Genomic DNA, 144,179 nt, shown 5'->3' with positions numbered 1-144,179 from the left:
GCAATTTTCCAACTTTGAATTTTTATGCCCTTAAATCACAGACATATGTCACGCAAAATACTTAATAAGTAACATTTCCCACATGTCTACTTTACATCAGTACAATTTTGGAACCAAAATTTTTTTTTGTGACGGAGTTATAAGGGTTAAAAGTTGACCAGCAATTTCTCATTTTTACAGCACCATTTTTTTTTAGGGACCACATCTCATTTGAAGTCATTTTGAGGGGTCTATATGATAGAAAATACTCAAGTGTGACACCATTCTAAAAACTGCACCCCTCAAGGTGCTCAAAACCACATTCAAGAAGTTTATTAACCCTTCAGGTGTTTCACAGGAATTTTTGGAATGTTTAAATAAAAATGAACATTTAACTTTTTTTCACACAAAATTTATTTCAGCTCCAATTTGTTTTATTTTACCAAGGGTAACAGGAGAAAATGGACCCCCAAAGTTGTTGTACAATTTGTCCTGAGTACGCTGATACCCCATATGTGGGGGTAAACCACTGTTTGGGCGTATGGCAGAGCTCGGAAGGAAAGGAGCGCCATTTGACTTTTCAATGCAAAATTGACTGGAATTGAGATGGGACGCCATGTTGCGTTTGGAGAGCCCCTGATGTGCCTAAACACTGAAACCCCCTACAAGTGACACCATTTTGGAAAGTAGACCCCCTAAGGAACTTATCTTGATGTGTGGTGAGCACTTTGACCCACCAAGTGCTTCACAGAAGTTTATAATGCAGAGCCGTAAAAATAAAAAATCATATTTTTTCACAAAAATGATCTTTTCGCCCCCAATTTTTTATTTTCCCAAGGGTAAGAGAAGAAATTGGACCCCAAAAAATGTTGTGCAATTTGTCCTGAGTACGATGATACCCCATATGTGGGTGTAAACCATTGTTTGGGCGCATGGCAGAGCTTGGAAGGGAAGGAGCGCCATTTGACTTTTCAATGCAAAATTGACTGGAATTGAGATGGGACGCCATGTTGCGTTTGGAGAGACCCTGATGTGCCTAAACATTGAAACTCCCTACAAGTGACACCATTTTGGAAAGTAGACCCCCTAAGGAACTTATCTAGATGTGTGGTGAGCACTTTGACCCACCAAGTGCTTCACAGAAGTTTATAATGCAGAGCCGTAAAAATAAAAAATCATATTTTTTCACAAAAATGATCTTTTCGCCCCCAATTTTTTATTTTCCCAAGGGTAAGAGAAGAAATTGGACCCCAAAAAATGTTGTGCAATTTGTCCTGAGTACGATGATACCCCATATGTGGGTGTAAACCATTGTTTGGGCGCATGGCAGAGCTTGGAAGGGAAGGAGCGCCATTTGACTTTTCAATGCAAAATTGACTGGAATTGAGATGGGACGCCATGTTGCGTTTGGAGAGACCCTGATGTGCCTAAACATTGAAACTCCCTACAAGTGACACCATTTTGGAAAGTAGACCCCCTAAGGAACTTATCTAGATGTGTGGTGAGCACTTTGACCCACCAAGTGCTTCACAGAAGTTTATAATGCAGAGCCGTAAAAATAAAAAATCATATTTTTTCACAAAAATGATCTTTTTGCCCCCAATTTTTTATTTTCCCAAGGGTAAGAGAAGAAATTGGACCCAAAAAAATGTTGTGCAATTTGTCCTGAGTACGATGATACCCCATATGTGGGTGTAAACCATTGTTTGGGCGCATGGCAGAGCTTGGAAGGGAAGGAGCGCCATTTGACTTTTCAATGCAAAATTGACTGGAATTGAGATGGGACACCATGTTGCGTTTGGAGAGACCCTGATGTGCCTAAACATTGAAACTCCCTACAAGTGACACCATTTTGGAAAGTAGACCCCCTAAGGAACTTATCTAGATGTGTGGTGAGCACTTTGACCCACCAAGTGCTTCACAGAAGTTTATAATGCAGAGCCGTAAAAATAAAAAATCATATTTTTTCACAAAAATGATCTTTTTGCCCCCAATTTTTTATTTTCCCAAGGGTAAGAGAAGAAATTGGACTCCAAAAAATGTTGTGCAATTTGTCCTGAGTACGATGATACCCCATATGTGGGTGTAAACCATTGTTTGGGCGCATGGCAGAGCTTGGAAGGGAAGGAGCGCCATTTGACTTTTCAATGCAAAATTGACTGGAATTGAGATGGGACGCCATGTTGCGTTTGGAGAGACCCTGATGTGCCTAAACATTGAAACTCCCTACAAGTGACACCATTTTGGAAAGTAGACCCCCTAAGGAACTTATCTAGATGTGTGGTGAGCACTTTGACCCACCAAGTGCTTCACAGAAGTTTATAATGCAGAGCCGTAAAAATAAAAAATCATATTTTTTCACAAAAATGATCTTTTCGCCCCCAATTTTTTATTTTCCCAAGGGTAAGAGAAGAAATTGGACCCCAAAAAATGTTGGCCAATTTGTCCTGAGTACGCTGATACCCCATATGTGGGTGTAAACCATTGTTTGGGCGCATGGCAGAGCTTGGAAGGGAAGGAGCGCCATTTGACTTTTCAATGCAAAATTGACTGGAATTGAGATGGGACGCCATGTTGCGTTTGGAGAGCCCCTGATGTGCCTAAACATTGAAACTCCCTACAAGTGACACCATTTTGGAAAGTAGACCCCCTAAGGAACTTATCTAGATGTGTTTTGAGAGCTTTGAACCCCCAAGTGTTTCACTACAGATTATAACGCAGAGCCGTGAAAATAATTTTTTTTTTTTTTCTCAAAAATGATTTTTTAGCACCCAGCTTTGTATTTTTACAAGGGTAACAGAATAAATTGGACCCCAAAATTTGTTTTCCAATTTGTCCTGAGTACGCTGATACCCCATATGTGGGGGGGGAACCACTGTTTGGGCGGATGACAGAGCTCGGAAGGGAAGGAGCGCCATTTGGAATGCAGACTTAAATGGATTGGTCAGCAGCCGTCACGTTGCATTTGCAGAGCCCCTGATGTACCCAAACAGTACAAACCCCCCACAAGTGACCCCATATTGGAAACTAGACCTCCCAAGGAACTTATCTAGATGTGTTGTGAGAACTTTGAACCCCCAAGTGTTTCACTACAGTTTATAACGCAGAGCCGTGAAAATAAAACATCTTTTTTTTCCCACAAAAATGATTTTTAGCCCCCCAAATTTTTATTTTCCTAAGGATAACAAGAGAACTTGGACCCCAGAAGTTGTTGTTCAATTTGTCCCGAGTACGCTGATAACACATATGTTGGGGTAAACCCCTTTTTGGGCGCACGGGAGAGCTCGGAAGGGAAGGAGCACTGTTTTACTTTTCAACGCAGAATTGGCTGGAATTGAGATTGGACGCCATGTCGCGCTTGGAGAGCCCCTGATGTGCCTGGACAGTGGAAATTCCCCAATTCTACCTGAAACCCTAACCCAAACACACCCCTAACCCTAATCCCAACGGTAACCCTAACCACACCCCTAGCCCTGACACACCCATAATTCTAATCCCAACCCTAATCCAAACGTAAATGTAATCCAAACCCTAACCCTAACTTTAGCCCCAACCCTAACTTTAGCCCCAACCCTAACTTTACCTCCAACCCTAGCCCTAACCCTAACCCTAACCCTACCCCTAACCCTAACCCTAAACGTGACTGAAATACGTGGCACTGAAATACGTGGCACTGAAATACGTGGCACTGAAATACATGGCACTGAAATACGTGATACGTGGCACTTAAATACGTGGCACTGAAACACGTGGCACTGAAATACGTGGCACTGAAATACGTGGCACTGAAATACGTGGCACTGAAATACGTGGCACTGAAATACGTGCAACTGAAATACGTGGTACTAAAATATGTGGCACTGAAATACGTGATACGTGGCACTGAAATACGTGGCACTGAAACACGTGGCACTGAAATACGTGATACTTGGCACTGAAATACATGGCACTGAAATACGTGGCACTGAAATACGTGGCACTGAAATACGTGGCACTGAAATACGTGGCACTATGACTGTCAGAAAATGTTCATTAAACGGTTAGGGGTGAGGTTAGGGGTAGAGTTAGGGTTAGGGTTTGGATCCCTTTATCACCTTGATGGTGGTGGGTGGCTTTTCAGTGTGTTTTCTGTTTTTTTTTCGATAAAAATGCATGCGTTTTTAACGCAAACAAACGCATGTGCTTAAAAACGCAAGAAAATACTGCAGGTTGTATTTCTGAAAATGAACGCATGCAGAAAAAAACCGCATGCGTTTGAAAACGCGACCAAACGCGTACAAAAAAACCGCATGCGTTTTCAATGTTAAATATAGGGAAAAAACGCATGCTTTTTTTGTGCAAAAAACGCTGCAGACAAAAACGCAAGTGTGAAACCAGCGACGCTTTTTATAGCAAAAAAGTTTTTGCATCTTCACATTTTGAGACCTATAATTTTTCCACATTTTGCTCCACAGAGTCATGTGAGGTCTTGTTTTTTGCGGGACGAGTTGACGTTTTTATTGGTAACATTTTCGGACACGTGACCGTTTTTGATCGCTTTTTATTCCGATTTTTGTGAGGCAGAATGACCAAAAACCTGCTATTCATGAATTTCTTTTGGGAGAGGCGTTTATACCGTTCCGCGTTTGGTAAAATTGATAAAGCAGTTTTATTCGTCGGGTCAGTACGATTACAGCGATATCTCATTTATATCATTTTTTTATGTTTTGGCGCTTTTATACGATAAAAACTAAAATATAGAAAAAATAATTATTCTGGTATCGCTTTATTCTCAGGACTATAACTTTTTTATTTTTTTGCTGATGATGCTGTATGGCAGCTTGTTTTTTGCGGGACAAGATGACGTTTTCAGCGGTACCATGGATATTTATATCAGTCTTTTTGATCGTGTGTTATTCCACTTTTTGTTCGGCGGTATGGTAATAAAGCGTTGTTTTTTGCCTCGTTTTTTTTTTTTTTTCTTACGGTGTTTACTGAAGGGGTTAACTAGTGGGGCAGTTTTATAGGTTGGGTCGTTACGGACGCGGCGATACTAAATATGTGTACTTTTGTTTTGTTTTTTTTATTTAGATAAAGAAATGTATTTATGGGAATAATATATATTTTTTTATTATTATTTATTTAGGAATTTTTTTTTTTTTTTTTTACACATGTGGAAAAATTTTTTTTTTACTTTTTTACTTTGTCCCAGGGGGGGACATCACAGATCATTGATCTGGCAGTGTGCACAGCACTCTGCCAGATCGACGATCTGCTGTGCAGGGCTGCAGGCTTACCAAGTGTCTGCTCTGAGCAGACACTCGGTAAGCCACCTCCTTCCCTGCAGGACCCGGATGCCGCGGCCATCTTGGATCCGGGACCTGCAGCCAGGAAGGAGGTAGGAGACCCTCGCAGCAACGCGATCACATCGCGTTGCTCCGGGGGTCTCAGGGAAGCCCGCAGGGAGCCCCCTCCCTGCGCGATGCTTCCCTATACCGCCGGTACACTGCGATCATGTTTGATCGCGGTGTGCCGGGGGTTAATGTGCCGGGGGCGGTCCATGACCGCTCCTGGCACATAGTGCCGGATGTCAGCTGCGATATGCAGCTGACACCCGGCCGCGATCGGCCGCGCTCCCCCCGTGAGCGCCGCTGATCGGTGATGACGTACTATCCCGTCGGCGGTCATACGGGCCCACCACACCTCGACGGGATAGTACGTCTGATGTCAGGAAGGGGTTAAATTTAGATAAAGAAATGTATTTATGGGAATAATATTTTTCCTTTATTTAGGAATTTTTTTATTTTTTTTTTACACATGTGGAAATTTTTTTTAAAACTTTTTTACTTTGCCCCAGGGGGGGACATCACAGATCGGTGATCTGACAGTTTGCATAGCACTCTGTCAGATCACCGATCTGACTTAGAGCACTGCAGGCTTACCAGCGCCTGCACTGAGCAATATTGCCTTGTGCAGGTGTAGAGACCGCAGATAAAGAAGGATGCAGGGACAAATGGGAGCCAGAAAGCAAACAGCGTTTTTAACTTTTCTTTTAACTTCCAACCAAAAAGATAACAACAGTTTTCCACGCAGGGAACTTAAGTACAAGTCTACAATATCACAGTAAATCCTATCTACTATATAGGAGGCCTGAACTATACCCGAAGAACGCGGCAGCGCCTTACTAGTACCTCCCCTACTAAGGTAAAGTCAACAACGTTCACTTATCAGTGCTGTTTCAGCGATGTAGTCCCGGTGGTGAGGCTCCGTCAGCGACGTAGTCCTAGTGGTGAGGGAAGGCGGTGTCCTCCGACGTCGAGCCCAGGTGTAGATTCGAGTCCAGAATGTCTTTTGCGGTGCTGCGTTACCTCCCGCAGGCGGACGTTGATCCGGGGTAACAGTTTCCACGTCGAGAGAGGAGTCTTTTTGAGGAGAATTAGCAGAATTATCAGTATCAGTCACAGCTAAGAAAAACCCAGGAGGGCCCGGAGCACTCGGTGGCAAGATGCTCCCGGGGAGCGCGGTAATACTGTCCCTGAGCTGATCAGCACTACCCCTCTGCCTGGGGGGTCGCTGACGACGAATGCGCCTCTTTTTGGGGGCTCTGGTAATTGCCCGCAGTGTCTGTTGCACGTTTTCCCCCTGCTTCCAGCGAGTCTCACTGCGGCCTGCACACACACAACAACTGCGCTGCAGTTTCCTCTCCTCAGAGATTTCCCGCGCTTCTCTGCCCCTGCTTTCGCGCGTTTTGCTTTTTATCCTTTCCTCTCCCTGCGTCACTCTGCCTCCTGTCACATGAGCCTGGCTTCCCATGCGCCCCTCAAATCCGTCCCCCGGAACCCCGACTCCCGGCAACAATGGTTCCACCCGTCTGCACAGCTCACCAGGTCCCTGTCCCCTACATTCCCCCACCCTGTATGCTCGCCAGTCCCCGGGCGAGGCCTTCGCACTGACAGGTCGCCCACCTGACGGGTTGTTCCACACTTGGGTCTGTCTAGTGTGTAAGTCAGGACTGTAGCGAGTTGGGGGTCTACCGGCAGTAGAACGTTCAGAACGTCGTGGCTCGGGTCCTTGTGTAGGGGGAATGTCGTCAGCGGAAGGGTGACTGGTCAGGGGTAGTGTAGTAGTCGAGATAGGGGGAGTATTTTGACGCCGTTCTTCTTCTTCATCATCTTCTTCATCCCACCAATGGTTGTTGGGGGACTCAGTCGTAGGTGGCTCTTCCCTGATTGCGGATTCCGGGGTGTCCGAGTCAACAGAGCGACACAACCGGAGCATGTTGCGATGAAGAATGCGAGTACCTGTACTTCCGGGGGCCTCAGACTGCACTTCATATACAGGTCCATGCGGGTCTATACGGCGAAGCACTCGATAGGGTGTTTTTTCCCAACGATGGTCTAACTTGTTTTGTGGTCTTTGCTCTCGAACGAGTACTCGATCACCTGGCCGGAACTCTGGGGGTTTCGCTGTAGGGGTGCTCCGATGCTCCACTTCCCGAATTCGAGTTTGTACCAGTCGGTGTAAGGTCTGCAGCCGATGCCGATGATCACGCACCCACGAAGCCATCCCTGTTCGGGGGCCTTCTTCCTCCGAAGACAGTTCCAGATCTGTCATGCCTTTTCCTGGGCGCCCAAAGACCACTTCATACGGGGTGCGTCCTGTGACTTGATGAACTCTATTGTTGTAGACCCACACTAGGTCAGACACATACTCCGGCCAGCGGGCCTTCTGATCTTGTTCTAGCGCACGCAGCATTTGAAGCAAAGTCCGGTTAAACCGCTCACAAGCCCCATTTCCCTGGGGGTGATACGGTGTGGTGCGTGACTTATCAATGCCGTAGAGGCGATGCAGCTCTTCCATGACTTTGCCCAAGAAACAGGCGCCTTGATCCGAATGTATTCGCCTCGGACAGCCGTAAACTTGAATAAAGTTCTTACAGATAGCGCTCGCCGCCGACTCAGCTGTCTGATCACGGGTAGGGGTGACTACCGCGAATTTTGAAAAATGATCTACCATAACGAGGCAGTGTTCGTAGCCTTGATGCGCTGCTCCAATGGTAATGTAGTCTATCATTAATACTTCAAAAGGGGCAGACGTCGTGATGCTCTGCACAGGCGCCCTTTCCTCCGGTGACTTGGTTAGCTCACATTGTCGACATTGTCTACAGGCAGTTTGTACTTCCGCAAGCAGCCGAGGATGATAGAACCGAGTTTGCAGCCACTTAAACGTCCTCTTCACTCCGAAGTGTGCCCCGGACTCATGAGCTTCTTTAGCAACTGCGGCCACCACGGGCCCTGGTAAGACCATCTGCCAGGTCGGCTCGGAATCTGCCTGAGCCATGGTTAAGTGGCATAAGAGCCCGTCCTGAAGAGTTAGGCGCTCCCACTGCCGCAGAAGAAGGTTCAGGTCGGACGGGAGAGTTTGTCCAGGGGTTCTCACGGGCAATAGGCCATTCGTTATCCACTGTCGCAATGGAGCTAGTTCCTGGTCTTCCTGTTGCAGCCGTATCCATTCGTCCCGACTCTGAACCAACAGTCCTGTAGCCGTTCCGTTCCCAGTCTGTTCCCGGCTCACAGCTGTCCGAGCAGCGCCCCCGATGGCGTAGGGGATTTCTTCTCCCTCCAGCTCCTCATCTCGGTTAGTTCTTGGGGGGTTCTTCCGCAGACGAGATAATGCGTCAGCATGAACATTCTCCGCTCCTTGCTTGTAGAGGATACGGTATCTGTACTTGGCCATCCGGGCTACCCAGCGCTGTTCCAGGGCACCCAATTTCGCATTTTTCAGATGTGCCAATGGGTTGTTATCCGTGCGTATCAGCACCTCGGAACCGGCCAGGTACTCAGCGAACCGCTCCGTCATAGCCCACACCACGGCCAGCAGCTCCACCTTGAAAGAACTGTAATTGTCCGGGTTCAACTCAGAGTCATGAAGAGACCGACTCGCATAGGCGATCACTCTCTCCCGCCCATCCTGAACCTGAGACAACACAGCCCCCAATCCCTGAGAGCTGCCGTCGGTGTGTAGGATGAACGGTTGCGAAAAGTCCGCATAAGCCAACACCGGCGGCTCCATGAGAGCTGTCTTCAAGTCCCGGAACGCTGCTTCTTGTGGCTCCTGCCATTGTATCTTCTTTCCCCGTTCCTTGGGGGAGCTTCCTTTCAGCAGGACTTGTAGATTGTGAGAACGGCGAGCAAAGTTCTTCACGAAGCGCCGGTAGTACCCAGTGAGGCCCAAGAACGCCCGTACATCCTTGGCGGTCTCCGGTGTGGGCCACTCCTGGATTGCGGCAATCTTCTCCTGCGATGGCCGGACTCCTTCGGCGGACACCACATGCCCCAGGTACTCGATCTGTTCCCGGAACAAGTGACACTTCTGGGGCTTCACCTTAAGCCCGTATTTCAGCAACCGGTCTAGTACCTGCTCCAGTCGGCACAGATGTTCCTCGAATGTTGGAGCATAGATGATGATGTCATCCAGATAAATGAGAGTGGCCTCGAAGTTCAAATCCCCCAGACACCGCTCCATTAATCGTTGGAAGGTGCCTGGAGCGTTGGCCAGCCCAAACGGCATTCGATTGAACTCGAATAGTCCCATGGGAAGGATAAACGCTGTCTTAGGACGATCTGCTTCTGTCATCGGGACCTGCCAGTATCCGCTGGCTAGGTCTAAGGTGGAAAAATATTTGGCCCGACCCAGCACGGAGAGAGACTCCTCGATACGGGGAAGTGGATAAGAGTCTCGGACGCTGCATGCATTTAGCTTACGATAGTCCACACAGAACCGGAGCGTGCCGTCCTTTTTCCGCACCAGCACGATCGGGGCAGCCCACGGGCTTTGACTCTCGCGGATCACTCCCTTTTGTAGCATCTGGCCTAACAACGTCTTTACTTCCTGGTACATCTGCGGGGGAATCTGTCTGTACCGCTCCCTGATGGGCACTGTATCTCCGGTCGGAATTCCATGTTCGATGGCCGTGGTACAGCCAAAATCATCTTCGTGTTGTGCGAACACTTTAGCATAATGTCCAAGGAGTCGCTGCACTTGTGAGATCTGTGATGGATCCAGGCCCGACAATTCCGTCCGCATGTGCTCCAGAATAGTTTGACCCTTTCGAAACGCTATTGGCTCAGGATCCTGCGTAGACCGGACACTGACCATCCAGGGATCAGGGGAATCCACCGTTAACTGCAAAGTATCTGGAGGGGGCATCACTTCTAAAGGTCGTAACACTTTGGCCATCTCACTTCGGACCCGTAGCACGACATCGTGTTCGTCCACATTCACACATCGCACTGGTACGGCCCCATTTTTAACAGTAGCCAGGGATCGGGCCACCAGCAGTCCTGTGGGCAAAGGGGATGTAAAGGTGGGCTCAATCTGTACTTGTACTCCTTCTAGAGGGATGCGAGCTCGTATGGGCAGGGATATAACAGTCTGTCCTGGGGGGAACGTCACCTTTGCTGTCGGGGAAGTAGTTACTCTCCCTAGTATGTCTCCCTCCTGACAGGTCTCTTGTACCCGGACTTCCCTCACTAACTGTCTGAACACGGAGCCCTGAGGTGTACTGGTCCCCCACTGATTGAGTGTCTCTTGCGTAGTCTCCCCTAACAGAAAACTGCCAAAATCTTTCAATACGTTCATCCCCAAGGTCACAGTATGTTGTGGGCCGGGATCTCCCCGTGTTAACACAACCCCCCGGCGGCCCAGGTCCTTCCCACATAAAGATATTTGCATCCAGGTGACCCCTTCCACTGGGATGGGCAGCTGATTGGCGGCCTGTAACCGAATTACGGGACCCCATTGGGGTCTGACTGTCAAAGGAAAGTGTTTTCTAAAATAAGCCTCGGGCATAGTCGTGACTTGGGACCCGGTGTCCACCAGACAACGGACAGCCCGCCCTTCAAACTCTGCCCAAACCAGGGGGCAGCTGGCAACCAAATTTCCGGGACTTTCACCACCCATCCGCGGGGACTCTGGCTCCGAGCGTCGTCCCCTTAGCTCGGAGCCCTCTAGTTTAACGCCTGACGGGACGAGGCCCTCCCTCTCCGGGGGCACTCCCGTGCGAAATGTCCTGCCTCCCCGCAACCATAGCAAGCACCGGGGACCGGATAATATCCTGGACGAGCGCCACGAGCTGGACTCCCAGACCCTTTCCCCCGGGGTAGCTCCCTTGGGCTTCGCGCATTCTTTTTAACTTCAGCCAGTTCGTCTCTGATTTGTTTGAGCTCCTGCCGCATCTCCTGAACCCACGACGGCTCACCCCCTCCTGGTGCAGCGGTCTGGATAACCCGAGTCTCTCCTGTCAGGACCGTCACCCCCCTCTCGTGCTCCCGGGTGCGGGCCTCATTGCCTATGTCGGAGAAAGTCAGGTGCGGGTCGACCCGCACTCGTTCACGTAGAGCCTGTTTGGTCAACTCATCTCGCAGTCCCGTCACCAGTTGGTCGCGCAGGGTCACGTCAACATGTCCCATCCCCACACCATCTTTCCGCACGATTGCAATGTTTAGCTCTTGCAGAGCATTCATGTACTGAGTGACAGTCTCGCCTTCTTTTTGTCGCCGTCCAAACAACCGGGCCCGCAGCTCTCCCACGTCGGTGGGATCCCCGTGCGTCCCCTCTAACACATTTAACACCCCGGTAAAAGTATTCCGCTCTGTGGGGGGTCTCAACATCACTGAATCTCGGGCCTCTCCATCTAAGGCCATAATGGCCACCTCTGCTTCCAGGGCCGGGGTCATAGGATGCATCCTCAGCAGCCCCCGCATCCTTTCAGTCCAACTCCACAACAACATGTTGCTCCCATTAAACTTGGGCAGGTTATTCAACATGGCCCCCAATGAGAGAGACGCTCTCGGCCCAGCCCCATCCTCCGTATCTTCTGGCTCCCTCTTTGGATCCTGCATCCTGCCGACTACGCCAAATGTAGAGACCGCAGATAACGAAGGATGCAGGGACAAATGGGAGCCAGAAAGCAAACAGTGTTTTTAACTTTTCTTTTAACTTCCAACCAAAAAGATAACAACAGTTTTCCACGCAGGGAACTTAAGTACAAGTCTACAATATCACAGTAAATCCTATCTACTATATAGGAGGCCTGAACTATACCCAAAGAACGCGGCAGCGCCTTACTAGTACCTCCCCTACTAAGGTAAAGTCAACAACGTTCACTTATCAGTGCTGTTTCAGCGATGTAGTCCCGGTGGTGAGGCTCCGTCAGCGACGTAGTCCTAGTGGTGAGGGAAGGCGGTGTCCTCCGACGTCGAGCCCAGGTGTAGATTCGAGTCCAGAATGTCTTTTGCGGTGCTGCGTTACCTCCCGCAGGCGGACGTTGATCCGGGGTAACAGTTTCCACATCCAGAGAGGAGTCTTTTTGAGGAGAATTAGCAGAATTATCAGTATCAGTCACAGCTAAGAAAAACCCAGGAGGGCCCGGAGCACTCAGTGGCAAGTTGCTCCCGGGGAGCGCGGTAATACTGTCCCTGAGCTGATCAGCACTACCCCTCTGCCTGGGGGGTCGCTGACGACGAATGCGCCTCTTTTTGGGGGCTCTGGTAATTGCCCGCAGTGTCTGTTGCACGTTTTCCCCCTGCTTCCAGCGAGTCTCACTGCGGCCTGCACACACACAACAACTGCGCTGCAATTTCCTCTCCTCAGAGATTTCCCACGCTTCTCTGCCCCTGCTTTCGCGCGTTTTGCTTTTTATCCTTTCCTCTCCCTGCATCACTCTGCCTCCTGTCACATGAGCCTGGCTTCCCATGCGCCCCTCAAATCCGTCCCCCGGAACCCCGACTCCCGGCAACAATGGTTCCACCCGTCTGCACAGCTCACCAGGTCCCTGTCCCCTACACAGGCATGTACTCCGGAGGACAGAGAATGAACTTCAATCCAATATTGCGGCCAGCATGCAGCCAGCGGGTAAGGAAAGGGTGAATCAAACACCCGAAAACACCGCCCATATGACCCAAAACTGGTCCCGCCAAATTCAGGTGACAGGTTCCCTTTAACCCTTATAACTCCCTAACAAAAACATTTTTGGTTCCAAAATGGTGCTGATGTAAAGTAGACTTGTGGGAAATGTCACTTAGTAAGTATTTTGTGTGACATATCTCTGTGATTTAAGGGCAAGAAAATTCAAAGTTGGAAAATTGCTAAATTTTAAACATTTTCGCCAAATTTCCATTTTTTTCACAAATAAACGCAAGTCATATCAAAGAAATTTTACCACTGTCATGAAGTACAATATGTCACGAGAAAACAAAATCACCACTAATGTGCCACAAACAGGATGTTGATATCACCAACCATTCCCATGTTATTTAGGTGTATCCATATACATGGCCCACCCTGAAGTATGGAACATGCAAAATGTGAGGGCAATGTTTTACATTTTTGGGGGCAACTTTTGTTCAGTTTTACATTTTCGATTGATAAACCTTCATATCTTCCTTTTTTTATTATAGTGTTTCAAAGTTTTGGGTTTAGGTAACAGAAAACTAAATATTCTAGCTAGAGAACACTTCTTTGTTCATGACACTTTTGTGTTCCCTAGTGCGACCTTGCAAGCCATCATTTAAAAGTCAACAACATATTTAGACAATTCAGGATGTTCATAGCAAAGATTGTCAACCTTTGTATAATCACAGGAATATAAACTATGTCTATTTTCATAGCCTCAGGTTGAGAAAGACAGAGGATAAAAGGATGAAACTGTGCTCGTGACATCAGCATGTTTACTGCCACTTAGCAGGACTAGCGTTGTGTTCACATTTCCATAAAAATCTAATGAATTAAAAGCAATTAAATGAGTGTGACCTCCAGATAGTGTGATATAAATGCTGAAACCAAACACTTGTAATCACAGCAAAAGACAGATTTGAATGTAGCTGAGTGAAATAATAAAAACAATGTTAAGAATAAAGTAAGTGATTGTATCTTCAACCCACTCTAAATTATAAAGGTATCTACAGGGCATGGTTCTCTGAAATGACACAATAATTTATAGATATATAGTCTAATTCATAGGTACATTTACAAACAAAGTGATTCAACTCCCATTGCAAATGAGGTTTATTAGACAAAATGGACAAAAACATTTCTGTTTGCAATAAACTAATCAAACAAGAACCCTTTAAAAAGTTCAAGACAACTAGTGTGAAGTTTCCACAATCAATGTTGGTTTGGGGAGCCATGTCATCTACTGGTGTAGGTCCACTATGTTTTATCAAGACCAAAGACAGCACAGACGTCTACCAGGAAACCTTAGAGCACTTCATGATTCCCTCAGCTTTTTGGAGTTGGAAATTCCATTCTCCAGCAGGACTTGGCACCTGCCCACACTGCCAAAAGTACCAAAACCTGGTTTAAAAACAACAGTATCACTGTGCTTGATTGGCAGCAAACTCGTTTGACCTTAACCCCATAGAGAATCTAACAATGCAGACGAGCTGAAGGCTGCTATCAAAGCAACCTGGGCTTCCATAGCACCTCAGCAGTGCCAGAGGCTGATTGCCTTCACGCCACACCGCATTGATGCAGTAATTGACGCAAAAGGAGCATTTGAGAATTCCCAGAGTAGGGATTTTGTAATTGAAGATTAGAAAACTGCTTAGTTTTTTTACATTAAATAGATAGATAATTATATTATATTCAGTTGCGTTTCGGACAACCCCTTTAAGTCCATAACCTAGAATATTAATGTGAACACTGAAGGCTTAATGGATATAAACATAAGACATTCCACTTGCATTTCTCGTGCATTGAAATCAATGTAAAGAAAAAGTAGATGGCTCCTTTGTCTTTGCTTTTGGTTTTTATTGGACAAAGAAAAAAGTTCTGCAGATGGAATAGAGACAAACTAAGACAAATGACCAATTTAAAGCTTTAATCACCCATCAGTAATTTTGCTCAGTATTTCATCAGTACTTCTATGCCTAAACCAGGAGTGTTTCCAAAACACAAATCAGGTGACAATATTTCAATCCACTCCTGGTTTTGGCATAAAAACACTGATGCAAAATGCTGATCAAATAGTGATGTGTGAATAAGCCCTTATATATCATGTTCAGCTTAGCAGCATTTACAGTGAACCGTAAAATAATGATAATTACATTTACAATGTGTACAAAATAGCTTCAAAAAATTTGACACAGTCTCATATTTTAAGGCCTGTCCAAAAATTTACAGGTGATTGATATTTTGTTAATCCCCTGGAAAAAAAATGATTATACATTTAGAAAATTAAGAAACCCTAATAACAGAATTGATGGTGATGAGTTTTTAGAGCAAGATCTGTCTCGCCCAGAAATATTAACAGCTGTAATAGTAACAGAACAGACAGTATTCCGGAATCCTTAGAAACCAATTTATTTAGAAAACAAAGATGCTTTCAGAAACAATAGAAGGAAATCATTAAATGTTAAATGCCAAGCATGATGATAAGTTTTCATGTAATGACTAAGTTTGTAAATTCCTTTCACACAAAATATTATGACGGCACAAAAATAATAATTATGTACATATCTACAAAACAGTTTTGTTAAATGAGACCTCATATCTTTTTTTAGTTTTTCTGTAGACTAACACAGTCAACATTATTGACTAACGACATTTAGACGTAAATGAAAATCTGGCTTATATCCATGTTGAATCTGGATATGCTTTTTATTATAATTTATGAATTACTGTGTACTCAGTGAAAAGGGAAATCTAATGTTTGCGTTATCCATGAAGATCCTTTGCCATCAGGAATATCTTGGAACTAGTGATGAGCGAATGTACTCGTTACTCAAGATTTCCTGAGCACGCTTGGGTGTCCTCCGAGTATTTTTTAGTGCTCGGAGATTTAGTTTTCATCGCTGCAGTTGAATGATTTACATCTGTTAGCCAGCATAAGTAGATGTGGGGGTTGCCTGGTTGCTAGGGAATCCCCACATGTACTCAGCCTGGCTAATAGCTGTAAATCATTCAGCTGCAGCCATGAAAACTAAATCTCCGAGCACTAAAAAATACTCGGAGGACACCCAAGCGTGCTCGAGAAACCCGAGCAACAAGTATGCTCGCTCATCACTACTTGGAACCACAAAGACTTAGAACATCCATCTAAAGAGATAATGATCTATGTGGAAAAATTGTAGTATGCATGAGTTTTGTCCGTTTTATGGAGTAGAGAAGCAAATTTTCAAAAATGCGCTCTCCGCACCCATCGGGAATCAGACAAGTACAGGGATCCGCACACAGAGCTAAGCACATCCATAGTTTGCAGATGGGACTACCCTGCTTTCTTTATGTATCTCTATTAGCCCGACCAAATATTCTTATTGTACTTATTACAACCTGATCAGAGTTATTAAAAAAAAGTCACTGCAAAAAAATGTGTACAGGATTGATACTCATATGTTCTCACAAGTACAGTTGCAAGAAAAAGTAAGTGAACTATTTGGAATTATCTGAATTTCTGAATCAATTACTAAAAACTTGTGCAAATTGCCTCTTCAGAGGAAAAAGAGGACTTGAACTCTATAGCGCCACCTGTTGGAAGTAGCGATCCTACAAATCACAAATAGGTGGCGCTATAGAGTTCAAGTCCTCTTTTTCCTCTGAAGAGGCAATTTGCATATTAAATTTCCCAGAGGAGCATTGCACGACGAGTAAGCCTCCTTATTTTGACAAGCCAGAGCTGGTAAGTCACTCTCCACAAGGAGAAACCTTACCCCTTAGATCTAAAAACTTGTGGCCTGTTTGCTAAAGTCACATGCCAACCCATCCACGCCCCGTGATCATGTGGCAGGGGCACCGATGGGCGGGATTAGTGACGCACTTCCGTCACGACCATGTTAAATGCTGCAGTCGGAGATTGACAGTGATATTTAGTATATTAACAGCGGTGGGTGGATTGTGATTCCACCTGCGACTGTTAGGGACATATGTCAGCTGATAGATCAGCGCTGGAGCCCACATGGAGTGTGGGGACGCGACCTATGACATATATATGCACATCATAAGTCGCGAAAGGGTTTTAATAACAACATTTTATTAGCAATAAATTCAGAAATATAGGTAGGTCCGTAGAGTTCCCTTACTTTGTCTTACAACGTTCTTTTTGTTCATTTTCTTTTAGCAAAGGAATATGAACAGACACTATGTGTAATTTAGTGGAATAAAGCCATTTTTACATGGAGGGATCCCACATGCCTTCTATGTTTATAGTTGCACAAGATGCTTTTTATGGCTTTTAACAAACCTCGTTATACTTGCTGCACTCTCTCAGCAATGTATCAATATATACCCCTTATAAGTTTATTGCATTTTTAGCCCTCAAATAGCTTTTATATGGGTTTATTTGTCTTTCATGTCCACAGCTTTTAGCGTCATATGATCCCACATTGTTTTCACTTGTACAGTCACGTATACTGCACATTTTTACTGAGCACCAATATGACAAGTTAATGGGAAGCTCACCGAACCTTAAACTCTCTGCCGTGTATATATTTATTTATTGATTGTGTTCTTTATACGATGCTCATACACATGTACAATTGTGTACATATGGGTATATCCATTTTATTTACACACTGCACCCTTTAACTTTCCATACACGCCTACACTATTCCATACTCACCTCCCTTCCCCCTCACCAATCCCCCCCCCCACCCCTGCCTGCATCTATTTCCCTCCCCCTCCCCATTACACCTCTACATGAGTAGCAAATGTCCCTCCCCACAAAATCATTTGCCCCAAGCTGCCCCCCTCTACTGTCCATCCTTTATAGCCTAGTAGCCCACTGCGCATGCCCTGCGTTTCCTTCTGCTTTCAAGCTGATTACGCTTGCGCTAATCGCCGGTTAAAACCTTTTCAGGTCCGTGAATTGACTGCGCACGCGCGGAGTCCGATTGCCTCCTCTGACTTCCGGAGGCGCCAATACACGCGACAGCAGTGCGTTCCACTGCGGGTCACGGCGCGCCGATCCGGAAGTCCCCTTGGTATGGGGGACGGCTCTGCCGACGCGCGCCAAGCACCAAGGCACGGACCTCCCCCTGCATTATCCACACACTACATAAGTAATTCTGACACCTTTCAGAACCATCCACGCCCCATTTTGAAGAAGCATTACTGCGAAACGGCGCTAGTCGGGCGCGGGAGGCCCTCACAGCACTAAGACCGGAGCGCACAGAACAAAGACTCACATTGCAGGTAATTGATTTTATGGTAACTTTGACTGCCATACTTTTTCCGGTATACATAGTGCCTTTGTCACTCTCCAGGGTTTAGGGCAAATTGCTGCCACCTCCCTGGATATATCCGGTCCGGTATTACAATATACATAGGAGATATACATACCTTCTCCCTACAACATATACACTGCAATAGGGATAGTCTTCTTGGCGCACCGCACACTATTGTACTTAAATAAGATATGATATAGTGCTGGGTAAGCCTCCTTGGTATTTGGAGGTTTTTCCGTTCCCCGTTTTTTGTTTAAAATATTGTTCACTATGTTATGTCTATATACCTTTTAGAACAAATTTCATTAATAAATATATTGTTTTTACTACTACTTTCTCCTCACTTCCTTTTTTCGTATGGTAATCACCATGTTGAAAATGTGTTGGAATTCTATGATGAAGTGACCCCAGCCATACTATATATAGGACTATGGGATTAACTATCTTTTCTGTGTTCTACAAACAGATTGTCCGTCTCCAATTTAAAATGGATTTTAAAGCCAGGGAAAAAACCTGGCAGAATAAGGCATCCAATTTATTTAGACAGGGGGCCTCCAATACCATTGGGGAAGCAGTTATACCCAACAAAGATTTGATCAGAATATACAGGAATGCTTTATACAAAAAAACAAGACTCTGGTGGAACAGAGCAACCCTGGAAAACTACATGGACAAACAAATAATCCCAAGAGGACTAAGAGTTCAGCTATATCCATCCTTTGAATTAGAGGATGATGTTCTCATCAAGAGGTGGACCTCAGCCGCTACTACCTGTTCTCTGGACTTCATCCAGATCATTATTGACAAAAACACAATGTCATTACAAGTAATTGACTCTGAGATCGAGGACTACGAAAAACAGCTTGTGAAGGATATTCCGGTGGATAATCTTGATAAGATCATGACGGAAATTAATAAAGATGTTGACAAATGGGAAAACGAAATTTGCCTAAGTAAAATCAAAAAATTCCAGAGGGATACCAATGACTATGATTCCGATAAAATTTATCGATGGCAAATTAAAAGACAAAATCTCCCTATAAAGAACAAAGGGAGTGATCGGAAGAAAAAAACTAAACCCACTCATGAGAGAAGTCCGTCTGCAAGCTCAGCTATATCCAGCTCGGACATCAACACGTCTCTGAGCGAAGGGGAAAACACAGCTGGTGAAACCTCAAGGAAACTACCGGATATCTTTACCAGGTCCAAATCACTTCGTACACAGGGGGACCAATTAAAGGTAATCAACCTGTCAAAGCACAAATTATCTCTAGCGGAGGTGAGCCTCCTGGAGAGGGGTCTAACCTTTTCGCCTACTTGCAGACTTGATACCTTCACCGCAGTGAAGGACCTGCACCTCTTCTCCAGGAAGCTCATTCTCAAAAAATTACATTATAAAAATGACACAAGTGACACCTTCTCCACAGTGGAAGAGAGGGAAACATTAAGAAATTTGGAAGAACTCTTGGAGGAAAACGCACAACCACAAGTAAGTGATTTTCCACACAATCTATTTAACAAATCCAAGAAATTCCCTCCAATGAACACATGTTCCGCCATAGAAATTTTCACCAAGGTTCTCACCACAGAAATTGAGGGCCTGGCACAAAAACCTTCATGGACCTCTAACCTTAATAAAGAGGAAAAACAGGCCTTAACTCATTTACAATCTCTTAAAGATATAGTCTTCAAACCAGCGGATAAGGGGGGGAACTTGGTAATCTGGCCATGCCAGATGTATGAAAAACAAGCACATAAATTACTAAATGCCCCCCTCTGCTATAAAAAATTGTCATTTAATCCTCTTATCAAATATCAATCAGATCTCCTTGACATAATAGAAAAAGCCTTTGAAAAGGGCATTATCACCAAACAGATGGTGGAATCAATACAGAAACTTCATCCAAAACTTCCCACTCTATATCTAATTCCCAAACTCCACAAAGATCCATTGGATCCGCCTGGAAGACCAATAATTTCCGGCAATGGCAGCCTATGTGAGATCATCTCCGATTTCATTGATTTTTATTTAAAACCACTAGTCTGCACTTTACCTTCCTACATTCAAGATACAACATCGGCTCTTCAAAAATTAAATAATTTATGTCTGGAAAACCACATGCTAATGGTGACCGCCGACGTAGAGGCTCTGTACACGTCTATTCGACACGAGGACGGCCTGAAAGCAGTAGCATGGTACCTGCAAACCAGCAATCTGGACTCTGACCTCGCCAATCTAATCCTGACCCTATTGAAATTTGTTCTCACGCACAATATCTTCACGTTCAATAAGCATATCTATTTACAAACACAGGGTACAGCCATGGGGGCCTCATGTGCCCCCTCATATGCTAACCTTTTTCTAGGCTTATGGGAAAGGGAAATCTTCCAGGGGGACACTATCCCAGAAATACAGGGAGTACAGGATTGGATGAGGTACATCGATGATGTTTGGTTTGTATGGGAGGGAACTGTAGAAAATCTTCACAGATTAATGTCTAAATTAAACGACAATAACTATAACATCCTTCTAACATATAAAAATGGAAGAGAGCTTGACTTTCTGGACATTAACATCAAAGTCTCAACGGAGGGCATAATTAATACCAACCTGTATAGAAAACCTACTGCTAGAAATTCCCTGCTGCACGCCACTTCCTCACACCCACCAGCCACCATAAGAGGCATACCAGTAGGTCAATTTCTTAGAGCCAAAAGAATATGCTCCGAAACCTCTAATTTTGAGGACCAAGCAGCTGATCTCACTAAAAAATTTTTAAATCGTGGGTACAGTAAACGGAGTATAAAAAATGGCTACAGAAGAGCTAAAAATACAACTAGGGAACAACTTCTTTATTCCTCCAAAAAATCTAGGGACAATAGTAATCAAGTGAGATACATCTCCACATATAATAACTGCTGGAAGGATATAAAATCAGCCTTCCATAAACACTGGAACATCTTAATGACGGACCCAATACTACGGAAAATACTCCCCCCCTCACCCTCCATGGTAGCAAAAAGGAGTCGCAACTTAAGAGATCTATTAGTACATAGCCATTATGACCCCACCTCAAAACCCATAATCCAGGGGGCAAGAAATGGCTTTTTCCCTTGTGGAGGTTGCAAAGGGTGTCTCAATATGAGAAAGGCACATTCCTTTTGTAACTCTAATGGTTCAAAAAATTTTGAAATAAGAAAAAACCTTAACTGTTCTTCTCAGGGGGTTATATACCATGCCACATGCCCATGTAAGTTAATATACATTGGATTAACAACAAGAGAAATGAAAATCCGAGTCCGGGAACATATCCGGGATATTGAGAAGGCAAAAACAATTACGGATATGTCTCTTTTAAAAACAATACCTCGGCATTTCAAAACGCACCATGACTGTAATTCTAAAAACTTCCTTTTCAAGGCCATTGATCAAATCTGCCTAGGCACACGTGGTGGGGATCTGGCCAAATCTTTGGCGCAGCTAGAAAGCAAGTGGATATACCGCCTCAATACGATAACCCCCCACGGCCTCAATGAAAACTTTGGCTTTATTTCTTTCTTATAACTGCTCCCCCTTCCTCATTGGATTGTTTTTAAGGTGTTTTTATATTGTCAATTATACCGTCAATCGTTTTTAATTTCTATTTAATGATTTTACTAACCAGTTCTCACTCCCTGTAGATCACATCCCCTTACCGGTGACAAGCGTTTCATGAAGGCCTCCTACCTCAGCTCTAAGGACGGCATGAATAAGTGGGAACAGTGGGAATTTTATGGACATTTTCTGTAAAGAATGGGCATCGTCTTCCCAGAGATTTGGATCTCGGCCTATCGATGAACGAATGAGGACGGTGATATTACTATTGCAGGGAGGAAAAACATTACTTGCCATACGGACCCCTTTTTTTGTTGGAAATTTTGAGGGGTCCTAATATATGGGGGGAATAGGGATGATAATAGGCCTTATGCTGGCCAGGGGTGGCACAAATATGTTGGATATGTATAAATATGCACATGTGGTATGCATACAATCTATATATGCACATATCTATGCAGATGTCGATATATAGACAAAAGCATCATATTGTGGGAGAATGGGTAGAATTCCCTTTCCAGCACACGTCACTTTATTTCAACTGGTTACAGCTCTTTCAGCACATGTCACTTTATCCTAATTTGTTCATTTTTAGTCTTAATATTCCCACATGCCTTCTATGTTTATAGTTGCACAAGATGCTTTTTATGGCTTTTAACAAACCTCGTTATACTTGCTGCACTCTCTCAGCAATGTATCAATATATACCCCTTATAAGTTTATTGCATTTTTAGCCCTCAAATAGCTTTTATATGGGTTTATTTGTCTTTCATGTCCACAGCTTTTAGCGTCATATGATCCCACATTGTTTTCACTTGTACAGTCACGTATACTGCACATTTTTACTGAGCACCAATATGACAAGTTAATGGGAAGCTCACCGAACCTTAAACTCTCTGCCGTGTATATATTTATTTATTGATTGTGTTCTTTATACGATGCTCATACACATGTACAATTGTGTACATATGGGTATATCCATTTTATTTACACACTGCACCCTTTAACTTTCCATACACGCCTACACTATTCCATACTCACCTCCCTTCCCCCTCACCAATCCCCCCCCCACCCCTGCCTGCATCTATTTCCCTCCCCCTCCCCATTACACCTCTACATGAGTAGCAAATGTCCCTCCCCACAAAATCATTTGCCTCAAAGCTGCCCCCCTCTACTGTCCATCCTTTATAGCCTAGTAGCCCACTGCGCATGCCCTGCGTTTCCTTCTGCTTTCAAGCTGATTACGCTTGCGCTAATCGCCGGTTAAAACCTTTTCAGGTCCGTGAATTGACTGCGCACGCGCGGAGTCCGATTGCCTCCTCTGACTTCCGGAGGCGCCAATACACGCGACAGCAGTGCGTTCCACTGCGGGTCACGGCGCGCCGATCCGGAAGTCCCCTTGGTATGGGGGACGGCTCTGCCGACGCGCGCCAAGCACCAAGGCACGGACCTCCCCCTGCATTATCCACACACTACATAAGTAATTCTGACACCTTTCAGAACCATCCACGCCCCATTTTGAAGAAGCATTACTGCGAAACGGCGCTAGTCGGGCGCGGGAGGCCCTCACAGCACTAAGACCGGAGCGCACAGAACAAAGACTCACATTGCAGGTAATTGATTTTATGGTAACTTTGACTGCCATACTTTTTCCGGTATACATAGTGCCTTTGTCACTCTCCAGGGTTTAGGGCAAATTGCTGCCACCTCCCTGGATATATCCGGTCCGGTATTACAATATACATAGGAGATATACATACCTTCTCCCTACAACATATACACTGCAATAGGGATAGTCTTCTTGGCGCACCGCACACTATTGTACTTAAATAAGATATGATATAGTGCTGGGTAAGCCTCCTTGGTATTTGGAGGTTTTTCCGTTCCCCGTTTTTTGTTTAAAATATTGTTCACTATGTTATGTCTATATACCTTTTAGAACAAATTTCATTAATAAATATATTGTTTTTACTACTACTTTCTCCTCACTTCCTTTTTTCGTATGGTAATCACCATGTTGAAAATGTGTCAGAAATATTAACAGCTGTAATAGTAACAGAACAGACAGTATTCCGGAATCCTTAGAAACCAATTTATTTAGAAAACAAAGATGCTTTCAGAAACAATAGAAGGAAATCATTAAATGTTAAATGCCAAGCATGATGATAAGTTTTCATGTAATGACTAAGTTTGTAAATTCCTTTCACACAAAATATTATGACGGCACAAAAATAATAATTATGTACATATCTACAAAACAGTTTTGTTAAATGAGACCTCATATCTTTTTTTAGTTTTTCTGTAGACTAACACAGTCAACATTATTGACTAACGACATTTAGACGTAAATGAAAATCTGGCTTATATCCATGTTGAATCTGGATATGCTTTTTATTATAATTTATGAATTACTGTGTACTCAGTGAAAAGGGAAATCTAATGTTTGCGTTATCCATGAAGATCCTTTGCCATCAGGAATATCTTGGAACTAGTGATGAGCGAATGTACTCGTTACTCAAGATTTCCTGAGCACGCTTGGGTGTCCTCCGAGTATTTTTTAGTGCTCGGAGATTTAGTTTTCATCGCTGCAGTTGAATGATTTACATCTGTTAGCCAGCATAAGTAGATATGGGGGTTGCCTGGTTGCTAGGGAATCCCCACATGTACTCAGCCTGGCTAATAGCTGTAAATCATTCAGCTGCAGCCATGAAAACTAAATCTCCGAGCACTAAAAAATACTCGGAGGACACCCAAGCGTGCTCGAGAAACCCGAGCAACAAGTATGCTCGCTCATCACTACTTGGAACCACAAAGACTTAGAACATCCATCTAAAGAGATAATGATCTATGTGGAAAAATTGTAGTATGCATGAGTTTTGTCCGTTTTATGGAGTAGAGAAGCAAATTTTCAAAAATGCGCTCTCCGCACCCATCGGGAATCAGACAAGTACAGGGATCCGCACACAGAGCTAAGCACATCCATAGTTTGCAGATGGGACTACCCTGCTTTCTTTATGTATCTCTATTAGCCCGACCAAATATTCTTATTGTACTTATTACAACCTGATCAGAGTTATTAAAAAAAAGTCACTGCAAAAAAATGTGTACAGGATTGATACTCATATGTTCTCACAAGTACAGTTGCAAGAAAAAGTAAGTGAACTATTTGGAATTATCTGAATTTCTGAATCAATTACTAAAAACTTGTGCAAATTGCCTCTTCAGAGGAAAAAGAGGACTTGAACTCTATAGCGCCACCTGTTGGAAGTAGCGATCCTACAAATCACAAATAGGTGGCGCTATAGAGTTCAAGTCCTCTTTTTCCTCTGAAGAGGCAATTTGCATATTAAATTTCCCAGAGGAGCATTGCACGACGAGTAAGCCTCCTTATTTTGACAAGCCAGAGCTGGTAAGTCACTCTCCACAAGGAGAAACCTTACCCCTTAGATCTAAAAACTTGTGGCCTGTTTGCTAAAGTCACATGCCAACCCATCCACGCCCCGTGATCATGTGGCAGGGGCACCGATGGGCGGGATTAGTGACGCACTTCCGTCACGACCATGTTAAATGCTGCAGTCGGAGATTGACAGTGATATTTAGTATATTAACAGCGGTGGGTGGATTGTGATTCCACCTGCGACTGTTAGGGACATATGTCAGCTGATAGATCAGCGCTGGAGCCCACATGGAGTGTGGGGACGCGACCTATGACATATATATGCACATCATAAGTCGCGAAAGGGTTTTAATAACAACATTTTATTAGCAATAAATTCAGAAATATAGGTAGGTCCGTAGAGTTCCCTTACTTTGTCTTACAACGTTCTTTTTGTTCATTTTCTTTTAGCAAAGGAATATGAACAGACACTATGTGTAATTTAGTGGAATAAAGCCATTTTTACATGGAGGGATTGATAGATATCACTACTTTAGACACAAATTATTTTGCATATATGAGGCTCCTGTCATATAATTTTGCTTGCTCAGGAGATGAAAAATGACATATCCCATGAAACATATGGCTAATGTAAGCCAGCTCATAAACAGAGGGCTTCCAATATGTGCAGAAATTCATCTCACTGATTCCATTTAGTATCACTGTATCATTGTTACATGGGGAACTCTCCACAACTGGTAAATAAATAAAAAAAATACTTAGAATTAATATCCGCATAACATTCTGCCTACAGAAAGTGCTGTTTTTATTTCCTACGTTGGCTTAAAAAAGAAAAAAAAAAAGCTGATTCGTTGCTACAATTACTTTTTTTTACTTTCAAACAGTTTTTAGAATCCTTCCCTTTTACATTTTCTTCCAACCTTAAAACAAAGCCACATTCTGAATCCTGCAGGTTTCCTGTGATCAGACTACAGCTCACCATGGGACGTGAAGGGAAAGTTACACATTAAGTCGCAGTCGGGGTTAAATCACATATCTGACAACAAAGCAGAGAAAGACTGTTGTCTGTTTCCGTGGGCAATGTTTTTTTTTTTAATTATTAAAAATGTATTAAAAATTTCAACAAATTATCTACAGTGACCAATCACAGTGCAGCTTTTATTTTATTCTGACCAGCGTAAGAAGTGAAATCTGAGCTCTGATTGGTGGCTATGGTGAACTAAGGCAGTAAGATCGAGATTTTAGGCTTTATGCATAGTACCAGGGAAAAGGAAGTAACAAAATGCTTAACCTTTTCATCAGATTTAGTCTTTAAAGTGTTGTTAAAAAAAGAACCACACATTAATATTTACTAGATGAGTCATGAAGAAGTTTGTGTAATTTTAACTCCTCAGCCCAGAGTCCTTATTTCTCAGCTCAACCAAATCCTCCATACAATTGATGACATTTCATGCTAGTTCTAAAATTATCAAAACGTTTCTTTCTATCTTTAGATATTGATTTGGTGCATTCAGTCAAAGCCTCCCATATCAAGAAAAAAAAATCCCCTCCGCTCACACTTACATATCCATTGCTGTTACAATGGCTTACCGTTGCAGTGGAAATACCATTAACTTATATTGTATATGTGTCATGCAAATGTTATATCTATGCTAATATTGTGCTGTGTATTTCACTGCTGCACGCCACTAAGTAACATTAGGTCTGTTATACTGTTATACTGTTATATATGCTAAAGTACATGTAAAAGTATATTATTGCCATACGTGAAATTTGATGATGTGACTGAAGTGCAAAAGATGTGCAAGAGTGTGTGCTACAATTAGGAGAAACCTTACATGAGTGATGCAAGGATGCCACTGGTAGAAAGTCTGAGGTCCGCTCATTAGGACTGCCCGTTAGTGATGAGCGAGTATACTCGTTGCTCGGGTGGTCTCCGAGTATTTGTAACTGCTCGGAGATTTAGTATTCATCGCCACCCACAGCTGAATGATTTGCGGCTACTAGACAGCTTGGTTACATGTGGGGATTCCCTAGCAACCAGGCAACCCCCACATGTACTCAGGCTGGCTAGCAGCCATAAATCATGCAGCTGCGGCAACAAAAACTAAATCTCCGAGCAGTCATAAATACTCGGAGATCACCCGAGCAACGAGTATACTCGCTCATCACTACTGGCCGTGTTAGATGCTTGATCAGAAAGTAGTTTCAGGGTTGGTATCAGAACTACACACCTATACCCTTGAAAAGATGGATGAGAGTAAAAATGGTTCCTGTTTCCCAGCCAGTAAAGGTCAGACGCAAACAGATGTAGAACCTGGCAGAAAGAACACAGCTGTTGTGCCCAGCTAGCTAGAAGTGGGGGTGAGTAGCATTTGACAAACATGGTTTCTCACTCAAGGGTAGCACAAAGTGAAGCATAGAAGGTTCGGGAATCTCCAGCTCATACTGGTGTGTGTCAGTGAGGAAGACCCGCTGACCTGTATAAGAGTACCATCATTACAGAGAGCAGGATGAAGACTGTCACCACAGAAAGAAACAGAGAAGCCTATTTCCATGTGTGAGCAGTCCATCTCATAAGGATTGAGGAGAAAGTCACACTTGAGGGAGTCGGAATATTGTGCCTGGCTATGAAGGGGTGTGCCATGTCTGGATAACAAGGAGACTGGTGTCTAAGTGCGAGGGACTGATAATTGGTAACTGAGAAAGTCAGCGGCACGAGGGCACAATATTGCTAGACCAGCAAGGTGGTGCATTGGTGCAAATAGTGGAGATTACCAGCAGGTAGTACACAAGTGTCACAAGTATCAGACCTCTGTTATGATACCAATCATCTACTTCTGCTGAAGCTGTTGTCTCTTGTGAGATTGTTTGTAACCCCCAAGCACATTGCTTCGCATGAGACTCTAACTATCAAGCTTGTTGCCTATTTGTGAGTAAATCTGTTCTTGAACAGTTCCTTGTGAAGATCTGCATTGGATCCACGATACCATGATGGGGAAATCACTCAAATAAAAGGGCTGGTGTATTCTATGGGCACAGCGTCCCCCGACCAACACCGTGCCTGCCCCTTTGCATACTACAGGCATTTTCTTTTATTTACACATATGACTTGAGTAGGTTTTAGCTGATGAAAACACTGTCTTCTAGAGCCTAAAGAAGTCATTAGAGGGGGCTCCTGTGCGCTAGACTCAGGTCAATTTGCGAGCATAGAAAATTGCTAATGTAGAGAGTCTCTGGGGGTGGCAGAGCTGTCACCCATTCATTTCAATGTCTAGTATGAAATATTGCATCTCTACTGCAAGCATATCCAAAGCTGGACCTGAAAAATCAGCTGATCATTGTAAAAGAGGGTTGACTTGATGAGGCATCCCCTTTAAAATGTCTGTATGATGCCGGATTAAAGACGCCATTTTGCATGGACATTAACCCAATGAGGTAACATTAAACTATACTATGTACATACTTATTTGCTGAGCTCTAATTTTAGTGGAAACTTTAATGCAAAACATATTTACACAGCATTTGTACTAATGAAACAATTAGAAGAGAAGAATGAAAGACAAGGGAAGAAAAGAGCTACAGATCAGTCTACCAGCAGTGCAGTGTGAAAACTGTACCACCTGTGTCTCCAGGGTCATAACAGGTATATACATATAAGAAGAGGTATAACGAGCGCTGACGAATGTCATCACAGGCACAAAAAAACATCACATTTATTACACTGAAAATAAATCTAATTAAAGAGACCTGTCCCTTATTTTGGGGTATTAGAGTCTTTCAGATTTTGACAGTTCTTTTTATGTAGCCGGCTCCTCTGATGATGATTACAGGATTTTCTTTGCTGGGATCTTCAGTGATCAACTCAGATTTATGGTAGACACAAGCGTTTAATTTCCCTATAGCGCCACCACTTGTCAAATAAAAGTATTACACTATGATTTCACATTGAAAGCAATGGTCTTGACTGTGCACAGGCTTCTTGGGCCCTTCAAAGGGAGGGACGTTCTTTTCCATCATTCTACACTCTAAGGCTGGTGCACATGACTGCATTTTTGGTCCGATTGCTATCCGTAAAAAAAAAATGCACTTGGACTAACAATATTCAATGGTGCGGAGCAGATGAGCGATTTTTTTCACTGACTAAGTCAGCATGTAACAAAAATTACAGCATGCACAATTTTCCTCCATACATTAGATGAGACTCAGCAATTCAAGTCAATGGGTGTAAGAAAAAAAATCGGATGCCATACAGAGCCAAAGTATAGCATCCACATTTTATGGATACCCTGTAATTCTGTAACATAGGAAACGGTAAATATTCTTGTAAATGATTAATAATTGCTGAGTGAAAAAAAACCCAGCACACGCATGGGAAAAAAATTGTCCCACTTTTCTGGATGAAAATCAGACCAATTTTTTTTATACTGTCATGTGACCCTAGTCCAAGGGTTTGTTCATGTGTTGCGTTTTTGCCATGAAAAAAACGCAGCCTTTTGCTGTGCTAGCAAAGTGAATGAGGTTTCTGAAATCTCAAGCAAATGCTCCATATTTGTCCTTGCAGATTTGAATCAGTCACGTCAATTTTTTCAGCGCTTTTGCAACGTTTTTCATCCATTCAAATGCCACAAAACAAAAACGCAACAAAAATGTGAATAATTTAAGCACCGTTTTTCCTCCCAAGAGATCCGTGCAAAAGAGTGCAAAAGTGTGTGCTGCAAATACTTAAGATGTGCACATACCCCTAGTGTAAGATGACACTTTGTTTTCTGCCACTAATGTGCAGTTGATGCGTCGTTGGTAACCACATGGATTAGCCGCATTAGTCTATGTGTAATTCAAATAATTTGTGCATGCTCATTATTACCACAGATGATGTTTTTTCAGCAGCACAGGCACAAATCTGAAGAGAATATTTACCGAACATGCGAATTGGGTTTCAGAAACTCCCTTCACATGCACTGAATGTAAAGTTTGAGTGGAATCTGCGCAAAAATTGTCAAAATTCCTAAACCTACTGTATTAAATTTGTCTGGGCCATGTAAAAAAATTAGCACGGGAATCTAATATGTGGAATCCTAGCAGCTTATTGTTATGATTTTACTCCACTGTCACAGTACCGTCGGTCACAATGTGTCCACTCCTAAGCGATTTGCATACTTGTGATCACACGTCGACCAATTTCTATACTGCTTCTCTGAATGGCTTTTGGCCTCTGTCATAAATATAGAATAAGCCCTGTCACTATGAAAAAAATAAAGCAGGTCCTGCAGAAGTAGCGTTTATATTGCCCAGTTTCTTCTCTAGTGCACGCCTAGTCGGTACAGACAGAGAAGTAACAATGTAAACCCTTGTAGGAATGTTTAAAGAAAACTTTTCAGCACAGTTTTGTAATATAAAGTAAAGACATAGCTGTAATGGCGCTGTAATACTGATTACATTGATACCTCTGGTGAAGAAATCGGCTTTGTGGTTCTTTTTTAATCATCATTAGAAATTTAGTGATAATTAGATTTGGGTGCACAGGGGCCGAACTGTGCACTGGGTCTTCTCCTGCCTGTCGCTGATTCCCGGGTCCCCCTGCCTCCCTCCAGTCTTTGAATGACAGGTCACTGCTGAGTTTTGAAGCCGAGTAGACAGGTCATTCAGAGACCAGAGAAAGATGGAGGGCGTCGGAATCACAGACAGGGAGGAGAAGACATAGTGCGCAGTCCAGCCCCTGTGCACCAAAATCTAATTAGCAGGAAACTTCAAATGGTGATTAAATAAGAATCACAAAGTGGATTTCTGCGCCAAAGGTATCAATGTAATCAGTATTACAGCCATGTCTTTACTTTACATTACAAAATCATGTGTGAAAAAATTGGAAAAATACAAAATAGATTATTCTTCATATTTCTAAATAATGCATATTCTAGAATTGTAAAAAACAACAACAAACAAGAACACAGGAAAGGGACAGATCTTACAGGAAAGGGACAGGTCTTCTTTAAAAAATGCTGGAATATTGACTGTGGATATAGCATATTCAAGGCATGCACAATCAGCCCACAAAAGTGGTTCTCTCATATTTTGCGATATTCATCTTCAGCTATAGTTTTTCAATGCAAATGTATTACAAAATAATTTTGCTCGATAAGTTTCATAAATTTGATACATTTAACTAAAATATACATAAACTTAGAATTCTTTACCCGCTTTTATCATTCCATAGAAATATAAGTTTTAATGCTCAAATTAACTAAGTACATTCACAAATCAAAAAAAAGATACATTTCTATAATAAATTAGACTAAAATAAAAGGTTGGTGGTAAAAGCCTAAAGAGCAGAAAGTGCTATAATGAAGTCCTGAAGTCCATATAAAAGTCCATTGGTCATCTGGGCTGCAGTGGCCTTGACTCACTGCACAAACTTAATAAATTGATACCATTTATAGTCGCATGCTATAGTTAGTCCTTTGTTGCTTTCCTGACAGGTAGGTGTTAAATTACCGATGTTTCCGTTTGCATAATTGATGGCGCTCTTGAATTTCGTTTAAACTGAGATGCACATTCGGAGCCGTTGCGTGAAATGGAAAAACTGTGCAGGCGGAAGTCTCGATTTAGGTAAGTGTTCAAAAAAAGACTCCCCCATTTTCTTTTTATCTCTCCTTGAACCTGTTAGAGGAACAAATTAAAAACGTTTCTCAGAGGTAACAAGAAACCAGTATGTTATTACATCATAATTCACAAGGAAATCACAACATTCTTTACTCTCCAATCCCAATGAGCCACATAAAATTAAGAAACAAAAATACAAAGCATAATAATTTCCATTATTATTATAACTTTTAGGACGCCTCACCATCAAAGGGTAACTTAATAAAATTGCCCTTTTCATGGTCAAGTCATGGTGCACATCATAATGTTGTAATTTTTTTTGCTTGCATGGAGCCCTCATCGATCTTGTCAGAGCTGGAAGTCCCTAGTTTGCCTAGTTTGAGAGAACCTGACGGGTGGCGGTGTAGTACATCTTACAGTTATTATGCCATGGGGTCTAGAGAGAATAACGTCTTTTCAAACAGAATTTCGCAAAAAAATAATCCACGTGAATTCGAACTTTTCCTGATTCGCTCATCTCTAGTATAATACTTACCGATGGCAGTCTTCTGCAATTTTCAGCAGCAATCACGTGACTGGCCAAATTACATTGTGGTTGCAGGAAGGAGTGAAGATCGCTTTTGAATTTTCTTAATGCAAGTCTATGAGACTTATAACGAGGCTAGAGAGCCAAAGAGAGCCTCTTTAGGAGTCTCATAGATTTGCATTGAAAAAGTGACCTCTACTCAACCCAATGACCTGGAAAGCCACAGATGTGGTGCTGCGACACCAGAAGATAATACTGGAGCACTGGTCAAATCAGGCAAAGATGGTGACCAGTGAGTGTATTGATGCCATTGTTACACTTAACACATAATCCCTAACAAAAGGAGAAATAAAAAAAATGTCTAAATAGGAGATTTAAACTAATCAATTAAAACTTTGGAGACAACCTGTATCATGCTAGTTATTGTGGGCAGTGATCCTGCATTAGCGTAAAAATATAAGTATGGACATGCAAGTTTGGGTGAGGCACGATCCAAGAGGTTAACTTGCTTTTCAATCCTTAGGTAGTGATGTGATGTCATAAGTGTGTTACGTCCTCTTGGGATATCTGAGGTTAGAAGATCACTACCGTAGTATTAATCGCATTTCCATTTAGCTTGTGTATTTATGTCCCATATTAAGTGGAGTTGGTTTCCTTTGTTGCTGAAGAGGTTAACGACCCTTTCTATACTCATCAAAAACATGCAGCTCCACTTCAGCTGCTTCTGATCTGGTCATTACCTTTTCATATAAAATCTGGCCAGATCTTCTCTTCCTTGCCAGTGAAAGCTTTGCTTTCTAGCTCTTTGAAGACGCTGTGCTGTATTGAAAATCGAATTGCTACTGGAGATTGTTGCATGCTTTTTTTGGGTGTAAGCTTTCCACATTATCCCATTCCCATTTGGTTGGTACATTCCTATCCTTCCCTTATACCTCTATACCTTTGGTGAGTGTTTGTATGTTTTTTGCTTTCTTTTACCCCTGTCTGTGTTACGTATTGACACACTAGCTTTCCTGTCCAGTGCCTCCTGGGGGAGGGGACAGCTTAGTGAATAACAGGAGATCAGTAAGGTCAGAGATCCAGGCCTCTCTACCATCAAGAGTATCCCTGGGACAGGGATAGTTAGGGTCTCAGTTCCAGTGACAGTTTGAGGCCTCCTCCCTTACTGAAAGTCCATCATAGCGTGACATTTTCACTGGCCCCACATTTTTCTGGATCTATGTGTCGTACAGGAAGTTCAGTTTTTAGGTTTCCCGATGTTGGCAGCAGGTTTCCTCATGGATCCTGTTAAGGTTCGAGCGGTCCTGGAATGGAGCCTACCAGAAAATCTGAAAGCATTACAGCAATTTTGAGGTTTGTAAACTATTAAAAAATGTATCAGAAACTTCTCGTCTTTTGTCAAACCCCTCACAGACATGACTTGGAATGGTATGGACATCTTAAGGTGGTCCAACTACTCTCGGCAAACATTTTATTCATTGAAGAGATGTTTTCCCACTGTGCCAGTACTTATCCAACTGTTGGTTCTCAACCATTTATTGTCGAGGTTGATGCTTCTGTGGTGCGGGTCAGGGCTGTATTTTCTCAAGGGTTATGGCCTGGTAAATGGCATCCATGTGCCTTATTCTTTAAAAAGTTGTCGTTGGCTGAAAGAAACTATGATGTAGGTAATAGGGAACTTCTGGTCATTAAAGCGAACCTTTCACCAGGTTTGGCTGATACGAGTTACAGCCACCGCCTTTCAGGGCTTATCTACAGCATTCTATAATTCTGTAGATAAGCCCCCAATCCAACCTACAAGAGAAGAAAAATAACTTTTATTATACTCACATGCAGGGCAGTCCGGTCCGATGGGCATCGCAGGTCCAGGTCAAGTACCTCCCATCTTCTTGCGATGCTGCCCTCTTGCTTGCTTCATGACTCCCCGGCATCGCGCTCCTGCACAGGTGTACTTATCTGCCCTGTTGAGGGCAGAGCAAAGTACTGCAGTGCACAGGCACTGGGAAAGGTCAGAGAGGCCCAGCGCCTGCTCATTTGTTATGAACTATACTTTTGGGCTCCCTCTTGTGGTCACTCGCGGTATGGCTCTTGGATTCTCTTTCCTCAGGTTGGTAGTCACCTGTTCGTTAAGACTCTGGGTGTTTCTATTTAAACTTCCTGGAGTCTTAGTCCATTGCCTGGCATCCATGTAATCAGTCCTTGTCTGGTTGCTCTTGTCTACTGGTCCTGATTTTTGCAACATAAGCTAAGTCCTGCTTTCTTGTTTTTTGTTTATTTGTATTATTCTGTTTTTTGTCCAGCTTGTTCATAATGTGATTCTTGATTTTGCTGGAAGCTCTTAGGGGGCTGATATTCTCCCCCCATACCGTTAGTCGGTACGGGGGTTCTTGGATATTCAGCGTGGATATTTTAGTAGGGTTTTTCGCTGACCACATAAGTCCGCTTTCTATATTTCTGCTATTATTTAGTGGGCCTCTCTTTGCTGAATCTAGTTCATACTTACGTTTGTCCTTTCCTCTTACCTCACCGTTATTATGTGTTGGGGGCCTGTATCTACTTTGGGGTATCTTTCTCTGGAGGCAAGTGAGGTCTGTATTTTCTCTGAAAGGGTTAGTTAGATCTCCGGCTGGCGCGAGACGTCTAGAACCAACGTAGGCACGTTCCCCGGCTGCTATTATTTGTGGGCTAGGATCAGGTATGTGGTCAGCTCAGTTACCACCTCCCTAAGAGCTAGTTTTTATGTTTGCAGACTTTGCTGAAGACCCTGAGATCCTCTGCCATTAGGATCACAACAGTATGCCAGGCCACTGAATAGTTAATGCATTGCAGAAGTGGGATTAAAAGAAAAAAGAAGTTCTGAGGTTTTTTTTTTTTTTTCTTCCTTCCCCTTTACCTCTGAATGGCTTGAAACTCTGCTGCAGACATGAATGTGCAAACTCTGATTACTAGTGTGGATCAGCTTGCTGCTCGTGTGCAGAGCATTCAGGATTTTGTTATTGGCAGTCCTATGTCAGAGCCTAAGATTCCTATTCCTGAGCTGTTCTCTGTCGCTAATTGGGCTCCTGCGGCCATTGAGGCCTTCCGGGAGCTGAAGCGCCGGTTTACTTCGGCGCCTGTTTTGTGCCAGCCTGATGTCTCACTTCCCTTTCAGGTTGAAGTGGATGCTTCTGAGATTGGTGCAGGAGCTGTTTTGTCGCAGAGAGGCTCTGGTTGCTCTATGATGAAACCATGTGCTTTCTTTTCCAGGAAGTTTTCACCGGCTGAGCGGAACTATGATGTTGGTAATTGGGAGTTGTTGGCCATGAAGTGGGCATTTGAGGAGTGGCGTCATTGGCTCGAGGGAGCTAAGCATCGTGTGGTGGTCTTGACTGATCACAAGAACCTGATGTATCTCGAGTCTGCTAAATGCCTGAATCCTAGACAGGCTCGTTGGTCATTGTTTTTCTCCCGTTTTGACTTTGTGGTTTCATACCTGCCTGGTTCGAAAAATGTGAAGGCTGATGCTCTCTCTAGGAGCTTTGTGCCTGATTCTCCTGGAGTCTCAGAGCCGGCTGGTATTCTTAAAGAGGGAGTGATTTTGTCGGCCATTTCTCCTGATTTCCGACGTGTGTTGCAGAGATTTCAGGCTGGTAGACCTGACTCTTGTCCACCTGATAGACTGTTTGTTCCTGATAAATGGACCAGCAGAGTTATTTCCGAGGTTCATTCCTCGGTGTTGGCAGGGCATCCTGGGATTTTTGGTACCAGAGATTTGGTTGCTAGGTCCTTTTGGTGGCCTTCCTTGTCACGGGATGTGCGTGCTTTTGTGCAGTCCTGTGGGACTTGTGCTCGGGCTAAGTCTTGCTGTTCTCGTGCCAGCGGGTTGCTTTTGCCCTTGCCCGTCCCGAAGAGGCCTTGGACACACATTTCCATGGATTTAATTTCAGATCTTCCGGTGTCTCAGGGAATGTCTGTCATCTGGGTGGTGTGTGATCGTTTTTCCAAGATGGTCCATTTGGTGCCCTTGCCTAAGTTGCCTTCCTCTTCCGATCTGGTTCCTTTGTTTTTTCAGAATGTGGTTCGTTTGCACGGCATTCCTGAGAATATCATGTCTGACAGAGGATCCCAGTTTGTGTCCAGATTCTGGCGATCTTTTTGTGCTAAGATGGGCATTGATCTGTCGTTCTCGTCTGCCTTTCATCCTCAGACTAATGGCCAAACGGAGCGAACTAATCAGACGCTGGAGGCTTATTTGAGATGTTTTGTTTCTGCGGATCAGGATGATTGGGTGACCTTCTTGCCATTGGCTGAGTTTGCCCTCAATAATCGGGCTAGTTCCGCTACTTTGGTTTCGCCATTTTTCTGCAACTCTGGTTTTCATCCTCGTTTCTCCTCGGGTCATGTTGAGCCTTCTGACTGTTCTGGGGTGGATTCTGTGGTTGATAGGTTGCAGTGGAGTTGGAATCATGTGGTGGACAACTTGAAGTTGTCACAGGAGAAGGCTCAGCGTTTTGCCAACCACCGCCGCGGTGTGGGTCCCCGACTTCGTGTTGGGGATTTGGTTTGGTTGTCTTCTCGGTTTGTCCCTCTGAAGGTTTCCTCCCCTAAGTTTAAGCCTCGCTTTATTGGTCCTTATAGAATTTTGGAGGTCCTTAATCCGGTGTCTTTTCGTTTGGATCTTCCTGTGTCGTTTGCCATTCACAATGTGTTCCATAGGTCTTTGTGCCTGTGGTTCCTGCTGTTGACCCTCCTGCTCCGGTCTTGGTTGAGGGCGAGTTGGAGTATGTGGTGGAGAAGATCTTAGATTCTCGTCTCTCTAGACGGAGGCTTCAGTATCTAGTCAAATGGAAGGGCTATGGTCAGGAGGATAATTCCTGGGTGGTCGCCTCTGATGTTCATGCGGCCGATTTGGTTCGTGCTTTTCACGCTGCCCATCCTGATCGCCCTGGTGGTTGTAGTGAGGGTTCGGTGACCCCTCCTTAAAGGGGGGGTACTGTTATGAACTATACTTTTGGGCTCCCTCTTGTGGTCACTCGCGGTATGGCTCTTGGATTCTCTTTCCTCAGGTTGGTAGTCACCTGTTAATTAAGACTCTGGGTGTTTCTATTTAAACTTCCTGGAGTCTTAGTCCATTGCCTGGCATCCATGTAATCAGTCCTTGTCTGGTTGCTCTTGTCTACTGGTCCTGATTTTTGCAACATAAGCTAAGTCCTGCTTTCTTGTTTTTTGTTTATTTGTATTATTCTGTTTTTTGTCCAGCTTGTTCATAATGTGATTCTTGATTTTGCTGGAAGCTCTTAGGGGGCTGATATTCTCCCCCCATACCGTTAGTCGGTACGGGGGTTCTTGGATATTCAGCGTGGATATTTTAGTAGGGTTTTTCGCTGACCACATAAGTCCGCTTTCTATATTTCTGCTATTATTTAGTGGGCCTCTCTTTGCTGAATCTAGTTCATACTTACGTTTGTCCTTTCCTCTTACCTCACCGTTATTATTTGTTGGGGGCCTGTATCTACTTTGGGGTATCTTTCTCTGGAGGCAAGTGAGGTCTGTATTTTCTCTGAAAGGGTTAGTTAGATCTCCGGCTGGCGCGAGACGTCTAGAACCAACGTAGGCACGTTCCCCGGCTGCTATTATTTGTGGGCTAGGATCAGGTATGTGGTCAGCTCAGTTACCACCTCCCTAAGAGCTAGTTTTTATGTTTGCAGACTTTGCTGAAGACCCTGAGATCCTCTGCCATTAGGATCACAACAGTATGCCAGGCCACTGAATAGTTAATGCATTGCAGAAGTGGGATTAAAAGAAAAAAGAAGTTCTGAGGTTTTTTTTTTTTTTTCTTCCTTCCCCTTTACCTCTGAATGGCTTGAAACTCTGCTGCAGACATGAATGTGCAAACTCTGATTACTAGTGTGGATCAGCTTGCTGCTCGTGTGCAGAGCATTCAGGATTTTGTTATTGGCAGTCCTATGTCAGAGCCTAAGATTCCTATTCCTGAGCTGTTCTCTGGAGATCGATTTAAATTTAGGAATTTTAGGAATAATTGTAAATTGTTTCTATCTTTGAGACCTCGTTCGTCTGGAGACTCAGCTCAGCAAGTTAAAATTGTTATCTCCTTCTTGCGGGGCGACCCTCAGGATTGGGCTTTCTCATTGGCGCCAGGAGATCCGGCATTGGCGAATATTGATGCGTTTTTTCTGGCGCTCGGATTGCTTTATGAGGAGCCCAATCTTGAAATTCAGGCAGAGAAGGCTTTGCTGGCTATTTCTCAGGGCCAGGATGAAGCCGAAGTGTATTGCCAAAAATTTCGGAAATGGTCCGTGCTTACTCAGTGGAATGAGTGTGCTCTGGCCGCAAATTTCAGAAATGGCCTTTCTGAAACTATTAAGAATGTGATGGTGGGCTTTCCCATTCCTACAAGTCTGAATGATTCTATGACGCTGGCCATTCAGATAGATCGGCGTTTGCGGGAGCGCTAATCCGCTAATCCTTTGGCGGTGTTGTCTGAACAGACGCCTGATTTAATGCAATGTGATAGAATTCAGACTAGAACTGAACGGCAAAATCATAACGTCAGAATGGGTTGTGTTTTTACTGTGGTGATTCTACACATGTTATATCAGCATGCTCTAAACGTCTAACAAAGTTTGTTAGTCCTGTCGCCGTTGGTAACTTACAGCCTAAATTTATTTTGTCTGTGACTTTAATTTGCTCATTGTCTTCCTACCCTGTTATGGCGTTTGTGGATTCAGGCGCTGCCCTGAGTCTTATGGACTTGTCGTTTGCCAGGCGCTGTGGTTTTGTCCTGGAGCCTTTAGAAAATCCTATTCCTCTTAGAGGAATTGATGCTACGCCATTGGCGGAGAATAAACCGCAGTATTGGACACAAGTGACCATGTGCATGACTCCTGAACATCGGGAGGTGATTCGTTTTCTTGTTCTGCATAAAATGCATGATTTGGTCGTTTTGGGTCTGCCATGGTTACAGGCTCATAATCCTGTTCTGGATTGGAGGGCTATGTCTGTGTCAAGTTGGGGTTGTCAGGGAATTCATTGCGATTCCCCGTCGGTGTCTATTGCTTCCTCCACTCCTTCAGAAGTTCCTGAGTTTTTGCTTGACTATCAGGATGTGTTCAGTGAGTCCATGTCCAGTGCTCTTCCTCCTCATAGGGACTGTGACTGCGCTATAGATTTGATTCCTGGTAGCAAGTTTCCTAAGGGACGATTATTTAATCTGTCGGTACCTGAGCATGCCGCGATGCGTTCTTATTTAAAGGAGTCTTTGGAGAAAGGACATATTCGTCCATCCTCTTCCCCTCTTGGTGCGGGATTCTTTTTTGTGGCCAAGAAAGACGGATCTTTGAGACCTTGTATAGACTATCGGCTTCTGAATAAAATCACGGTTAAATTTCAGTACCCTCTGCCACTATTGTCGGACTTGTTTGCTCGGATTAAGGGTGCCTGTTGGTTCACCAAGATAGATCTTCGTGGTGCGTACAACCTTGTGCGCATTAGGCAGGGAGATGAATGGAAAACTGCATTTAATACGCCCGAAGGTCATTTTGAGTACTTGGTGATGCCTTTTGGGCTCTCTAATGCTCCTTCAGTGTTTCAATCCTTTATGCATGACATCTTCCGGAAGTATCTAGATAAATTTGTGATTGTTTATCTGGATGACATTTTAGTTTTTTCTGATGATTGGGATTCTCATGTAAAGCAGGTCAGGATGGTGTTTCAGGTTTTGCGTGATAATGCTTTGTTTGTGAAGGGCTCAAAGTGTCTCTTTGGAGTGCAGAAGGTTTCCTTTTTGGGTTTTATCTTTTCCCCTTCTGCTGTGGAGATGGACCCAGTCAAGGTCCGAGCTATTCATGATTGGACTCAACCCACGTCTGTTAAGAGTCTTCAGAAGTTTTTGGGTTTTGCTCATTTCTACCGTCGTTTTATTGCTAACTTTTCTAGCGTTGTTAAACCTCTGACGGATATGACCAAGAAAGGTTCTGATGTCGCTAATTGGGCTCCTGCGGCCATTGAGGCCTTCCGGGAGCTGAAGCGCCGGTTTACTTCGGCGCCTGTTTTGTGCCAGCCTGATGTCTCACTTCCCTTTCAGGTTGAAGTGGATGCTTCTGAGATTGGTGCAGGAGCTGTTTTGTCGCAGAGAGGCTCTGGTTGCTCTATGATGAAACCATGTGCTTTCTTTTCCAGGAAGTTTTCACCGGCTGAGCGGAACTATGATGTTGGTAATTGGGAGTTGTTGGCCATGAAGTGGGCATTTGAGGAGTGGCGTCATTGGCTCGAGGGAGCTAAGCATCGTGTGGTGGTCTTGACTGATCACAAGAACCTGATGTATCTCGAGTCTGCTAAACGCCTGAATCCTAGACAGGCTCGTTGGTCATTGTTTTTCTCCCGTTTTGACTTTGTGGTTTCATACCTGCCTGGTTCGAAAAATGTGAAGGCTGATGCTCTCTCTAGGAGCTTTGTGCCTGATTCTCCTGGAGTCTCAGAGCCGGCTGGTATTCTTAAAGAGGGAGTGATTTTGTCGGCCATTTCTCCTGATTTCCGACGTGTGTTGCAGAGATTTCAGGCTGGTAGACCTGACTCTTGTCCACCTGATAGACTGTTTGTTCCTGATAAATGGACCAGCAGAGTTATTTCCGAGGTTCATTCCTCGGTGTTGGCAGGGCATCCTGGGATTTTTGGTACCAGAGATTTGGTTGCTAGGTCCTTTTGGTGGCCTTCCTTGTCACGGGATGTGCGTGCTTTTGTGCAGTCCTGTGGGACTTGTGCTCGGGCTAAGCCTTGCTGTTCTCGTGCCAGCGGGTTGCTTTTGCCCTTGCCCGTCCCGAAGAGGCCTTGGACACACATTTCCATGGATTTAATTTCAGATCTTCCGGTGTCTCAGGGAATGTCTGTCATCTGGGTGGTGTGTGATCGTTTTTCCAAGATGGTCCATTTGGTGCCCTTGCCTAAGTTGCCTTCCTCTTCCGATCTGGTTCCTTTGTTTTTTCAGAATGTGGTTCGTTTGCACGGCATTCCTGAGAATATCATGTCTGACAGAGGATCCCAGTTTGTGTCCAGATTCTGGCGATCTTTTTGTGCTAAGATGGGCATTGATCTGTCGTTCTCGTCTGCCTTTCATCCTCAGACTAATGGCCAAACGGAGCGAACTAATCAGACGCTGGAGGCTTATTTGAGATGTTTTGTTTCTGCGGATCAGGATGATTGGGTGACCTTCTTGCCATTGGCTGAGTTTGCCCTCAATAATCGGGCTAGTTCCGCTACTTTGGTTTCGCCATTTTTCTGCAACTCTGGTTTTCATCCTCGTTTCTCCTCGGGTCATGTTGAGCCTTCTGACTGTTCTGGGGTGGATTCTGTGGTTGATAGGTTGCAGTGGAGTTGGAATCATGTGGTGGACAACTTGAAGTTGTCACAGGAGAAGGCTCAGCGTTTTGCCAACCACCGCCGCGGTGTGGGTCCCCGACTTCGTGTTGGGGATTTGGTTTGGTTGTCTTCTCGGTTTGTCCCTCTGAAGGTTTCCTCCCCTAAGTTTAAGCCTCGCTTTATTGGTCCTTATAGAATTTTGGAGGTCCTTAATCCGGTGTCTTTTCGTTTGGATCTTCCTGTGTCGTTTGCCATTCACAATGTGTTCCATAGGTCTTTGTGCCTGTGGTTCCTGCTGTTGACCCTCCTGCTCCGGTCTTGGTTGAGGGCGAGTTGGAGTATGTGGTGGAGAAGATCTTAGATTCTCGTCTCTCTAGACGGAGGCTTCAGTATCTAGTCAAATGGAAGGGCTATGGTCAGGAGGATAATTCCTGGGTGGTCGCCTCTGATGTTCATGCGGCCGATTTGGTTCGTGCTTTTCACGCTGCCCATCCTGATCGCCCTGGTGGTTGTAGTGAGGGTTCGGTGACCCCTCCTTAAAGGGGGGGTACTGTTATGAACTATACTTTTGGGCTCCCTCTTGTGGTCACTCGCGGTATGGCTCTTGGATTCTCTTTCCTCAGGTTGGTAGTCACCTGTTAATTAAGACTCTGGGTGTTTCTATTTAAACTTCCTGGAGTCTTAGTCCATTGCCTGGCATCCATGTAATCAGTCCTTGTCTGGTTGCTCTTGTCTACTGGTCCTGATTTTTGCAACATAAGCTAAGTCCTGCTTTCTTGTTTTTTGTTTATTTGTATTATTCTGTTTTTTGTCCAGCTTGTTCATAATGTGATTCTTGATTTTGCTGGAAGCTCTTAGGGGGCTGATATTCTCCCCCCATACCGTTAGTCGGTACGGGGGTTCTTGGATATTCAGCGTGGATATTTTAGTAGGGTTTTTCGCTGACCACATAAGTCCGCTTTCTATATTTCTGCTATTATTTAGTGGGCCTCTCTTTGCTGAATCTAGTTCATACTTACGTTTGTCCTTTCCTCTTACCTCACCGTTATTATTTGTTGGGGGCCTGTATCTACTTTGGGGTATCTTTCTCTGGAGGCAAGTGAGGTCTGTATTTTCTCTGAAAGGGTTAGTTAGATCTCCGGCTGGCGCGAGACGTCTAGAACCAACGTAGGCACGTTCCCCGGCTGCTATTATTTGTGGGCTAGGATCAGGTATGTGGTCAGCTCAGTTACCACCTCCCTAAGAGCTAGTTTTTATGTTTGCAGACTTTGCTGAAGACCCTGAGATCCTCTGCCATTAGGATCACAACACTCATTGCAGTACTTTGCTCTGCCCTCAACAAGGCAGATAAGTATACCTGCACAGGAGCGCAATGCAGAGGAGCCATGAAGCAAGCAGGAGGGCAGTATCACAAGAAGATGGGAGCTGCCAGACTGTGACCAGCGACACCCATTGGACTAAGACCAGCGACACCCATCGGACTGGACCGCCCTGCAGGTGAGTATAATAAAAGTTATTTTTCTTCTCTTGCAGGTCAGATTGGGGGTTTATCTACAGCATTACAGAATGCTGTATATCAGCCCTGAAAGGCGGTGGCCGTAACTCGCATCGGCCAAACCTGGTGACAGGTTCCCTTTAAGTTGTCATTTTAGGAATGGCGTCATTTTTTGGAGGGGGCAAATCATCCAGTCACAGTCACTGTTCACGAAAACTTTCTGTACCTTGAATCTGCTAAATGTCTGAATCCCAGGCAAGCTAGATGGTCTTTGTTTTTCATCAGGTTTAATTTTGTGGTCACATACCATCCTGGGATAAAGAAAGTCAAAGCGGATGCTTTGTCTCGAAGTTTCCCAGATGGTGTGGGAGTACTGATGATGCTGTTCCTATTGATGGCTGCCAAATGAGTTAACGGAGTTAAAAGTTTGTCATGTCTTCAACTTGGGAATCATACAGTATTGAATTGTATTGCATTATTATTGCTGATTCACTGCTGTGTAATCAGGTTCGCCTATTAGACATTTGTCCTGGCGTTCTCCCTGTCTTTCTCCCCAGCTCTAATATCAGTAACCCCGCCATACTTTCTTCTTCCCCAGATAATGTATGCCAGCCATGTTCCGAGCATGATATCTATACAACTCTGGTTCAGAATTATCTTTTTTACCTATTGCAGCTGTTACATTTACTGAGACTGTAAGGCCGGTTTCACACATCAGTGCCTCTGATATGTGTAGTGACAGTTTTCTCACGTACCGTAGACACTGACACATGTAGACCCATTCAATGAACTCTTCAGCGTGGGAAAATCATTTGAGTTCATGCCACCAGGGGGTGCAGCTTCGGTGACGTCACCGCTAGTCACCGAAGCTCTGCTCCCTGCATTTAATTTATTCCCCAGTCGTTTACAGCCGGGGGCAGTCACATTAGCAGTGCTCCTGGTTGTCAAATGTAAATGCCCCCAGATATGGATTACTGCATGGGACTTGACTGTACGGTGGACAGCTATGGGTATATTGCTGTTTTTTTATTTTGACTTTTTTCCAGGAGATCGAGGGCTTCGCTTTCAATGGCAGTAACAATAAAATGGTCAAACTGTGTGTTTTGTTTTATTTCATTAAAATTCTTTTTTTTAACTGTGTGTGTGTGTTTTATTACCCCTTTAACAACTGTGGGATTAGTAATGGATAGGTGTCTTATTCATGCCTCTCCATTACTAAGCTGGCTTAATGTCACCTTACAATAGGAAGGTGACATTAACCCCTCATTACCCCATATGCCAATGCTACAGGGCAGTGGGAAGAACCGGGCAAAGCTCCAGAATTGGGGCATCTAATAGATGCACCTTTTCTGGGCAGCTGTGGGCTGCTGTTTTTAGGCTGGGGGTGCCCATATCCATGGCCCCTTACCAGCCTGAGAATAGCAGCCCGCACCTTTGAGTTTTGCCGGGTTGGTTGTAAAATATAGGGGGACCCCACGTCGGGTTTTTCTTTCATTCATTCTCCCTGGCTCGCGCTGATCGCCAGCCGAGCAGGGGAGAAAACAGATGACAGCCGGCTTCAGCAGCACAAACAGGGGACAGCGCTTCCTGTAGCGTGGCTTCCCGGCGGCTGTCCATGTGGTCCTGATGTGGCACCCGGGTGGCACATGACTGCCGCACATGTGCCACACGGATGTACTACGTGAGCACACGGACACGGATATCTCCGGTACTGTTTTTTCCGGTACTGGAAATATCAGGACGTGTGAAACCGCCCTAATTGTGCATAATACCATGATTCAGCTTAGAAATAAACCTTCTTCTGGAATCTTCATACATGCTTCTGCAGTTGAGTCAAGTTATCTGATGAAATCTTTTCGTGTGAGTATTTCTCTATGACAGCCACAAAACGGTGTTTCAAGCACCCCACACAGTGCAACACAAAGACTAAAGAAAGCAAATGGAGTAACATTTTTAAATTAAATCTAATTGCAAAAATGATTTTTAATCCAAAATGCATGAATCTAAAAAAAATATGTCCATATACCCTTTTTCTGAAATACAACTATCCAATCAATAAACTATGGAGAAAATCTGTATTCTGTGCAATGTCTTTTTCATTGGTTTGGAGAATAGGTGTGAAGTTGGGAGTGCAAACTTTAGGTGTGGTAACTAGAGGGGATTGTTCCCTTCAGAAATGCATAATCATTTCTATACTTAACCATCATAACACAAATTGTACTTACTTCAGTATTCAAGAAACAATATAGAATTGCAACCACCAATCCCTAGAAAAAAAGAATTTCCAGATTAAATGATTAAGTAAAAGAATTTACAGAAACATTTTCTTTACTTTTGTATTACCTGAAATGATCCAATGCAAAGTTCAAACCATATCTGACAGTCATTAAAACTTGAAATGGGAAAAACAGCAAACACCATATAGTGAACTCCGAACAGAGGTATGAGCAGAAGAGTGGATTTTGTGAGTCTCCTGTAATAAAGCAGGAAGACGCTGTATGAAAACTCAACATATTCAGATTCATTTTTTTTTTTATATTGGTGTTTAAATAAATTATCCTTTATCATATTTAAACGGGTTATCTACCTCTGGGGTCTTTTTTTTAACGCATGTATTTGGGGCTAAAAATCATTTTTGCAATTCAGTTTAATTAAAAATTGTGCACAATTTTGCTTTCCCAGGCTCTTTGTTTCCCTGCTCATTCAACTTTGATATGGTCTGTGGTCATAAATCATTTGAAAGAAGCTAAAAAAAATACACAAAAGAGTTACAAACTCCTTTAGGACCGTTAGGATCAGCTCACTGACTCATCCTTAGAAAAACCCTTTCTGCAGCCATCAAGAGAAAGTGCAATGCATTGGCTATAAAAGACAAACAAATGGTGCAACATTTTTAATGAAACTCAATTATAAAAATGAATTTTAGATTAAAATACATGCATTTAAAGGGAATGTGACACATGGGTTTTGCTGCCACATCTGAGAACAGCATGGTGTAGGCAAGGAGACCCTGAATCTTAGAAGATCTTAGAATTCTTTAGATGTAGCATGTAGCTGAACTGAGAAAGCTGCCCCCATCCCGGGCTCTTTATTTATACAGTCTATTTACAGTGAGCTGCTTATCACAGGAGGAGTCGTGGTCGAGCTAGCAGCTGCGTGAGCTGTAGTCCGGGCAGTGATAATCTCCAGGTGATAATACCTTTATTGTAAGAAGACAACAGCACAATGCCTGACACATCTCTGAAATCTGTGCTTCAACCCCTATTCTCTGTAGTGTTCAGATTACATAGGAAGAGCCTGTTGATAGATTGCCTTTAAGTAAGAAAAAAAAAGTCCACAAATTTGGACAACCCTGATATATTAAAGTTTAGACAATCCTCACTTATTAGAAAGGTTTCTTGCTAATCATTAATTATTTTCAACTTTCTATGGCTATGAGCATTGATATAAGGACAGTTAGATATCTAGTTGCTGGTGGTCGCACCTAGAGATGAGTGAATATTTCAATATTCGTTTGTGATTATGATAGCCGAATTTGCAATTTTCGCCAAACATAGCCGAACGCCATTGAAGTCAATGGGATTAGAGATGAGCGATTATGTTAGGAAACGATCATCAAACATAAATTCGGCATAAATATTGCACAAATATGGCACATTCCAATTCGGCAATCATTTTTCCGAATATATTCGCTGATCTCTAGTTGTAACCATAGATACCTAAGGTCCTGCAATGCCTGCATATGAGGAAAGAGACACAGCGAATAGAGATGAGCGAATCTGTTCAGGTCCTACCTTATTTGGCAAGCTGTAGCGCTTACCGAATAAGCTGCAGAGGGAACCCGGATACATGGAGCGCGCCGGCTGATCAGGTGTACGGCGCCGCAACTGCATGTGTCGTGGCTGTGTCAGTGTCAAAGCACATGCATCTCTAATAGCGAATCAGAAAAACTATACTACATTTCTAACTGGAGGTATGTGCTAATATTATTATTATTATTACACCTAGTACATATTGTGATAGGATATTGGAGATGGGAATACCACTTTAAGCTTCTTCTGCACCAGACACCTTACTATTGGAAATTTAATTTACGCAATCAAGGAGTTACTACAGCTGCTGCGTAATCTGCTGAACCTAATTGTATTGTAGCCAGAATTATTGCCATCATCCTGTATCAGGAAATGCTTTATCAATCATGTCACAGTATTTTTGCATGACCCAACTGCACATGGACCATCGTGTGGCTGTGACCCTCGTGATAACACATACTTGAATTGTGACTGGTCGTTGCCGCCCACATCAGGAGACCGCAGCTTTTGCAGTAGAATACGGATAATATTAATAAAAAGACAGAAGTTTACCTGCAAAAAAAGGCACACGAGTTATTAAATGTAGCTTATTCTATTTTTAATAGGCCCCAGTATCTTGGCAATTTGTAAATGCAAGCGAGTAACACAGGACTGCAGAATCGGGGATTGCTTAGAAAAAAGAACAAATATATTGAAAGCACCAGCTCACCCAATTCTTTTTGTTGTTGCTGGAGAGCCCTGAACCATTGTTGGCTATTTGTAAAAACTGGAATAAGGCACATTATGTCCTTTTTGATCCAGAGATTTAAAGGGAATCAGTCAGAGGGTTTGACTCTCCGGACACGCAGGTCTGTGAGACTCAAGACAATCTAAACCTTTATGTAATTAGTTGCTCAAGTGCTGAAAACACAATGAAGCCGATTCATCAAGACTGGCATAGCACATGCTCATCCTATGAGTACAAGGCACATTCTTTAACGGGAATCTGTCACCCCCAGGGACATACATGACCTATTAATATGGTGAAATAAATGTTACACTAGTCCTTCCTGTATGCCTCATATTAATGGTCTTGTTGTTGAGAAATGTTCTATTATATCTTTATGTTAATAATTTCTTCCAGGCTCCGGGGCGTACGGTGTCTGGAAGAAATCCCTGCCTCATCTCCTCATTATAATACTACCCCCTCCCATTCGCGTCAGTTCTGGCCCCGGAATCCCGTGCCTTGCTCTACCTCAGAAATACATACCTCATCCTCCCTTCTATGGGTGCTGCACTCCGAGATCTTCTGCGCAGGTGACTTCCGCTCCAGTGGCCTCCAGTGTATGTGCCGATAAGGTGCTCTACCCACTTCCTCCCTGCATAGTCATCGCTATGCACACATGGTTCATAGCGATGACTGTGCAGGAAGGAAGTGGGAAGAGCACCTTATGGGCGCGCACACCGGAGGTCACAGTGACTTGCCGGTGCCTGCACAGAAGATTCCTGAGTGCACTGCCTATAGAAGGGAGGAAGAGGTACGTACTTTTGAGGGAGCGCAGGGCCAGGATTCTGAGGCCAGAACTGATGTACATGGGAGGGGGGTAGAACTGTAATAAGGACAGGAGGCAGGGATTTCTTCCAGGCACCGCACGACCCAGAGCTTGGAAGAAATCATTACCATAAAGACAGAATATAACATTTCTCAGCAACAAGACCATTAATATGAGGCATACAGGTAGGACTAGTGTAACATTTCTATTACCTGTATGCCCATATTAATAGGTCATGTACGTCCTGGGGTTGACAGATTCCCTTTAAGAGGACAAGCACATATGGCCATATTCCCCCCAGATCCTCCAGAGATCCACCCATTTCAGTGAGGCTGATTCAAACTGGCATGAAAACACCAACACCCAGACTTTTTGTGCAAATCCATCTAAGTGCATTTTAAATACTAGGTATCCAGACCCTACATAAACTGGTAAGTTTGTGAGAGGATGTTTTTATCAGTATTTTGCACCTGTGTTGCCCCCACCTTTATCACGATGGTCTGCTGCATCCTGCTATTGCATTTGGTATCTGATTTGGTGTTGGTAATGGCTCTTTCACATGCCAGTGTGAACAGTATGTGTGGTGACAGTTTCACACGTACCAGAGACAGTTACACACATGAGTGTGTTTCCACAGACCATGTGTCCGTAGGCAAAACATGCTGACATGTCCATTTTTTAACAGCTGCTCGGGCCTCAAAACATTCCGCACACATGCACACTGATGACACAGATAACATCTGCGCCTGGGAAGCAGCAGTACTGTTCACTCTGTTCCCCGATGCCAGGTGCTAAAGACCGCTCCCATCATTCTGCTATAAATCAATAAATACATTTAAAAAATGATGTGAGGTTCCCTGTATTTTTGATAACCAAACCAGCCAGGCAAAGCTGATAGCTGCGGGCTGCAGCCCTCAACTGTCATCCTTAGCAAGCTGGTTATCAAGAATAGAGGGGTTCCCATGACATGTCTTTTAATTATTTAAATAAATAATTTTAAAAAACAGTGTGCCTGCCCCACATTTTTCACAACCAGCCAAGCTAAAGCAGCTCCAAGGCTGTATCTTTTTCTGCTATGTTTTTTGGAACTCCACGCTGTGCAAAAATGTTACAGCTTTTCAAAGCCATTATGACACTATTCTGCTGTTAAAACTTTGATTAATCAGACCTAACATCTTATTCCTTATGCAAATTAGACTGAAGTGCTTTGAAGGATTGTAAACACTTCAGAGACTCTGTGTAACATCTGTGCTGGTTTCTGCTTCAGTTGCTGGCTGGGCAGAGCCTTTGCTGTGAGTCATGCTTTACTGCATCAATCCTGTAATATTCCTCACACTTGTGGCTCTGGCCAGTCCAAAAGATAAAGATAAATGACAGCGGGCACCGCCAGACATATAGAAATCAACCAATTACATAAATAGTGAAGCAGTTGAAGAAAAGAGAAAAAGAATAGACCATGCAATAAGCATCTCAAAAACATTACAACTTACAAGCCAAAAAGTTAATTAAAAACACTTAAAAGAGCCCATGGCTTACAATAGTGACCATACAGCTTGTAATAAAGTTGTGGCCACTAGTGATGGGTGAGTATACTCGTTGCTCGGGTTTTCCCGAGCATGCTCGGGTGGTCTCCAAGTATTTGTGAGTGCTTGGAGATTTTGTTTTTGTTGACGCAGCTGCAAGATTTGCGGCTGCCAGACAGGTTGAATACATGTGGGGATTCCCTAGCAACCAGGCAACCCCCACATGTATTCAGGCTGTCTAGCAGCTGCAAATCATGCAGCTGTGTCAACAAAAGCTAAATCTCCAAGCACTCACAAATACTCGGAGATCACCTGAGCATGCTCGGGAAAACCAGAGCAACGAGTATACTCGCTCATCACTAGTGGCCACCCTTATCCACTAGGTGACACAGGTAAATATGAATACACAGTATAATATTTGCCCCTATAGTTATAATGCAATGCAATCAAACAAAGAAAATACGACAATAAGTACAATCAAATACACATCAAAGTGCCAATATGCATAAAGGAATGAAAGAGAGAACACAAAATAAGTATCCATTGCTGTATAGCACAGAATAATTACAGATAAAATACAGCAATTAAAAAAATCCTAAGTGCAAAATATCCCCTATAGAAAAAGAAAGAACATGTGAGAGATATCACATAGCAAAGACAACCAATCATTGTACATTGGCATTGTAAGCCAATATAAAGCCTGTGCCAGTCATCAGGTAGGAAGAGGGACCAAACCCATGCGTTTCGCCACAAATATGTGACTTCCTCAGGGGTTAGAACCTAAGAAAGCAAAGGTGAACAAACCCCACAGTAACTTATGGCCTATGCAATATGCTCGTATGAAGTTAACACAAGGAAAAGATTTTGTAGAATATGAAGGATTGAGGAGAAATGTAGATTTTGGGGATTTCGTTTTTAATTTGTATTGATAAGGACCCAACTTCAATCAGTTGATGACACAAATTAATCAAAGCTATTGATTTGCTAGATATTTGGTGTAAATTGCTTGAAAATTTGCTAAATTTTGTTGTCCAAAAAGTTGCAACTTATAGCATTTCCAGACTAGTTTCAGCCATCTGAGCCAAGATGGGGGAGCTCAGGTGGAACAGGGACATCACAATATGCGGTGTACCTCCCGCCACAAATTTTGCCCTAGCCCCTGACTAAGGACTCATGTATTTAGGGCTGATAGGCAGTGGATTGTAGAAAATTTGCAGTGCATTTCAGTTCCAGCATTTTGGATAACATCTTAGGCCTCTTTCACACTTCAGTTGTTTGACGTCAGTCTAAAACCGTCATTTTCCTCAAAAAACGGATCCGTTTTTTTTTTAGACGGATCCGTTTTTTTCCCCATAGACTTGCATTAGCGACGGATTGTGACGGATGGTCGTCCGTTCCATCCGTCATGCGACGGATCCGTCAAAATTTAGCGGACGTAATCTAGACATTGACGTTCATCTAGACGTTTTTTGTCTCCGTTGAAATGGCGGATCGCGACGGATCCGTCGCGTCCGTCATTTCATAGAATGGCCCCCTATGGGCGACGGATCCGTCGCGATCCGTTTTTTGGCGGATCCGTCGCCCCAATCCGTTTTTTCAAGTTTTTTCAATTGCGCATGCTCCAAAAAGTATATACAACCCCCGAGTAACGGATCCGTCAAAAAAACGGATCCGTTACATCCGTTTTTTCAACAATTGTGACGGATCCGTCGATCCGTCACTTTGTCGGAAGTGACTGACGCCAAACGACTGAAGTGTGAAAGAGGCCTTAGGCAATCTATGTACAGCAAGTTTTGCTCTGTAGATTTTGCTAAGGATTTTCTGCATGGAAACGAAAACAACTCAATACAGATGAATAGAATTGATTTTTTCTCCCAGTCATTTCTATCTCTCGTGTAAATATTCCCTATATAGTTCTGTAGGACGATCATCTCTTCTGAATTATTTGGCTGACGATAAATAGGTCTGACCCTGAAAACTCCTTCAATATATATGTCTATATTAGAAATCTATAGCATATGAAAACAGAAGAAAAGAATAGATCAAGACAATCCACCCGGAAATGGAACCCACATACTGTAAATGGCAGGATACTCACAATAATGGAAAGAATAATTGGTGACCTTATAACCCACCAAGGAATGCTATGCTCATTAGTGTCCCAGCATCTGCAACAAGAAGAATGTCAAGAAAATTAAAAATCAGCACTTTTTAAATATATATGGTAAAACTAATCTTTCATAAAGTCATGAAGTTTTATGTTACATACCCGGTATCTTCCAAATAAATTCTAGTGAATATCCATGTAATAATACATACAGTAGGAATACCTAGTGATGAAGAGAATATGAGGTATTAACAGATTAAAGTTAAATGTCCCTATCAATACAAAGTAAAAAAAAATCTCTAAAATTTCTACTCAATCCTGTGTATTCATAGAAAAGTATTCCCTGTGCTGAATTCTCTCAATGCACATTTCCCTCTCCACAACCGCTATCTGAGTGTATGGGTGTCGTCAGAGCCTCCCTGCTCCTTACAGTCTCTCAGACACACTGGCTCATATTTATTAAAACCGTCCAATTCTTAGACAGTGGAAACATAGACCAGACAGTCTTAAGATGTGCCACATTGATCAAAGTGGTTAATGCTGTTTGATAAATGTATCTCATTTTAAGCCTGTCTAGACTAAATGTACACCAACTATTACTTCGCTTACTTTGTGTCAGAAATATGCGCCACAATTTTGGTACTTTTTTTGGTGTATAGTGTCGCACCTTAAAGGCAACCAGTTGTGTCGGTACGGACCCCGAACTTTACTGTTCGGGTTCGTCCATCTATAATCATAAATAAGGTCATGAAACACAGTTTTTCAGTGTATACTGTGTCCCAATAGTACAGTTTTATATTACCATTTTACACTAGAGAGATTTTTTGGACGATTATGCAGATTTCTTAATATTTTTTTCATCTTTTAATTGTATTATCTATTGGATTAGTCCAGTGAGTTAAAGTCAGTGATAGTTATTTCCCTTGTACCTAGATTACTCTTCAGCTGGGGATGCCAATATGGAGCAGAAGAGGAATCTCAGCGTGAAAAGGATAAGGATATGTAAAGCGCCATGGAATAAATGGCGCTATAACAATAAATAATAATAATAATAAGAAGAAGAAAATGGAGTAAACTGGTCAAAAGTTTAAACATTTTTATCTCTGGGCTGTATTCAAATTGTCTCTTCGGAGAGGAAGAAAACTAGAGCTCTAGTGCCACCTACAGGAAGTAGCAATCCTAGAGTCCTCCCTTTAACGAGCCTTGTCACATGACTTAGGATAAAAGCCAAAATCAGAATCTCAATTTGCAGACACTGTGTTTCAGGCCCCTCATCAATGCAAAGTATGAGATTTGGTTTGGCTGTGTGAGAGGCATCTGACTGGGATACAAGGGATATTGTTTCTCCTTGCAGGAGAGTGACATGTTAAGCATGCCGATATGAGGAGACTTTTAAGCTGCAATGCTCCTCTGGGAAACATTATCCTTTGGATCCCAGTCAGACGCCTCTCACCCAGCCAAACCAGATCTCACATTTTGCACTGATGAGGGGCAGTACTCCAAAACACAGTATTTGCAAATTGAGATTCTGGTTTTGACTTTATCCTAAGGCATGTGACAAGGCTCGTTAAAGGGTCGACATTGAGTGTCCTACTTCCTATAGGTGGCACTAGAGTTCTAGTCCTCTTCCTCTCTGAAGAGACAATTTGCATATTTCCAAAGGAGCTTTGCAACTTAAAACTCTCCTAATCTCGGCATGCTTAACATGTTACTATTCACAAGGAGAAACGTTATCCCATGGATCCCTTATCTCTGGGCTAAAAAGCTGAATTTCAGGGTTGGGTCTAAATTACATTATGGGGCTGATGTTTGAATTCTGGATCTGAATACATTTATGGGTCAGTTTTTGGGTCTTGCTGTAAAGGGTAGGGATAAGCTATGGAAGCCAGGGACTTAAGCTGGTAGTAGGCAAAATGCACTTGTCAGAAGAAGGTGTCATCGAAGCCTAGGCTGGATGGAAAGACAAGGGCTGCAATCATAGAGAGTGAGCCATCTGATGTAAATGTGTATTCGTATGGATGCTATGTATGAACAGTGATGTATAGTCATTTATAGTCTGTAGTGTTATAATTATTTTCTGCTGATCACCCGTGAACTGGTACCAACTCACTCCATACATGCAGTATGATATACACCTGTCCTTCATTGTGTTATTAGGTATTTCTATGTTCAGGTTATTTTTTTATTTTTTGACTTTGTGACACACGTTTAAAGGGGTCCTCTGCTTTGAAAAGCCCCTGCTTGTAGGTAAGATCCCTTGCTAGTTAACGAGTCAAAAGATCTCCCTTTATTGAGACCCCCACACATGAACTTATAATCTGTAAAACCTGGCAGCGATTGTTCAGTTTCCCTGCAGCGCTACCACAGGGGAAATGAGGCATTACACAATGAACATTCAACACTCAAGTTATTTATGTAAAATAGGACAAGGCAGGTCATCTCAGGGCGAGAATCTTTTTGTAATCTCCACTCTGCCTAAATTATGAGGTCTTGAACAAAGGAATCTCTCTATTAAAGCAGAAATCCATAACAGCATGTATCAAAATGTGATTTTTAAACTCCACGACCCCTTATAAGAGAGCAATGAGAAGCGTGATCAAACACGGCAAAATTCACCGCATCGTGTCTTCCTTGCTTTGCCCTACTTAGATTTCTGGGGTAGATTTTCTTTAATTATTTTTCAAGCAGTGTTTGTGACATATGCTTTAAAATATCTTACAGAATAATAAATGTAAATGTCTATCATAATATCCACTGTAACATTCTGAAAAAAAAACATGCACAAGATGAGCAACTTCTGCAAATATCTGTTGTCAGGCACTATATACAACTAATGATCAACACTTCTGGAAATTCTGAGGGTGTCATGTCAAGAAATGCTCCTGGTGATGATTGGCAGACACAGCACGGACGCAGCTCTCAGGACCCTCTTATGTTTCCTGTGCCCCATTAGATATGACAAGTCTGTATCTTTTACGCCATTTCTATCAACACCTCTCATTGGAGAAGCAGAAATGAAAATTTTCTATTTGCTGCTATAGAAATCTAATGCATGTTACTATATGTGAAAAGCTTGGTAGAAGAAAGAAGAAAGGAAAAAGAAACAACTTGGGAATATTTCAATGAATGGACAGAAAAATAAAAACAAAAAAAAGAAAAGCTTACCCCATCCAATGAGGAGATATATTATAAAATGTCTGTTCGGAGAGAATATCACCACTAGCAAAGTGTGGAGATAAAGTCCTTCTACCAATAGCCAGTAGAAATTTGCAGTTACACAGTAATGAACAAAGGCTAACATGATCTTACAGCCGGTCTGCAACAGAAGACAAAGATCAATAAGAACTTTGGAATTTAATTGATAACATGACCATCCTTTATAAAGTTACGACCACGAACAACCTCAGCTCTTAAATCTCTGCTGCCGTTTCCACCACTCAATGCCATGAGATTACATCACCTAGTTCAAAGCATACCATCCTCATAAGCTAGCTGTCAGCAGAATGCTTATTCAACCGGCGGCTACTTCTCCTTACGTCACCATAAGGCTATGTTCACAATAGTGTAAGCATGCTACACTCAGTACTTCATCAGTGGGTTACGTTTTTATACGTAATGGTATCCAGATCTTCCCCCTGACATGTCCAAACAATTTAATCAAGCAAACAGAGTCCAAAGGAATGTTTTAACTATGTTTATCATTTTTTCTGCTGTCAATAGAAAATAAATATATACCGGTGGATTGGGCGTTAAAAAAAGTCCAAAGTATATAATTTCAGCATATGGACACATCATGACTGAATACTCTTATCTGTTATAAAGACTAGAGATTAGCAATTTGATTCGTAATGAATCCAAGTTGTTACGAATTGACTCCTAAAATGTCAGCTTTTCCAGATTCTGAATATATTGTTATTCGATTTGCATGAATCCATCAAAGATTACAGCTAACCGGCTGCAACTTAGCTGTATTTCTTGAAGAATCACAAAGGGGTTTAAAAATAAAATATTGTCCTTGCCGGTCCTAGGCCAGAATCTCATCTTTCCTGCCACTATAGCACCCTCTCAGTCATCTGCTAACTTTCGGTCTCTGATCCAGGTTTTCCAGCACTGGCTAGACCTCAAGTGGTCATGTGGGATCAATGCAAAACACTGCACCCCAGAAGACCACTAGAGGCTTAAAGATCATACTGAACACCATTGCTAAGACCAATCCGAACCTAGCATATGCTGGGGCAAGGAGCTGTGGCAGCAGGACAAGTGAGGAGCCTAAAGGTAACGTCACACTCAGCGACGCTGCAGCGATATAGACAACGAGCCGCTCACTGCAGTGTCGCTGTTTAGGTCGCTGGGGAGCTGTCACACAGAAAGCTCTCTCCAGCGACCAACGATCAGGGGAACGACTTCGGCATCGTTGAAACTGTCTTCAACGATGCCGAAGTCCCCCTGCAGCACCCGGGTAACCAGGGTTAACATCGGGTTACTAAGTGCAGGGCCGCGCTTACTAACCCGATATTTACCCTGGTTACCATTGTAAAAGTAAAAAAAAAACAGTACATACTCACCTTCTGATGTCTGTCACATCCCCCGGCGTCCACAGGGTTACGCGCTGCTGCTCAGAGCTTCGTGCACTGAATGTGTCAGCGCCTGCAGTAACAGAGCACAGCGGTGGCGTCACCGCTGTGCTCTGCTTTACTGCCGGCGCTCACATATTCAGTGCAGGAAGTTCTCGGCAGCAGCGCGTAACCCTGTGGACGCCGGGGGACGTGACAGACATCAGAAGGTGAGTATGTAGTGTTTTTTTTTTTTACTTTTACAATGGTAACCAGGGTAAATATCGGGTTACTAAGCGCGGCCCTGCACTTAGTAACCCGATGTTTACCCTGGTTACAAGTGAACACATCGCTGGATCGGCGTCACACACGCCGATCCAGCGATGACAGCAGGTGATCAAGCGACGAAATAAAGTTCTGGACTTCTAGCTCTGACCAGCGATATCACAGCGGGATCCAGATCGCTGCTGCGTGTCAAACACAACGAGATCTCTATCCAGGACGCTGCAACATCACGGATCGTCGTCGTTCTCGCTGCAAAGTTGCTTAGTGTGAAGGTACCTTAAGACAGGTGGTGTCATGCCTCAGGATTCGATCCGGCAGTCTTGTGTTTATCTGCTGGTGCTGATTAGTCTTTATCTGTTCGTCCGCTCCTTTCTAACAGCAGGTGTTTTCCATCTACTATTTGGCCTATCCTATCAATCAGCAGGAGCTTCTATTTAAACCTCACTGCTTCCTCTGTTCCCTGCTGGTGACAGTTTATAACTACCCAGTTTGGTGATGATGGAGTAGTCCTTATTAGTGGCTGCTAATTGGTGCTAACTCTAGGAGTTATCTGTGTGGTTTTGTTTGTGTCTGTGTATTTCCTTATCCTCTCCCATTTGGTTGGCCATTCCTACTGTTTCCTTGTTCTCTACTTTGTTGTTTCATGAATGTATTTGTATGATTGCAGTTTCTTTTCATTCCCCAGTATGTCTGGTTTGTGCTATCCATTTCACATCGGTCCCATACCTGCCTGAGTAGGGAGGGAATAGTTTCAGTGTGCATTCAGAACTTACTGGATATTAAGGTATTCCCTATGGGGTTTGTGCACACGGATCACTGTATCACTTTAAACCGCAGCACAATAATGTCACTCCTCTCCTCCTTCTTCCCTCCAGTTGTACCAATAGGGCTCTATTGGCAAAAGATACTTACTCCCTACTCATCTCACAAATAGGTATGCTTCGGTTTCTAAGCGTTATAATATGTTCCCTTTGAAACATGACCATATCTTTACCTTGTACATATTGTTACATATTGTTGTATATACCTTGTTTTTTGTTCATTTTTTTCCTTCTGTTGAAGCATTTTGTTTATGTTTATTTTTTTATTGTTCTCACCATGTAGTAACTGAGGAAGGTCCACAGGACCGAAACGTTTTAGTGTTAATACTACACAATAAACCTTACAGCATCCATACTTAAGTTGAGTGCCGGGTTTTGTTACATTTACTATAAGGAGTGGGAGCCTACCCATGCACCTACGACAGCAGTGCTCACGTTTAGTTCACCGTTTAAAAACTATATAGTCTAACATACATGGCTTATTAAAATTTGACCTAAGACAATATGATTGAAGTTGAATTTAGAAAATATTTTTGCCTCCTAGGGCTGCCATTAAAGGGCTACTGACAAATGTTCAGGACACTATGAGCCCCATCCTCTATTTTAGGCCCCATTATGTAATTTTAGTAGAGACCTAGGGGTTCCATACACAATAGATAACTATTGGCCAACAGCTATCTCTTCTGATCCCCCATATAAATGAAAGCTTGGCTCAGCCAAGAGTCCATGTGTTCCCAATGGGAAGAACAAAGAAAGTTGCCGCCAGACTCATTTGGCAGCGTCTTATCTACTAACAGGCCAAAAAGATCAGGCGATTAAAATCAAACTGCCTATTTTTTAACTCCTCTGACATCAGTCACGAGGACCCCAGATACATTAAATGGTTGGGCCTATCTACTAAAATTGGGGGGTTTGGCTGATTTTTGTCTAAAATATGAGAGAGCCACTAGAGTAATACAGAATAATTTCCCAGCATTTCAATTATTCCACATAGCACACACCTAATGACCATGGATTGTATAATTTGTGGGAGCATACCAAATATTTGGTGGATCAGTAAAAGTCATTTGTGGTAAATTATTGGATATAAAGGTGACATTGCATGTCTATTACCTAAATGGTTGATACATTTGTGTAAAGCAATCATATATATGATTGATTTCCATCCATTTCTAACATCTGTAAATAAACCTTGGTGGCTTTGATTCAGTATATTTTAGTAGATCGATTGTTGGAAGCAACATACACAAATCATAAAAAGCAGAAGAAAATGTAATTACCAAAGAATCAGGACAAGTATAATAACCGGAATAGAGGAAATCATCTTTCATTAATACTGAGATAGCTTTCAAAATGAAAGAGAGGAACAAGTTCAGATGAATGTAGTTTCTTGTACAGTGAAGTTTTCTAGATTGAAAAGAAGAGAACAAAAATCAATATCACATAGCAGGACACCATCTTCTACTTGAACAGATATTCAAAATTTACGACATTTTCATAGGATATGCCATAAATGTTCGATAGACTGGGCCATTTTTGGTACTCAAAAGTGAATAATGAGATCTGTGCAAGTGCAGCCAACATTCCCATTTCTTGTTGCTTGAGATCTGGCCTAATTCTTGAGATGGATGCCAATTCTAGGGATGTGACCAATCTATCAGACATTAATGGCATATCCTGTAGATAAGCCATAAATGTGCAAGTTAAGAAAACCCCTTTAAAGAATAAATCCAACCAAAATGTAGTATTGGGCAAATATTAGTAATTCAAAAGTTAGAAATATTGACAATGTTTGGTAACTATGCCATTTTACCTGCAGAGATATTAACATTTTTTTCAAAAAGTGCAGCCATATCCGCTGTCATAATTGTATTATTGAAAACTTATCAACTCTAATTCCAGCAGAATTATTTTTATCTGCATTTTCTGTCTAGTGTTGTTGATGGAAAAAAACTGAACTCACACAGACAGCACTAGAACAAATGTTATTCTATAGAGCTAGATGACAGTTTTTTCATACGAACCGAATATCTACATGAAAAAAATATCACGGCATACATGAATTTCTTCTGTATTCCGTAATTTGTATGAGACTCGGCTATTCAAGTCTATGAGTGTGCAGAAAATTAACACATGCCATACGATCAACCATAAAGCATCCAATTTTTATGAATGCTTTGACATTATTAGCAAAGGAGACTATTTTTGGTCTGTTGATGTATAAAAAAGAATGTCGTATGAAAGACAATATGAAAAATCGTCAATTTTTTTCCGGTTAAATAGGAATATTTTTTATAGACTTGTATGAACTTAGACTAACAGTGTCAGTTTTACTATTAGTTTCCAATTTAGAAGACAATAAATGAGCTTATACATAAAGTAATTAGTTGGCTTACCTATCATCTATATATAAAAGAGACAGACAGCTTACAGTACAATACATCAAGTATTACCACTGTTAATGAAAACTACAAACAACAGAATATACAGGTTACATATATATATATATATATATATATATATATATATATATATATATATACACATATATAAAATTATGGCTATATCAAACTTGTACATTTTCAAAAATTGTTTTAGTACCTTTTATAGTTCTGAAATTTGTAAAACCAATTTTTCTAATGGAGCAATTTCCAAAACTTATGACTTATTATTTTTCCATCTATTGAGCAGTATGAGGACTTGCTTTGCTGTACTTTTTAATGGTATAATTTTGGGCTACACACTAAGTTTTTATTGCTCGGTTTTCTTTTAATTTTGTTTGGGTGACTGAAAAATAGTAATTTTGGGGTTTCAGTTTCATTTTTTACTTTATAGCTTAAATGTTTCAAAATGTTGATATATTGGACTTAAGGATGCTTCCATAATGAACATGCTTATTTTTTCCATTTCTTTGTTATTGGATGGGGAAAGAGGGGCTTTGAATTTTAATGTTTTTGTGATGCTAGTCACTACTCATGGACTGGCTTGTGAGGCAGAGAAGTCAGACATTGCTGGGTCAGTACCAAGAGAGCACATACTGTAGTAAACTAAGAGGAAAGATGAAGGCGTAAGTCAGGTCACAGTCCAGGGTCAGAATACCAGATAAATAGCACATCTAATCAAAAAACAAATGGGTAGTCAGAACATGCTCCAATGGTCCGGGAGCAGTAGATCAGCACAGGAATCAGGCAAACACACACCAAAGAGCAGCAGCTTTGACTGGTACTGATCTGGGACAGACAGCAGGGCAATTATGAAGAACTGGGAGCAACAGGAGAAATCTTTGCACCTCCCAGTCACAGATAGGTCAACTGAGCTATCAATGAAAGCACCGACAGCTCAGCACGCCCCAGCACTAGAATGTTTTATTTTTTAATTATTTGTTTTTTCAAGTCTCTATAGAGGACTTGAACCTGTGATCATATGATGGCTTGTACTATTTTATAATGTTATACTTCAATATTGCAGTATATAGTAAAAATCACAGTCCCACAGGCTTTACAAGACCAACATGGTCTTGTCGATGGGGGGCTTCAGCAGGCCCACTGCTACCATTGTAAGGCACAATCGCACTAATAGGGGGCTTTGACCAAATGAACTTAAATGTTAGAGATTGACTGCGAAATTTAAGTGGCTACACATCAGGGTGGGAGACCAGCCCCAATCGCTGGTGTCAGAGGCAGGTGCCAACTGTGTAAAAGAACCAGCATTTGACCTGTGTGGAGCCAGGTCAGCTTTTGAATGGTCCGAACTTAGATTAGATAGTCTAACGTTGCACCAAACTTATTATCCAATAAGAACCAATGTAATAAATTTGGCACATGTTAAAGGGAACCTGTCAGATTCATGTTGCCCAAACCACGGGCAGCATGAATCAGAGACCGGCTGAACAAATATCTGGTGTTTCAGAAAAAAGGTTACAGGTTCACACAGCTTAGGCAAAGTTTACACTGTCTAAAATTAAAACGCTTAATACTATGAGCACTTGGCATCTTTTAGACAACGGCACAGCTGCCGAGTTTTCCCAAGCAAAGCTACTTCAGGAAAATATCAGTGGTAGCTATTTTCAAGAGGCTTCATCACCAGTTTTGCCATTTTTCCTGTGGCTGCTTGACCACTGGCATCTTTTGCTCTGTACTGTGAAGTACTGAGACTGGTTTACGAGCAACCCAGAGAATGAGCATTATTATTGCTTATTTTAAGAGCACCATTGATTCCATGGTGCTGTACATGAGAAAGGGTTACATACAAATATAAATTACAGTGAAGAATGGCAGACTGGTACAGAGAGGAGAGGGCCCTGCCCTTGTGGGCTTACAGTCTACTGAATTATAGGGAAGGAGACAGTGGGTTGGGGATGGCAACTCTGGTGGTGGTGAGGTGGCAGGGGTTATTGCAGACTATAATTAATGTGACATGAGGGTCAGTGATGGCTGTAAGCTTTCTTGAAGAGATGGGTTTTCAAGTTCTGTCTGAAAGTTCTGAAACTGGCAGATAATTGGATATGTTGGGGCACAGAATTCCAGAGTATGGGGGATGCTCGGAAGAAGTCTTGGAGGTGATTGGGTGAGAAACTTATAAGTGTGGAGAAGAGCTGCAGGCCTTGATAGGACCAGAGATTACATGTTGGAAGATAAGACGAGATTAGTTTGGAGATATACGGAGGAGACACATTATGGATGGTTTTGTAGGTCAATGTTAATATTTTGACCTAGATATGTTGGGGAAATGGGAGACAATGAAGGAATTTTGCTTTACGAACCCTGGAAAGGTAAAAAGAAGTGACATAAGAAGGACCATATACACAGCAATATAATAATAATAATAATAATCTTTATTTATATAGCGCCAACATATTCCGCAGCGCTTTACAGTTTAACAGTTTCAAACACAACAGTCATAAGTAACAACGTTAACAATACAATAATTAAAGCGAAATAAGACAACCCTGCTCGTGAGAGTTTACAATCTACAATGAGGTGGGGAGATACAAAGCACAGGTGTGTATTTACAATGATGTGTTTACAATGATGGTCCAGCCATCTTCAGGGGGTGGGGGATAGATGGGGATAGTGAATGGGCTACACACACACACAAATATAAAATGAGTTTGATTAGTGAAAGTGGTAGGCCGCACTGAGCAAATATGTTTTGAGGGAGCGCCTAAAACTATGTAAATTGTGGATGGTCCTAATATCTTGGGGCAGAGCACTCCAGAGGATTGGCACAGCACGGGAGAAGTCTTGGAGTCGGGAGTGGGAGGTACGGATTAGTGCAGAGGTTAGTCGGAAGTCATTCGCAGAGCGCAGAGGTCGGTTAGGCCGATAGACAGAAATGAGGGAGATGTAAGGGGGTGCCGCACTGTGGAGAGCTTTGTGCGTGAGAACAAGTACTTTGAATTGTATCCTGTAATGAATGGGCAGCCAGTGTAACGACTGGCGAAGAGCGGACACGTCCGAGTAACCATTAGCCAGATGGACAACCCTGGCTGCTGCTTTAAGGATGGACTGGAGAGGGGAAAGTCGCGTGAGGGGGAGGCTAATTAATAGAGCATTGCAGTAGTCCAGGCAGGAGTGGATCAGGGCGACAGTGAGGGTTTTTGTTGTTTCCATGGTGAGAAAAGGGCGGATTCTAGAGATGTTCTTTAGGTGTAAGCGGCACGAGCGGGCAAGAGATTGTATATGGGAGGTGAAGGAGAGATTGGAGTCAAACATAACACCCAGACAGCGCGCCTGCTGCCGGGGTGTTATTATGGTGCCACCCACGAAGAGGGAAATGTTAGATTTAGAGAGGTTAGTAGATGGCGGGAGCAGAAGAAGTTCAGTTTTGGAGAGGTTGAGTTTCAGATAGAGAGTGGAGATGATGTCGGAGACTGCGGACAGTCAGTGGCGTTCTGTAGTACAGCGGAGGTAAGGTCAGGGGATGACATGTATAGTTGTGTGTCATCAGCATAAAGATGATACTGAAAGCCAAATCTGCTGATCTGTCCAATTGGGGCTGTGTAGAGGAAGAAGAGAAGAGGGCCAAGGACTGAGCACTGAGGCACCCCGACAGTGAGAGGAAGAGGAGATGAAGTGGACCCAGAGAACAGAACACTGAAGGAGCGGTCAGAAAGATAGGATGCGAACCAGGAGAGAGCAGTGTCCTTAATGCCTAGTGACTGGAGCCTAGAGAGTAGGAGAGGGTGGTCAACCGTGTCAAAAGCTGCAGAAAGGTCGAGAAGAATGAGCAGAGAGTGGTCACCGTTACGTTTTGCTGTCAGAAGGTCATTGGTCACTTTGATGAGTGCAGTTTCAGTCGAATGTAGGGGCGAAAACCGGACTGTGAAGGGTCTAGGAGGGAGTGAGTGGAGAGGTAACGGGTAAGGCGGGAGTAGACCAGGCGCTCCAAGAGTTTAGAGATTAAGGGGAGATTGGAGACCGGTCTGTAGTTGTTTGTGCAGGATGGGTCGAGAGCGGGTTTCTTTAGTAATGGAGTAATGATAGAGTGTTCGTGTTGACATTGCTGTGTATTATGTTCTCTTTATCGGTCACTTTTACAGAGCTTTTCCAAGTGGATTCCGGGTGTGGAATGTGCCTGAAAAATATGACTTGTACACATAGCCTTACTAAAACTATGGAAAATGCAATGACCCACAGGATTTTTTGCAATAAATTATACCGGTTTTCTATATTTTATGAACATAAATTAATAATTTGGATAACACAGTGAAAAGCTCGTCTGAGCTCAGCCGCTCCTAATACTGTTGTACAGATGGTGATGTAAAATATTTAATTGTTAACTTGCCTCTCAGCATGTCTGTCCCTTTTCAACCTTGAAGGACATAAAAGATAATTCAAAACACACTAATATTTTCCACACAAGAATAGTTATTGCATAACAGCTACCAGACTGGCCATAATAGAACATACAAGAAAGTAGACTGATCCAGGGTTTCTGCTTTTCTACATAATTTATCAAAATTATTGTTTTGGTTAAAATAGAATAATTTACGATCATCTATTAAGATCCATTCTTGGGCTGCCGTTACACATGCAATTTTTGTGGAAGTTTTTTTTGAGACAAACACAATGGTGGATTCAAAAGAGAAGAGTATTAGGGCGTGATTCATTATTGCATTTGAGACTATTTTGGTCTAGTTTTCTTTGAACTTGCACCTATTTTCAAGTCTATTTTCTATTTATTCATCTGTTTTTTCCTCTTCATCAATGTAGCTGTAGTTTTTCTAATCCACGTGTTATTTAATAGATTTAGAAAATCCATTTTTGTAATCCACATGTTAGCATCTAATTCATTATTTAAGACATTTTAACCCCTTCACGACATACGGCGTACCTATACGTCATATGTCGTGTCTTCACCTTTGATTTCATCAGCGGAAATGTGCCGATAACAGCCAAAGGTGGAATCTCGATCCACCCACGGCTGTTAACATGTTATATGCTGCTGTTAATCTCTGACAGCAGCATTTAACATGATCGCGCCAGAAGTGCATTACTACCTCTGCTAATCGGCCACCCTTCACATAATCGTAGGATGCCGACAAACTGGCAAGACAACCCGGGGTCTGCAGAAGACCCACCATGGGTTACTTGTTTGTTTTTTTGTTTTTTAAATATGCAGTGTAAAAAAAAAACTACTCTAAAGCTTTTTGTTGGATTGTAGCCTTAGACAATGAGTTTTGACATCAGTATTTGTTAACCAAAACCAGGAGTGGGTGATACAGAAGTGGTGATCTGTTTCTATTATACTTTTCCTCTGATTGCTCCAGTTATGGTCTTGGCTTGCAAATACTGATCATGTGAACGTGGTCTCAGTATTGTCATTTTCTGAGATTCATAATGTTTTTATTTCTCCATCAGTGGAATTACAGGTGCTTCTCACAAAATAAAATATCATCAAAAAGTAAATTTATTTCAGTTCCTCAATACAAAAAGTGAAACTCATATATTATATAGAGTCATTACAAACAGAGTGATGTATTTCACGTGTTTATTTCTGTTAATGTTGATGATTATGGCTTACAGCCAATGAAAACCCAAAAGTCATTATCTCAGTAAATTAGAATACTTTATAACACCAGCTTGAAAAATGATTTTAAAACTCGAAATGTTGGCCTACTGAACAGTATGTTCAGTAAATGCACTGAATACTTGGGTCGGGGCTCCTTTTCCATAAATTACTGCATCAATGCGGCGTGGCATGGAGGCGATCAGCCTGTGGTACTGCTGAGGGGTTATGGAAGCCCAGGTTGCTTTGATAGCAGCCTTCAGCTGGTCTGCATTGTTGGGTCTGGTGTCTCTCATCTTCCTCTTGACAATATCCCATAGATCTTGATTCTAGCTTTAAAGGTTCAATAGTGTGATCGAGACACCGGAAATTAGGTTGGATTTTATTTAAGCCCATTACCATAAGTCCTTTAATTTTACCCCCATATATATCATGAAAGTGAGAGGCTGCTGTGTAAATGTTTTTCCCCTTATCCAGATATTGTCTGGCTAGATTAATGTTAGAAATGTGCTGTTGAGTCCTCCTGTGTAATTCCTGAGAGGTTTGGCCCACATAGGCACAACTGAAGTAGGGTATCCACCATGATCACAGAAGCGCAAGGTAAGGGACGATGATTGCATAACAATGCTTGGACTGGTCGGTAGCTCTCCTGACCTGAGAGTGACAGTATGTATTCTATGCAGTTGTCACGCTCGGGTCAGGAGAGCCGCTAGTTAGTCCGAGCATTGCAATTCTATCGTCTTCTGTGCGATATGGCCATCTGATGGCGCCCTATATATGTGAATTACTTTTTCTCCAGCATATTTGTGTAACCATTTAAAACACCAAGCATGCAATCCAGCATTTCCCTTCTATGTCTTGCAACCCATGAGTTTGGATACTTACCGAAATAAACAAAGAATTGCACTTCCAATGGTGAGAGCTATCAGAGAGGCACTGTGCCCAAGTGTGTAGATTGCCTTTACAATTACGTAGAACGAAAGCTGTAAATACAATAACAAAAGAGTTAGTAAAGGCAAGGAAACTAACCATTGGGGCAACATTTGGATGGTACAGGACATTTTGGAGAAAAATGTAGTTTCGTAATAGGAACGCCATGATCAATAACTATAGAAAATACTATGTTTATTTGTTGCTAAACATTTTTCAGGCCCAATTCTTTTTTTCATTTTTTGCTGTACCCTGACATTACATAAAATTGTTTTTCAGCCTAAATAGGACCTTTTTTCTAAGTAAAAGTAAATAATAGACTCTATTGCTCCAGTTTGTGAGAATAGATTTACACACAGTGCTGAAAAAATCCAGTGACTAGATATGGACAAAAAAGCAGACACATTTTGGTGCATTTATAGTTGGTGTTTTTATCCTAAGGCAGCATCCTTTGGCATTTTCTTTTCATGCATTTTCCCTTTGGCATTTCTATAGGAAATAAACACAAGAGCAATGCAAAGCTGGCATAGAAAACATGAAATTCATGGCATTTTTTTCCAAACTGCAAAAACTGTGTGATTCAGATCAGAATTTTTTGAGTGCATGAAAATTACAGTTATTTTTTAACAGATCACTAATATTTTTGTTAATTAACATTTTTAGCTATATTATTATATTTTATATGAGCTGCTTTTGAATAACATTGATCTATTAGTAGATCAAATACTAGATAGACATCTTGGAGCTCTCTCCTCTATAATGCTGACTGGTGTTCACCATTACATTATTAAATAGATCTCTTTATCTGATGGGGCTGGTGTATTTACTTTGAAAATCTGTGACAGGATGGATGTACACTCACTGGTCACTTTATTAGGTACACCTGTCCAACTTCTTGTTAACACTTAATTTCTAATCAGCCAATCACATGGCGGCAACTCAGTGCATTTAGGCATGTAGACATGGTCAAGACAATCTCCTGCAGTTCAAACCGAGCATCAGTATGGGGAAGAAAGGTGATTTGAGTGCCTTTGAACGTGGCATGGTTGTTGGTGCCAGAAGGGCTGGTCTGAGTATTTCAGAAACTGCTGATCTACTGGGATTTTCACGCACAACCATCTCTAGGGTTTACAGAGAATGGTGCGAAAAAGAAAAAAAATCCAGTGAGCGGCAGTTCTGTGGGCGGAAATGCCTTGTTGATGCCAGAGGTCAGAGGAGAATGGGCAGACTGGTTCGAGCTGATAGAAAGGCAACAGTGACTCAAATCGCCACCCGTTACAACCAAGGTAGGCTTAAGAGCATCTCTGAACGCACAGTGCGTCGAACCTTGAGGCAGATGGGCTACAGCAGCAGAAGACCACACCGGGTACCACTCCTTTCAGCTAAGAACAGGAAACTGAGGCTACAATTTGTACAAGCTCATCGAAATTGGACAGTAGAAGATTGGAAAAACGTTGCTTGGTCTGATGAGTCTCGATTTCTGCTGCGACATTCGGATGGTAGGGTCAGAATTTGGTGTAAACAACATGAAAGCATGGATCCATCCTGCCTTGTATGGAGCATCTTTGGGATGTGCAGCCGACAAATCTGCGGCAACTGTGTGATGCCATCATGTCAATATGGACCAAAATCTCTGAGGAATGCTTCCAGCACCTTGTTGAATCTATGCCACGAAGAATTGAGGCAGTTCTGAAGGCAAAAGGGGTCCAACCTGTTACTAGCATGGTGTACCTAATAAAGTGGCCGGTGAGTGTATAATCCTTATATTAAATTGATCATATTAGGAGTCCAGCTATAGAATAATATAGCTCATCATGAGTCCAAGTGCAATCATTCTCTGCTCAATCAGCCTGACTGTGTGAAGGTGGAGAAGACAGCTACAGCACATCTCTGAAGTTTTAAATGTATGAACATTTAGCATATTGTATGTGTTATTCTCCTGGAGGCGGCAGTTCCTGTTAGTCAGGGGTGACAAGGTTAACTGTAGGGCCGGCCCATAGTTGGGGAGAAGGAAAAGGGACCTGTGAGCTAGTTGCTGGGAGTTAGTGAGTAATTAGTGAGCAGGACACAAGGAAAGACATCATCAGTGGAAGGTTATCATCACTGGGCGTGTGTGTGGCAGCCAAGACAAGGAAAGGGCAAGTCTCAGGAAGAATATTACAGTAGCGGCAGTTCCTCATAGCATGCAAGTCTGGGGCACTTAAGAACTGGAAAAGCTAAAGGAAGCAGTGGTGTGTTAACAGACCTGGAGACCAGCCATGAAGGAAGGCAGGATCAACCAGTCTGGGACACGTCAGTAAGGTGATAATAACTAGTGAGAGCTCCTTTACAGTGTTTCACAAGAATGCAGTGGTTACAGCAAAACACATTTTCCCGTGTGGCCCGGTACCAGAAAGATGGAGTTACCCAATTTGTCCTGTTGTTCATCTGAAACGTTCACCACAAGTATTGTGCCGCTGTCCAGAACCAGTAAGAATGTGCCTCTGTATTGTGCAGATGGAAGCAGCAAGCTTGTTTCCTGCTACCCTCTGTACATAAGTTTTATTGTCAGTAAAAAGGACTTTATTTTTACAAACTTGTCTGGTTTCCTCATCCTGGGTTTAAAGGGGTCTGGCATCCCACAAATTGTGGCAGAGCTGAGCCTGAAGGTGTTCACAGCAGTAATACAGGCACACACAGCCAGTCAGGACCCCAATTTTCATGTAGCATGTCGGGGCCTTGAAAGACAAGTACCTACTCTACAACTACCGCACAGCGGCACTTTACAACTGACAGCTGCAGCTTGTAATGAGCAATGTGAGATCTCAGCAGCAGCAGAGAGGAGGGACATTGAGGAGCTGTTAGGCAGGCTACTGGAAGTGTGCGGATACTAAGTTAAATTTTCATATGATACTATACAGCCATTCTGACATGGATTTTCACTGTAAATACAGCATTATTATCAGGTTAAAGAGTTTGTTTATGAATATATGCAGTTTGTTTTGTGAAATCTGGTGACAGATTAGCTTTAAAGCTTCTTGCAAGCAGGGTCCTCTCACTTAGGTTAAATACTGAAGTCCGAGTATCATGGTCTGATTACGGACTGTGATTTCCCAGATTTTTCATGGGTCTCCTGACCCAATCTCCACAGCTTCATAGGCATATATGAGGCTGAGGAGCTCAGATCAGGAGAACTGCCTTTGGTCTGGCAAATTAAGTCCATTTTCGGACGGTGAAACTCAAACGTCTGTTTCAATTTTGTATCTGTATATGATGTGCCTGCCGCTCACGGAATAACAAATCGCTAGTCCTTCAGTTATCTGCACAAAATGATGACACTATACAAGCAAACGAAAAATAAAACTATTGTCATCACAACAGTAAAGAAATATCTATCAATGAAAACTACACTAAAGTGCAGTCAGAGATTGTTTTTTTCACCCCAAAATTAAATTGATCAATTAAAGGAATCCATTGACCCATTGGGGCGAGTTCCCTACAGTGGCACTGCCGATGTGTGCGTGAAGATGACAGTATGACAGTATTGTGCGGCTTTATCACAAGTCAGTAAGGCTTGAAATCGATAATGTGTACCTGGTTTATGGGTAAGACTTCAAATTAATGACCATATGATTTGGCAATTAAAAAGCAAAGTGCAGTTATCCTGTAGACTCTCGGCCTTTACTTACTATACTAATAGTTTACAGACATCTATCAACAGAAAACATGGATATCAGAGTGGCTGCAATTCTTTATGAAGTTACGGTAACTTTCTTAATATTTATTAAACAGACACAAAGTAATGGCCCACTATAACCATTCTCACCCCTTACTACAGAGCTGCATGGACTGATGTATACGGCCTCCTTACTGGTATTATGCACCTATACACTGGGACTTGGCTGTATCTCAGCATGCCTCTGGATTCAGATGGTGCAAAACGAGTTTTTTCTTTCCATTTGATTCCGTTAAATCCCAGAATAATAGAACTATTTACTTCTACGAGAACCATAACCCTGTAATAAGTCACCATACGAAGCACTATACCGCAGAGACGCTTCGCCTTTGGAGTGTAGCAAGGTCAGCCATAAAAAAAGGAAGTAATATAAAACTGCTGTACATCTGCCTGTTGCAAATAGCTATGTTCACACATGGTGTTTTTGTAGTGTTTTTTTTCTGTAGTCAAAACCTGGTAGTAAAAACGCTGCATATAAAATGCAGGAAATAGCAGTCATTTTTTGTTGTGTTTTTGTTCAGGTGGATTACACTTGTGAATTGTACATATTAATAAAGTTAGTTTTATTCATCAAAATAGGTAGCAAAAAAATGCTGCAAAACATTAACATAAATGTTATGATGTGTTTTCTGTAGCATTTTTTGGTTTTTATCATTGCTTTCTATAGGTGAAAAAAACTGCAAAAATGCTGAAAGATTTGACATACTGCAGTGCTCACATCTAGACAGGGAAAAAAAGCTAAGTGTACATGAGATGTCTGAAATTACTGGTACTATAAAATGCATTTTTTGTCGTCAGAAAAAAATGCGGCAAAAAAAAAAAAAGCTGCAAAAACACCACGTGTGAACATAGCCAAAGGCTTGTGAAGAAGGTAAAGGGTCAAATAAAAACTGCAACTCTTGAGGTTGCTCCATAGCTTTTGATTTAGGCTTCTTTTACACATACCGTGTTTTTTGTGGCTTGTTATTGTGGGCCTTTTTTGCAGGCCGTATCGCCCCAATTTTCACGGTCTGCCGCAATAATGGACCGCAAAAAACTTGTGGATCGCGGTTTTTCAGGTTTCCAATACTATGGAAGTAGTATTGGGGAAAAAAACGGCGTTGATTTTCAATGGGGGCCGTGTCCGTAAGCCGTAAATACGGCCCTCACGGCCATACGGCGCACGGCGCACCGTGAAATTATTGTGGCACATTTTTGCAGCCCCCATAGGAATCTATTGGGGATGCAAAAACGGGCCACAAAACAACGGTATGTGTAAAAGAAGCCTTACATGTGATATGTGGTTTCTTATGTGTGGAGTGTACCTTATTGATTGGTATGTGTTCTAACATTGATTACCCATCAGCTGCATCACAAATGTCATTTCCTCTCTTGAGCAGGAAATCAAGTCAGGAACATTAGTTTTTATTCATTATGATTAAGGCCAAGTTCACATTGCGTTAACAGCAGCCCATTCAACACATGCGTTAACGGGCTGCTGTCAACGCAAGTGCCGATATGTCATCGCGCTAGCGCAGATAGAGCTAGCAGATGATCTATCTGTGCTAGCAGTGACGGACCCGGAAATGCTGCAGCCCGCGTCCGAGAGTCCGTCACTCAATGACGGCACATCGCTAGCGCATGCCCATTGTGGGCGTGCGCTAGCGATGCGTCCGACATAGGACTTAATGGCAGCATTAACAGACTGCGTTACACTGCGTTATGCCGCGGTGTAATGTAGTCCGTCTAACGGACGCCTCTAACGCAATGTGAACCCAGCCTTACACCCACACATGGGTCGAAACGTGTAAAGTTTTATTCTCATGTGGGACTAGCTATCCCTCTCTGTCTTGATCTCTAACAATGCTTTTAAGAGGATTTGAATAAAGATAAAGGGTTTTTTTTTATAATCAAGAAGATGTGCTGGATTATGATAGATTAATTTAGCATTATAGAATGCTATACTGTATGTCAGCCCTGAAAAGTGATGGCTGTATCTCTTATTGGGCAATCCTGGTGACAGGTTCAATTTAATGTTGCTGACAAATGTCTGTACTGATTAATGATTTTGAGAATAAATTTACAAAGGAGAAATGTAGGTAAATCATGAATGGCCATCTGTGTAAAGCCTAGAAATCTCATATTCTCCCAATTTGGGTCACAGGAGGGGGAAGGTCCAGAATGAAGAAGCCATCACCCCTTTGATGTCCATATAAAATTACTAGTGGTGAGTGAATGTGCTCATTATTCAAGATTTCCGAGCGTGCTCGGGTGTTCTCCGAGTATTTTGGACGTGCTTGTAGATTGCCTGTTTGTTAGGGAATCCCCACCTGTATTCAGGCTGTCTAACAGCCACAAATCATGCAGCTGCAGGGACACAGACATAATTTCCAAGCACGCCCAAAATACTCGAACACCCGAGCATGCTCAGAAATCTCGAACGAGTACAATCGCTCATCACTAATAATTATGGATCGCCCCCATAGGACGGCGGGGTACTTGGTACCGGGTCCTTCGGTTCTCAAGGGGGATGTCACGGTGGCTGACCCGGTCCGTGGCCCTAGGGACGTCCGTTGTAAATGGGGGAAAGGTCTTTAAAGGGGAAATGTTTATGTTCGTGACGCCACCTGTGGTATTCGGTCAGGGTGACCGACGCTGCTTTGAGGGGTCCACTGGGGTGATGTGATGGCAGCTAGATGGTATACCTTCCCACAGATGAAGTGTATCCCCAGGGCTTCCCAGAGGGTAGGTGGTGGTTGGTGAGAGTCGCAGTGAAGAACGAGGACACAAGGTTGCAGTCTCTTTACCTTTTTACTGAAGGCTTCAGCATCCACAGTCCCGAGCACCAGATCACAGGGCAGGCAGAGTCCGGCCGGTCTGAAGGCAAATCCAGAGTCCCCTTATCCAGGTGGAAATTAGTAGCCTTCCTCTAGCGCCTGTGTGTTGTAGTACCTTCCTGCTGAGCATCTCGGTAAGGTCCTCACAACTGATGTTGGTGTTCTAGATGTTATGTTTCTCTCTCTGTCCCCCTGATGGATAGGATAGGACAAATCCGTATGACTGAAGGCCTGAGGCTTTTTACAGGGACTCTAGCTTGCCCCAGCCCCCACAAGTTGCCACCGTGTCTCCTGGGTATGGGTTGGGCAGGTAATATGGAATTAGCTGTCCTGCCGGTCTCTTGAGCTAGGCTTGGAGATGATTACTCCCTCGGTGTTCCGGCTACCGGATCCTGCGCCTCAGAAAGGAGGCAGCCTTTTGCAGGGCAGAACTCCTTCTGGTTTCCTCTCCTTTGCTATGACCTCGTTTCTCACCCTCTACAATACAATTGGCTGTTCGTGTCTCTTTCTTAGGATGCTGCCGCACGCTGGGCCGACGCAGCTCCGTGGCCTTCAGTCTAGGACTCTGACAGGATCCCACCCCTGTCAGGGACCAACTACCTGAGCTGAGCTCAGATAGCAGCTAACTGGGTGAAGCCTAGTCAGCTTCTGCCTAACTTCCTATCCAGACCACCAGTTTTACCTAATTGTGAAGAGTGCCCTAATAAATAGGAGCATAGCTCCCCCTGGTGGGCTGGAGTGTGAAGTGTGATGTGTGGTTTGTGATACCTGGTGAAGAGATCTCCTTTATTGCCTTCAGGCGTAACATCACTCCCCCTGGTGGAAGGACAACATTACTGCAACGACCAGGACCCTGGGGCGCTGCAATTACATCATATTGATTCAGAAAACAGAAAAGAAGCCTTGTGACAGCACAATTTTACTTAATAAGTGTTGGGTCATTGACATTTTTAGATTATGTGACAGAATTATATTATATTATTATATTATATGATGGATTATCATATGTTTATCCAATTCTGCATCCATAGCTCCCCATGTATGCTGTATTTAAAGGCATAAAACTATTTAGATACAATATCAGTAGGTGCCATTGTTTGAGATTCCATTTCAGACTGAATAAACGTTATTTTGGAGGAATCAGTTATTTATGTCTGCGGTTCCCCCTCTATTCAAGCATCCAAATTACAATGACTCAATGATTGACAGCTAGAATCATCAAGTATGACAGCAAGTGACATGAGCAAATACATGTAAAAATAGCGAAACATGGAAATGACAAGTGTAACATCGTATTCCCATGAGAAACACGTCATATCCTTGTTTCATAACTGGACACGGATGCTTTTTATTATGCACATGGCAGAACTGAGTACACACGGCAGATCCTGTGTTAGGGATCTTCCTTGTCTGGGTAGGAGGTTGAGGGCAAAAAGGATCAGAGGGCTTAGCAAATCAACTATGGATTATTGCTGAGCAGCAGTTGAAAGCAGATTTCATGGAGCTTGAACTAGGAAGTTAAGACTGCCTTGCAGCATGGTGTTTGGGAGAGAAGGAGTCACAATAAGGTAGTGAAATATATTACTAACGTCATAACTTTGCAAAGGCTCATTAATAATTAAAGAGAATCTGCCTCCAGATTTTTTTGTTACCCCATCTGAGAGCAGCGTGTTGTAGAGGCAGAGATCCCGATTCCAGTGATGTGTCACTTACTGAGCTGTTTGTTGTAGTTTTGATAAAAATCATTGTTTTATCTGCTGCAGATCTAGCAGTTCTCTGAATGCTGAGCCCTGTATAACAGTGCCCACACCACTGGCAGCTTTCTGTGAACACTGTGCATAAGTAGAAAACTGTCAATCAGTGAGGGGGCGGGTTATACAGAACTCCTGAATATAGAAAACTACATGATAGCAGCTTTACTAGTCCTCTAGGGATAATATCTTGCTGATAAAGAAGTGATTGTTATCAAAAGTGCAGCAAGTGGCCGAGCTCGTTGAATGCAGATTAATTGACTCCACCTTTTAGGAAACTTGTTATACATCTGCTTTTAGTTTCTAAGAATGCTATTGCTTTTTTTTGGAAATCTTCTAAAGTACCCTCTTTACAACAAATTATTGACAAACTGGCTTTGCATAAATCCTATGAACAAAAATTGGAGTTACTGAATGGCTGCTTTCCTTCCTTTTTTGAAAAAATGGTCTCGCTGGCTGGAAATATTTCCATAAGAATTTACTGTATTTATTGTTTTGCTATTTTATTTTATTCTATTTTTACTTTTATGCTTCATGAATGTTTCATGGCATTGCATTTATGTTAACCTTGCTCTCTCTATGTCTTGTTTTGGTTGAAAATGTTAATAAAGTTGTTTGGAAAAACAGCAAACTGCCGAGCAAGTGGCATGCTGCAGGAATCAGTGTCTCTGTCTCTACGCTATACTGCTCTAAGATTGGGTGGAAAACACCTGTTGATGAGTTTCCTTTAAATTAAAAATAAGTAATTTTTTTTTAGCAGTTTTCATGGTGGAATGAAATGGGACTCCATGACTACCTTTTATGCCTCAGCCTTCAGAAACTATGACGATTTAGGCAGCCTGTGCTTCCATAATCAAAACCAGCGGAGTAGAGGCATACGGTAGGAACTAATGCATTGTTTTGAGTGCAGTTTATGTCTCTAATTTACTTTGTGAGCATGAGGCCCTGCATAAATATAAGGCAGTTGTATATCACAATGTGGTTTCCTTGAGAAAGGAATGTAAGAGAAAAAGTAACAGCATAATTCATCCAATATTCGATTCTTTTATTTATTGACTAGGAATGGAAACTGCTTTCTTTCTGGTAAGATTTCAACTATCAATCTAAACAGTAATCAGTGCTGTTATTATTAGAATGGAATTTCCATATTTACTTCAGGACATTCTAAGAATGACAGAAATGCATTTATGGCACTAGATGCCCAGGGCAGAGCGGTGATCACATAACAATGATTGCAGGAAGATTACCGCGCACTTTCATAGAGCACCTTTCTGTTCACTACTTAGTGTCGTGATTAGACAAGCTCGGCGCCTTGTCGTCTCAAATGCTGGTAAGGTTTCATTAGTCTCCATCAGATCCTGCATCTGCCACAAATGAAGAAACAAAATTCTTATAGAATGTGCTCTTATGTATAGCAAACTTTAAAGGGGTTGTTCCCTTTTAGATCATCTTAGGGTATGTGCACATGTTGCAGATTTGCCTGTGGAATTTTCTGCTCAGATTCTGCATCTCTTGGCAGAAAACGCAGGTAAAAATCCACGCGGATTTGATGCATTTTTCATGCGTTTTTTTCATGTGGATTTGTATGCGTTTTTGTAGGCTAAATAAAGAACTATTATTTAACACAAAAAAAAAGAATTGTGATGTCATTTCCTTGTCCAAACTCTTCTTTTACATACTCCACTGAAGAATAATGTTTACACACACTGATAGATAGATAGATTAGATCGATAGATAGATAGATAGATAGATAGATAGATAGATTGATAAATAAATAGATGATCGATAGATAGATATGGAATAGATACATAGATAGATGGATAGATAGATCTATAGACAGATAGATCTATAGATATTACATAGATAATAATAGATAGATCTATAGATAATACCAAGCCCGATGTTTAGTAATAAACATAATAAAATGGTACATAAAGAGTTAAATAAAGACACACACACACACACACACACACACACACACACAAAATCTGCGTTGGCTGGAGTCACACTTGCGAGAAACTCGCACAAGTCTCGCACCACAGTACCCGGCACTGCCACCGGCACTTGGGACCAGAGCATTCAGATGCACAGAAATACATACAGCCGCACACTCTGGTCCCGAGTGCCGGCAGCAGTGCCGGGTATTGAGGTGCGAGTTTCTCGCAAGTGTGACCTCAGCCTTAAACGCAATATCTTTTAATTTAATATAAAATAATAAAAAAAAAAGGCGTGGGCTCCCGTGCAATTTTCGGCGCCAGAGAGGGAAAGCCAGCAACTGGGGGGACCGATGTCTATAACCTTGGAAGGGGTTAATACCCATGGATCTTCCCAGGCTATGAATATCTGCCCGCAGCTGTATATTTAGCCTTTACTGGCTATTGGCCCCTTACTGCCATTGGACCTACTATTACGCCGACGGCAGTAATCCCCCACTTTGATGTGGGCTCTGGCGGTGAGACATATCATGTCTGGGCATGTGGGTCTGAATAAATCCTGCATATCACTTAAAAGAATATGGAGTGCTGCCTGCTTTTTTGAATTATATAGATAGATATATAGATATGAGATAGATAGATAGATAGATAGATATGGGATAGATAGATAGATAGATAGATAGATAGATAGATAGATAGATAGATAGATATGAGATAGATAGAAGAAATGTATTTAAGTGAAATAAAATATGTGGAAATCCACAGGTTGCAATCCTTTGTTCATAATATATATATAACAAAAAAAAAAACAAGGCAAACAACAAAACAATGTTCGCTTTTTATGTTTTCTTTAGTATTTGAATATATCTAATTAAAAAAGCATAACAATATAATTTCAGCTTGGAAACATCTAATTTCCCCAGGGCATGCTTAAAACATTGAGCTCTATATTATTTTATTTTTTGAGAAGTAAAGGTGACCTATTTTCTTCTTTTTATCAGAAACACACCAGTTCAATACACTTTTAAACATTTCCTGGCTAAAAGCCCAGATTGTAAGCTACCCTTGTCACTTTAAGGCACTGTTTATAAGTCTGCTTTCACACCTCAGTTTTTTGCAGTAAGGCTAAATCCGGCAAATTTTGAAAAAAAGGATCCGGAAAAGTTGCCACCAGATCCGTTTTTTCTCATAGACTTTTATTAGCTACGGATTGCCTCACGTTTCATCCGTTTTTTGCCGGATCCGTCGAAAATTTGTTTTCCGTCGGCCAGAGAAAACAGATATAGTAACTTTTTTTGTGTCCGTTGAAAAACCGGACAGCAACATATCCGGCGGCGTCTGGCATTTGCTATAATGGAAGCCTATGGTGTCGGATCCATAAAATGATTGAATCCGGCACCGGACTCCATTTTTTTAAACTGAGCATGTTTTAAACGTTTCCTATTCTCTCTCTCTCTCCTCCCCAGATCAGCTAGTCCCCGGATATCAGCTAGTCAGATCCGGTAAAAAAAAAACCACGGATCTGTTGCATCAGTTTTCCACAATTTGTGACGGATCCGTTTTTTTCAAAATTCCCCGGATTGAGCCTGACGGCAAAAAACTGATGTGTGAAAGCAGCCTAAGGCCTCTTTCACACTTCAGTTGTTTGGCGTCAGTCACTTCCGACATAGTGACGGATCGACGGATCCGTCACAATTGTTGAGAAAACGGTTCCAACGGATCCGTTTTTTTGACAGATCCGTTACTTGGGGGTTATCTGGGAAAAGTATCTACTTTTTGGAGCATGCGCAATTGAAAAAACGGATTGGGGCGACGGATCCGCCGAAATGACGGTCGCGATGGATCCGTCGCCCATAGGCGGCCATTCTATGGAATGACGGACGCGACGGATCCGCCGCGAACCGTCATTTCAGCGTTGACAAAAAACGTTTCAATGTCCGCCTATGTCTAGACAACGTCCGCCAAATTTCGATGGATCCGTCGCATGACGGATGGAACTGACGACCATCCGTCACAATCCGTTGCCAATGCAAGTCTATGGGAAAATAACGGATCCGCCAAAAAATGACAGATCCGTTATTTGAGGAAACTGGCGGTTTTAGACTGACGCCAAACAACTGAAGTGTGAAAGAGGCCTTAGAGTGTCATCCATAGAGTGGGTGGGAGGATGTCCACCTTATCTCCACCTGCAGAGCCGGCACCGCCGTGTGCTGACAGGACCTGTGTCGTCACAGTCATGTGTTCAGTCACATGGGGAAGGAGTCATATGGTCTGGGGCTTAAATAGTTGGGCTCCAGAGACAGTCCTTGTTCATCAGGACTGGAGGGGGGACATCCAGTGGTTTGTATCCCGAGGAGGAAAGAGTGAACCTGTGTTGCTGCAGAGCGGGCTGCTACCTGCAAATATATGGACTGTGTTACACAATTTTTGTTTTCTTTGCTGTTTTCCTGTTTTTGCCTGAAGGGCTGTGTTTACTTTTCCCTTCTTGTTTGTTTATGCTACCAAATGAGTTGAACTACCATAATGTGTAGATAATAAACCGCACTGATTCTACTCTCACTTGATTTTGACTCCTTCATTGGATGTACACTAGCAGCACAGAAAACACGTAAAACATCTTCTTTAACCCCTTTACGACTTTGGATGTATCCATACATCCAGTTAGGTAGGTACTTACCGAACTTGGACATATGGATTAGTCATTGCGAGTTTTTGCGCACAGGGGCTGATTCTTACAGCTGACACCCGCCACTCACTGCCAAGAGCGGTGCCCGTCCACAGTTTAACCCCCTAAATTCTGCAATCGAAATCAATCACAGCATTTAGGAGGCAGGGAGAGGGAGGCAGCCCCCTCTGCCCTCAGATCGGCACCCCCGCGACGTCATTACGATGGCCCGATCGTTGCGATGGTGACCCAATGTCATCATGACAACATCCAGGTATACCAAGCTCTAGCAAACTTGTTAGATTATGCTAGTGCATTGCAATTCATTAGAACTGCGATCAGGCTGTAGAAAGTGAATGGCATAAAAAGTACCCCAAAAAAACAATTCCTGAATTGTTGTCTTTTGTTCATTCTGCCTACCATAAATCTGAATAGGAAGCGATCAAATAACGTTATGTGCCCAAAAACGATACCAATAAAAACAGCAACTCGTCCTGCAAAAAACAAGCCCTTACATGACTCTGTCAACAGAAATATGGAAAAATTATAGCTCTCAAAGACGGTGGTGCAAAGACTAGTTTTCACAAAAAAAGTGTCTTTTATTGTGTGATAGCAGCCAATCAGAAAAAATATATATAAATCTATTATCGCTGTAATCACACCGACCCAAAGAATAAAGTCGTCTAACCACCTATACAGCATGAGGAAAGGCGTAAAAAATAAATAAAACTAATTTTTCTCCTGCTGTTGATTTGTTCATTCTGACTCCCAAAGATCGCAGTAAGGCTCTGCACACATTTATACTGCACTCTACGCTGAGAGCTTACACTGGGGTTTACGTGTAAATCTCTGAAATACATGATTCAGACGTAATCTCAGGAGGAATATTCCCTATAATGAGGCACATGGGGACGCTGGGGATGCCGTATGACCTATGATCTGGCAGCGTTCATCTTTTTAGGCGTGCATAAAAGTGCTGTTGGCCACATTTTGTGCACCTCTGAAAAGAAGGACACCGCTGAACAGAGGCCAGATGAAGTCCAGAGTAACTCTGCTGCCTCATTATAGTGAATTGATCCCTCGGGAGGGTTTTATTTGAATCACGTCACTTAAAGATCTAGATGGAAACACCAATGTAAGTGATCAGCATAGAGCATCAGATAAATGTGATCCAAAATGCTATGTAAAATGTTCCCAAAAACAGCTTCAACTCAATCACGCAAAAAAACAAAGCCCCCCACTCAGGTCCATCATCTGTCAATGGAAATATACACAGCTACCATTTTACTGGTAGCACAAAGGCTCTGGAAAAGGGAAATGGCTCCTCGACCCCCAAAAGAAATACAGCGAATTCTGCACTCCCAAATCCAAATGCCCCCTCCCTTCTGAGCCCCACTGTATCTAAACCACATTCAGTGTCCACATATTTGGCATTTCTGTAGCGATGAGAGCACAGAGGCATGATCTGGGCACAATGTATGGGCATTACAACGTACTGGTCACTACAGCATACTGGTCGCTACAATGGTAGTTTGCAATTTTCACTCAGCAACATCCACAGTTGCTTGTTTCTGGAAAGCACCTATGAAGTCTAAATCATCTCTACAACTGTAGATAAATTCCCAAAGGGGTATAATTTCCAAAATGGGGTCACTTGAGGGAGGATTCTGCTCTTCTGGCACTTAGGGGCTCTGTATCTGGAGTCCATAAACTGTTCTAGGAAAATCTGTGCTCCAGGAGACAAATAATGCTCCGTCCCTCCCGAGTCTCGCTGTATAGCTAAGCAGTACTGTACAGCCGCATATGTGGTATTTTCACATACAGCACAACTTGTGGGACACATTTTGGTGCAATTTTTACCCATTTCTCAGTGTGAAAATTTAAAATCTGGGGCTAAAACAAAATTTTGGTCTTAAAAATGTAATTATATTTTCTTCAATGCTCAATTGTATAAAATCCTGTGACCCATCCGTGGTGTCAATATGATCACTGCACCCACAGATTAATTCATTGATAGGTTTAGTTTGCAAAATGGGGTCTCTTATGGGGGGTTCTGCTGTTCTGGCACATCAGAGGCTATGCCAATGTGACATGTCACGCTCAAACTAGTTCAGCAAAATCTGAACTCCAAAATGGTGCTTCCCTTCTGAGCTTCCCACTGTGCCTGAAAAGTTGCTTTCAACCACATAAGGGGTATCGGCGTACTCAAGAGAAATTGGCAACAAATTTGTAGGTCATTTTCTACTGCTATCCTTGTGAAAATGAAGAATTTGGAGCTAAAACAACATTTTTTGTGGGAAATTCTTTTTTCATTTCACAGATCAATGTTGTAAAATTCTGTGAAGCACCTGTGGGTTCAAGGTACTCACCACTCATCTAGATAAATTCCTTGAGGGGTTTAGTTTACAAAATGTCATCACTTGTGGGGGAATTTCCACTGTTTATGTACATTAGGGGCTCTTCAAATGCGACAAGACACCGGCAGAACATTCCATCAAAGTGTGCATTCCAAAACGTCACTTCTTTTCTGAGCCCTCCCATGCGCCCAAACAATAGTTTACCCAAACATATGGGGTATTTACATACTCGAAATTGCACAACAAATTTTGGGTTCCAATTTCTCCTGTTACCTTTGTGAAAATAAAAAAAATTGGGGCTAAAAGAACATTTTTGTGGGAAAAACGTGATTTTTTTCACTTTTACGGCTTTACTTTATAAACTTCTGTGACGCACCTGTGGTTTGAAGGTGCTCACCACACATCTAGATACATTCCTTGAGGTGTCTAGTTTCCAAAATGGGGTCACTTGTGGAGGGTTTCCACTGTTTAAGCACATCAGGGGCTCTCCAAATGCGCCATATTGTACGCTAATTATTACAGCAAATTTTGCATTTAAAAAGTCAAATGGTGCTTCTTCCATTCCAAGCCCTGTTGTGCACCCAAACAGTAGTTTTCCTCCACATACTAAGTATCAGCATACTCAGAAGAAATTGCACAACAAAATTTAAGGTACAATTTCTTCTGTTACCCTTATGAAAATTCAAAATTAGGTGCTAAAAAAGTTTTGTGGGAAAAATTTGATTTTTTTTATTTTCACGGCTCAATGTTAAAAACTTCCGTGAAGCACCTGGGGGTTGAAAGTGCTTAACACACATATAGATGTTCCCTGAGGGGTCTAGTTTCTCAAATGGTGTCACTTGTGGGGGGTTTCGACTGTTTATGCACATCAGGGGCTCTCCAAACATGGTGTGCGCAAATTGTTTCACCAAATTTTGCATTCAAAAAGTCCAATGGAGCTCCTTCCCTTCCGAACACTACCGTGCACTGAAAGAGTAGTTTTTCCCCACATATGTGGTATTGACATACTCAGGAGTAATTAAACAACAATTTATGTAGTACGCTTTCTCCTGTTACCCTTGTGAAAATGCTACATTTTTGGCCAAATTAACATTTTTGTGGGAAAAATATGACTTTTTTATTTTCATGGCTCAATATTATAAACTTCTGTGAAGCACCTGAGGGTTCAAAGTGCTCACCACACATCTAGATAAGTTCCCTGAGGGGTCAATTTAAAAAAAATGTTTTCCCATGTTTCCCATGTGGGCGGTTTCCACTGTTTAGGCACATGAGGGGTACTCCAAATGCGACATGGCATCCACTAATTATGCCAGCAAATTTTACATTCAAAAAGTCAAATGGAGTTCCTTTCCTTCCGAGCTCTACTGTGTGCCCAAACAGTGGTTTTCCCCCACATATGGGGTATTGGCATGCTCCAGAGAAATTGTACAACAAATTTTAGGGTCTATTTTTTTGTGAAGCACCTGAAGAGTTAATAAACTTCTTGAATGTTGTTTTGAGCACCTTGAGGGGTGCAGTTTTAGAATAGTGTAACTTTTTGGTATTTTCTGTCCTATAGGCCTCTCAGTCACTTCGATTGAGATGTGGACCCTAAAAAAAATGATTTTGTAATTTTTGTTGGAAAAATAAGAAATCGCTGGTCAACTTTTAACCCTTCCTAACTTCCTAACAAAAAAATATGTTTCAAAAATTGTGCTGATATAAAGTAGATAAGTGACAAATGTTATTTATTACTGTAACTATTTTGTGTGGTATAACTCTGATTTAAGGGTATAAACATTTAAAGTTTGATAACTGCAACTTTTAATTTTTCAAAATTTCCATTTTTTAAATAAATAAATGTAAGTCATGTAGAAGATATTTTACCACTATCATGAAGTACAATATGTCTTGAAAAATCATTAAAAATTAGTTTTAGACCATTATCAATGAAAACTTTTTTTTTCCTACTTTGCTGGCAAAAGTACCTTTCATTTATGAGCAGGCATTGTATACTAGTGTGATTTTAGTGGTGGCTTTCAAGTCCTTTCCAAAATTTGTATTCCAAATATAGCAGTGAATGAGTCACCCCTTCCCTCTCTGTGACCGTGGCTCACTCCTCCAGGCTCTGTATTATTCACAGTTACTCCAGTAACATTATTGTTTAGGGAAAATGAAGTAACAAGTCATAAATACATTTTCACTTTCAGTCTTGTAAGGCATTTGGAAAGTAAACACAGCAATAAGTTGGCTTCCAATTATCTACATGTTGTTACCGTTTTATTCCTATTATCAATTGTCAGGTCTCTTACTACTTAAAATTACTACTTTTAAAAATGTTGAAGCAAAATGTGTTTTGCAAACCCGGCCAGATGCTAAAGCTAAGTTTGAGGAGGGCCACCATCATCTGGGATAAGCTGCCCCTCAATTTTCTTGCTAAGCGTGGGGTGACACAAGCAGCACTAAATGATGCTTTGTCTTTCTGAACATGGTTATGTACACAATAAAGTAAAAACATTATCAATAAAAACACATCAATAATGCAACCATGAGGCTCAACTATGTACCTACAGCCTTGATCCAGACCTAGATGCCTTTGCAGTCTGATTCTACGAATAAACTCCTCTTTGCTTATATTTGATTGGCAAGTGATTGGCTCCAAAGTCAGCCCAAAATATAGTTGTCTCCTGATGGACTTTTGGGGTCCATTATTATGTAAAAGCCTGGACCCACCTTATGATTCCCTAGTAATCTGATTAGTCAATTCAAACCTTCTGGCTTGTATTGTTGCACTTATTAGTTATTTAGATACTCTAAAAACATCTTGCAAAGTAAAATTACACAAAAAATGTGCTAAAACGAAATATATTAAAAGTGCCTAAAATTAAAAAAAGATTAAATATCAGCATTTGTTGCATTAATACATGGAGTAGATTGAATGTGCAAGTATACATTAGATGACAAGGACGTTGTAAGGCCGTTGCAACTACATAAGTTGCGATTACTTACGCCCTACATTTGCTTTATTGCCACGTGCATATTGTACGACTACATTACTATAGGCCAGTTTCTGCTCTTTTTTGACCATTGTTTGTACTGAAATCCAGTAAACTATTCTCAGCCTTTAAACTAATATGTCATTCTATTAATGGCTTTACGGAATTATTGCATTTATGCCCAAGAAATATAGGCACCATATTTGGATAAGGTACGGTATGCCATGGCCATTGAGTCATAGTCTCGGGAACTCTTAAATCAGTTTTTCACCTTCTGCTTTTGCAGACTAGAAACGTTAACGATATGGTGCTGTGTGGAGTATGTTATACACATATTATTTTATATATGTGTGGTCTAGTTTTTATACTTTGTTCTTGTAAGTGGAATAAAAATGCTAACTCATTTATTGATTGAACAAATTTATGAAAGTCGAGTCAAAAGAATGTGAGAACATGAGAGATTAGTGCTGTAATGCACATTATTTATATTATAGCAGCCATGCTTGGATGTCTGGGTTGCCCTTTTCAAGACTTTGGCAGTCCACACTACCTAATAGAAGACATAGGCCCCGATTTGTCAAAGCTTTTGCAGCGCCCCAGAGTCCTGGTCGTTGCAGTGATGTCGTTCTTCCACCAGGGGGAGCGATATCACATCTGATGGCAATAAAGGAGATCTTCCTATCAGGTATCACAAACCATACACCACACTTCACACTCCAGACCACCAGGGGGAGCCTTGCTCCTATCTACTAGGGTACTCCTCACAGAAGGGTAAAACTGGTGGGCTGGATGGAAAGTTAGAGAGAAGCTGACTGGGCTTTGCCCAGGCAACACCTGTCAGGCAGACAGGGGGGAAAGGAAAAACATCGGAGCTGCAGACAGAGGGCCCTGACAGGGGTGGGATCCTGTCAGAGGTGTAGCGGGACAGAAAGACACGGAGCTGCGCCTGCCCCACGTGCGGCAGCATCCTAACAAAGGACACGAAGAGAATTGTATTGTAGAGGGTGAGAAACATAGCACAAGGAGATAACACCAGAAGGAGTTCTGCCCTGCAAAAGGCTGCCTCCTTCTGAGGCATGTAGCCGGTGGCCGGAACACCGAGGGAGCAACCGTCTCCAAGCCTTGCTTCAGAGACCAGCAGGACAGTCAATTCCAAGTTGGCTGCCCAACCTTAATACCTAGGAGACAAGGTGGCAACTTGTGGGGGTCGGGGCGTCTCTAGGGTCCCTGTAAAAAGCCTCAGGCCATCAGTCATACGGGTTTGTCCTATCCATACCATCTGGGGGACAGAGAGGAAGGAATAACATCTAGAACATCTACAACAGTTGTGAGGACCTTACCGAGAAGCTCAGCAGGGAGGTACTACAACACACAGGCGTTAGTAGGAAGGCTACTGATTTCCACCTGGATAAGGGGACTCTGGATTTGCCTTCAGACCGGCTGGACTCTGCCTGCCCTGTGGTCTGTACCCTGGACTGTGGATGCTAAAGTCTTCAGTAAAAGGTAAAGAGACTGCAACCTTGTGTCCTCGTTATTCCCTGCGCCTTACCTCATTCACCATCACCATCTACACTTCTGGGAAGCCCTGGGGACATACTTCACCTGTGGGAAGGTATACCATCTTGCTGCCATAACATCACCCCAGTGGACCCCCAAGCAGCGTCGTTCACCCTGATCGAATACCACAGGTGGCGTCACGAACTACCCCTTTAAAGACCTTCCACAAAACCATAAAAACTCTTTCCTTTATTGGACGTCCCTCAAAGGGCCACGGACCGGGTCGGGCCACCGTGACATCCCCACTGAGAACCGATGGACCCGGTACCGAGTACCCCATTGCCCTTATGTGGGGGCGCTACACTTTTATGCCAAAAAACTAATAAATAGTAATATGAATAAGGGCACCTGTTTACATGAAAGAAGCATCAGTTTTAACTCCCTTTCACTTGGATTTGCTTGTTTTTATGGATTTATAATAAAATGTTTTTTATTCATTGGATGGAAGTGCTGCACTTATAATAATACTTATATTCTATGAGACTCTAGTCTCATCTTGAGGTGAGTTTTAGTTTAGTTTGTGTCTATTACCTGGCAAAAGAGGTCATTACTATTATGTGGAAACACAGTGGGGCAATTATTACTTAGAGGTGGCATAGAGAGGGCATTATTACTATTTGGATGCACAGAGGGAGCACTAGTATTATCATAACTATGAAAGCACAATATGAGCATTAGTACTATATTGAGGCACAACAGGGGTACTCATACTATCTGGAGGAACAAAGAGGGGCAATAATAATATATGCAGGTACATATGGGACAGTTACTATTTGGAGACATAGCAGGGGACCTTATTACTTATGGAGGCATGGGGGGGCATTATGATTCTGTGGAGGTGCATTGCTAGGCAGGGGCGGACACAGACAGCTTGGGGCCCCTGTGCAGGATTTTGTGTCTGGGCCCCCCCTCCTATAAAGGCGACAAAGCTATATATATATATATATATATATATATATATATATATATATATATATATATATATATCTCCACACACATACATGTATATATATTAAATAGTCTCCTTTATTATGTATATTGCCGTCCCTTATTATACAGTGCCCTCTCCTATTATGTACTGCACCGTCCCTTACATATTGAATTTTATAGAGCCCTGTGTTTTTATTACATACCGTCCTGTCTTGTTAGCTGTAAAATGCAATGATGGCTGATGGAGCATAAGAAAGCTTCTTTTCTAAAGGAGGAGCTGGTGGACTGGTAGTCTGGTCACCGGCTCCTCCATCAGTAGTCATTTTATATCTAACAAGAGAGGGGACTATGTAATAAAAGAAGGCGCTGTGAATAACAAAAATATCAAGAATACACTATGCAAGAGACTGCACTGTACATAACAGCAGAGGAAGCTATATAATGAAGGAGGGCATCATACATAGCTAGAGAGGATGGTACGTAATAAGGGACGGTGTTATACATAACAAAAGAGGAAACTATGTAACTAAGGATGGTTTTATACATAATGAGTACACTATACACTAAGGGACTGTGCTAAAGATAAGTGAGTACACTATATACAAAGGGACTGTGCTATACATAATAAGTGAGTACACTTTATACTAAGGGACTGTGTTAGACATAATAATTATCGATAATAACGTCTTTCTCCACCTCCCCCTTTTCCAAATCCATTATAAATCCCCCTTCCTCCCATCCCAATCCCCCTTCCTCTCATCCCAATCCCCCTTCCTCTCACCCCAATCCCCCACATCCCTCATTGTCCTCCTCCCCCCGCATCCCATTATTGCCTTCTTCCCTACCTCCTTAATTGCCCTCTTCACCACCTCCATCATTGCTTTCTCCCCACCACCCCATTATTGCCCATTCCACCACCTCCATCATTGCCTCCTCCCCACCACCTCATCATTGTCTTTTACACTGCCACCATCATTGCCTTCTCCCCACCACCCTATCATTACCCATTCCACGACCTCCATCATTTCCTCCTCTTCACCACCCCATCATTAAACATTCCAGGACCTCCATCATTTCCTTCTCCCCACCATCCCATTATTGCCCTTTCTACCTCCCCCATAATTGCTTTCTCCCCCACCAACCCTATCATTGCCCTCTCCATCAACCCAATCATTGCCTTCTGCCCCATCACCTCCATAATTGCCCACTCCGTCAACCCAATCATTGCCTTCTGCCCCATCATTGCCCTCTCCATCAACCCAATCATTGCCTTCTGCCTCATCACCCCCATCATTGCCCTCTCCTCCACCCAGGGCTGCCACTAGGAATTTCAGGGCCCCATGCTGTCAAAATTTTCGGGCCCTTTGAGACTCCGCTAAGGCTTCACCTCAGCTCTGCCTCCACACCTCGAACCTTCCACAGTCTCATTGCCCACTCATGGAAAAACTCCACTTCTGCACCACGTCCTCACCAATCACACATTAACAGTTCCCATCAAACACCAGATTACATATATAGCCTGCAGCTTTTGTTTTGGCAAAGTCAGGAGTGGAACAATCAGAGGAGAAGTATAATAGAAACACGTCACCACTTCCGCATTTATCGCCGCTCCTGGTTTTGGCTTACAAATACTAATGTATAATACTGACCACATACCTATATAAAATGCATACATATACTGTAGAATATGCCCATGTATAATAAACACCTGTGTCTACTGCATATGTGACATACTATACATTAATGTATAAGGGTATGGTTCCATGGTCAGGAATCGGCAGCGCTTTGGATGCAGCACATGTCCGCTCAGTCCAAAGCGCTGCCGGCTTTTGTACGAGTGATGATTCCGCATGTGTTCATTGAACATATGCGGAATCACCGCATTCTATACATTGGACTGTGATATTTATCTTGCGGAGACTGAGCGTCTCCGCAAGATAAATAGACATGCTACGGTCTAGAAAGATGCGCCGCATGTCCGTCTCCGCAGGGAAGCTGCGGGTGCCACTGCATACATAGTGGACATTGGATTCCTTGAAATCTCATGCACTATGCTGTAACATCCGGCTGCTGCGGATTGGATGCTGCGGATGTACACAGCGTCCAATCCGCAGAGTTTACTGACAGTGGAAACATCTACTATATAATTGTCTTCCGTCTTTCTGTCTGTCTGTCCTTCTTTCTGTCGCGGTTATTCGTTCGCTGATTGGTCTCGGCAGCTGCCTGTCATGGCTGCCGCGACCAATCAGCGACGCACACAGTCCGGAAGAAAATGGCCGCTCCTTACTCCCCGCACTCACTGCCCGGCGCCCGCATACACCCCTCCGCTCACACAGAGTTAATGCCGGCGGTAACGGACCGCGTTATGCTGCGGGTAACGCACTCCGTTACCGCTGCTATTAACCCTGTGTGACCACCTTTTTACTATTCATGCTGCCTATGCGGCATGAATAGTAAAACGATCTAATGTTAAAAATAATAAAAAAAAAATTAAAAATCGTTATATACTCACCATCCGTCGGCCCCTTGATCGACAACACGCCTGCCCAACGCTCCGGTGACCGCTCCATGCTGCGATCTCGCGAGATGATGACGTAGCGGTCTCGCGAGACCGCTACGTCATCATCTCGGGAGACCGCAATGCACTCCTGGGACCGGACCGCGCGAGGAGTGTCGTTAAATGCCTCGCGTCGGTAAAGGCCTCGCTTGGATCCGGGGGCTCCGGAAGGTGAGTATATAACTATTTTTTATTTTATTTATTTTTTTTAACAGGGATATGATGCACACATTGCTATATACTGCGTGGGCTGGGCAATATACTACATGGGCTGTGCAATATACTCCGTGCACTGGGCAATATACTACATGGCTGTGCTATATACTACGTGGCTGGGCAATATACTACGTGACTATACAACGTGGGCTGTGCAAAATACAACGTGGGCTGTGCAATATACAACGTGGGCTGCGCAATATACAACGTGGGCTGCGCAATGTACAACGTGGGCTGCGCAATGTACGTGGGCTGCACAATATACGTGGGCTGCGCAATTTACTACGTGGGCTGCGCAATGTACAACGTGGGCTGCGCAATGTACAACGTGGGCTGCACAATATACTACGTGGGTTGCGAAATGTACTGCGTGGCCTGCGCAATATACTACGTGGCCTGTGCTATACACTACGCATACATATTCTAGAATACCCGGTGCGTTAGCATCGGGCCACCATCTAGTACCCTTATATGTGTCTATGTATTGTACCTGTGTGTTTAATGCAACAGATACAGTATATGTGAAAAAGTCTTCACTGGGGGATGGGCTCAGGGGTCAGTCCCAGCCTGGATCTGATACTGCAGTGATGACTGGAGACCCGTCAGAGAATAGACCCAGTGATTTAGTGACTGTGTTCCCGAGTTCTGAGCTCTCTGGTCCCTGCTGTGTGTGGATGAAAATCCTGCACTGACCAGAGAACACAAAGCTCCGGGGGTCACAGTCAGTAAATCACTGCTTGTAGTCTCTGACTGCAGCCCCTGCCTCCCCTCTTTACGCTGCAAACAATCCGTCACATTCAGACCGTTCTTTACCTCCTGTTCAGGGGGTGATTGAGGTCCTGCACACAGCTGCAGCTTCCTCCCAGCCATGAGTGTGCAGACGCCGTTCTGCACAGGCTGGAAGTGTGTGCAGGGAGAAGGGGGTGATCTAACAACAAGCACCAGACAGGAGGAGCAGCTGTGAAGAAGACAGGAGATGTCCCACCTCTGCGCACGGATCCTATCCTGAAGCTGCACGCCGGCAGCTTCCTGTCTCGCCCAGCCGCAGCGCGGAATGATGATGTCATTCAGCCGCTGCTGTCTGTGTGAGTGTGAGACAGGAAGCAGGATGGAGACATTCCCTGCAGATCCGCTGCCATTTTCTCTTGCAGGCAGCAGAGCTGCAGGGATTGCTCCCTGCCTGCCGCACATGAGGGCAATCTGGCCAGGGGGCCCCCGGAGCCGGAAAGACTGGCCAGATTGCCCTCTATATTAGCCGCCCTGCAGGGGCCCCCCAGAGCCTCCGGGCCCCGGTGCAGCAGCACCGGTTGAACCGGCGGTATGTCCGCCCATGTTGCTAGGCACTATTATGTGGATGCAGAGTTAGGAGCACTATTACTATGAGGAGGCACGGAGAGGTCATTATTGATATATTAAGACATAGAGGGGGCATTACAACTCTGTCTAGACCTAGAGGGGATATTATTACTATGTAAAAGCAACTAGAGGCATTATTTCTCTGAGAAGACACAGATGGAGCATTAGTACTGCGTGGGGGGTGTAAAAGGGCATTATTACTGTATGGAGGCACTGATAGGGCACCATTATTGTGCATGGCATAGATGGAGCAATATTACTGAGACTATGGATAACACTATATGGTTTATACAGCAGTGCAGAAAAATGAGCAGGGTGCTGGAGAAGTGATGATCCAAACATGTTTGTATGTTACATTTAGCAGAGATGAGTCCATGGATGGAAGTGGTCATGGCAGTCTGGGTCGACTGGCAAAGAACAGGGATTGTGAATGGCTATGATCATTGAGAACATCACCTGCCACTGGACTTATCTGTATATCATACACTTTATTGGTCTGCAGAGCACTGGTGTAGAACTGGTATTTACCAAAATATAGTCATAGTAAAGAAATGTTGATCTTAATACAGTGGCTTTGCTTAATGATTGGTATGGTGGTATTTTTTAGTCACTACTGTATAACCTTGTAATATGTGGTGTGATAGGGTCACTGGCAATGTAGGTGAGGGGAGATATGTATCACAAAGATTGCTACTTTCCGTGATGTGAAAACCCAGAGGATTCTCTCCAGCATGTTATGTGCTGAGATGGGTTAATCGGCCATAACAGGGTTGGGTTTTTTGTGAGTAGCTGTAAGAGTTGGGTGGGACGGTTACTCACCATATCTCCACCCCAAGGGTATGATTTGGCAAGTTAAATGTCCAGCCACTGAGTTTTTTTCTCTGTGGGTCTGGAGGCAGTAGAGCTCCAGGGAAGTGTTTGTGTGCAACTGTGCTTGACTCTGTTGATTGTACCCTGAGTGAGCGGATTCCCAAAGGCCTAAGGCCTGTGCTATATGTAATTTTTTGTTTCCCGGTTTTGCCAGAAAGGCCATGTTTATTTTGTTGCACCAAGAAACAGAAAGATTTTTCCAGCGATGACAAAAGCTGATGAAAAATAAAACTTGCTTTTATTGATCCAATATTAAAACATAAATATGCTGGTTACCATGAGATATCCATAACAAACGAACTGACGAGTTTCAGCTTAGAGCCTTAATCATGGTATATGTTTATTTTGTTGAACCCTGGTTTATGGTGTGATTTAAATAAATGGGCAGAATAAACGTTCCTGTGTCTACTTCTGTGAGCATCTGTGTGAGTCGACCTACGACAGTGGTTATGGTCAATTTACATACATATAGACATAAGGACAGATGTCTTTATAGACTCAACAATGTCCATGGTGCCAACACATTCAATAAACATGGTGGCGGTGGAGTGTGGCCAATCCCCAAATGTTGCCTTTGAGTCCCTAAGACTCTGACTCCTCCACTAGCATTTCCTCTAAGCTACTCAGCGTCTAAATTCAACACACTCTATGCATCATTTTGCCTTTGTAACAGGACACCCTGGTGTGGCATAGTAATGGAAGCAGGTGTATGAGTGGGGAGCTATATGGGCCTCTGTGCTTTCAAACTCCAGGACTGAATTTCAGTTGCAGTGCAGCCGTGTCATAATGTGTTGTGTAGCAATATGCTCACATTAGCGTTTGAGTCTGCAGTGTGGTGCTGCGGACTTATTTCCTTAGCTTCACCTACTTCCTCTTGCGTGCTGCATACCTATCTTTAGCATTGGGTACGCAGGGACATACATTGTATTCGGATGCATCCACGTGCGTCATTTTGACGTGCCCACCGAATGCAAGAAAATGCAACATGTTGCGTTCGGTGGGCATGTCAAAACGACGCATGCGGATGCATCTGCATACAACGCATGTCCCTATGTACTCAATGTTAAAGATAGGTACGCATGATGCATGTGGAAGTAGGTGGAGCTAAGGAAAAAAGTCCGCAGCACCATGCTGCGGACTCAAACGCTAATATGATCCTGGCCTAATGCAAGTGGGCAGCTCAGAGGCTCAGTCTTTAGCACTGCTGTTTTGTAGTGTGGGGGTCCTTGGTTCAATTACCACAGGGGACAACATCTGCAAGGAGTTTGAATGTTCTCCCTGGGTTTGCGTGGGTTTTCTCCCACACTCCAAAGCAGCCACAAAGGTAGGGAATTTAGATTGTTAGCACTAATTGGGACAGCGATGCTGCGGTCTATAAAGTGCTGTGCAATTAATGGCACTATATAAGTGAGTAAAATGTATTAATCAATAAATTAGTCTCTAGCCTTGTCAAGTCCCATGACATGGGAATCTTACGGTATTGCATTGCATTGTTGTGGTTGAGTTTCTACGGAATAAGGTTTGCCTTTTACAAGTTCGTCCTCCGTTTCTATCTGTCCACCTTCCTAGCTCTGATGTCAGTAACCTCATTCTCTGTTTGTCTTCCAGGTTAAGATCCTCATGTCTTAGAGCTGTACTTCAGAACAGTCTTACCTACGGCAGCTGTTACAGTTACTCCTACTGTAATTGTTCATAACTACAAGAAATCAGCTTGAAAATAAACCTTCTTCTGGAATGTTCATATATGCTTCTGCAGTTGAGTCAAGCTATCTGATAAAATCTCTTCGTGTGAGTACTGGTACATAGAAATAGCCAAGAAATTGTGTCTTTAGAGCCTCACATTTACAGCTTAGTTATTGAATCAGAATATGGCTGATCCTCATTCTCTTTCTGAGTGTGTGTCAGGCCAATTCAGTACATCAGAAGCAGTATAAAAGGATCCAGAGGAGAACAGTTAACTTTGTGGGCTCCCCTTATGTCTACCATTCTTCTCTAAATGTATTCATACTATCAGACATTTATGGAATGGTTTTTTTATCCTCAATGTAGTTTTTTCAATAGCAAATACAGAGTGGGTTAAGCAGCTTGACCTCATACATATATACATACAGTATGTAAATCTGATTATGCACTTCCCTTAGAAACTGATGAAAAAAATGCTTCTGCACTAATGCTTTTCTCCAACCCTATTCTAGATTTCATTGTTTAACTCCTACAGATTATTCATGCTCAGGTTAGTTTTTAGCAGATTATTAAATTTACTCTTCTAAATTGACTTTTTCATTGCAAGTGATTGCTAGCTTTGTAGCCTACATCATCGGTTCCTATTAAAGGATTCAGGTTAAACGTAATTATTGAGCTCTATATCTTATTTCTGAATATAAATATCAATCTGCAATTTAAAATAACACAAGGGTCAAATGCAAAGGAGAAAGCAAATGGTACTAGCAAATCACAGATGGGATTCATGTTACGGTAGTTTATATAATCAAAGTCATTTTCATTATTGATATCTTTCATGGTAATGAAAATGTATTGTGTACAATGAGCCAAAAGTCAGGAGCCTCTAAATTAACTAAATATGTAATGTGCCCAAAGCACAAGATGACTTTTGGATAATTTGAGGTCAATGCTATAAAATATGCAATGTTATACTTTTTGATATATCTTTATTATTTATTTTTTAACCCTGAATTTTGAAATTTTGCAGCATATATTTGTAACTCAGAAGTGGATTCTGACTACAAAGCGTCTCCTCTGTAGTCAGGAAGAATATAATAAAACATTTCTCTTGGGTAAATAATTTACTAGTTAATAACATAGCATGACTCACCTTATTAACTTGAGTAACATTTTCATTGTGCCCACATGCATCAAAAATGTCCGGATATGTGTCAGACCATCCTTGCACTGTGCAGGTTCGGCTAATATTTCCTGCAGTGAAAAAACATTGAGATTTTTAGGATTCTTCGGTGAAAATAATCACGTTAACATGTACAGCATGTTAGAAATACAAAATGATGATGGCGATATATTTGTGAGAACACTTACAATCCTTTTTGCTTCAAATAAATCAGAAATATAGCCACATTTATAAAAGCAGAAACAACTCACAAGGCAAAAGAAATGATAATTTCTCAATAATTCGCTGTCAATGTACGATCCTTATGCTGCAATGTACAATACACAGCATAACTCTATAGCTGTTGAAACTGTTCCAGCCATAAGAAAGTTGTACCTATACATTGGATAGATGATAACTGCTAGATTGGAAAACTAGAATGGCATCCCATGTCCACTGTTTGATTGGACATGCCTACTGCCAATCCATGCAAAGTCTTCGGCACTGATGGAGACATCTGCATGCAGCGTTCAGCTACTTTCCCATTCCTACATACAGAACAGTAAAAAAATGCATGCTCGACCTACGATTCATTCTAATGAGGAACACAGGACTATTATTCTGGCAACAGAGGGTGGGAAATCGACCCTCTGGACACTGGACCCAGGGCAGCATGGTGGCTCAGTGTTTAGCACTGTTGCTTTGCAGCTCTGGGACCTGGGTTCAAATCCCACCAAGGACAACATCTGCAAGGAGTTTGTGTGTTCTCCCCATGTTTGTGACATACTGATAGGGAATTTTAGATTGAGCCCCAATGGGGACAGCGATGCTGATGTCTGTGGAGTTAATGGTGCTCTATAAGTGAGTAAACTAAATAATATATCCTTAGTTGCAAACTCTAATAACATAATATGGGTCCTGTTTAAGACCCTCTCAAAGAAGGTTACATCTGATTTTCCGCTCTCTTACAATTTTCACAGACTGTTGCTAGCTTTTGAGCCATACAGAACTTTGCTAATGTTAGTTTTTGTTCTTTATAATTTACTATTTCATACTTTCCAGTGTGTTGACATATATTTGCTGTACCAACTGTAAATGATGTGAGAGATGCAAGCTTTAGAATAAATATTCCGGGTCCAACATTCCCAGAGAAGGTGTCCCTAAATAGCAGGAATGATGGGCACCACATTTTAAAAAAGACATTGAAAAACTGGAGGAAGTTCAGAGAAGAGCTACCAGGATGGTGAGCGGACTATAAACTTCATCCTACGAGGAACGATTAAAGGATCTGGGAATGCTGAGCTTGTGAAAAAGAAGGCTAAGATCAGACTTAATAGCTGTCTACAAATATCTGAAGGGTTGTCACAGTGTAGAGGAATCATCCTTATTCTCATTTGCACATGGAAACACGAAGCAATAGAATGAAACTGAAAGGGAAAAGAGACAGATTAGATATTGTAAGAAAAATTTTTGACAGTGAGAGTGAACAATGAGTGGAACAGGCTGCCAAAAGAGGTGGTGAGTTCTCCTTCAATGGAAGTCTTCAAACAGAGGATGAACAGACATCTGTCTGAGATGTGTAAAGAACAAATTCACTCTTACCTGCCTTGTAGAGTGGATTGTTCATGATGTATAATCCTAAGAATCAGTTTTGGGCAAAATTGAAAGAATCCTAAATACTGGACCCATGCTGAATTTGTGAGTGAACAGTGCTGGGAGAGCGTCAGACGTCCATATATACTCAAACACCTGTTCAAAAGAGCTACAAAGGATTGCCTCTTTTCCAACGTTTTCTGCGATTCTGAAAATCTTCATCAAGGATTACATCCACAGCTTATGGCAGTTCTAATATAGATACATGTCCAAGCTCATTGGTCCACCTACTTTCTGCCCTTGACATTTGGTGCCATAAGCTGTGGATGTTATCCCTGATGAAGGTGGTCATAATAGCAGAAACGCATTGGACAAGAGGCAATTTTTTCTTTTTACCTGAAGGGAGACTGTATTTTCAGTGATGTCATGCATCTAGTAGGTGGTAGATCTTTTGAACAGGTGTTTGAGTAGACATGGCCGGTCGGCACTGCTCACAAATTCAGCACAGGTCCAGAATTTAGAATTCCCGCAATTTTGCCCAGCATGGATCATTAGGATTACATAGTTACATAGTTATTAAGGTTGAAGGAAGACTTTAAGTCCATCTAGTTCAACCCATAGCCTAGCATGCCCTAACATGTTGATCCAGGGGAAGGCAAAAAAAACCCATGTGGTAAGAGTAAGCTCCATCATGGGGAAAAAAATTCCTTCCCGACCCCACATACGGCAATCAGACTAGTTCCCTGGATCAACGCCTTATCAAGGAATCTAATATATATACCCTGTAATATTATACTTTTCCAGAAAGGCATCCAGTCCCCTCTTAAATTGAAGCAATGAGTCACTCATTACAACATCATACGGCAGAGAGTTCCATAGTCTCACTGCTCTTACAGTAAAGAATCCGCGTCTGTTATTATGCTTAAACCTTTTTTCCTCCAGACGTAGAGGATGCCCCCTTGTCCCTGTCACCGGTCTATGATTAAAAAGATCAGCAGAAAGGTCTTTGTACTGTCCCCTCATATATTTATACATTAACATAAGATCACCCCTTAGCCTTCGTTTTTCCAAACTAAACACATCGTACACAATCCACTCTACAAGGCAGGTAAGAGTGAATTTTCTACTTAGTCATTTTTAGCGCATACTACGGTTTATTCATCTGTCTGAGATGGTTTAGTGAATCTTGCATTGAGCAGGGGGTTGGACACGATTGTGGAGGTCCCTTCCAACGCTAACATTCCATGATTCTTTGATACTATGATTCTATATACTGTGCTGCACTGTGACTGTGACAATGAAAACGGATGAAGAAGGTGCTGCTGAGGTGTTTGCCAGCAGACTGTCACACATAGAAGCATAGTGTCCCCACCGTTAGCTTATTGCTGTGTATGAAATGTCTACCTCTGTTCAAGCCCGTTGCATCTAAAGAGAAATCAATCTTGTTGCCTTCAAATGAGTAAAATCTACTTGAACGCATCTGTCTGCATTACTTTCACCATCTACCCCTCTGCTCAACAAGGTACAGTGAATGCACAATATTTAAAGGGACACCCTGCACCAACCAAAGCACCTCTTACAGTCTTTTCTTTGTATGCCATAGATTGAAATGGTTGAATTTTCAAGATTGCCAGTAAACGCCTCTCTGATCATTTTAATCTTCGAACTCCTGTTTCTTACAGAATTTGGAATACATGAATTAAATAGATTGTAAGGGAGTAATCTTTGACTGTTTTATCACCGATGACACAAACTGAGTAACCCAAGCTGCATGCTGAAAATTAAACGACATGTAACTGCCGGTCACTGTCTGAAATAGTTCAATCAATGTGTAAAGCCAACCAATGAAAGGAATAATAACGTGATCACTTCTAAAAATATCATACTGTAAAAATAAACCTCCATCTACAAGTGGAAAGGACAATGAAGACATTCTGTGTGCTGTAACTACTTGTCATTCTGAATCAGTCTTCACAATGTCACTTGGTTTCCTAAGGTAACATAATATTTTGGTTTTCCCTATTAGGATTGTAATGTGAAGGACCAAGACTAAAGGAAATACAGCTCTGGCAAAAATTAAGAGACCACTGCAAAATGTTCAGTTTCTCTGATTTTTCTCTTTATAAGTATATTTTTGAGTAAAATGTAAATTGTTCTTTTATTCTATAAACTTCTGACAATATGTCTCCGAAGTTCCAAGCAATAAATTTTGTATTTTTTTTCTGACAAAGAAAAATGGTCAAAATTAAAAAATAGCCAGTGCTTTCAGACGTCAAATAATGCAAAGAAAACAAGTTCATAATCATTTAGAAACAAGAATACTAATGTTTTAACTCAGGAAGAGTTGAGAAATCAATATTATGTGGAATAACCATGATTTTTAATCACAGCTTTCATGCGTCTTGGCATGCTTTCCACCAGTCTTTCACACTGCTCCTGGCACACTAATGTAAGCAGTTCTTCTTTGTTTGATGGCTTGTGACTATCCACCATCCTCTTGATTACAATTCAGAGGTTTTCAATGGGGTTCAGGTCTGGAGATTGGGCTGCCCATGACAGGGTTTTGATGGGGTGGTCTCTTAATTTTTGCCAGAGCTGTAAATAAAATGTTAATAATAATAATAATAATAATAATAATAATAATATGTATTTGGCTGCATTTGTGTGTGCAGTTGGGTCCAGGCAAAGCACATGACAACTTTTTCAGTTAATAATCTGGATAATCATTATGGAAAAAAATTGTACCATGACTAACTAATATAAAAATCACAGTATAATTCAGCATTCTGCTATAGGAGGGCATTTGGGCAGTGGGACTTTCATGACTGTGACTGATGTACTATTCTATAATATGTAAATAAAAACTGTTGGAAGCATAAAGAATTTTAAGTTAAGTCTCCAGTCCCAAACAGAAATGTCCTGTACCTACCTGGGAACACCCCAACCCAAATGGAATCATCCACTTTGGGTTGGATTTATATAAACTCTGCTTTTTCAGCCAAAAATTTGATATAATTATATCCCTAAAAATTAAACATTCCAGTTAAGTTCAGGATTGTTGGCAGCAATGAAATCATCCATGTAGTGCTGTCCAATTATTACTGCTAGTGTCTCCAGTTGGTGTGGAAGTGCATCAGCACCAGTACAAAACAATTATTACACTGAATGGCTTATTTCTGTACAGTATGTATATAATGGCTCATCAATCTGTAATGTCACCATAGACAGGCTATATAGTTGAACCATGTGTGTATTTATATGTAGCATGTGAATTCCAATAGTTTAATAGCTTTATACATTCCCTATAATTGGCATCAAAATAATTATAAGAAAGCACATTTGCAAACTTTTAAAACTTCTCTTTGGTGAAAAAGGATATTGCAATTGGGAATTTCTGAATTTCTATTTGCATTCACTTTTGAGATAACTACACCACAATCCAGAGTGCGTAGATATCAATCTACGTATATATACACACAATATATATATCTGTAAATATCTGTAGATATCAATTTATATGTATATATATATACAGCATACTGTATGTACATACTGGTAATGAGCAGATCAATCCCCTCTGGAGACCAGTAGTTCCCAATGGAGCAGTAAGGCACAGGACTGAGTATGGCAGAGTTAGATTCCATCTCCAGATACACTGAGAAAGCCGATCAGACAGATCCTACTGAAATGAAATGTTTTTCTCTCTCTCTCTAATTTCCAAAGATGGAATCCACGAAAAAATTTTTGGAAAATGTGTCGAAGCCGGTGAATTCAAATTTCAAAAGATCAGCTCCAGTCTAGTACACTCGCTCATGCCAATAGCACAGTACTCAGAAAAGATAAAGATACCAACACCAATATCCTAATAACAGTGCCAGTGTGTGCTCAGTTGCACCTCCAGACACAATGCCTTCACCACAGCCAACCTCTGAGCCACATATCCCCATATAGTGCCAGCTCCAATCTACTGAGAAAACCACAAAACCCTCATTTACTGGCAGCTACAAGACCCCATACAGTGCCCCCCACAGATCCCTTATATATTATCAGCCACAGAGTCATCAAACAGTGGAGTACCCAAATTCCAGCTTTAGGGTTCACTCAAACTGGCATAGATTCTCTCATGGGAGAGAAGCAGGCCAATTATGCTAATGACGCTCAGCTCAAACTCTGTCAGAGTTTTATTGAAGTGTCCAGTGTCGGACTGGGGTGCCAAGGGCCCACCAGTAACATTGACTTTGGAGGTCCACTTTTCACCTGCATACAATTATTACACTACCCTCGTTCACAAATTTACCTATATCTCTATATAATAATAAACTGGGTAGTTTGATTAATGAATGATGAGATGTTGATTTTTCTGTACACAGTGAATCAAGTGATTTATGTCAAGTACTGCCTACACAGTGGGTTTAGGGGCCCAGATCCACAAAGGAGCCCACCGGGGGATTCCCCTGTTCCCCTTTGGGCCAGTCCGAGCCTGGAAGTGTCATCTGAGAGTGATCTGATTCGCAGCACAAGTGCGGAGAAGATGTAGAACTTTATTTCTCTATCTTCTCCATTGTCTCTGTGAGCGTATTTCGGATTGTGACATCTGAGCGCAGTCCGATGTTTCACTCACACCCACAGTCTTGTATGGGTGCGCATGATCTGAATATCGGAGCCATTGAATCACCTTCAGAAAATAGTTGCAGATCTATACCGCCCTATAGTATAAAATTGGGCCGAGTGCTATCCGATAAACACCAGTGTGAGAAAGCCCTAATAGCCACCATTTCCAGGGAAAACAATTCCCGCTGCTGGCTACTAACTACAAAATCCTCATCTGTAATAATCAGATTTAAACCATAAAAAAATAACTCTACTTCAGAAAGACGGATGGACTACTAAATATAGGGTTATTGGGTATTGACTGAATATCTGGACACCTGAGATATGACAAGGCAAAGGAAGCATTAAGGGAGACTTGCCAACTCTAAAACGGCTATTAGAGATCCCTTTTTTTTTCAGGAGTCTCCTGGGTGTTAAAGTAAAGTGGACAAGTATGTGATAAATAATATCATATTATGAAAATTTTGCTGAAATATATTTCTTGACACTGTTTTTTAAAATATTTTCCTGCAGACTGTCATGGGTTTTGGGGTATTGTGTTTACCACTGTTATAGAGGATCTGGCCCTGCTTACCTTCCGACAGGGTTAGGATACATACAAGGCTTGTTTACTTGGCCATATATCTGGACCTGTTGCCCTCTGAATTTATTTATTCAAAACCAAAAGCAGATTGTGGAAACACAAGTTGAAGATTTGTCCATATAAAATCCCATAAATGTGTTTATTTGTATACCCCATGCTCATCTCTGGCTAAACGTGGTATGTGGCCATCTGAGTCAATGACAATATTCCAGACCCCTATAATTGCTAGGTTAACGAACACTGCTGTCATGTAACTTCACATCATATTTATTCTTAGAGAAGAAGGATTGGTGGAAAAAATAACAAGTCAATACGAGGTCTCCTATGGTCGATAAAGGAAATGTGCGTGTAGGTCTACAAATAATATCTCTACGTTCCGAACTTACCATCCTTGCTGAAAAAATGTCGCAGCACTTTAGGGCATGACTGAGTGACCGTTTCTCCAAATTTAGCTTGATCCCAACATGTAATGTTATCCCAAACTCCCAAACACCCTATAAACGAAGGATAAACAAGATTACTAAAGCTCTTAAATATGTATTACACACATGGTTCATTCCCCAGGCTGTGCTAGAGTTTACATACACCGACATGCAAGTTTAATAACACGGAAGAAAAGTTGTGTATAAATCAATGTAATCTATCTTGACTGCAGAAAATTGCTCGGCTGTAACATAAATACAGAGATAAATGGATCATTACAGACAAACACATCACCCACCAGAGACATGCTTTTTCTAATGCAAGAATACAATACACATATAATAAATGCTACAGTCAGTAATATATTTCCATCCATAGAGGTTATGATATATTTAGAACATGATGGATAATATTCAGTAGTCCGGCTTCCGGAACTAGATTTATTAATTATTACAGATAGGGATTCTAGTTATTGGGACTTTAGCTGACAATGGGTGGTCTTCCTCCTGGCAATGGTGGCTCTAAAGCTGGAACTTGGGGACTATTGCTGTACGACAGCTCTGTGGCTCCATTGTATGAGGCTGTGGATGACATTATGGCTGGCATCTATGGCTGGCAATATATAAGGGACCTATAAATTATACATGGAAGTAGTAAGATCCCATTCCCTTGATGTCTTTTTTAAACTCTACTAAGTATCTAATATCCTTGAGGAGAATTAGGTTAAGGGTAGAGTCACATGACCGTTTTTTCCTCATCCAAGAGTTTCATCAGAATGGCATACATTTTTTAAAATGTGGAGAAAAAAAGCTTCTTCACCTTATTCATTCTGGTAGTGAAAATCGGACCTCACTGGAATGTTACCCGAGAGCTGTCCAATTTATTTTCACGGACTCATAGACTTGCATTGCGTCATACATACTTCCTGAGCTACGATCAGTGACACGCAAGCCTGTTGGTTGCTATAATAGCAAATGCACCATTAGTTTACCCATCTTTAGTCATAAGAAGTTATATTCTATTGATTGAAACATCACAAACCTGCTTACAGGTGGTGCCACATAGTGAGGTACTACTACTACTACTAGTAAGCACTACTCTTTAGAGTATTATTATTTTGTTACTTTATAGGGGGAATCATTAAATGTGTATTTATCCCCTTTGTGCAATTGAGTATATTCAAACATTTATCTTTCTTATTGCTCGGTGTCCCTTTGACGGCATTTTGCTTCTTATTTTCCTGTTTTTAATACAATATATCTAATAAAATTAATTTTAAAATTGTACTTGTTTGGGATCTCTTCCTACTCTCCTGCATGCACCGCGTATGTGGCGTTTTTGTTGTTATGTTTTAAATAAAGCTGCTTTGTTTTTTAAACTTCCTGGTTTGACAAAACTTTATTGACATACTTAGTTTTGGATTACTTCTGTTCTTGATGTGTTTCCACCATGGAAACACACTATAAAAACACATGCACATATTTTTACCTGTGGATTTTCCGCATGTAATACAAGTCTATGGGGAAATTCCACACATAAAACTCAGCGTACCCGCAAGAGAAAATGACATTTTGCAGATTTGAAATGTGCCCTGTAGATGAGCTTATGCTCCTTATGCGCCATTGCGCGAAACGATCGTGTCCTGTTTGGTGATTCCACATGTCACTCTTCTGACCTGGATGTTTTAACAATGCCGCAATAAAGTGAATTTTAAGGACAGTGAGTGCCACTCTTTTTCTACTTGCCACAAGGACATTCGTATTGTTTTTCTATGAGTGGGCACCCGTGAATCTGAGTGGTGATGCCAATCAGCGGGTTGTTTGTTTGAATCAGTATCCAGACACGGGTGCTGCAGATCATTTTTCTTGTTTGACGTTGAATACTTTAAAAAAGCGCACACAAAAACACAATGAAAAAACTCAAGTGGCCTAATTTAAATAGCTCATTGTGTGAACATAACCTAAAGAGAAGCAGATAGCACAGTAATTTGTGGCTGCTACAATACCGAGAAAATTCAAGTGGATAAAACCTAAAAGCGTAAATATGATAGAAGAATATTAACCCCTTAAGGACTAGGAGTAATTTGCTTTTCGATTTTTTGCTCCCCTGTGCCCATGTGAGGGCTTGTTTTTTTTGTAGGACGAGTTGTGCTTTTGAATGGCACCATAGATTTTACCATTTCGTGTACTGGAAAGCAGGAAAAAAAATTCAAATGCGGTAAAATTGCCAAAAAAGTGCAATTCTACAATTGTTTTTGGATTTTTTTTACCATGTTCACTAAATGCTAAAACTGACCTGCCAATGTGATTCTCCAGGTCATTACAAGCACATAGACACCAAACATGTCTAGGTTATTTTTTATTTAACTGGTGAAAAAAAATCCAAGGTTTGTAAAAAAAAAAACCAAATGGTGCCATTTTCCGAAACCTATAGCGTCTCCATTTTTCAGGATCTGGGGTTGGTTGAGGGCTTATTTTTTGTCTGCTGATCTGATGTTTTTATTGATACCATTTTGGTGTGTATACGATCTTTTGATCGCCCATTATTGCATTTTATTGCAATATTACAGCAACCAAAAAGCGTAATTTTGGCTTTTCGATTTTTTTTCGCTACGCCGTTTACCGACTGGATTAATTATTTTATATATTGGGCAATTCTGAAAGCGGCAATACCAAATATGTGTAGATTTTTTTTATTGTTTTATTTTGAATGGGGCGAAAGGGGGGTGATTTGAACGTTTATATTTTTTTTATTTTTTTAACATTGTTAAAAACTTTTTTTTACTTTTTACTTGCTTCAATAGTCTCCATGGGAGACTAGAAGCTGCGATCATCTGATCACTTGTACTACATAGAGTAGGGCTGTAGTCCTGCTCTATGTAGCAGATATACTCACTTGCTATGAGTGTCAACCGCTGAGCGGCGCTCATAGCGATCCAGCTATGACAACCACAGGGGTCTCCTGCTGACCCCGGGTTGTCATGCCAACCCATCGGCGACCCACGGTCATGTGGAGGAGGTAATGACGCGCTTCCTGCACTTGCATGGTAAATGCCTCTGTCAAAGTTTGACAGCGGCATTTAACCTGTTAACAGCCGTGAGTAGATCGCGATTCCACCCGCTGCTGTTAGGGTCACATGACACCTGATCAGATCAGCTGTCATGTGCCGGAAAAACAGGGGGAGGTGTCCAATGTTGGATATATCTGTCACTGGACGTTAAGGGGTTAAAATGAAAAATAAATCCCATATCCATGGTCTCCCATTTCCATGTTTGTTCTTGGATATTATTTTGCATAGATCTTACAACGTTTTAGTTCAGCTCGGGAATGAGTAAACCAATACAATGAACTCTTTTAGGTTAAAAATGTAAGAAAAAGTTAAACCGCTCAATCTCATCATCAATCAATGCGCTAATCTGGGATTATTTAGCACAACTTCTATACAGATTGAGTAATATGATGAAAGAAAATATAAACCCAGTACAACACATGGAGCCAGAAGCAAAAGCAAAACATGATTTTTCTTGTCCAGATGCAGCTATTGACATAAGCTTTATTTTACAGCCTAAATTACTGTGTTCCTATTTCCCTGTGGTGACATTCAACATCCTCCCATCTATCTAAAAGAAAAGAAAACACTTCATCAACCTGCAATTCAATTCAGTAGGTGAGAAATTACTTGAAAACATGGTATTGACAAAATTGCTAAATTAAATTTAGCATTATCTGCTGGCACTGAACCCAAAATACATGTCTGCCTAAAGCAGGTAAATAGATGGTTTAGGATTCAAAGAATATTTCTTTGAGATGAAAATTGATGCTGCCAACATCGTGAAGGTCATATCCCAGCAGGTGTTAGTCATTCCTAATCTTTCCTGTTCCTCATCTCTCACTATGCAGGCAAAGTTTCCCATTTTTAGAGTTGTCTACTCTGGGGTAGCTCATTGATTAAAGGGGTTAAAGACAGCCCCTTCTGAATCCTCATATTTCCCCCTTGTAAAAAAAATAATACTTATACTCCCCTCCGGGGCTGGCACTGATCCAGTGGTGTCGGCACTAGCTCTCTCAGGGATTGCATAACACTGTAATGTCACGTAATCCCTGCCACCAATCAGCGCTGGCTTCACTCTCCCCACCTGCGGACATATCACATACATCCAGAGAAAATGAGCAAGCAATGGTGCCGGCACTGGAGGTGAGTAAAGGTGTTATTATTTTGCAATGGGAGAATTAATAAGGAGTTGTCAGAGTAGTGGACAAATTCTTTACGTTATATGTGCAATAGAAAATAATATACAGAATATGGTAGAGATAAACCAAAACTCTCAACAGGAACAATCCCATTATAGTAACTACAGTAAACCACAGCTAGAACCTCAACTGTGCAAAAACTGCCCAGAAAAAGTGCTATTAAAGAATATCCCATTATCCCATAGAAAAATATAAATCTTTATTAGTTACATAAAATAAACAATAAAAGGTAACCACAATGTATAATTAGTAGTGATGAGTGAATATACTCGTTGCTCGGGTGATCTCCAAGTATTTATGACTGCTCGGAGATTTAGTTTTCATCGCCTCAGCTGAATGATTTACAGCTACTAGCCAGGCTGAGTACATGTGGGGGTTGCCTGGTTGCTAGGGAATCCCCACATGTACTGAGGCTGGCTAGTAGCTGTAAATCATTCAGCTGCCGCGAAGAAAACTTAATCTCCAAACACTAACAAATACTCGGAGATCACCCGAGCGTACTCAGGAAAACCCGAGCACCGAGTATACTCGCTCATCACTAATAATTAGCATCAAAACAGCAAAGGAGCTGAACATTATATGAAGTCGAGAGAAACAACTCCTAATATACAATGTTGCTGATGTTAGTATACAAATGCAAAGTGTAGAAAAAAGGTAAATAATTACTAAGTAACATTTTATATATTAAACTTTCTATATTATTCACATTCTTTGCTGTTTTTCTACATTGTAATTCCACATTGTGGTTACCTTTCATCGGCCTTTGCAGTGTCCCTCTTCAAATGAGCTACCTTGTTATTTTAATTATTTATATGATATAACTTGTCAGTAGCAAGCACTCTGCTGCCTCCAATCGTCAGGGCAATTACGCAATTCACTGGTGGAGTATATATATATATATATATATATATATACAGTATATATATATATATATATATATATATATATATATATATATATATATATATATATATATATATATATATATATATATATATACACATACAGCTCTGGCAAAAATTAAGAGACCACCACATCAAAACCCTGTCATGGGTAGCCCAATCTCCAGACCTGAACCCCATTGAAAACCTCTGGAATGTAATCAAGAGGATGATGGATAGTCACAAGCCATCAAACAAAGAAGAACTGCTTACATTATTGTGCCAGAAGCAGTGTGAAAGACTGGTGGAAAGCATGCCAAGACGCATGAAAGCTGTGATTAACAATCATGGTTATTCCACAAAATATTGATTTCTGAACTCTTCCTGAGTTAAAACATTAGTATTGTTGTTTCTAAATGATTATGAACTTGTTTTCTTTGCATTATTTGAGGTCTGAAAGCACTGTTGTTGTTTTTTTTAATTATTTTCACCAATTTTCTTTGTCAGAAAAAAAATACAAAATTTATTGTTTGGAAATTCGGAGACATGTTGTCAGACGTTTATAGAATAAAAGAACAATTTACATTTTACTCACAAATATACCCATAAAGAGAAAAATCAGACAAACTGAACATTTTGCAGTGGTCTCTTAATTTTTGCCAGAGCTGTACCCCAGGATAAGTTACTGAAGCCCTAGGGACTGTAGAAACATTACCTGCATTTTCCACATTAATCTTTTGTTTGTTATACCCTAGAAAAACACAATTTTTCCAATATCTTATTGTAATATCTATTGACGTACTCGCTCTGTCAAGCTTTTTTCACTATTTTTCTAGTTTTTGTACTGCTTCCTTTTACTTGGTCCTTTCAACGGTATCTTCACACACAGCAGTTCACTTGCAGGAAATTCTGCATCTGTCCTATTTATTTGACTGGCGCTTTCACAAATTCATGCAGATAATATCAATACAACCTCTTCCAGATTTATGGGAATGAAGTCTCCTTGGCTATGTAATGTGATAGAATCCCAACAGATATAATATTTATGATCATACCTCTAAATTCAGGATGTGGTTGCCTGCCCATCTTATCTAGGCATTTTCTTTCTTCAACCTTAATTTCCAGCTGGAGATAACACTCTGGGTGAAAACCATGGACCTTAGGGACACAAAGAAAGCAAATTAGTTGCTCCAGTAATATAGAATGCATTGTGACACAGTTAGCCAGGCATATACTATAATGTACAGATATAGATCATTAGAACGGAGCCATATATAAGTCCTAAGACGGACAGCAAGAACTCCAACACAATACATGTATAATCTGACAAAGGAGTTACACAACTTCCATTTAAGGTATAAAAAGATAATAGTATTTATTTAATAAACATCATAAAAATTCAAATGCATTACAAAATTATCAGTCACAATAAGGTCATAGTGGGGTAACTATGTGAATAATGGATACGGGTAACAGGCACCATATAACACACCGAAGGTCAACGACTGGAGGTCACAGGTTCAACAAACACAGTATATTAAGAACGTTTACACAATGCTAGTCCCACTGCGGACCCTCTAACAATAGTAAATCCATAAACATGTAAAGGACTGGACCTCACCCATTTCAGTCGTGGTGTGTATGTGGCAGCTGGCGAAATGACAGCAAAGAGTCATTGTAAATGCTATGTTCTCTAAATGAGATATAGTCAGCAGTGGGGACCGCAGGGATCTGTGCTAGGACCAATTCTTTTTAACCTCTTTATTTATGACCTTGTGGATGGGATTGAGCCTTTGCTGACAACACCAAACTATGTAGGGTATTAAAATCTGACCTTGACATTACAATATTGCAAAATGATCTGAATAAGATGTCTGAATGGGCAAACACTTGGTAAATGAGGTTTAATGTATATAAAAGTAGAGTAATGCACCTGGGATGGAGTAATCTTATTGCTGCATATACACTAAATGGGAGTATACTGGGGACTACAGAACAGGAGAAGGACTTGGGTGTTCTGGTTACAAGTAAGCTGAGCAGCAGTGCTCAATGTCAGGCAGCAGCTGCAAAAGCAAACAAGATTTAGGGTGTATGAAAAGAGAGATAAAATCCTGTGATCCCAGCGTATTGTTACCACTGTATAAATCTCTAGCGAGGCCACATCTAGAATATGGGATCCTGTTTTGGGCTTCACATTTAAAAAAAGATATTCAGAAGTCAGAATCAGTTCAAAGGCAGCAAGTAGTTTATTACCATGTATGGAAGGCCTCTCATGTGATAAGAAGTTGAAAAAGTTAGGCTTCTTTAGCTTAGAAGAAAGACTCCTCAGAGGGGATCTCATTAACATGTATAAATATATGTGTGGTCAATACAGAGGACTGGAACATGGCTTATTTCTTCCAATGACAATACTAAGGACCAAGGGGCACTCACTACAAGTGGAAGAAAGGCGATTCCGGCAGCTAAATAGGAAATGGTTCTTTACAGTTAGAGCAGTCAGACTGTGGAATGCCGACCACAAGAGGTAGTAATGGCAGACACTACAACAGCCTTTAAAAAAGGGCTGGATGATTTCCTCAGTACACGTAATATTGTAGGTTATTGTTAAATTAGTGACAAAATGTATGATTGGTGGAGACAGGCTGAACTTGATTGTCCTAGGTCTTTTTTCAACCTATGCAACTATGTATTATTAAGCTGATCATCTTGAACTACACATGTCAGGATAAGTTGAGCGATGAAGAAAAGGAAGGACACATCTGCACATAGTTTTATGCTATTTAGGTTATTCTGCACATGCTTGATGTTATTCCTGGCTACATTTATGCCATAATACTACACTCGTGACAAGGGGTCAGTAGCTCTTGTGTTCTTGATCTATTTAAATGATCTTCAGTCGCTGGTTGAAATCTAACAACTCCTAAAGGTACCTTCACACGAAACGACATTATAACGATATCGCTAGCAATCCGTGACGTTGCAGCGTCCTCGCTAGCGATATCGTTTCGTTTGACACGCAGCAGCGATCAGGATCCTGCTGTGATGTCGCTGGTCGCTGAATAAAGTCCAGAACTTTATTTGGTCGTCCGATCGCTGTGTATCGTTGTGTTTGAAAGCAAAAGCAACGATACCAGCGATATTTTACACTGGTAACCAGGGTAAACATCGGGTTACTAAGCGCAGGGCCGCGCTTAGTTACCCGATGTTTACCCTGGTTACTAGCGTAAAATGTAAAAAAAACAAACAGCACATACTCACATTGCGTCCCCTGCAGTCTGCTTCCTCCTCTGACTCAGCGCCGCAAAGTGAAAGTGAAAGCAGCACAGCGGTGACGTCACCGCTCTGCTCTCACTGTACGGCGCTCAGTCAGTCAGGAAGTGGACGCAGGGGGACGTGAATGTAAGTATGTGCTGTTTGTTTTTTTTAGATTTTACGCTGGTAACCAGGGTAAACATCGGGTTACTAAGCGCGGCCCTGCGCTTAGTTACCCGATGTTTACCCTGGTTACCAGGGGACCTCGGCATAGTTGATCGCTGGAGAGCGGTCTGTGTGACAGCTCTCCAGCGACCAAACAGCGACGCTGCAGCGATCGACATCGTTGTCGCTATCGCTGCAGCGTCGCTTCGTGTGAAGGTACCTTAAGTGAAGTTAGAGCCATGGACACGTTCTCTGCACTTTGTTGTGGAAACCTTTCAAGGAAATCAGTAGATCTTAACTTACTTTCATCTTGGTTTTTGCAAATAGGTCCACATTGATAAATGCCTGATGAAAAGAATTAAGAAGCAAACCACAAAGGAAAAATGAATACTGGAGATCTGTATCTAAAAAGCATAAAAGAACCACCTGAAAATGATTTATGGATGTGCATTTACAGATTTGCATTGAAAACAGAAGGAGACACAAGAAAGAGTCTGAGTGGAGACAGACGACTCGGTGGCAATGTGTGGAGTCACCGTACCAAATAGTCTAATAGGTAGACACAGTTCTATGTCTATTGGTTTTCTGGCAAATATTTATTAGTAGCCACGTTTTCTATTTTGAAGGCCACAAAGTCAGAAGTAATCAGAATGGAAGAAATACTTGGAAGAAACTCATCACTGCATGGATGAAATATCTGAATCTTTTCTTTGTTTGCAGGGCTAATTCATTTAGTAAAAGTCTTGTCCTCTTTTCATCCTTGTTGTCATTGTTTGTTCATGATAATCAATGATATTTCATTAATGCACTGATATTTTTCTAATATTTGGAATGTTATCTGATTTAACAACAAATAAACAGTTTTGATGTTTATTGAGGTTAGTCAGGACTACTTCGCTAAAATTGAATAAAAAGAAAAAATGTCCCAAAGTTATGTCTCATCAAGGAAATTTACTGAAAAATTAACTAATGGTAAATAAAATATAACCTTTACTAAATATCCTAAAAGAAGTAGAACGAGCTTATTAAATAATGAAAAATTGTAACGAAAAAACTCGATTGAAAAAAGCTAGTAATGGCTTCATCAAGAGTGAAGTTATAAAGTATAAATAGATTGGACTAGCTACAAGTGGTGTCAGATATATAGATATTCTTCCCTTAGGCTGGGTTTATACTGCTTTATGGCACCGCGGCATAACGCAGTGTAACACAGTCCGTTAACGCTGCCATTAACCCATATTTTGGGCGCATCGCCAACGCATGCCATAATGGGCGTGCGCTAGCGATGTGCCGTCATTCTGTGAGGGACCCTCAGATGCGGGCTGCAGTGTTTCCGGGTCCATCACCACTAGCGCAGATAGAGCATCTGCTAGCTCTATCTGCGCTAGCGCGATTGCATTTCGGCACTTGCGCTGACACAGCCCGTTTAATGCATGTGTTGAATGGGCTGCTTTAACGCAGTATGAACCCAGCCTTAGGGCAATAAAGGAGATAAATAACCCAATTTACAAATAATGTGAACAAGTAAAATGCTCCCCCCCAGGAGTATCAGATATAACCTTAGCGGAAGCTATTGCCTCCCATGATAAAATATATAAAAATCAGGGTATTTTGGATTATTGTAACAATTGGTACAGCTAATACCTAGAAAATAGTGGAAAATCTCAAATTTTAAAAAATACTTAATATTGCAGAAGCCCTAGGTATAACAACTGCAATTGTACAGAGTTTGGACAATTGTTTCAAACACAACATAATCCCAAAAAACCTTAAGCTCTATCCGCCTAATTAGTTTGCTCGATAAACAAGAAAAAAAGACACCTGAGGACTGGAGGCAACAACTAAAAAACTAAAGGCCCAAATGGAAATAGCTTAAAAATAAAAAAAATAATTCAGAGTTTGAAATATATGAATATATGTTAGAACAGACTGTTGAGAAATTATAATCATCAATGAAGGAAAGGAAACATAGCTCACTAGGTATCTTACGCTATTTAAGGAGAAGACGGCTTATCAATTCACAGATATTTATGCATACTCTGATATCTCTTTGTCCGAAAGGGAAGTATCTGACTTTGAAAGTAATAATCATCTCTCATACTCTCATATTATAGAACTCTAAGAGATTCATTCTTTAGAGGGCAAAGACAAGGCCAGGATAGAATGAGAGGACACAGAGGTTATCAAGGTTCTAAAAAAGGTTTTTTAATCAGGAACCAACTGGAACTCCAGACCACCAGAAAAAAAGGAGGTCAACGATGAATCATTAGATGATGAAAATAGAACTTCCTATCTAGAACCTTTTACACCACTGGCCTAATACTTTGGTTTCCACTACCAACAATTCCAGTATTATTACTCTCTTCATGGGTTATTATCAATGATGTGGTGACCCTTTTTAACAAAGGGCTATCTTTTCTTAGCATGACCAGATTCAGTGCATTCAATTGGATTAAAGATGTAATCGTATTTGCTCACAAATTAACATGGGCAAAGTTTCACAAAAGTCATAATGTTCAACAAATAGCCGTACCGGGTCTTGAAGAGGATGATCATCTGCAATTTTTGTTAATGATGCAACTGGCAGATGAGGGTTCGTGTGAGGATGGAAAAGATCCCTTTACAGACCTCAGAAATATGTAGAAGCACTAAGACCCCATCCATTGGAAGATACAGTGAATATCGACCTATATGTTAAGTCAGTGACAGGTAAACTGGAATTGTTGGAAAAACGAGCCCTTGGAATGCATTAGGATAGTAATCTACCCCCTGCCCTCACACAGGCATTAAAGACACTTGGATTCGTCTATCATCATCAAACAGACAAAGGAGGAAACTTTGTTATTTTGGATACTTCACATTATAGGGAATTATGTTTACGTATTTTATTTGATGGTGAACTTCCGAGAATCTTAATAGCAAAAGTGAATTCACATTTCGTACTATTGAGTCTGCCTTCCTACTTGATGTACACAACATATATTCTTATTCTTAAGAGAATGGAAGGTATCTCTTGCTCACCTCTAACATTCCTTCCCAGTCCAGATTTGAAGACCCTTTATAGCTCCATCCCACATCAGAAAGGGTGTGAAGCCATTAATTGGTTCCTAAGTTTCCGGGGTCTTCAATATACAGTGCATAACGATTTTGTTCTTACTTTACTCCTATTTATTCTCTCCATTCTCTCCTATCACCAATTGATTGGGACTGCAATGGGCAGTCCTTGTGCGCCAAGTTTTGCAAATCTTTATCCTGGCTGGTGGGAGGATCAGGTGGTCTTTACCAATGAGATGGACAGATATACATCGTCTGTAGTCCTATGAGCAAGATATATAAAAGTCATCCTGATCATATGGTAACATTCTGTTGTGTGAGGTTCAAGGAATTTGTCAGTCTACTCAATCAAAATGACTTGGGCATCTACTATACAAGTGAGATCCAGGCAGAACAATTAATGTCCTGAATATTTCAATTATGAAGATTGATTTGGGACTTTTAAAGATTATGTTGCATAATTAGCCAACATCAACAAAAGAAGGCACTTCGCCTAAACGCGCATTGGGGCAGTGGCACCGCAACCTCCAGGTAACAACAGGCATTTATTGCATGTTTCCCTTTTTTTACTCTTTGGTTTCTCAACACTGTTTGCAACTTTGTTTTCACTCCACCACTTTTGACTTATTTGTTTCCGCTTCACATTTGTTTTACTTTGTATGAAAACATTTGTTTGCACATGCACTTATAACTCCTTGAGCATTATATTATCTGTTTATTTTTGCCTGTATGTTGCCTGTTTTTGTTTGTGGTTCCACATTCTGGCCAGTTACTGTCATTACCTTCCTCAGCCATATATGGCTTTTATGTTGTTCTTGAATAAAGGTTTACACTTTGTAATTTGGTTCTCTGGAGCTTTTCTTTGCGCTTTATATGATTTTCATAGTTTCTGCACTGAGCCTACTGCATTAATCCTTTCACCCTTATATATTGGTCACTGGACTGTATATCTACTGGGGTGTTTATATTATCTAATATATATATATATATATATATATATATATATATATATATATATATATATATATATATATATATATATCTCTGACACCACGTGTAGGTAGTCCAATCTATTTATATTTGATAACTTCACACTTGAGGAAGCCATTACTACCTTTTTTTCATTCTATTTTTTTCTTTACAATTTTTCATTATTTTGCGGTGCTCGTTCAACTTTTTTAGGATATTTAATAAAGGTTATATTTTATTACCCTTAGTTAATCTTTCAGGTTATTCAGGACTATTTAATTTATTACTACAGGCCTAAGAACTAATAGGCAGGTAGTTGCTAACTATCTGCCTGTTGTGCCTGGCACCGATCTCTGCGATCACAGACCACTCCTGCTGCCAATTCAGGGGCTTCCGCTGACGTCATGTTGACAGAGCAGTTTCTTTTCTTCTGCTCTGCTGATGGGGCGTGACTGCAAATGTCACAATGTCAAACTGATTGACAGCCGACTCTCCACTGCCTAATTGCTGGGAGCCTGATGTCTATTAGCATGATGTCAGCAGTCACGCCATATCAACAGAGCATCCCAGAAGAAGAAGAGCTACTCTGTTGATGTGAAGCAGCTGGATCGCCAGCAGGAACAGTGAGTAACTACTTTGAGCTAGCGCCGGGTAGAACAGGCGAGTAGTTGCTTTTGTTAACGTTTTTAGGTTCATAGTAAAAAAAATAGTTCTGGACAACCCCTTAAAGCGTCTGATCTCAATAGTTATTTTGGAATATCTGTATTGGATTTGTGAACCAGAATGACACAGGGGTTCTAGGCTCTATAAAATCTTTTTTTCTAAAAGTGTTTCCTAATAACAATTTGGTTCTACTGCCACCATACTGAGATTTGTTGGAGAACCCCTCTAGTCTGTAAAGGATTGAACTCCATTAAAGGGATCATGTTATCAGATTCATTTTACCATGAATGAATCAAACTGGACTCATGTATGTATGACGCTGAGTCACTTTCCACAGACAAGCCGTGAGTCGGGAATGTCAAGGAGTCTGAGGTCAAGAGTAAGGAGGGTATGTCATAAACAGAGGAAAGAGACAAAAGCAGAGTCAGGCCACAGTGCAGGATCAGAATTCTAAGGTCAGAGTGCATCATGGCAAAAGGGTTATATAAATGGGTAGTCAAGAGGCAAATCTAAGGTCTGGCAACAAAGATCAGAATATCCGAATTCCAAGCACAAAGCAAACACACCACTGACCTGAAAGCTATGATTGGCATAGCCAGCCAACCAAATGGCTAAGCAATCAGCATAAAATGGTGACTCCTGGAGGATTTTCGGCACCCCTGGTCTAATTGGGTGGCAAGGAAATCTCATACACAAAACTGACAGCGCAGCACACCTCTGCATACTTCAGGATGGTCAAGCTGTCACTCAAAATGCTAACAGTCCGGCACGCCCATGCAATCCATAGGACGGTTGAGCTGTCAATCACTGAGTCAATAGGACACAGTAAGCAGCGAGATCGTGACAGCATGATTACAGCCGGTTATTCTTTACTCTGAAACACAGCGACATTTGAGATTAAACATACTTTGAAAAGCCAGACGGGGTCTCTCTGTCCTAGCTGACTACTGTGAGGTAGAATCCTGTCCTGCTCCAGTTGACTGACAGGTCTTTACATAGGGAGAGAACTGTCAGTCAAATAGATCGGGCAGGGAGAAGTTAACAAGGGATCCAGCTCAGACTGGCCAGCCAAGACCTTGGGGGTACGTGAAAGGTTTCATAGTAGATTTATTTTGAAATACCACATTGTTTTAGAATAAAATATACCCAGCTGCAATCCACATAGCCAGTGTATGATTCATGATGCTTGTGGTTCGGGCACGATGAATTTGATGACAGTTCTTTCCAACTCAGAGTCTCCTAATAAATTATTATCTGAAATTATTAATTTCTAAACTAGACAACACTTAAACATTAAACAGTAAAGAATTATATTAACAGATTTACTTTCATCAATTTCATTTTGGATCTTCTTCCACATTTTTATCAGACTTTGTCCTTCGCCCCGGCCACAGGAAGCTGAGAAAAGTAGTTTGCAGCTTAATAAAGGAAAACTCGAACACCCATTAAAGATGAATGAATTGATTCTTATTGAATCAAATTTGTGTTGAACTTTTGGGAATTTTCTGGTCAGTGAATTTGAACAATAAGCGAATCGCTTTGCACAAATTGTTTTATATGGCCGCGGCCATTTTACACATGCAGAAGACTGCGTTAGCCAGAGAAGGATCACTGACCTTGGGTGAGACTAGGCTAGTGTTCCCGTAATGTCTTGCAAAGCTGTTACATCAATTAGTATAGCTCAAACAATCAGGGACTAACACAGCCTGTATAAAAGCAGAAGCAGAAAATTCAGCAGCCATTTTGGGATGAACCTGGAAAGTGAAAGGATTCTCAGCTCCCAGTTTAGCCTTAGAGATTGGGAGAGAAAACCAGAAAGTATTGAAGACATTGTACAGATAGTGTGTTACAGCACAGCAGGGAAGATGTGTGTGAGAGAAACAGAATAATGTGGATTTGAATGTGAGAGTCACTGTGTCTGTGAGACAAAACCAAGGAAAGATGCATAACCCGCAGCTGCTGCTTGCTTGATCACTGTGGTTATATTGCTACTTCCATTCACTCTCACACTTCTTTTGCATTTATGCAGAAGCAATCCCCCAATATTCCCAAAGAAAAAAATATTTAACTCTGTGAGTACCTCAAAAAAGGCTACCTCGAGAGACTTTATGCTAGTCACTCCATCTAACAGATCCCGAAGGATCCCCATGGGAAGGGTGGAACTGTCAGCATACAGAGGGATGACAAGTGAGAAACAAATAGTCACACTTTTTTGGATGAGAATGGGGCTGATTTTTGTATACGCTCATATGATCCCAGCCTTGGACGTGTTTTTTTTCAGTGCAATTGGAGGCTTTGGAACAAATCAATTAGCTGCAAATCTAATTTTCTGTTTAAATTCTGTGTTCCATGGCAAATTTGAATTTTAGAAGATTCACTAATCACTTGCGCTCATGTATACTTTCAACATCTGACATCTAAATCATAAGATTTTTAGACTGTGTGCCCACAATGGGATTAGGTGAGCTTTCGACTATGCAGGTTCAAAAACTCAGCTTTTTATAGTTCCAGCAAAGTAGATGGAATTTGTAGCATAAACTGACCTGCCATGTGTGTTTCAAATTCACAACATGCCAATTTCTCTTGCGGGTACTCTGAGTTTTATGTGCAGATTTTCCCCAATAGATTTGCATTAGATGCGAAAAATTCATAAAACGCGCCTACATTTTTAGTGCGTTTCTGCCTTGTAAAAACATTTTAAAAAAGCATGTAATCCCCACGTGACTATATCAACAAAGTTTTGTCAAAGCCAAATATCAGGAAGTATCAAAAACAAAGCAGCATTATTTAAAATATGACACATCAAGGAGAGACCAAAGCCGCAGTAGTAAAAATGTGATAAAAACGGACGTAAAAAAAAGTAAAAAACACAAGTAAAAAACACAAGTAACCTAATTTATATAGTAAACCTCAAAGGGTATATACCATGCCTAGATCCATGGCGCTTCCAAACATTAAATAAATAAAAAAATAGACGGAAGCTATATGCCATAAAATTACAAAAATAAAATGTATTGATACAACATTAAAAGATCAAAGGTAAAACCACCAGTTAGAATGGGGACAATGTGCAAAAAAACAGCCCAAAAAAGGGTACATAAATTACAGGTGAATCATCACCTTTAAGATTGGAGCCGTTACTAGACTTAAAGTGAAGATTAGGTATTTATAAATTTGTGGAGCAGTGAAGCTTCCAAAATTTTTTTAAAAATATCATACATAGTATGGCAGTCAAAACATAACAAGCCCCATAACAGTGTTTGCAACATCCTTATATATATTCCATTGTCAATCTATATAACAGTAACTGCCTCCACATGATTCAGCCACAAAAAATTATGAACAAGTTTTCAATTAGTGCCTAATTGTGACATGTGCAGCAAAAAAATCCATAAGAAGGGGGCATGATAGTAAGGAGCAAGGATAGGAAACCTTAAGGATGGAAATAAAGATAAATAAGTACTGTACCTTTAAATGACTGTGGCACCCCTACATTTTGGACATTACATGATTCTATTGGTTTTAAGAGGTGTTTCTGGGAGATCGAAAACATAAATTGCGTTATAGATAACTTTGAATTAGGTTTGCCTTCACATCTCATTGATTATTACTCTACATACTTTCTTCCAACCCTTCCTTATCTTAGACCCTATGTCTTGATCACTGAATTGTTTCTCCCAATGTTTAAAAAAGTTTTGGGTTTTACGCCCAGCGTTATATTTCTTTTCTTGCTGTATAGGAAAGAAATAGAAGATGATCTCGCCAAGGCCCTCACCAAGCAGTTAAAATCATTAGAGATGTTTTATTGGGTGACGTCTTCCAATTGATTCATAAGAGAATATCCAATCTGTTCGAAAATAGAAGTGTGTGGTTGGAATTTAAGTGAAACTTCTCAATTAGTTCCCATTGTTCCAAACACCTCGTTTTTGTGGGATGCAACAAATGTGTGATGTTATGTATACCTTTTGATCTTCGCTCTTTAAACAATTTATTTTCAACTCCCTGCAAAAACTCAGGATTATTCCAGAGAGGTAAATGTTTAGAGATTCAGTATGACTATATCGGATATCCCTCGGTTTTATATTTGGATAGAGTCAAATATTCCTATTATACCTCTTGAGATCAAAAAGTAATCTATCCTGGACCATGATTTTCAATTGTGCGAGTAGTGAGTGAACTCCCTGTCCTGAGGGTGAAAATGTCTCCACGTATCGTGGAGGTCACTCGAAGTTAACAATGGAGGTAGTATCTTGTCATGTCACCTTATTATTTGGGTTATCTCTTTTTTGCATCTTCTGTCCTCATGTACAATAACCACTGAGTTAAAATCCCCTCTCAAAATCTTATTAGTGTTTGGGTCTTCTTGTAATTTTATTTCTAACTGGAGGAAAAATGCTTTGTTGTTCTCATTTGCAGTGTATATGTTATATATTTTATAAACTCTACCTAAGGTGGTTCAGGAGATAACATGGAGTTTACTATCCCCATTCCTGTTTGGCTTGAACACTTTTTTACATTCATTAGTATCCATATACACCCATTAGTTTGAGAGAAGATATTCATAGGGAGCACTGAGTTTATCCACTTCAAGGTCAACTTTAAAGAACTATCGGCGACGTCTTAAATTTGCCACGTCAACCATGAATTCAGATTCTTCAAAACCTTGGATTCTGCTTCTTCTTGATCACGGCTCTAGAGTCTTGCTTTTTCCTGTTTCTTAAATTTATAGGGGGACCTTTACCTTTACAGGCCAGACCTTATAATAGTAGTTAGAGTTGGTGACATCAAGAAATCATTCGAAGAGTATGGGGGGAAATTTCGAAAGGAAAAGAAAAGAGGGAAAAGTGAGAAGAAGAAGAAAAAAATGCGAAAAAAATGTGGGGAGGGGCACATAGTGCTAAGGAGAGGGTGGAAGGGGGAGAAGAGGAAGGGAGAACATATACTCCATACAGTCTGCATTGTCAGTGACCAGGGTTGAATTCCTTTTTCAGATCTGTATCTGCATCGTCTTCAGCAGCAGATATTTTGGCCACTATTCTGTTCTTTTGTTCGGTTGTTTCGTTTAGCTGTTCCAGCATTGCATGCAGTGTGTTAGTGATTGTCTCTTTTAGAGCATGCAATATCTCCGGCAATAATTGACTGGCTACCTCAGAGGCTAGTCATTTATAATCCAGTGCCAATACCTGTGTGTCCACCAAATAGGGGTTTTCTGCATCCATAGTCATCTGCTGGTGGTTTTCATCCTCTGGGGTTTGAGGTGCGTGAAAAGTAGGCAGTGCCGGCGACATGTTTCCCTCAAGTTGCTGAGACCTCGGCCGAAGCTCTTTTGTTTTTGATCTGCTGCCAGAAAATATCGTTCCATAAATATGGAACGAGTGTCTTGGGGAATTAGGTTCCTGGCTCAGGCATCTGAGACAGTTGTTTTGCTCCGATATGAAGGACAGGTCAGCAGGGTTATCAGGAGCTCACATGTGGGCAGAGGGGGCCTGCATCTGGCCCCGTCTCATCTGCCCATCGATCCCGGGCCCCAGCAGCAGGTTTCTGATGGTACACTGAACCCACAAGGCAATAGTTAATGTCACCAGCCAATCGGAGGCTGGCAGCTGATGTCAGCGCGCACGTCGCTGGCGTATGACGTCATTGTCATTCGCCGGCGAGTCCGCGCTGAAATGCCTGGGGTGGACGTCGGCGCTGGACAGCGGCCAGGTAAGAAAGGTGTTTTTTAAATTTTTACTGAATGTGGCAAGCCCGGGGCATGATAAAGACAAGAGGGCAGGATGGGAGACACGGGGGCAGGAATGAAAACAACAGAGGGGGCAGGAATGAAAGCAACGCTCGGGGCACGAATGAAAGCAACACTGGGGGCAGGAATGAAAACAACATTGGGAGCAGGAATGAAAACAACACTGGGGGCAGGAATGAAAACAACACTGGGGGCAAGAATGGAAACAACACTGGGGGCAGGAATGGAAACAATACTGGGGTCAGGAATGGAAACAACACTGGGGGCAGGAATGGAAACAACACTGGGGGCAGGAATGGAAACAACACTGGGGGCAGGAATGGAAACAACAGTGGGGGCAGGAATGAAAGGAACACTGGGAGCAGGAATGAAAGGAACACTGGGGCAGGAATGGAACCAACACGGGGGGCAGGAATGAAAACAACATGGGGCAGGAATGAAAACTACACAGGGGGCAGAATGTGCAACACGGGGCAGGATGTGAGACACATGGGGCAGAATGTTTGACACAAGAGGCAGAATGTATGACACAGGGGGAAGAATGTGTGACACAGGGGGCAGAATGTGTGACACAGGGGGCAGGATTTGAGACACGGGGCAGGATTTGAGACACGGGGGCAGGATGTGAGACACGGGGCAGAATGTGAAACACAGGCAGGCAGGCTGTGAGACACAGGGGGCAGGATAGAGACAAATGGGGCAGGAATATGGTGCATCATCATGTGCAGGATGGAGACACATGGTGCAGGATGACAGGGCAGGATGGATATGATGAGACAGATGGGGCAGCAGGATCATGGGACAGATGGGGCGGCAGGATCATGGGACAGATGGGTCAGGATCATGGGGCAGGATGGGGAGATCATATGGGGGCAGAATGGATATTCATGAGGGCAGAATGGGAGAACATATGGCTGGATCCAGGAATGAGATACATGGGGCCAGGATGGGGGATATTATTACCATAGGAGCTAATTAAGGGATATTATTACTGCAGTGATGGATCTATTTTATTTTTTGAGGATACTGTTTTAAATGGGGGGGGCAGTCCTGTTACTATGGTGTAGTGTAGAAGTCGGGAAAAAATTAAGCAATGTGTTCTGTAAGCGGAGCTCTAGATAACTGTTATTTCCTGCAGAAATGAGTCCTGGCTGGAAGGCATGATGGCGGTCTGTGCTGGATGAAGAAGGAAAGTGAGGCTGAAGGACTTCACCTAAAGACATCACTGGTGAGTGAGTGTGTTACCTGTACACAGACACTGCATACTAAGTACAGATCTCCTGTGTATAATGGCACTTATGGTGATAGTATTGTGTTTTTTTAATTAATGATCAGTATTGCAGTATTCAGTCACTATGTGGTGGTAATATGTTGTCCGGCCATGGTGTGGCAGTATTTGTCCCTTGTATGTGTTATTATTTGGTCACTGTGGTGGTAATATGTGGTCTGGTCATAGTGTGGTGGTATTTGTTTCCTGTATGTGGTATTGGTCACCATATGGTGGTAATATGTGATCTGGACATGGTGTGGCAGTACTTGTTCCTTGTATGTGGTATTATAGGTCACTATGTGGTGGTAATATGGTGTCTGGTCATGGTACGTGGTATTTGTCCCTTTGGATGTGATATTATTGTTCATTTTAAAAATTGAAAAATAAATAAAAATATACCTAAATTGTATTGTATATTTTATCAAGTTTTTAATAGGTTAGCGTAGAGTAGGGCCCGGCCAAAAGAGTCTAACTTGTTGTGGTGGCAGATTAGAAAATTTGTTTGGCCAAAACAAAAGCTGCTGGCTATATGTGTGATCTGGTGATGGGAACTGTTAATGTGTGATTGATGAGAAGTGGAGTTTTTCCAAGAGAGAGCGGTGGGACTGTGGACAGTTCGAGGGGTGGAGGCGGAGCTGGGGTGGAGCCTGGGTGGAGTCTCAAGGGGGCCCCGAAAATGTTGCTAGTATGGGGCCCTGAAATTCCTAGTGGCAGCCCTGCTCACAGGAACGTAACCTGACATGATCAGTGCCGGAAATGGAAGGGAAAAAAAAAGCTATCATTTTTGTTGGCAAGCACCTACACAGCCATACCACTACTTCCTTATGTAAAAATGTGCTGACAGATTCCATGAATTAAATCTTGATTGTTTAAGTGGAAAAAGAAAAATAACATTTTAAAAGGAAACGGTCTGCCAGAAGGTGGAACAGGCTGCTCTGGAGCCTCGGGGGGCCGTGCAATCCCCAGAGTGAATGTCTGCTATCTATTTACTAACATAGGAGAATATGCTGTTATCCATGAAATAACAAATCTGTTTGCTACGGTTTATTTAGTGCAAGGTACACAAGAACACCAAAATCATTTTAGTTGCCATGGTGTCATTTATTGCATAATAGCAAGTTTGGGAAAAGTGTCGGTATTGTACTGGAGATTTATTTTATTCTCTCTGGATGTAGACGGCACAAGCCACTGAGCCCAGTGATTGGCTGCAGCGGTCATGCACACTGTAGCTGTAATGCTGCCACTGCTACATGGTCTTTGTTGACAGGCAGCAGTGATACCATTACAACTACAGTGTGTGCATGACCACTGCAGCCAGTCACTGGGATCAATGACTTCTGCCATCTACATAAGCAGGGAGAGCCAATGCTGCACTTGGGGAAGATGAGTACAGCTGAGTTTTGATATTTTTTTACAGTTCCAACCCATTACAAAAAATATCTACCTACCTCATATGTGAAATATGAAAAGTGAACAGACAATTTATCAGTACATCTATTTACAAATCAATTAGACAAATAAAGTGCATAAGTGCCCCATATAACCACTAATACATTGTTAGCGCATGTATACATTTTTTACATATCGTTTTGACAACATGATTAATGTACATAGAACAAGTTACGACAGAGTTAATGGATTTAAAGTGTCAGGTGTGCAGACTTTTCTGGTAGGACTCATCCCATTATAGCATCATTCTAAGCGCCTAAATCCGGCGTCTATTATTTGAAATTGCGCAAGTCATAAAAGCAAAACAGGCAATACTCAAGCCAGACAGGCGCACTGAGGCTATGTGCACACGTTGCGGTTTTTGCTGCGGATCCGCAGCGGATTTGACGCTGCGGATCCGCAGCAGTTTTCCATGCGGTGTACAGTATCATGTAACCCTATGGAAAACAAAAAACGCAGTGCACATGCTGCGGAAAATTCCGCGCGGATTCTCTGCAGAAAAAAAGAAGGACCATGTCACTTCTTTCTGCGGATTCCACAGCGGTTTTCAACCTGCACCAATAGGAAAGTGCAGTTGAAAACCCGCAGAGGAATCCGCAGAAGAAACCGCATGAAAATCCGCAGTGAAAACCGCAGCGGTTTTGCACTGCGGATTTTCCAAATCCGCTGCGGAAAAATCCGCAGCAAAATCCGCAACGTGTGCACAAGCCCTGAGTGTTCCAGAGACGCTCGCTCCATCTATGATGATGTCAACTCCTCAGTAGCTACTGCGCATGATCAGGACTACGTCAGGCATCTACAGCTGACCCGGCGCTTCTGGCGAATCACCGTCACTAGCGCCATCTTGGATGTGTTTAGAAAAAGAGAGAAAAAAAGCAGTCAACGTGCACACTCCATCAGCGCTATATTATTAAAGAAGCCCATTTTAACCCCTTAAAGATTAAAGACAGGACGATTTTTAATTTCCGTTCTTTCATTTTTTTCTCTCCTTCTTCCTAGAGATATAACTTTTTTACTAACATATAATGTACTGAAAATGCTGAAAAAAGGGGGATGAATTGTGAAAAAAATTGTCACATTTTTCTGGGATTAAGGAAAATAAATCGGCTCACCTAAACGGCTGATGTCGTGTAGAAGCAAAAAAAACGTAAAAAATCCGGAAGATCAAAAGATAGAATCCATCTTCATAAAATCAAAAAATGTATTGGACAAACAGTAAAAGCTAATTGCATAAATCCATGGTGTGATATTAAACGCGTTTCTAACCTGCTCCTGCGTTCTTTCTCAAAGGTGAATTCTATGAAGCCGGAGTCTATCTTTTTTTTTTTTCCATATTTTGGGGGGTTTTGCTTTTACAGTGTTCATTTTATGTTAAAAAAATAACTTGGAAACATTATTCTCCAGGTAAGTACAGTCAAGGTGATACCAAACGTACATAGTTCTAAGTGGTTACAAACATTTGGTTTGTGTTACCATTTTCCGAGACCCCTAACGGTTTAATTTTTTGTCAATGGAGCTTTATAAAGCCTTGTATTTTGCACGACGAGCTTAGAGTTTTTCTGATACAGATTTGATTGTTTTTATTGCATTTTTTAGTGGTATGCGGTGCCCAGAAAAACAGCGATTTTGGAGTTTCACATTTTCTCGCAGCTTTTTTGTGTACACTGTACTGTACATCAGTAGCGTGGGCAGGATCATACAGGGGTCAGCATTCAGAGAACTGCTAGATCTGCAGCAGAAAGACAATGATTTTATCAAAATGATAGCAAGGAGCTCAATAAATGACACATTGCTGGAATCAGGGTCTCAGCCCCTACATTATGCTGCTCTCAGATGGGGTAGCAAAAACCTGGTGACAGATTCCCTTTAAACAGAAAAACAGAACTCCTGTAAAAATAAAATTTGTCCTACGACAGATATAAATGGCGCAAGGTGGATCCCTTTCAATATAACGGGGTTTATTTGATTTACATTCAGGATGTTATAATTTTAACACTTTCTTGTGATAAAATCATGACAAAACCTCTTAATGGATTTTCCAATGCAAATCTAGCCTAAATAATATCAAATCTCTATTGAGCATAAATAGCGTCTCCCCCAATAAAGAAAGAGGGCGACCTTCTCCAGCGCTGTATATTGACGGTAAAGGGAGCTCAGCACGCGGCACTCTGAACTTTCGCTGACTTTAATGCATTTGAAACATAAATGTTTTCATATCTGAATGATTCTATGTTTAGCAAACCTGCCATAATGTATATTTCAGTGCCTGGCTCTGTACAAACAAGATAATAGCCGTGGGGTTATACTTGAGTAATACGCTCTGGAGAGGAACACTCGGTGCGCTAGGAGCCAGCATTGTAGGAGTCAATTACATTTACATACAAAGTTTTTCCAAAATGTGAAAAAATAATAAAATGTCTTTGTTTACGTTCACAGGTAATATTCGTCACATCAGAAACTGCAATATTTGTAAATAAACAAATGCAGAAAGAAAAATTATCCTGCATGTACTATAAAAAGCGGAAAGGCGATTACAGAATATTGCAGCAATAACAAAGTGACAATTATAGTAAAATTGACACGATGATAAAGCAAAAAATTGCAAAGTACAATACTCAGATCACCGCTATGTCTATTCAATGAAGTGCAATAGCGCCCTCTACTCTCAGCATGTGGCCATGACACGCTGCTGGAGGTACACAACTTTGTACAAGTATGTCCATATAATACACACAAACATTACAGGATTATACGTTTTACAAATTGATGATGTATGTAATCCTATAGTAATCCTATAAAAGGATCCTACTAATTCTATAAATACTGCCTCTTCAATTAAGCAATAAACTATGTGAGAACACACCAGAAAAAAAAAGTTCTATGAATTTCTGCAGCTTTTTATTAGTCACTCAATTAACAAATAAGGAAAGATCAATGGAGGAAAAACTTTTGCATCTGAGTGAAGTTTGGTTGCAGTTCTTGATGCTGTTGCAAGTTTTGGGAGTCAAGGACAAAAGTGGACAAAAGAGAGAAGCAAGGGATGGATCTGTGTTTCCTTTATACTTTGCATTGGTGGCTAAAAAACTACTCCAAAAGGAAATACAAGAATCCAACATTACTGAACGAAACTCATGAATGGCTTAATTATTGGTAAAGAGCCGCCGTGCAATGGTAGAGGCACAATTTAACAATGTAACAAGGAAGAGTTGCACAGCTTGTTGTGGTTTATCATAGGTGGCCAGGTAATAAACCGATTACGTTATTGCAACTATAATGCAAATATTGATGATGATAATAATAGGGGTAAAAATACAATATACTAGTAATGGGTATTTCTACTTCAAAGTTGAAGTTTAATCACTGTGATACTTTATAGATCTGATACATAATAATTAAACATTGCAGGGAAATATTAATAAACAAGGTTTAAAAAAAAGTATTGTAAAAAATTAAATTTGCGTGCTTTTATCATAGTGTTATATGGCTAAGAAAATCTAAATGATTACAATTTCGATATTCCTTTAATTATAAGGTTCTGTTAATTAAATCCCTTCAATAAAATTGTAAACCGATACCTAGATCAAGTCCTACAGAATATTTGGAAAGGCTGAGGCAGAAGAAGCTCATTTTAAGGAGACAGATTTACACAGTCCAGATACTCACTAAAAGCAGAAGAGGAAAAGTTGCAAGGAGCACAGATGATATAGTCTTCTTCATCTTATAGAGTAGGTTCAAGTTAGTAAGATTCCTGGGTGGGCATTGGGATACATTAGATCCAGAAGCATGAGGTCCAGTCTGTAGATCTCAATGAATAGGGTAGAGGAAAATAGGAATGGTTTCTTCTCTGTAGTAAAGAATAAGGATCAAAATGTAAAAAGTCTTCTTAGAAGTGAAGATCAGATCCTGGGGAGTCAGGGAGTAGAAGCTTCTCCAGCACCTTTGCAGACCAAGTGAATTGAGGCTGCACATGTGAGAAGAACCAACTCCCTTCACTCCTCCACTAGAGCTGTTGATTCAAAGCTCTCATTGCACTTAGTAACTCAACTTGAAGCATTACAGAAGCTTCTGTATCAGAGAAAAAAAAATCCTTACAGGCAGTAGGGGGATTTCATTTTCTAATGCATTACATATTTTAAAGCCTGAGTGGGCAGGAACAGGATCAGAAACTAAATAGCTTTGATGGTCTCCTATTAAGTAGCAAAACCTTAGAGTAGAAACCAGCTCTGAATGTAACTGCACTGTTAATCCATGTTTACATTGTGGTACATTTCCACTGAAAGCCCAATTCATAATTACTGAAGATTAAAACTGAATTTCAAAGTTACAGCAGTTTATTGTCTGAGCTCTGGAAACGACAATGTAACAGAACTATTCCTAGTTTTTTTTTTCCTTTCTGTCACTCAGGTTATTTTTGTTACTGTAGTTTCAAATGTATAATGAGATTAAAGCTACGTTCTCACAATGCATTTTTGGTGTTTTTTTATGTTACATATTTTTTTAAAAAAAATGCAGGTGTAACCTACGTTACTTAACGGGTACAGAAATGCTGCAGAAAATCTGCAATATCGAAAACTCACCAAAAGCTCATTGTGGGAATGTAGCCTAACTATGGTTTCATAAAACCTGCAAGTAGCATGTCATCATGATATGGCATTAACCCCTTAAGCCCCGAGGGTGGTTTGCACGTTAATGACCTGGCCAATTTTTACAATTCTGACCACTGTCTCTTTATGAGTTTATAACTCTGGAACGCTTCAACGGATCTTGGCGATTCTGACATTGTTTTCTCGGGACATATTGTACTTCATGATAGTGGTAAAATTTATTCGATATAACTTGCGTTTTTTTGTGACAAAAAATGGAAATTTGGCGAAAATGTTGAAAATTTCGCAATTTTCCAACTTTGAATTTTTATGCAATTAAATCACAGAGATATGTCATGCAACATACTTAATAAGTAACATTTTCCACATGTCTACTTTACATCAGCACAATTTTGGAACCAAAATTTTTTTTTGTTAGGGAGTTATAAGGGTTAAAAGTTGACCAGCAATTTCTCATTTTTACAACACCATTTTATTTTAGGGACCACATCTCATTTGAAGTCATTTTGAGAGGTCTATATGATAGAAAATACCCAAGTGTGACACCATTCTAAAAACTGCACCCCTCAAGGTGCTCAAAACCACATTCAAGAAGTTTATTAACCCTGCAGGTGTTTTACAGGAATTTTTGGAATGTTTAAATAAAAATGAACATTTCACTTTTTTTCACACAAAATTTATTTCAGCTCCAATTTGTTTTATTTTACCAAGGGTAACAGGAGAAAATGGACCCCAAAAGTTGTTGTACAATTTGTCCTGAGTACGCTGATACCCCATATGTGGGGGTAAACCACTGTTTGGGCGCATGGCAGAGCTCAGAAGGAAAGGAGCGCCATTTTACTTTTCAATGCAAAATTGACTGGAATTGAGATGGGACGCCATGTTGCGTTTGGAGAGCCCCTGATGTGCCTAAACATTGAAACCCCCCACAAGTGACACCATTTTGGAAAGTAGACCCCCTAAGGAACTTATCTAGATGTGTGGTGAGCACTTTGACCCACCAAGTGCTTCACAGAAGTTTATAATGCAAAGCCGTAAAAATAAAAAATCATATTTTTTCACAAAAATGATATTTTCGCCCCCAATTTTTTATTTTCCCAAGGGTAAGAGAAGAAATTGGACCCCAAAAGTTGTTGTGCAATTTGTCCTGAATATGCTGATACCCCATATGTGGGGGTAAACGACTGTTTGGGCGCATGGCAGAGCTCGGAAGGGAAGGAGCGCCGTTTCACTTTTCAATGCAAAATTGACTGGAATTGAGATGGGACACCATGTCGCGTTTGGAGAGCCCCTGATGTGCCTAAACATTAAAACCCCCCACAAGTGACACCATTTTGGAACGTAGACCCCCTAAGGAACTTATATAGATGTTTTTTGAGAGCTTTGAACCCCCAAGTGTTTCACTACAGTTTATAACGCAGAGCCGTGAAAATAAAAATTATTTTTTTTTCACAAAAATGATTTTTTATCCCCCAGTATTGTATTTTCCCAAGGGTAACAGGAGAAATTGGACCCCAAAAGTTGTTGTCCAATTTGTCCTGAGTACGCTGATACCCCATATGTGAGGGGGAACTACTGTTTGAGCGCATGGCAGAGCTCGGAAGGGAAGGAGCGCCATTTGGAATGCAGACTTAGATGGATTGGTCTGCAGGCGTCACGTTGCATTTGCAGAGCCCCTGATGTACCCAAACAGTACAAACCCCCCACAAGTGACCCCATATTGGAAACTAGACCTCCCAAGGAACTTATCTAGATGTGTTGTGAGAACTTTGAACCCCCAAGTGTTTCACTACAGTTTACAACGCAGAGCCGTGAAAGTAAAAAATCCTTTTTTTCCCACAAAAATGATTTTTAGCCCCCCAAATTTTTATTTTCCCAAGAATAACAAGAGGACTTGGACCCCCAAAGTTGTTGTCCAATTTGTCCCGAGTATACTGATACCACATATGTTGGGGTAAACCCCTGTTTGGGCGCACGGGAGAGCTCGGAAGGGAAGGAGCACGGTTTTACTTTTTCAACACAGAATTGGCTGGAATTGAGATTGGACGCCATGTCGCGTTTGGAGAGCTCCTGATGTGCCTGAACAGTGGAAACTCCCCAATTCTACCTGAAACCCTAATCCAAACACACCCCTAACCCTAATCCCAAAGGTAACCATAACCACACCCCTAACCCTGACACACCCCTAACTCTAATCCCAACCCTAATCCCAACCGTAAATGTAATCCAAATGCTAACCCTAACTTTAGCCCCAACCCTAACCCTAACTTTAGCCCCAACCCTAACCCTAACTTTAGCCCCAACCCTAATCCTAACTTTAGCCCCAACCCTAACCTTAACTTTAGCTCCAACCCTAGCCCCAACCCTAACCCTAACCTTAGCCCTAACCCTAGCCCTAACCCTAACCCTAGCCCTAACCCTAGCCCTAACCCTAACCCTAGCCCTAATGGGAAAATGGAAATAAATACATTTTTTTAATTTTATTATTTTTCCCTAACTAAGGGGGTGATGAAGTGGGGTTTGATTTACTTTTATAGCGTTTTTTTATATCGGATTTTTATGATTGGCAGCTGTCATACACTAAAAGACGCTTTTTATAGCAAAAAAGTTTTTGCGTCTCCACACTTTGAGACCTATAATTTTTCCATATTTTGGTCCACAGAGTCATGTGAGGTCTTTTTTTTTGCGGGGCAAGTTGATGTTTTTATTGCTAACATTTTCGGACACGTGACAGTTTTTGATCACTTTTTATTCTGATTTTTGTGAGGCAGAATGACCAAAAACCAGCTATTCAGGAATTTCTTTTGGGTGAGGCGTTTATACCGTTCCACGTTTGGTAAAATTGATAAAGCAGTTTTATTCTTCGGGTCAGTACGATTACAGCGATATCTCATTTATATCATTTTTTATGTTTTGGCGCTTTTATACGATAAAAGCTATTTTATAGAAAAAATAATTATTTTGGCATCGCTTTATTCTGAGGACTATAACTTTTTTTATTTTTTTGCTTATGATGCTGTATCGTGGCTTGTTTTTTGCGTGAAAAGATGACGTTTTTAGCGGTACCATGGTTATTTATATCCGTCTTTTTGATCGCGTGTTATTCCACTTTTTGTTCGGCAGTATGATAATAAAGCGTTGTTTTTTGGCTCGTTTTTTTTTTTTCTTATGGTGTTCACTGAAGGGGTTAACTAGTGGGACAGTTTTATAGGTTGGGTCGTTACGGACGCGGCGATACAAAATATGTGTACTTCTATTGTTTTTTTTGGGGTTTTTTAGATAAAGAAATGTATTTATGGGAATAATATATTTTTTTTTCTTTATTTAGGAATTTTTTATTTTATTTTTTTTTTTCCACATGTGGAAATTTTTTTTTAAACTTTTTTAATTTGTCCCGGGGGGGGGACATCACAGATCGCTGATCTGACAGTTTGCACAGCACTCTGTCAGATCAGCGATCTGACATACAGCCGTGCAGGCTTACCAGCGCCTGCTGTGGACCCGGAAGTACTCCCTGCAGGACCCGGATGCAGCCCCACGGCCATTTTCGATCCAGGGACTGCAGGGAGGAGACGCTCGGTACAAGGTGAGTACATCTCCTTGTACCGATCGTCTCAGGGAAGCACGCAGGGAGCCCCCTCCCTGCCCGATGCTTCTCTGTACCGCCGGTACACTGCGATCATGTTTCATCGCAGTGTGCCGTTGGTTAATGTGCCGGGGGCAGTCCGTGACCGCTCCTGGCACATAGTGCCAGATGTCAGCTGCGGTAGTCAGCTAACACCCGGCCGCGATCGGCCGCGCTCCCCCCTTGAGCGCGGCCGATCGCATATGACGTACTATCCCGTCACTGGGAATTAAGTCCCAGGTCACCTCGACGGGATAGTACGTCATATGGGATTAAAGGGTTAACATAGGCCATATACTGTAATAATAAGTATTTCTTCATGTGCCCACAATTCATACAAAGGCTTTCAGAAGTTTTTTTTTCACTTAGACTCATCCATAATCAAAAAAGTTGAAATAAGAAAAACAAATATTAGGTTCACAGTGTTAATTTATTCAAAAAATTCTAGTAGGAATAACCGAGGATCGCCACGATGTAGAGTTCTATGAAATGATAATCCAGAATTGTTATTTCATATCCAATGCAAGTTTTTGCTAAAATGGGAATGCTTACAGGGTATCTTTAAAGGGAACTTGTCACCCCAAAATCGAAGATGAGCTAAGCCCACCAGCATCAGGGGCTTATCTACAGCATTCTGTAATGCTGTAGATAAGCCCCCGATGTATCCTGAAAGATGAGAAAAAGAGGTTAGATTATACTCACACAGGGGTGTTCCCACTGCGATCCGGTCCGATAGGCGTCGTGGTCCGGTCCGGGGCTTCCCATCTTCTTACGATGACGTCCTCTTCTTGTAGTCACGCTGTGGCTCTGGCGCAGGCTTACTTTATCTGTCCTGTTGAGGTCAGAGCAAACTACTGCAGTGCGCAGGCGCCGGGAAAGGTCAGAGAGGCCCGGCGCCTGCGCACTGCTGTACTTTGCTCTGCCCTCAACAGGACGTCATCATAAGAAGATGGGAGGCCCCGGACCGCAACGCCCATCGGACCGGGACCACACCTGGGTGGGTATAATCTAACCTTTTTTTTCATCTTTCAGGATACATCGGGGGCTTATCTACAGCATTACAGAATGCTGTAGATAAGCCCCTGATGCTGGCGGGCTTAGCTCACCATCGATTTTGGGGGTGACAGGTTCCCTTTTAACCCAGCAAAGAGAAATTGCCCTGTGAAAATGTAATATAGACTACTCTGAGGGAGTATGGGAAGATGGGCTGTTTATAGCTAAACAATGTTGTATAGAATGGCAATCCGGTATATGCAGGGCTGGAACAAGGTATTTTTTAGGCAGATGAAGCCGATGGTGCCTCCCCCTCTTTTGATGAACCCTCTGGTTCAGAGACTACAGTAACAGGTCTTCTAACGCTCCCCTACTCCTGTTCTGATGACCACTTTCACTAGAATTGTTACCTTTTTCTCCCAAAAATACCAGCAAAGGTAAAAAAAAGCGGTGTATTTTAGAGGTGAGGCTCAACAGAGGGTGTGTTTTCAAAGGTAGATATAAAATAATTGCACAATACAAGGAACAAATAGCGATATTAATCCCTGACATCCTACATTTTAAATGTCAGACCTACGGATGGTCATGGAAACTAATATAGCTTAACTATAATGGGGGCTGTTTGGTTTCACCTATGGTGTGCAGCATTTGGTGGATATTCTAATGGAAACTAAAGAGACCCTATTATACATAAAGGGATATGTTTGATGGTTTTTACATCCGTCATGTGACAAATACAGTTTGCAATTAACTGATGGTGGTTCTGGAACCTCTATCAGTACATGAATGCATCACCAGAACCATAATTAGTTCATGAATACATCATGAGAATGGCCATTTAGTAAATAAATAGAACACCATTACTATCATCAGTACATGTATACATTACAAGAACCACCATCAATACATGAATACATCAGCAGAACCACCATCATGCATGAATACATAACCAGAATTATCATAAGTACATGACTAAATCACCAAGCTTAGTGTGATGCTAGTCACTACTCACAGATAAGCCATGAGGCAGAGTGGTCGATAGTTCCAAGGTCAAAAGCCAGGAAGGTACATCATAAACAGAAGGAAGAGACAAAGGCATAGTCAGGTAATGTTCTGAAGTCAGAATGCATGGAGGATAGTGGATCAGAGCAGAAGGGGTTAAACAGACAGATGGTCTGAACGAGATCTATGGTCAGACAACAAAAGAGCTACCAACAGTGAGACAAACTGCACAGTAGCTGAATTGTTGTGAATTCTGTTCTCGGACTCCCTCCTGTGGTCATGAATGGTACTTTGGTTAATTCTGCTCTTGGACTCCCTCTGGTGGCTTCGAGCGGAACTGCTGTCACTGAGCTTGGATTTATCAGCTGATCTCGTTTATTGCTATGCTGGCTTCCTATTTAACTCCACTCAGATCGTTACTTCATGCCAGTTGTCAATGTCTTAGTATTGGTTCAGATCTCTCTTGGACTTCTCTGAGGACCTGTCTACTCCAACAGAAGCTAAGTCCTTGCTAGTTCATTTTGTTGTTACTGCTTCCTGAATATATTGTTGCAGAGTGCATTTTCTAGCAGTCACCGCTGTAGTTAGGAAAGCTTCAATCAGCAAGATATCTTGAGTAAACAGTATTTACTTCATACTGGTAAACATGAGATACAATTCAGTGTCACATAGTCCGTGCACACTGAGGCATAACACATTCATGAAGAAGAATCAGGAAGTAAGAAAAACAACCAACAACAACAGAGAGTTTCCCTCTCCACATTACAGCAAGTATATTACATTACACACTATCGCCATCTGCTGTCTGGTTAGTGTAAAGTCCTCCTTTCACTTATAATAAGTCCTAATCTGTTGCATATGCCAACACCCTTTCTCAACAGTAAGGACTTATTCAATCAAATCCAACTTTTTTATTAGTCTCTGATGTTTATCAGCATTCAACGCCTTCGTGAGGATGTCTGCTGTCATTTCTTCAGTAGGACAGTACTCTAACTTCAAGACTCCTTGTTCCTGATGATCTCTCAAGAAATGATATTTCACATCAATATGCTTGGTTCTTGGATTGACTCTTTCCATCTGAGCAAGAACAAGACATCCTTGATTGTCCTCTTTCAGTTTTGTTGGTGCCAACTGTGGTTGTCCTAATTCTGTCAACAATTGTCTTAACCACAGTACTTCTTGACTCGCTTGTGCTGCGGCAACATATTCTGCTTCTGTTGAAGACAGTGTCACAATTGACTGTTTCTGTTGCTTCTATCCATTTATTAGCTTCTTCTACAGGAAGGTTAGATATGTCTTCCCAAGAGGTAGGCTCATAGATTTTTCTTGTGCTTGTCTTGTATGAGAGACGTTTTGGTGGTTTTCCTTTGTTCTCTCTCATTGAACGTCTTGGTTCTGTGTCTGTTTGTAGATGTGATTCTTCACTTTCAGTATTTTGTTCTTCATTCATTTATGCTTCTTTCTCATCAGATATTTCTTCAGTTGTGTCACTATTGGTTTTCTCATTTTTTGTTTCAACTGAAATCATAATGTCTTCATTTATATCTTCAATGAATGTCACACTGTTACTCACCGTAACTCTGTCTGTTTTGGGATCTAGGATTCTGTATCCTTTGCAATTTTCACTATATCCAACAAATATTCCTTCCATGGATCTGTTTTGAAGTTTGGAACGTTTTTCTGTTGGAATGAATATGAAAACTTTACATCCAAAAACTTTTAAATGATTGACACTTGGTTTCATACCTTGCCACAGTTCATATGGAGTTTTCGTCAGTTTTCTGGAAAAAAGTCGGTTCTGTAGATATGTAGCTGTCATTGCTGCCTCACCCCAATATTTCTCTGGTAGTTTGGAATCTGTCAGCATACATCTTATCATTTCTGTTAGAGTTCTGTTTTTCCTTTCTGCTACTCCATTTTGTTCAGGTGTGTATGGAACCATTTTCTGGTGTTTTATTCCATTTTGTCTTAAGTAGTCTTCTATTCTGTGACCTGTAAATTCACCTCCATTATCACTTCTGATGACAATTGGCTTCCTTTGAAATTTGTTACTTGATCTTGTTACATAGTCTACAAGTTTATAAAAAACTTCACTTTTGCTTTTAATTAAGTATGTGACTGTGTATCTTGAGTAATCGTCTATAAAAGTCAACATGTATCTATTGCCTCCTGATGTAGTCACTTTCATGGGTCCACATACGTCAGTATGCACCAAATCAAGTGGTCTTTTGCTTTTCATCTCACTTTCTTTTGGAATAGATATCCTTATGGCTTTGGATTTTATACAACATTCACATCTTATGGTAATTGAGCAATCTGATATCTTTAAATCTTTTGTCAATTCTTTTCTCTGTAGTTCCCTTATACTGTCAGGGTGTCTATGTCCTAGACGTCTATGCCACATGTGAATACAGTTTTTGTGATCATGTGTACATACCTTCATCTGTTCCTTTGCTGTGTCAAGATGATATAATTGTTCATCTGCCTTGACTTTGGTTATCACTTTGTTTCCTGCAATAATTGCACACTCATTGTCTTTGAATTTCACTGTAAGTCCTTTTGCTGATAAACGTTTCACAGATAATAATCCACCTTCCAATTTTGGAACATACAACACATCTTGTACAAGTATCTTTGAATCTTGCCCGAACTTGTTTGAACAATTTAGCATACCTTGTCCGATACCTTCTGCGGTTATTTTGCTTCCATCTGCAAGATAAATGGCTTCTTTCTTATCTAAATCAAGATCAGTAAAGAAATTCTTGTCACTTGTCATATTACTCATTGCTCCTGAATCAATAAACCAACCAAGTGATGATTTCTTGTCTGTTACTTTAAATGTGCCATTCCAATTATTCTCACATGAATCGGAAATTGTGTTTTTTACTTTCTGTGTATGCTGTTTATGTTGTAATTTTTGTTGTTCTGCTTTCCATGTGGTACAGTCTTTCTTTAAATGACCGTTTTTCTTACATCTGAAGCATTCTCTTGTCTCTTTATTATAGGGTTTTTTGAATTCTGTAGCTTTAAGAGCATTTTCACTGTACTTTTCAGTAGAAGAATCATTTCTTTGTTCTTTTCTTCTCTGAGATTCATCTATTAGTCTTGTTTTCACAAAATCTAATGTAATGTCAGTTTCTGGTCTCGTCTCAAGGGCATTTATCAAGGCTGTATACGAATCTGGTAAACTGCACAACAATATAGCTGCTACATGACTTTCTTTAACATCTTCACCGATAGATCTTAGCTGTGATATCACTTCCATCATTGAGAATATGTGCTTCTGCATATCGTCATTTGCACTCAATCTCATATTGTACAGCTTTCTTAATAAAAATAACTTGTGATTCAAGCTAGGTCTTTCATACAGTTTTCTTAATGCTTCCCATATTCCCTTAGCTGTTTCTTCATTTCTTATATGTATTAATTGAGCATCATCCACTAATAAGCTAATAGTGGCTTTAGCTCGTCTATTCTTATTATCCCATGTCTGATTATCTTGATCTGGTCTTGCTGTAACAATTACTTCCCATAGATCATCCTTAGATAACAACATCTCTACTTTAAATTTCCATAACTGATAAATTTCACTATTCAGTTTAGCTACTGTAAATGTCAGTTCTGTGTTACTCATCATCTTTATATAGTCTTACTTGTTTAGAGAGTTGTACTGAAGATATTCTCCTGTATGTCCAGCTCCTGGGAGGATGAATTCCTCTGTCACTCTGTGTCTGGATTTAGTTTCTTCTGTTTACAGAGCTTATCTGTGTGCTCCGTTGTTATCTGGGGTTATAAACCAGGATCCTTCTGCCTTGTAGTACAGACCTGTAGTGTCTGGGGTTCTGGGCCCATAACCTGTTGCAGAGTGCGTTTTCTAGCAGTCACCGCTGTAGTTAGGAAAGCTTCAATCAGCAAGATATCTTGAGTAAACAGTATTTACTTCATACTGGTAAACATGAGATACAATTCAGTGTCACATAGTCCGTGCACACTGAGGCATAACACATTCATGAAGAAGAATCAGGAAGTAAGAAAAACAACCAACAACAACAGAGAGTTTCCCTCTCCACATTACAGCAAGTATATTACATTACACACTATTGCCATCTGCTGTCTGGTTAGTGTAAAGTCCTCCTTTCACTTATAATAAGTCCTAATCTGTTGCATATGCCAACATATATTTCTTTGTACTGCTAATTTCTAGTCCAGCTTGCTATCATGATATTCCCTTGCTAGCTGGTAGCTCTGGGGGTGCAGAGTTGCACCTCCACACCGTGAGTCGGTGTGGGGGCCTTTTTGCATACTCTGCGTGGTTTTTGTAGTTTTTTTGTGCTGACCGCATAGCTCCCTGTTCTTTCCTCTGACTATTTAGTGAAGTCTGGCCTCCTTTGCTGAAACCTGTTTCATTCCTGTGTTTGTGACTTTCCTCTTAATTCACAGTCAATATGTGTGGGGGGCTGCCTTTACCTTTGGGGAATTTCTCTGAGGCAAGGTAAGGCTTCTATTTCTATCTTTAGGGGTAGTTAGCTCTTAGGCTGTGAAGAGGCGTCTAGGGAGAGTTAGGTACGCTCCACGGCTATTTCTAGTGTGTGTGATAGGATTAGGGTTTGCGGTCAGCAGAGTTCCCACTCCCCAGAGCTTGTCCCGATTACAAGTTTGCTCATCAGGTCATTCCGGGTGCTCCTAACCACCAGGTCCATAACAGTACAACTGGCCAACAAAGTGTTAATGCCTCTCAAAAGAGGGATAAGAGAAGTTCTGAACCCATTTTTTTTTCTTTGCAGTGTGTTTTGTCTCTCTTTTCCCCTTAACCTCTGGGTGGTTCAGGACTCAGGTGTAGATATGGATATTCAAGGTCTGTCCTCTTGTGTGGATCAGCTCGCTACAAGGGTTCAGAGCATTCAAGATTATGTAGTTCAGAATCCGATGTTAGAGCCTAGAATTCCAATTCCTGATTTGTTTTCTGGGGATAGATCTAAGTTTCTGAATTTCAAAAATATAATAAATCATTGTAGACTGTTTCTTTCTTTGAAACCCCGCTCCTCTGGTGACCCCATTCAGCAAGTAAAAATTATTATTTCTTTGTTGCATGGCGACCCTCAAGACTGGGCATTCTCCCTTGCGCCAGGAGATCCTGCATTGCTTAATGTAGATGCGTTTTTTCTGGCGCTTGGATTGCTTTATGACGAACCGAATTCAGTGGATCAGGCAGAGAAAATCTTGCTGGCTTTGTGTCAGGGTCAGGATGAAGCGGAGGTATATTGTCAGAAGTTCAGAAAATGGTCTGTGCTTACTCAATGGAATGAGTGTGCCCTGGCAGCAAATTTTAGAAAGGGTCTTTCTGAAGCCCTTAAGGATGTTATGGTGGGGTTCCCCACGCCTGCTGGTCTGAATGAATCAATGTCCTTGGCTGTTCAAATTGATCGGCGTTTGCACGAGCGCAAGGTTGTGCACCATTTGGTGGTGCCCTCTGAGCAGAGGCCTGAGCTTATGCAATGTGATAGAACTTTGACCAGAACTGAACGGCAACTACACAGACGTCAGAATGGGCTATGTTTTTACTGTGGTGACTCCACTCATGCTATCTCTGAGTGTCCTAAGCGCACTAAGCAGTTCACTAGGTCTGTCACCATTGGTACTGTACAGCCTAAATTTCTTCTGTCTGTTAATCTGATTTGCTCTTTGTCGTCCTACTCGGTTATGGCATTTGTGGATTCAGGCGCTGCCCTGAATTTGATGGACTTGGAGTTTGCCAGGCGCTGTGGTTTTTTCTTGGAGCCTTTGCAGTATCCTATTCCATTAAGGGGAATTGATGCCACGCCGTTGGCCAAGAATAAACCTCAGTACTGGACTCAGTTGACCATGTGCATGGCTCCTGCACATCAGGAAGATATTCGCTTTTTGGTGTTGCATAATTTGCATGATGTGGTCGTGTTGGGTTTGCCATGGCTACAGGTTCATAATCCAGTATTGGATTGGAAATCAATGTCTGTGTCTAGTTGGGGTTGTCAAGGTGTACATGGCGATGTTCCGCTGGTGTCAATTTCTTCTTCCACTCCTTCTGAAGTCCCTGAGTTTCTATCTGATTACCAGGATGTATTTGATGAGCCCAAATCCAGTGTCCTACCCCCTCATAGGGATTGTGATTGTGCTATAAATTTGATTCCTGGTAGTAAGTTTCCTAAGGGCCGACTTTTCAATTTTTCTGTGCCAGAGCACGCCGCTATGTGGAGTTATATAAAGGAGTCCTTGGAGAAAGGGCATATTCACCCGTATTCATCACCGTTGGGAGCAGGGTTCTTTTTTGTGGCCAAGAAGGATGGTTCTCTGAGACCCTGTATAGATTACCGCCTTCTTAATAAAATCACGGTCAAATTTCAGTACCCTTTGCCTCTGCTGCCTGATTTGTTTGCTCGGATTAAGGGGGCTAGTTGGTTCACCAAGATAGATCTTCGAGGGGCGTATAACCTTGTGCGTATTAAACAGGGCGATGAATGGAAAACAGCATTTAATATGCCCGAGGGCCATTTTGAGTACCTGGTAATGCCATTCGGACTTTCTAATGCTCCATCTGTGTTTCAGTCCTTTATGCATGACATCTTCCGAAAGTATCTGGATAGATTAATGATTGTATATTTGGATGATATTTTGGTCTTTTCTGATGATTGGGAGTCTCATGTGAAGCAGGTCAGAATGGTATTCCAGGTCCTTCGTGCTAATTCCTTGTTTGTGAAGGGGTCTAAATGTCTCTTCGGAGTTCAGAAGGTTTCCTTTTTGGGCTTCATTTTTTCCCCTTCTACTATCGAGATGGATCCTGTTAAAGTTCAGGCCATTTATGATTGGACTCAACCTACATCTGTGAAGAGCCTTCAGAAATTCCTGGGCTTTGCTAATTTTTACCGTCGCTTCATCGCTAATTTTTCTAGTGTGGTTAAACCTTTGACTGATTTGACAAAGAAAGGTGCTGATGTGGTGAATTGGTCCTCTGCGGCCGTTGAGGCTTTTCAGGAGCTGAAACGTCGTTTTTCTTCGGCCCCTGTGTTGCGTCAGCCAGATGTTTCGCTCCCTTTTCAGGTCGAGGTTGATGCTTCTGAGATTGGAGCAGGGGCTGTTTTGTCTCAAAGAAGTTCTGATGGCTCGGTGATGAAGCCATGTGCCTTCTTTTCTAGAAAGTTTTCGCCTGCTGAGCGTAATTATGATGTTGGCAATCGGGAGCTGCTAGCTATGAAGTGGGCATTCGAGGAGTGGCGACATTGGCTTGAGGGAGCCAAGCACCGCGTAGTGGTCTTGACAGATCATAAAAATCTGACTTATCTCGAGTCTGCCAAGCGGTTGAATCCTAGACAGGCTCGATGGTCGCTGTTTTTCTCCCGTTTCGATTTTGTGGTCTCATACCTTCCAGGTTCTAAGAATGTGAAGGCGGATGCCCTTTCTAGGAGTTTTGTGCCTGATTCTCTGGGAGTTCCTGAGCCGGCTGGTATTCTCAAAGAGGGGGTAATTCTGTCTGCCTTCTCCCCTGATTTGCGGCAGGTGCTGCAGGAGTTTCAGGCTGATAGACCTGACCATTGTCCAATGGAGAAACTGTTTGTCCCTGATAGATGGACTAGCAGAGTTATTTCTGAGGTTCATTGCTCGGTGTTGGCTGGTCATCCTGGGATTTTTGGTACCAGAGATTTGGTGGCTAGGTCCTTTTGGTGGCCTTCCTTGTCACGTGATGTGCGTTCCTTTGTGCAGTCCTGTGGGACTTGTGCTCTTGCTAAGCCCTGCTGTTCTCGTGCCAGTGGGTTGCTTTTGCCCTTGCCAGTCCCGAAAAGGCCTTGGACGCATGTTTCCATGGATTTTATTTCAGATCTTCCTGTCTCTCAGAGGATGTCTGTCATCTTGGTGGTTTGTGATCGCTTTTCTAAGATGGTCCATTTGGTACCTTTGCCTAAGTTGCCTTCCTCCTCTGATTTGGTGCCATTATTTTTTCAACATGTGGTTCGTTTGCATGGCATTCCGGAGAACATTGTGTCGGACAGAGGATCCCAGTTTGTCTCTAGGTTTTGGCGGTCCTTTTGTGCTAAGATGGGCATTGAATTGTCTTTTTCTTCGGCTTTCCATCCTCAGACAAATGGCCAAACCGAACGAACCAACCAGACTTTGGAAACCTATCTGAGATGCTTTGTTTCTGCTGATCAGGATGATTGGGTGACCTTCTTGCCATTGGCTGAGTTCGCCCTTAATAATCGGGCTAGTTCGGCTACTTTGGTTTCGCCTTTTTTTTGTAATTCTGGTTTTCATCCTCGTTTTTCTTCGGGGCAGGTTGAGCCTTCTGACTGTCCTGGTGTGGATTCTGTGGTGGACAGGTTGCAGTAAATTTGGACTCACGTAGTGGACAATCTGACGTTGGCCCAGGAGAAGGCTCAACATTTTGCTAATCGCCGTCGTTGTGTTGGTCCCCGACTTCGTGTTGGGGATTTGGTTTGGTTGTCTTCTCGTTATGTTCCTATGAAGGTTTCTTCTCCTAAGTTTATGCCTCGTTTTATTGGTCCTTATAAGATTTCTGAAATTCTCAACCCTGTGTCATTTCGTTTGGTCCTTCCAGCTTCTTTTGCCATCCATAATGTGTTCCATAGGTCGTTGTTGCGGAGGTACGCGGCGCCTATGGTTCCCTCCGTTGATCCTCCTGCTCCGGTGTTGGTTGAGGGGGAGTTGGAGTATGTGGTGGAAAAAATTTTGGATTCTCGTATTTCGAGACGGAAGCTTCAGTACCTGGTTAAGTGGAAGGGCTATGGTCAGGAGGATAATTCCTGGGTTGTTGCCTCCGATGTCCATGCTGCCGATTTAGTTCGTGCCTTTCATTCGGCTCGTCCTGATCGGCCTGGGGGTCCTGGTGAGGGTTCGGTGACCCCTCCTCAAGGGGGGGTACTGTTGTGAATTCTGTTCTCGGACTCCCTCCTGTGGTCATGAATGGTACTTTGGTTAATTCTGCTCTTGGACTCCCTCTGGTGGCTTCGAGCGGAACTGCTGTCACTGAGGTTGGATTTATCAGCTGATCTCGTTTATTGCTATGCTGGCTTCCTATTTAACTCCACTCAGATCGTTACTTCATGCCAGTTGTCAATGTCTTAGTATTGGTTCAGATCTCTCTTGGACTTCTCTGAGGACCTGTCTACTCCAACAGAAGCTAAGTCCTTGCTAGTTCATTTTGTTGTTACTGCTTCCTGAATATATTTCTTTGTACTGCTAATTTCTAGTCCAGCTTGCTATCATGATATTCCCTTGCTAGCTGGTAGCTCTGGGGGTGCAGAGTTGCACCTCCACACCGTGAGTCGGTGTGGGGGCCTTTTTGCATACTCTGCGTGGTTTTTGTAGTTTTTTTGTGCTGACCGCATAGCTCCCTGTTCTATCCTCTGACTATTTAGTGAAGTCTGGCCTCCTTTGCTGAAACCTGTTTCATTCCTGTGTTTGTGACTTTCCTCTTAATTCACAGTCAATATGTGTGGGGGGCTGCCTTTACCTTTGGGGAATTTCTCTGAGGCAAGGTAAGGCTTCTATTTCTATCTTTAGGGGTAGTTAGCTCTTAGGCTGTGAAGAGGCATCTAGGGAGAGTTAGGTACGCTCCATGGCTATTTCTAGTGTGTGTGATAGGATTAGGGTTTGCGGTCAGCAGAGTTCCCACTCCCCAGAGCTTGTCCCGATTATAAGTTTGCTCATCAGGTCATTCCGGGTGCTCCTAACCACCAGGTCCATAACACTGAATATACATCTGGCAGAGGACTGGGAGTAACAGCCAAGTTAAGTAG

The 144,179-nt window shown here is 41.8% G+C and overlaps 1 protein-coding gene across 1 annotated transcript; it reads right to left on the bottom strand.

The window, feature by feature from the left end:
- Positions 1-31,373: 31,373 nt before the first annotated feature.
- Positions 31,374-128,219, bottom strand: VIPR2 (vasoactive intestinal peptide receptor 2). Its single transcript, XM_077268553.1, has 13 exons — positions 127,831-128,219; positions 108,658-108,760; positions 102,434-102,541; positions 95,252-95,352; positions 66,675-66,772; positions 59,060-59,186; positions 55,286-55,436; positions 52,283-52,343; positions 52,112-52,181; positions 47,419-47,510; positions 45,490-45,619; positions 45,372-45,413; positions 31,374-31,828 (listed from the first exon to the last, which is right to left on the bottom strand). The coding sequence occupies exons 1-13, from the start codon at positions 127,882-127,884 to the stop codon at positions 31,655-31,657; spliced, it is 1,311 nt and encodes a 436-aa protein (XP_077124668.1). The 5' UTR covers positions 127,885-128,219; the 3' UTR covers positions 31,374-31,654.
- Positions 128,220-144,179: the final 15,960 nt, after the last annotated feature.

The sequence above is a fragment of the Ranitomeya variabilis genome, chromosome 6 (genome assembly GCF_051348905.1).
Source record: "Ranitomeya variabilis isolate aRanVar5 chromosome 6, aRanVar5.hap1, whole genome shotgun sequence".
Classification (NCBI taxonomy): domain Eukaryota; kingdom Metazoa; phylum Chordata; class Amphibia; order Anura; family Dendrobatidae; genus Ranitomeya; species Ranitomeya variabilis.
The sequence above is the reverse complement of the archived record's forward strand: the minus strand, read 5'-3'. Positions and strand labels throughout refer to the sequence as shown.

Excerpts from the sequence above, each read along its gene's own strand:
- VIPR2 (XM_077268553.1), bottom strand. The coding sequence starts at position 127,884 with ATGAAGAAGACTATATCATCTGTGCTCCTTGCAACTTTTCCTCTTCTG. Across the intron at positions 52,182-52,282 it reads ATTTATTTGGAAGATACCGG|ATGCTGGGACACTAATGAGC; the intron begins GTATGTAACATA and ends TTCTTGTTGCAG. Across the intron at positions 31,829-45,371 it reads ATTGTTTCTTGAATACTGAA|GTTCAAGGAGAGATAAAAAG; the intron begins GTAAGTACAATT and ends TTCCTCTAACAG.